A 121,896-nucleotide genomic window follows, 5' to 3' on the forward strand; every position below is an offset into this window, starting at 1 on the left:
AAACTCAAATTTTACTGAGAGTCCTGTATTTTCTCTAGAAACCCTACTCTAGGTCTACCTGTCCACCCACAGGAAATACATGCAATCAGCAAAATGTACAATATAGAAAGTTCTATAGGACAGATGTCCTTCAACAAATAAAATGTGAAGAAACAATAGGGTTTTGTTCTTGTTTTTGTTGGTTGGTTTTTTGCTAACTGGAAGAGAAAAATGATTTTTTCCTTGACAGGTAAATTGCAAGAATGGAAAAGAGTGGAAACCTATAGATCCTTCAGATTCAAAGAGATTAAAAAGCATAACAACTAATTTAATATATGGATTCTGGTCACTGGTTTGAAGAAACGTTTGTGGCACAATTTAGGAAACTTGAATGCTAACTAAATATTTAAGAATTATTGCTGGGGGCACGTGGGTGGCTCAGTGGGTTAAAGCCTCTGCCTTCAGCTCAGATCATGATCTTGGGGTCAAGAGCCTGCTTCCCTTCCTCTCTCTCTCTCTGCCTGCCTCTCTGCCTACTTGTGATCTGTCTGTCAAATGAATAAATAAAATCTTAAAAAAAAAAAAAAAAAAAAGAAGCTCTAAGTGTCATGGCTCTGTTTCACAGAATATTGGCCTCCTGATGATACATACTTAAGTGTTATGGATGAAATGATATGATGTCCCAGATTTGCTTCAAAACAATCCTAGGACAAAGATGGTATGGGAAAGGGGCCAGGCGAGACACGAAATGAGATGAGCAGGGCTGACAGGTGTTGAAGACGGGTGGGAAATGCTGCGGGTTCTTTATACCGTACACTCTTTGTGTATATTTGGAATTTTTTAATATATGTTTAGAATTTTTAAAAAAAGTTTTTTAAAAGGGGTATTTAAGGAAAACTAAAGCTTAAACGTACAACTTAAATGGAATGTTAAGGTGCGATCAAGTATAAATGTGCATGCCTTCGTAATAATTGAGAGGAATGACACATTTCAAGTATAGCTTAGTGAAAATAAATACGCTATTGTTTCCTCATGTGTTTACAGACTCCTTGAATCCACCCAGAGACTCCTCTGGAACCCCCGGGGTCTCTCTCCAGCCATCTCTGATTAAGAACTCTAAATTAGCATAACAAAAAAATGTTTTGGAGGTTCCCAGCAGCGGATTTGAAATGTAGATGGGGAGGGTCAGCCTAAAGGTGGAGGACAAAGTGGAAGAAACATTATGGAAACAGAAAAATTTATGCCTCACACTTTTAAAATTCCACAATGGTAGGCAATTAGTACTTAGAAAACTTGAAAATAGAGCACGGTTGCTGTACTATCACACCTGGTTAGAATGATTTAGCAAATATTTACCAACCATTTCCCACAGTACTAAAGTTATGATACCGTAACTTCTGTATGATTACCATTGTCCAAACCCCCAGAATGCAGGACGGAAGAGTGGCCCTGAGCACGGGCTTTGGGTGAGGACCGTGTCTCAGTGAAGTCCCTCAGTTGTAACAAACGAGCCACTATGGTAGGGGACGTTGGGAATGGGAAGGCTGTGCGTATGTAGGCACAGGGGGTATGTGGGAAACCTCAGTACTTTCCATTCAACTCTGCTATGAACCTAAAAACTAAAAATAAAGATTTTCTTTTTTTAAAGTGAGGTATTGGGGCACCTGGGTGGCTCAGTTGGTTGAGCATCCAACCCGTGGTTTTGGTTCAGGTCATGATGTCAGGGTCGTGAGATCAAGCCCTGCACTGGGCTCTGCACTCAGTGTGGAGGCTGCTTGGGAGTCTTCCTCTCCCTCTCTCCCTCCCTGCTCGTGCTCACACTCTCTCTCAAAAGGAAAAAAAAAAAAAAAAAAAGTGAGGCATCACTGCCTGTTTTGGTCTGTCTCTCACTCCCGATCTGTTTAACATGTGTATTTCCAGAATGTCGTTGTTGTTGTTGTTTTAGATTTTATGTATACATTTGAGACAGCTCAAGCAGGGGGAGAGGGAGAGAGAGAAGGAGAAGCAGACAACCCCCCCTCCCCCGCTGAGCAGAAAGCCCGATAGGCGACTCGATCCCAGGACCCCAGGATCATGACCTGAACCAAAGAATCGACTGAGCCTCCTAGGCACCCCCAGAAAGTTTTCAATATAGACACACACACGCCCCACAGAAAATGCACGGCATCATACCATGTGTTTTTGTTCACCTGAGGAACTTTCTTGCCGCATCTGACAGGTAAATGACCCTGAATTAAGGTGAGGAAATCAAGATTCTGACTGATAAACACCGTGATAACACTCTTGTATAATTTGTTTAAAACAAACATAAAACAACTCCTTGAGGCTCTCAAACTACCAAGAAGCTAAGGACTTGGTTAGTAGATAAGAACTTACTGTTACTCCAACAGTGGCTTCAGCCTGCGATTTGCTGTCATCCTGCCTGAGGCAGGAAAGCTCCATCCCCCACCCCACCCCACTGGCCCCCCTCTCATCTAGGTCCTGCTGTCCCCCTCCCCAGCATCCACAGCAGACAGGACCACGCTGAGACCAGGCCAGAGCCAGACCAAACCCGAACCCCGGGGGGCCTCATGCCCCATAACAGACAGAACCTGAACTCCATCAAGCCACAAAGTACCACCAAGGAACCACGCCCCCCAGCCAAGGGGGCACCCCCAGCTGCTGCTTTACCAGTACCAGCTGTAACCCCTCCCTGCTCCCCTTCCTATAACCTTCATTAACGTGTCCAGTCACAGAACAAGCCTTGCCTCTCACAGAAAGGTAACATCCAAGCCGGAGCCAACGCTTGCTTCCACGGCCCCACGTGAGATCAGCTCCCGCCCGTGCAGATCCTGCAGTCAGGTCCCTCCCACCACGGAGCGAGCAAGCCAGGGGCCCTGGGGGGTGCTCGGCCCCTCTCCAAGGAGGCAGCAAGCCCTCCTCTTTACGTACAGGGGTGCTCGTCGGGATCCTAGCCTACAAGCTTTTTTTCTTGAAATGGTTAAAAACAGCGGACCCTGCCCTCAAATGCTCTTAGATCAACCCTCAGTGAGGATCGCTTCCCACGGGGGTGGTAGTGATCACCTTCCCGTCGCCCAGCTTGCGTCTCTCTGGGTAACCACTCCCCGCCCAGCTTACCTGCTCCACTCCTGGACTTCCAGGGGCCCCAGAGACTTGCATCCTCGAGGAGGCCAGTGTAGACCTCCTCTCCCAGGGCCCAGGGAGCCACCGGGACCACCGTGCAGGACCCTTCCAGCTTAATGCCAAGCACCTTTCCCCGGGGCTGGGCGGGCCGGGGCCTCACTTGACCCAGCGGCCTCGGGGCCCCAGCTGCTCCTCCGGGGAGGAGGGGCCGTCAACTGGACTGGGAAACGATTCTTATCCCATGTTTTTTCCCCCTTATTCCATGTTTAAATATGTCCGTGTGCAGGTTGTTTGTTTGATAAAGTTGGAATTCTAACATAAATAAAAGTTCTTCACTGTATCTTTTTCCCTTAATATTATCATCCTTTGCTCCCAATTGCTCCCAATTTCTTGAATTCGAAGATCTTAGAACAGACCTTAGCTTATCCGTCTGAGGTAACATTCTGTCTTTTTTTTTAACTCCTTCTAGTCAACTTCCGAGACTCTTTTACAACAGTCACTGGAGCGCTTGGGTGGCTCAGGCGGTTAAACGCTGGGCTTGATCTTGGCTCAGGTCTTCATCTCAGGGTTGGGAGTTCAAGCCTTGCAATGGGCTCCATGCTGGGTGCGGGTCCTACTTCCAACTTTTTTTTTTAAGATTTTATTTATTTATTTGACAGACAGAGATCACAAGTAGGCAGAGAGGCAGGCAGAGAGAGAGGAAGGGAAGCAGGCTCCCCACTGAGCAGAGAGCCTGATGCGGGGCTTGATCCCAGGACCCTGAGATCATGACCTGAGCCGAAGGCAAAGGCTTTAACCCACTGAGCCACCCAGGCGCCCTCTATTTTTATTTTTTAAGATTTCTTTTATTTTTGCAAGAGAGAGAGAGCGCAAGCACAAGCTGGGGGAAGGTGCAGAGGGCGAAGCAGCTCCGCTCAGAGCAGAGAGCATGATGTGGGACTCAGTCTGAGGACCCTGGGATCATGACCTGCGTGGAAGGCAGATGCTTAACAGACTGAGCCAGCTGCCCCCCCCCCCCCGAGCCTACTTATAAATCAATAAGAAGGAGTTACATTTTCTTGGGCACCACTGTTATCCCAAGGACCTTGTAATATACAAAAATGCCAGCACTTTTCATAGGGAAGGACATTTAAAATATGGTTTGTCACCACCTATTAACTAAGCTATGAACCTTAAGGTGATGAGGACAGCCCGCTTACTTGAGAGCAAAGTGATGTTGCATCTAAAATGGAAAACACACCCGTGGAATTTATTTAGTGATAATCCTGTTCAATAGAGCCCTAAATCACGAACACATATTCTCCAGGTGTGGGCTTTTCCGGCCCATAGAAACATGTTGCCTCAGGTACAGCTGTCCCACTCAAAGCTATATTGAGGGGCTCACGTGCTTTAAGCCTAGCTGTCTCCAGCAACACAAAATTGTTCTTAGTCAGGCACTAAGCAGCCAGGAAAAACTTCTCTTTTTATATTTAAAGAAAGTTGCTTGTTTGCTTTTGGCAAGGAAGACTTATAATATTTAACTAGTTTTTTTCTTTTTTACACTAAAGAGTCCAAGCAACATAGCAAAAAAAAAAAAAAAAAAAAGCAGTTCAAAAAATTAAAAATAAAACGTAAAAATCTTTTTTCACCCCAAACCCTTCCAGGACAATTCTCAAGAAAACATTCCTATGACTGGTGTATGCTTGCATTTATAAATGTATCTGCATTTATTATTCTTTTAAAAAAGCAGGAATAGGGGGCTCTTGGATGGCTCAGTGGTTTAAGCCTCTGCCTTCGGCTCAAGTCATGATCTCAGGGTCCTGGAGTCGAGCCCCGCATTGGGCTCTCTGCTCAGCGGGGAGCCTGCTTCCCCATCTCTCTCTGCCTGCCTCTCTGCCTACTTGTGATCTCTCTCTCTCAAATTAAAAAAAAAACAAAAAAAAAAGCAGGAATAGGACCACAACTTACACACAGTTTGGGTGTCCTTTCAGTTAATATACATGGGAGCACGTAGAACCTGTGTCCCTGTTTTCCCAATGGTGCATATTATGCCATCCTCCGGACACACCACAGTTTATTTAGGTCCCTCTTTATAAACGTTTAAATTGTTTCGTTTTATTCTGCTAGAATAAACAATGTGAAGGTCAACATTTTCATACTAACATTTTTTTTTTAAAGATTTTATTTATTTATTTGTCAGAGAGAGGGAGAACGAGAGCGCGAGCACAGGCAGGCAGAGAGGCAGGCAGCAGAGGCAGAGGGAGAAGCAGGCTCCCTGCTGAGCAAGGAGCCCGATGCGGGACTCGATCCCAGGACACTGGGATCATGACCTGAGCCGAAGGCAGCTGCTTAACCAACTGAGCCACCCAGGCGTCCCTCATACCAACATTTTTTAAAAAGATTTTGTTTATTTGAGTGGGGGGCACAAGCAGGGAGAGCAGCAGCAGGAGAGGGAGAAGAAGACGCCCCCTCCCCCCTGAGCAGTGAGCCCAACAAGGGACTCGATCCCAGGACCCTGGAATCATGACCTGAGCCGAAGGCAGATGCTTAAGCAACTGAGCCACCCAGGCGTCCCCTAACCCTTTTTATTTTATTTTATTTTATTTTATTTTATTTTATTTAAGATTTTATTTATTTATTTATTTGACAGACAGAGATCACAAGTAGGCAGAGAGAGAGAGAGGAGGAAGCAGGCTCCCCACTGAGCAGAGAGCCCGATGGGGGCTCGATCCCAGGACCCTGAGATCACGACCTGAGCAGAAGGCAGAGGCTTTAACCCACTGAGCCACCCAGGCGCCCCACCCTTTTTATTTTAGAAGCATTTTAGATTTACCGGAAAATTGCAAAGACGTAAGAGACAGTCCCCACATGCCTCACACTCAGTCTCCCTCCTTAGTAACAGTTGACAATCGCCGCCTATCACTTTTCTGTTCCAGGATCCTATTCAGGATCCCACATTGCATTGTAGCTGTCATGCCTCCTGTGGTTCCGCTTGGCTGTGATAGTTCTTCAGACTTCTCTTGTTTTTTGATGACCTTGACACTTTTGCGTACTGCCCAGGTGTTTTGTAGAATGTCTGTCAGTTGGGATTTGTCTGATGTTTTTCTTGTGATTAGACTGGGCTTATGGATTAGAGGTGGGGGGGGAAGACCCCAGAGGTAGAGTGCCCTGTTGGTCACACCCTATCCACTATCAGATCACACTGTCAACATGACTAATCACTGTTGCTTTTGACCTTGATCACCTGGCTGAGTGAATACGTTTATAGGGGCACCTGAGTGGCTTAGTGGGTTGATACTCTGCCTTCAGCTCGGGTCATGGTCCCTGGGACTTGGGATCAAGCCCCGCATTGGGCTCTCTGCTCAGCGGGGAGCCTGCTTCCTCCTCTCTCTCCGCCTGCCTCCCTGCCTACTTGTGATTTCTGTCAAATAAGTAAATAAAATCTTTAAAAAAAAAAAAAAAAAGAAATACGTTTATAAACTTCCTGTGTTGACATAAAGAAAGGTTAAGGTGATGAATTGAGTCTTGAGGGTTTCCAAAGTAAATTGTGGTGGCAAGGCTGAGGATTAGGGGCAAGAGACCCCTAATTCTCTAAGAGACCCTGCCAGGGGACTGGAGAGAACTCTATGCTACACTACAATGAACTCTGAGGCAATATTGGAACTATAGAAATACATTGCTCAGAATAACCCCAGTGGGGTAAGTACAGTAGTCTTCCCTTATTGCCAGGGGTATGTTCCAAGACCCCCAGTGAATGCCTGAAACTGCAGATAGAAATAAACCTTATATTGTGTTTATCCCCATGCACACATAGCTATGATAATGTGGGATTTATAAATTATTAAATTATATATAAATTATAAATGTAGTCTCTTTCAAAATGACTTCTCTGTACTGAACTTGGCCCTCATGTAAGGGTGTGAGATGGTAAAGTGCCTACATGATGACCTGAAGTGAAGTGACTAGCATGGGTGTTGACCTTCAGGCTACTGTTGACCTGGCCACATGTCAGAAAGAGGATCACTGGCTTCCAGATCAGGGTTGACTGTGGGTAGTTCCACGGTAGTGAGCAGCAGGTAAGGGGAACTACTGTTGTGTTACTTAAACTTTGCAGAGGCGGAAACTGAGGCACCATGCCAAGGACACCAGTGAGCTGAGAGGCAGTCCATGCAGTCTGGACACCGGGTTCCAGGCTCCTACCCCTGTGAGCACCGTCTCACCAATGCTATCTCCTTAGTCTTAACTTCCATTTCCATAAGACCGGTTATCTGGCCTTTGGTTTGTTAGCTAATGGAAGTCTTTTCAAGACCTCAGGGTGGTACGCTGTTGGAGCCAGCAGCTGGGATCATCCCAAGGTATAATTTCGGCATGACCCTGGGCTAGGGTTGCCAATTTAGCAATTAAAAATACAAGATACCCACTTAAATTTGAACTTCAGATTAACCGCAAGCAAGCATGTTCCAGCTGAACTGCAAATTGCCTAGGCATCCTGTACCCGGCCTGGAACCCTTCTCTCAGGCTAAAGGGCCCCCAGGCCTGATTTCTGAGGCCACCTCAAGTTTCTGTGACTTACTTCTCTTTAATAAATCTCTTCCCTGCTTCAAAAAGCTGTGGTAAAGTCTGTTGTGTGCCCCTAAGATCTCTTACACCAGGACTCTATCAGTGTGGGAAGATAAGTGGAAAGACCTGGAAGACTGAGGGTGTCAAGAAAAGAATGTTATTGGTTTCCAAAAAGGAAAATGCATTTTGAATGTCTGTGTTCCCACAGTTAGGTGACAGCTCCTTGCTGATGCTGCTTTGCCTGATGTAAATCCAGTGAATCTCAATCTTTGAGATACGTTGAATCTCAAATCTTTGAGCACTAAGTCGGGATGTTGCTGTGTTTAACAAAGAGCTAGTCGAATTAACTAACTATGTGATGTTAACTATTAATACATTTTAACATTTTTCAAAATAAAAAAAAGAATGGGAGACAACACAATGACTCATGGAAGAGGAAAAGGCACAGTGTGCTTACTATGCAAAGAGCCTTTCCAGAGAATTCTACTATGGTATCATTATGAAACAAATCATAACATCTACTTGCCTCATGTTACTTATGTTACATGCAGGAACGCCACAGGCTTTGGAGTTGGTGACACCTGGAATAGTTTTGCACGTTTGCTTCATAGAGTGATGATTAGAGATTTACAGGAGTCCTGTCCTTGCTCTGCCCACACCCAGCAAAGCTGGGGTGAGAACAAAGGTCTCCGATTTGTCAGCGCCCTTCCCACCGCCCCAGATCGAGAACCCAGAAAGCCCTCCTTATAACCAGCGCTGTGCAAGTCAAAACGCAATATCATAGAAGAGCAGGGATGGTGTCCAAGTAACAAGTGTGCCTTACAAACGTTTCAGAGTGCCTGAAACCCAACAGATAACTTGTTAAGTGAAGGGATGGAAAAGTGGGATCAGAATGAGTGGAACATCCGTTAAGAAATAATCCCTTGAGAGCAAAGGAAACAAGATGGGATCGGGAGGGAGACAAACCATAAGAGACTCTTAATCTCACAAAACAAACTGAGGGTTGCTGGGGGAAGGGGGGTAGGGAGAGGGTGGTTGGGTTATGGACATTGGGGAGGGTATGTGCTATGGTGAGTGCTGTGAAGTGTGTAAACCTGGTGATTCACAGACCTGTACCCCTGGGGCTAATAATACATTATATGTTAATAAAATTTTTTTTAAAAATTAAAAAATAAAAAGAAATAATTCCTTGAGGAACGCTGGGTGGTTTAGTCGGTGGAACGGCTGCTTTTGGCTCAGGTCATGATCCCAGCATCCTGGGACTGAGTCCCACATCTGGCTCCTTGCTCGGTGGGGATCCTGCTTCTCCCTCTGCCTCTGCCTGCCACTCTGCCTGGCTGTGCTCTCTCTGTCTCTGATAAATAAATAAAATCTTAAAAAAGAAAGAAAGAGGGTGCCTGGGTGGCTCAGTGGGTTAAGCCTCTGCCTTCATCTCAGGTCATGATCTCAGGGTCCTGGCATCGAGCCCCGCATAAGGCTCTCTGCTCAGCGTGGAGCCTGCTTCCCTTCCTCTCTCTCTGCCTGCTTGTGATCTCTGTCAAATAAATAAATAAAATCTTGAAAGAAAGAAAGAAAGAAAGAAAGAAAGAATGAATCCCTCGAGCGTCAGTGCATTGAGGCACATTACATTTCTGTAAACCCGCAGGTTGATCTTTGCGTGAAACGGTATCAGGAAGTAGGTAGAGGGAAAGGCAGTGATTTTCTCTCATGGAGATACTTGCGGAGCCTCCTAATCAAAGCAAGAACGCCCCCTATGATCCTCTGGATAGATGCTACTAGGAGAACTCTTCAGTGACCAGGAGCTCACTGCCTTTTGCTAAACAATTCAAAGTTGAAGTCTCCTCTGATGTAATCAGATACACCACCCCTGCCCCCACTCCTCCATCTCACTGATGTCACTTTTCTCTTTAGCCCACTGAGCCACCCAAGCACCCCGACTTTTCTCCTTAATATCTTAGCAAGGCAGGCTATGGGCTGCCTTCCCTACAGCTCTCACTGATTCCCTGGAGCCCGATGTGAATCCAGACCGTCTGGGCTACAACCTATTTGCTTGCAACTTGGGGACGAGATTCAATGCCATGTTTAACCCATCACTCCATCCTGACCCTTACTCCTCTGCTTTCCTTTCCCCAAACCCAGCGACACAAAGATACTGAGTGTGGCCGACTTGGATGGAAGGATTGGTTGTAGTTGAGCACAGAACAGGGAATGATCCGAAAGGGAATGTTGAGTATCACTACTCTGAGAAACTTTTCAGCCATTTCCCCATGTCAGCAAATTTCTCAGCATGTCCCTCTGTGGGGCTAGACCTTCTGCCAGGTGTCTCTCTCCTCCCCATAGCTCCCCGAGAGTGTGAAATTCCTCTTGCCTTATTAGACAGGAAAACAAAGTTTTATTTTTTGGCATCTTTTTTTGATGGCGTCAGAGGCAGCCCACCTCTCATACCCAAAGGGGCTCATCAAGTTTATTTCTCTAAATGAGAGTACTGTGAGACTCTGAGAGTCACATTATACCCATAATAACGTGACACCTGACTTCAGCTTTACTTAACTATTTTACTTTCTCCATACTTCAGTTTCTGCCTTTCTCATTCACTTCCAGAATTGATACTGGTAGAATCTTCTGAACCACCTCGCCCACCACCTGTATTTTAAACTAGGTTTCTCATTTAAAAATACAATTTTTAAAATCAATGTTAATAGCTCAGATTTTAAGGGTACCTGGGTGACCCAGGTGGTACCTGGGTTAAGCGTCTATCTTCGGTTCAGGTCATGATCTCGGAGTCATAGGATCGAATCCCATGTCCGGCCCCCTTGCTCAGCAGGAAGCCTGCTTCCCCCTCTGCCTGCCGCTCCCCCTGCTTGTGATCTCTCTCCCTCTCTGACAAATAAATAAATAAAATAAAATAAAATTTTTAAAAAGATCAGGTTTTAGCAGTGCATGAGACACGTTCATACTCAAGAAGGTGCGGGACAGGATTTCAAACGGCTTTTCTTTTCAGGGGATACTGTTCAATCCCTGGATCAATGAAACTAGGGCACATTATAGATAAGGCAGATTTTCCATTTCACAAGTAGAGAAACAGGTACAGTCTAGTCTGGATTAACCTTTATCCTCAACCTCGGCTCAGACCTGGGAATTGATCCGATTCTCTGAACAAGGTCTCTGCTGCCACCTGGTGGTAATAATTTCTCAGCTTCAAAGATGTGAATGTTCTGGAAGTCCTGGGCTCTTAAAAATTACACCTTGAGCTCTTTCCACCCTCTCTACTTCAGATTTTCCAAATCTATCAGAGGCTTTTGTGGAGAAAACAAGAAACAGTATATCTTCTATTTGTACTGCACAAACTTTACACTCTGTTGTATCAAATGTGTCCAAAATATTCATAGAAGGAACAAAAAGTTTTGATTCCTCTAAAGTTACAGATTGACCCAAGTCTTTTAAAGCCAGCAAAAACATTAGTTAGTGGGATGCTTTCCAGATGGGAAAGAAAACTCACCTTTGTTGCATTTTCTTTCTTTCTTTCTTTCTTCCTTCCTCCTTCCTTCCTTTCTCTTTCTTTTTTCTTTTTTTATATCTTTTCTCCATTTCTGATTTCCATTATGAAAAGTAGAAAAAACACAATATTGCGGGGTACTCTAACTTAAGAAAGTAACAGAAGAGGGTAATGTCTGGCCTGGCCCTGGCCTTTAAGACAGAGTCCCTCCCAGTTTGGACCTGTGTGTGCTGGCAAACTTGCAACCTTCCAAAAGCCCCAGAGGGTGAGACAGAATGTCTTCCTGAATGGCAATGCAGAGAGCCTGACAGCCAAGAGCTGAGTTCAATGACAAAACAAAGGTCATTTTAACCTAATCATTTTCTCTTCCTTTATATTATATCTGGACTTAACGTAGCAAAATAAAGGTAGGAATGAAAGATTGTTTCCAGATTTATGCTACTGGAATAAGTATTTTTATGATACAAGAAATGTCCTTTTCTCACTGGTTTTCTATTAGTCCAGTCTCAAAGAGTTGATTGATGGGCCTTACCTATACATGGACAGTGTCCCTGGCGGCAGCGCTGGGGATTTCTGAAGTCTGGTCTGGGGGGTAATAACCAGTCTCCTAGGATGAGTCGTATATTTTTAAAACGGTGGCAGACGCCACATGTGTCATCGACTCCCGGGAGTTTTAACTGCTTTTCAGACCACAGGTGTGGCTTGAAAATAATTACAACCACCATAAGGGAACAGATGAGAACTAAAATCCAGATGAGACTCTAGACCCTAAGATGGGGGAAGGAATTAATTTTTCCTCTCCTCCGCTGGGCTGGACAGAGCAAGTCCACAAGACTCTGTGTGACTGGTTACAAGACCTGCTGATCGTTACTCAAGAAGGTCTTCAATTAGGTCCAGAGCTGGTCCAGCACATCCCAAGTGATGCCCAAAGTTCATACTTGTTTCTCAGAACCAATTGTGGTGCATCACAGGGTCTCACTTTTCTTTTTTCTTTTTCTTTTTTTTTTTTTTTAGCAATTAAACTTTGAGATAATTATAGATTCACATGCAGTTTTAAGAAATAATACAGGGGTGCCTGGGTGGCTCAGTGGGTTGGGCCACTGCCTTCGGCTCAGGTCACGGTCTCAAGGTCCTGGGATCAAGTCCCGCATCGGGCTCTCTGCCCGGCAGGGAGCCTGCTTCTCTCTCTCTCTCTCTCTCTCTCTCTGCCTGCCTCTCTGTCTACTTGTGATCTCTCTCTGTCAAATAAATAAATAAAATCTTTAAAAAAAAATAATACAGACACCATGTACCTTTTGTCTAATTTCCTCCAAAGGCAACATCCTGCAAGACTGCAGTACAATATCATACCCAAGATTTTTTTCTCCCCTTTTTATAGCTTTACTGAGTTGTAATTCGTATTTTAAAAATTGCACACATTTAATGTATACATTTTGATGGGTTTGGACATATGTATAAACTTGTGATACCATCACCACAATCAAGGTAATAAACACATCCACATCTCTGCAAGTCTGGTCTCACCCAGGATCTTGACATGGATGCAATTCACTGATTATTCACATTTCTGCAATTTTACCTGTACTTATTCGTGTGTAATTCTGTGCAACTTAACACCTGTGTAGGGATGTATTCACCACAATCAATATACACAACTGCTCCATTGTCACAAGGATCTCCTGTGCCCTTAGACAGCCTTATGCCCACCTGCCCCTCCTCTATCCCCTGACAACCAGTAATCTTTTCTCTAGGCTGATAATGTTGTCATTTCAAGAGTCTTATGTAATGAGAATCATACTAATGTGACCTTTTGGGATTGTCTTTTTCTACTCAGCATAATTCCTGTTAGACTCATCCAGGTAGTTACGGATATCACTGGCTCATTCCTCGTTATTGCTAAGTAGTGTTCCTGGTACAGATGTGCTCTCATTAACCAGTCACTTATTGTAGGACATTTAGGCTAACGCCATTTGGGGGCTATCACAAATCTTGGCCATTTTGGTATGATTTTATCTGTTTCCTTTTTTTTTTTTTTTTTAAAGATTTTATTTATTTATTTGACAGAGAGAAATCACAAGTAGATGGAGAGGCAGGCAGAGAGAGAGAGAGAGAGAGAGAGAGAGAGGGAAGCAGGCTCCCCGCTGAGCAGAGAGCCCGATGTGGGACTCGATCCCAGGACCCCGAGATCATGACCCGAGCCGAAGGCAGCGGCTTAACCCACTGAGCCACCCAGGCGCCCCTCCTTTTTTTTTTTTTTTAAGATTTTATTTTTAAGTAATCTCTATCACCCAAACAGGGCTTGAACTCACAACCCCGAGACCAAGAGTCACATACTCCACCGACTCAGCCAGCCAGGTGCCCCAGTTTCCTCTGTTTCTCATGTCATGCCTTCCTGTGGTTACTTGAACATTTTTGGAATCTCATCTTGATTTATGTACATATTATTTTCTCCTTTCAAATTTTTCCATTGGGACCAAACACACAAAATGTAAAATTTATTATTTTAACCATTTTTAGGTGTATATTTACATTGTTGCATAGGCATCACCCCATCCATCTCCATAAATCTGTTCATCTTGAAATTGAAAACTCTACATTCATTAAGTAACAACTCCTCATTCCCTCCTGCCCCTAGCCACCAGCAACCACCATTCCACTTTCTGTCTATGATTTTGATGACTCTGAAAACCTTATGTAAGTGGAACCATACGGTCTTATGACTGGCTGATTTCCCTTAGCATAACATCCTCCAGGTTCACCCATTTTGTAGCACATTGCGGAATTCCTTCTTTTATTAAGGCTGAATAATATTCCACTGCATAAATACACTGCATTCACTTACCCATTCAACTGACGATGAACTCTTGGGTTCTTGCTTCCATGTTTTAGCTGTTGTGACCAATGCTGCTATGAACATGGTTGTACAGATTACTCTTTGGGCCTTTGCTTTCTGTTCATTCGGGTACGTACCCAGAAGTGAAATTGCCATTAATTCCACATAGAACTGTGTGGTAATTCTGTTTTTAACTTTCTGAGGAACCGCCATACTGTTTTCCACGGCAACTATACCATTTTACATTCAGAGTGTTTTTGAGTGTAGTGTAGTTTGGTTAGTGGTGGTTCAATGGGTATTACAACATTTGGTGTGACATCACAGCCTACTGGTATCAACGTTTTACCTCTTTGGGTGAAGTGTGGAAACCTTCCTTCCATTTAAGTCCCTCTACTTCCCCACTTTTAAATATCATTTGGTACTCATTGTTTTGAGTACCAAATGATGTTATAATTTTTTTTATTGTTAAACATGATTTATAAAACTCATGAGGATAATTACTGCATGGACCCATATTTCTGGTATTGCCATGGTTCCTTCCTCCTTTCGGATGCTCCAACATCCCTTCTTCTAACATTTGTTTCGGGCTGAAAACTTCCTTTGGCTATCCTTTCAAGGTATGGCCACAAATCCAAATTCTTTTCATCTTCCTGCATTCCGCAGGATAGTTTTGCTGGACATGTAATTCTGGGTTGATAGCTCCTCTTTTTCGGCTCTTGAAAAATGTCCACTTCTTATTTTTTTAATTGTGTTAAGTTGGTCATCATACAATACATCATTAGTTTTTGATGTAGTGTTCCTTCTTTCAAGCCTCCAGAGAGAGTATCAGATGAGAACTTAGTTGTCATTTGAATTGGTGTTCTCTTGGAGATAACATGTGGTTTCTCTCTGGTGCTTTCAAGATTTTTTCTTTGTCCTTTGTTTTCAGAAGTTTAATTATGATGTGCTTTGACATGGATTTCTTTGGGTTTATCCTGTTTTTTTTTTTTTAAGATTTTATTTATTTATTTGACAGAGAGAGAGAGATCACAAGTAGTCAGAGAGGCAGGCAGAGAGAGGGTGGGAAGCAGGCTCCCTGCTGAGGAGAGAGCATGATGAGGGGCTTGATCCCAAGACCCTGAGATCATGACCTGAGCCAAAGGCAGAGGCTTTAACCCACTGAGCCACCCAGGTGCCCCGGGTTTATCCTGTTTTGATAAATTAGTAAATTAAAAATTTTTTAGACAAATAAATAAATCCCAAGTAGATGAACAGTAGTTCTATGTTTTTCACTAAATTTGGGAAGTTTCTGGCCATTATTTCTTTGAATGTTATTTAAAAAAAATTTTTTTTTAAGATTTTATTTATTTATTTGACAGATAGAGAGTACTAGTAGGCAGAGCAGCAGGCAGAGGGAGAGGGAGAAGCAGACTCCCCACTGAGCAGAGAGCCCAATGCGGGGCTCTATCCCAGGACCCCGGGATCACAACCCAAGCTGAAGGCAGCTGCTCAACCAACTGAGCCACCCAGGCGCCCCTGACTGCTATTTTTTTAAAGCTTTCAGTCCCTTCTGAGATTCTGATGGTCCAAATATACCTTTTGCTATTGTTCCTAAGATTCTGATCTCTCTCTCTTTTTTTTTTTTTTTCTCAGTCAACTGTTCTCTGTTCAGGTTGGGTAAATTCTAGCCTCAAATTCATTAATTCTGTTTTCTGCCATCTCCATTCTACTCTTGACTTCATCCAGCAAGTTTTAAAAATTTGCTATTGTATTTTCAGTTCCATAATTTCCATTTAGCTATTTTTTTATAACTTCTCTTTCTTTGATAAGACTTGTCTATATTTTTATTTTGAGAGAAATTGTAATTGGTTGTAGAAGCTTTTTTATGATGCCAGCTTTAAATCCTCATCAACAGGACACCTGGGTGGCTCAGTAGGTTAAGTGTCATGGTCCCAGGGTCCTGGGATCGAGTCCCACTTCGGGCTCCCTGCTCAGTGGGGAGCCCCCTTCTCCCTCTGCCTGCTGCAGAGAGCTTGTGCTCTCTGACAGATAAAAAAGTAAAATCTTAGAAAAAAAATCCTTGTCAAGAGATTCTAACATCTAACACTGAAGTGTTGCATCAGTCAATTATTTTTTCTATTCAAGTTGTGTCGGCCTGGTTCTTGGTGAGACAGGTGATTTTCTATTGTATCCTGAACATTTCGGCTATTATGTTAGGAGGCGCTGGATCCTATTTAAATCTTATATTTGAGCAAGCAGTCACCTTGTTCAGGTTTAATGTTTATAAGTGGGCCTGGCCTACTTTTCTGGGCTGCAGTTCCAATGACAATTTAATTTTCAGAGCTTTTGTGATGTTATTTTGGGATGCTTAATTTATCTGGAGCCACTGGGGCTCCTCTGGTTCCTGCTAATGCTGTCTGAGGGGGCTAAAGGAGTTTTCCAGGCCGGCTGCCTGGTCCCTCTGGGAAGGTAGGACTAAAGAGGCTTCCTGGGCAAGGTGCTGACTATGGTGAGATTCCTCTTGCCAGTGTCTCTGGCCACCTAGTGTCTTAGGGTGAGAGTGCTCACTGGTCACCATGTGTCTTTCAGTAGGGAAGAGGGTCTCAGACCCAGACAGGAGGGAGAGCATCTCCGTAGTTGCTAGGCATAAATGGGACTGCCCCCTTCTTGGTGTCAGCAGGTCCCCAATTAATCTTTTGCTGGGGCTGCCTGACTCAGCTGGCCTTGGTGGAGCTCCCTTCTACTGTCTTCTACTGCTGTCTTCTACTGCTAGGCTGGGGGTTGGAAAATGCTTGGAGCAGGTTACTTTCTTCAGCTGGTGGGGGAGGTGGTTGTAAAATGTCCTCCCTCTATGTTGTTCCTCCAGCCCTGGCATCCCAAGCAATTCACTTTTCTCTTTACACCTTGCAAAGTTCTCTGGTTGTCACCTGTACTGTTTCCAGAGTTAACAGCTGCACTTTGCAGGGAGGAGCAAGGAGAGGCAAGCCTACCCTGTCCTACCCAGACCAGAGGTCCTGGTCCACTACTGTACACATCTTGGTATTTTCTAGGTGTACTGCTGCAAAAGGAAAGTTCTTCTTTGACATCTATTACTGGAGGGATGTCATAAAGTATTACCAAGTAAGGCTAATTGTGGTGTAAAGCATATAATACAAACACATTATTCTACAAACAAAAAATACCTTCTAGTATTTGTTTGCACATTTGTATGTGAGAAAAGTGTGTAAGGATAAGCACAAGGCTGTTAACAGTGATTGCTGGGGAGGCAGGAGGAAGATTATTAATTTTGTTTCCTTGTATTCTTTCACCAATTGCAGTGAAAACTTTTTGTTTTTGAAGAACAAATTAAAATAATTTTTAAAAATCAATTCTGAAGACTGGAAACAACACAAATGTCCTTCAATAGGTGAACAGTTAAGCACACTGTGGTCCATCCAGACCATGGAATATACTCAGCAATAAAAAGGGACAAAGCTATTTGGCTGGATCTCAAGGGAATTACAATGACTGAAAAGAGCCAATCTCTAGAGATTATACACTGTATGATTCCATTTATAGAACGTTCTGGAAACTACACAATCTCAGATCTGGAAAACAAATTGGTGGCTGCCAGGAGCTTAGGAGGTGGTGTGTGTGTGAGTGTGAGTGTGTGTGTGTGTGTGTGTGTGTGTGTGTGTGTGTGTTGGGGGGACAGTGATAGTGGCTATCACAGGGCAGCATGAGGGACCACTACTCTATATGCTGACTGTGGTTGTGGCAGATACATTAATCTAGATGTGATAAAACTGCAGAAAGCTAAACACACACGCATACACAAGTGCATCTAAAATTGGTGGATAAGGTTGATGGATAGTACCAAAGTCAACTTCCTGGTTGTGATATTTATTACAATTACCAAAGATGTTCCCCTAGGGAGAAATTGAGTGAAGAAGACACCAGATTACTTTGTATTATTTCTTAGAACCATATGTGAATCTACAATGACCTAAAAATAAAAAGATTAAAAGAACAAATTCTACCAGAGGGGAGGTGGGTGGGGAGATGGGTGAAATAGAGGAAGGGGATTAAAGGCTACAAACTTTCAGTTATAAAATAAGTAAGTCACAAAGGTGAAAAGTATAGCAGAGGGAACTCAGTCAATAATACTGCAATAACACTGTGTGGTGACAGATGGTAACTACACTTACCAGGGCAAGCACTGAATAATGTACAGAATTGTCAGATCACTATGCTGTGCATGTGAAACTAATACAACATTGCATGCCAACTACACTTTAATAATAAATAACAAGAAATGAAATCTAAAAAAGAAAAATGAAAAACTAAAAAAAGTCATGAAATGCAATGATAATAATAATAATAATAATAATAATAATTCTGGCACCATAAAACAGCGGTTCAGGGAAGTATAAGCTCCCTGTGCTTGTTCTTAGCGACAGCTGCTCTCTCATCCTGGGAAGTAGTACCAAGGCTGACCATACATTTTTCCCAAAGAGATGGTTTTCATCTCCTTTTGCCTTAGAGTCTGTATTCCCACTGTTGCTGTCCTAATTAAGACACAGAAATAGACTTCTAACCAATGTCCCTTTCCACCATCTCTTCACCTCTTATTTGCACATGGTCAAACTAAGACCTGACCTGTCGGTCTCCCATTTAACCTCCCTCGAAGGCTCCCCATCATCTACAGCAGTTATTTCTCAAGTAAGATCCTCAAATCACGGGTGTTCCTAATTGGTCTGCAAGACAAGCCCTCCAGGGGAAAAAGATAATTTGGTATGTGTATATGTTTCCTCAAATTTGACACATAACATTAGCTACAATTTTAATAAACATCTCATTTTTTAATTAGCATGTTCTTAATGATATTCCCAAAGACTGCATATGTGCATATAAAATTGTGTTGGCCATTTCATTTTGTCTATCAAATGAGTGTGATGTCTATTAAATTTGCATTTTCACTATTTACTGGTATGTATAGCATATCTCTGTTTTTCAAAAATGGATCAACAGCTTAAAAAGATTAACTGAAAAATAAAAATAGTTATAAAAGTGGACTGATTAACTTTCTTACACACACACACACAAATAAACTCAAAATGGATTACAGACCTAAATGTAGGACATGAAACCATAAAACTCCTAGAAGAAAACATTGGAAATAATTTATTTGATATTGACTGTCACAACATTTTTCTAGATATGTCTCATAAGGCAAGGAAAACAAAAGCAAAAGTAAACTATTGGGACTACATCAAATAAAAAGCTTTTGTGCAGCAAGGAAATTATCAATAAAATGAAATGGCATATGGAATGGGAGAAAATATACGCAAATAGTATATCTGATCAGGGGTTCCTATCCAAAATATACAAAGACATATACAACTCAACATCAAAAATACAAATCATCCAAATAAAAAGGGGCAGAGTACCTGAATAGGCATCTTTCCAAAGACATACAGATAGCCAGCAGACACATCAAAAGATGTTCAACATCACTAATCATCAGAGAAATACAAATCAAAACTACAATGAGATATCCCCTTACACCTGTTAGAATGGCTAGAATAAAAAAGACAACAAATAACAAGTGTTGGCAAGGGTGTGGCAGAAAAGGAAGTCTCATGCACTGTTGGTGGGAATGTAAATTGGTACAGCCACTGTGGACAACAGTAGATTCCCCCCAAAAATTAAAAATAGAAATACCATATGAATACCATATGATCTGGTAATTCCACTACTCAGTATTTACCCAAAGAAAACAAAAATGCTAACCTGAAAAGATACATGTTTATGTAGCATTATTTACAATATCCAAGACATGGAAGATGTTATACACAAATCCAAGTGCCCATCCATAGATGAATGGATAAAGAAGATGTAATAAAACCACATGAGATGAGGAATTTAGAAAATCAAACATAAGACAACAACAAAAAAAAGCAGAAACAGACCCATAATTACAGAGAACATGTTGATTGTTACCAGAAGTGGAGGGGTGGAGACGGGCAACATGGGTGAAGGGGAGTGGGAGGTACAGGTTTTCAGTTATGCAATGAGTAAGTCATGGAGATAAAGGCACAGCCTTGGGAATATAGTCACTGGTATTGTAATAGCCTATAGGATGACAGATGGCAGCTATAATTGTGGGAAGGATCTGAGCATAGCATAACCTATCCAGTTGTTGAATCACTATGTTGTACAATTGAAACTAATGTAATACTGTGTGTCAACTCTACTTCAATTTTTATTTTTTTCTTAGAGTTCAAATCTACTTCATTTTTTTTTATTCAACACTTTCATATATCACCCAGTGCTCATCATGACAAGTGCACTCCTTAATCCCCACCACCTATTTAACTTATCCCCCAACCCACCTCCCTTCTGGTAACCATCAATTTGTTCTCTATAGTTAAGAGTCTGTTTCTTGATGTGCAGTCTATCTCCCTCTTTCTCTTCCTCTCTCATTTTTTTACCTTTGCTTTTTGGTTTTGTTTCTTAAATTCCACATATGAATGAGATCATATGGCATTTATTTTTCTCTCACTGACTTATTTTGCTCAGTGTAATACTCTCTAGCTCCATCCATGTCATTGCAAATGGCAAGATTTCATTCTTTTTTATGGCTGAGTAATAGTCCATTTATATACACACACACACGTATATATATCTCACATCATCTTTATCCATTCATCAATCAGTGGATACTTGGGTTGTTTCCATAATTTGGCTATTGTGGATAATGCTGCTATAAACACTGAGGTGCATGTATCCCTCTGAATAAATATTTTGTATTCTTTGGGTAAATACCTAGTAGTGAAATTGCTGCATTGTAGGGTAGTTCTATGTTTAGTGTACTGAGGAACCCCCATATTGTTTCCATGGTGGCTGTACCAGTTTGCATTCCCACCAACAGTGCAAGAGAGTTCCTCTTTCTCCACATCCTCCAACACCTGTTGATTCTTCTGTTGTGGATTTCAGCCATTCTGACAAATGTAAGGTGATATATCATTGCAGTTTTGATTTGCATTTCCCTGATAAGAGGTGTTGAGCATCTTTTCATGTGTCTTTTGACCAACTGTATGTCAAATGTCTGTTCATGTCTTCTGACCATTTTTAATTGAATTATTCATTTTGGGGGCGTTTTGTTTTCTTTTGGCTCTTTAGTAGACTCCATGCTGGGCATGGAGCCCAATGAGGGGCTTGGACTCACAACCCTGAAATTAAGATCTGAGCTAAGATCAAAATTTCGACACTTAACTGAGCTACCCAGAGGTCCCTGGGGAGTGAGTTTTATAAGCTCTTTATGTATTTTGGATACTAACCCTTTATCAGATATGTCATTTACAAATATCTTCTCCCATTCCATAGGTTGACTTCTAGTTTTGTTGATGGCTTCATTCACTGTACAGAAGCTTTTAATTTTGATGTAATCTTAACAGTTTATTTTTTTTTTAAGATTTTATTTATTTATTTGACATACAGAGATGACAAGTAGACAGAGAGGCAGGCAGAGAGAGAGGAGGAAGCAGGCTTCCTGCTGAACAGAGAGCTCAATTCGGGGCTTGATCCCAGGACCCTGGGATCATGACCTGAGCCAAAGACAGAGGCTTTAACCCACTGAGCCACCCAGGTGCCCCTCAATAGTTTATTATTGCTTTTGTTTCCCTTTCCTCAGGAGACATATTTGGAAAGAAGTTTTGATAGCCAATGTCACAGAGGTTACTCTGTTTCAGGTCTCATATTTAGGTCTTTAATCCATTTTGCATGGTGTTAGAAAGTGTCCCAGGTGAGCCTGGGTGGCTCAGTGTTGGAGGACACGTAGAGTAACAAGATGCTGAATCCTGAGCACTTTTGTTCAGGGGCTTCCTCAAAACATACTGGTGGTCATCATCTTCTTTAGAGAGACTGAAAAGTTTGAGGATTCTGCTAGCTCTTTTGGGTCCTTGGCAACGAGACACAGTAGTATCAGTGAGTCCAGGATTATCCTTCTTCCCTTTTTTTTTTTTCTTTTTTTTGAACAATGACCAAATTGAAAACACTGAGATTGGCACTTTCTTTCTCCAGTCCTCCTTGGCCTGTAGCAGGAATGCTCCTTACTCAGCAGCATGCAGACACAGCCTTGGGTCAAGACATACTGTTTCTTGGGGAAGTCTTGTTTGACATTGCCACCACTGATCTGGAACATATACCCTTCCATTCTTCACCCAGGACATCAGCAGCAACATCTTTGGCCACACGCTTCTCATAACACGTATGAAATTTCCATTCATCCCCTTCAATGAGTTCCTCACAGCCAGTAGCTGGGAAAGAGATGTTCAGCTTCACCTGACCACCTCTGAGGTGCCACGACAAACAGTGTCTTGAATCTCTTCATCAGTATTTTGTAGTCTTCAGAGTATAGATACTTCACCTCTTTTGTTAGGGATATTCCTAGGCATCTTTTTGTTTGGGGTGTAACTATAAACGGGACTGATTCCTTAATTTCTCTTTCTGCTACTTCACTGTTGGTGTATAGAAAAGCAACAGATTTCTATATGTTGATTTTTTATCCTGAGACTTTACTGAATTTGTTTATCGGTTCTAGCAGGTTTTTTGGTGGAGTCTTTAGGGTATCTATATAGAGCATCATGTCATCTGTGAACAGTGAAAATTTTACTTCTTTCTTATTGATTTGGTTGCCTTTTATTTCTTTTTGTTGTCTGATTGCTGTCACTAGGACTTCTAGTACTATGTTGAATAAAAGTGATGAGAGTGGACAATCCTGTCTTGTTTCTGACCATAAAGTTCTCGGTTCCCCCCTGCCATTTAGGATATTAGTTGTGGGTTTTTCATATGTGGCCTTTATATGTTGAGGTATGATCCCCCTAAATTTACTTTATTGAGGGTTTTTTTTATCATGAATGGATGTTGTACTTCGTCAAATTTTTTTCTGCATCTACTGAAGTGATCATCACATGGTTCTTACCCTTTCTTTTATTAGTGTGGTATATCACATTGATTTGCAAATACAACTACCTTTGCAAGCCACAAATAAATCCCACTTGATTGTGGTGGAAGATTTTTAAAAATGTATTCTTGGATTTGGTTTGCTAGTTTTTTATTGAGAATTTTTGCATCTATATTCATCAGGATGTAGTTCTCTTTTTTAGGGGCGTCTTTATCTAGTTCTGAGATCAGGATAATGCTGTCCTCATTGAATGAATTTGGAAGTTTTCTTTCCTTTTCTATTTTTTGGAATAGCTTGAGGAGTTGGTATTAACTCTTCTTTAAATGTTTGGTGGAATTTGCCTGTGAAGCCACTTGGTCCTGGACTTTTATTTGCTGGAGTTTCTTGATTATTGATTCATTTCCTTTGCTGGTAATCAGTCAGTTTCCTATTTCTTTCTGTTTCAGTTTTGGTAATTTATATGTCTCTAGGTATTTACCCATTTCTTCTTGGTTGTCCAATTTGTTGGCATATAGCTTTTCATAATATTATCTTGTAATTGTTTGTATTTCTGTTCTATTCGTTATTTCTCCTAATTTGTGATTTATTTGGGTACTTTTTGTTTCTTTTTGATAAATCTCACTAAAGGCCTATCAATTTTATTAATTTTTTCAAAGAACCAGCTTCTGGTTTCACTGATCTGTTCTATTTTTTTTTTCCTTTTCTTAGTTTCTGTATCATTTCTTTAAAGATTTTATTTGACAGAGAGAGACACAGTGAGAGAGGGAATACAAGCAGGAGGAATGGGAGAGGGAGAAGCAGGCTTCCCACCTAGCAGGGAGCCCAATCTGGGATCATGACCTGAACGGAAGGCAGATGCTTAACAACTGAGCCACCCAGGCGCCCCGGTATCATTTATTTCTGCTCTGATCTTTATTTCCTTCCTTCTGCTAGCTTTAGGCTTTGTTTTGTTGTTCTTTTCTAGCTCCTTTAGTTGAAGGTTGTGTGTTTATTTAAGATTTTTCTTGCTCGAGATAGGCCTGTATTACTATCTATTTCCTCTTAGGACCACTTTTGCGGCACCCCAAAGGTTTTGGACAAGTGTGTTTTCATTTTCATGTATTTTTAAAAATTTCTTCTTTTATTGCCAGGTGGACCCATCCATTGTTTAGTAGCATCTTATTTAACCTCCATGTATTTTTGGTATTTCCAGATATTTTCTTGTGGTTGACTTCTGGTTTCACAGCTCTGTGGCCAAAAAAGGTGCATGGGATGACTTCAATCTTCTTGTATTTGTTGAGACCTGTTTTGTGGCCTCATATGTGATCTATTCTGGATAATGTTCCATATGCACTTGAAAAGTATGTATATTCTGTTGTTTTAGGATGAAATGTTCTGAAAATATCTGCTAAGTCCATCTGGACCAGTGTGTTATTCAAAGCCAGTGTTTCCTTGTTGCTTTTCTGTTTAGGTGATCTGTCCCCATTGATATAATAGGGAGGTTAAAGTCCCCTACTATTAATGTATTATAATCATAGACTAGTTCCTTTATGTTTGTTAGTATTGTTTTATGTATCTGAGTACTCCCATGTTGGATGTACACATATTTACAATTGTTATACCTTCCTGTTGGATTATCCCCTTTATTATTATATAGTGCCCTTTTTTTTTTTTTAAAGATTTATTTATTTATTTGAGAGAAAGAGAGCACAGGGACGGGCAGAAGAAGATGGAGAGAGAATCTCAAGCAGACTCCATGCTCAGTGTGGAGCCCAATGCAGGGCTTGACCTTTAGGTCTAAAATGAGTCACTTGCAGGTAACATATGAATGGGTCTTCGCCTCAAAATTCTCAGTAAGAAATGAGTTTACACTGTAATCCATTATACATATATGCGAATGTGTACATATACACTCATAAACAGGTCACACAAAATGGTATTTATCCTTTTTATGGTACATGCTCATCATTTCTCCTCTGCTCTATTTCATTTTTTTAATGCTTTTTTTTTTTAAGATTTTATTTATGTATTTGACAGACAGAGACCACAAGCAGGTGGAGAGGCAGACAGAGAGAGAGGAGGAAGCAGGCTCCCTGCTGATCAGAGAGCCCAATGTGGGGCTCGATCCCAGGACCCTGGGATCATGTCCTGAGCGAAAGCAGAGGCTTTAACCCACTGAGCCACTGAGGCGCCCCTAGTGCTGGTTTTTATATACTAAATTGATTTCACAATCCATTACTGGGTCCTGACCTATAGTTTAAAACAGGGATGTACAACACATTTTGAGACACATACTTATATTTCTTAAGTTAATCCACTTGGAACTGTAAAATTCTAAGAAACAAATACATATTCCAGTCGAAATATGAAAAATATTTCTCTTTCCTGGCACATATAATATGTGAAGAGTTGGAAATCATTCTGAAGAATAAAACAGGTGGATATCTGAGTCACAGCCACTTGGAATGCAGATAAACAAAAAACAGAAAGTCTGTGAGGGAGCCCAAATGAAGAGTGGTAGGAACTTAGGAGAACTCAGCCAACCTGCCCAGTGGCAACAAGAGACTGGAGTATCAATGCCGTGAAGCCAGCTCATTTTCCTTTTGCTAAATGAAATGATTAAAAGACTTCCGGGATTGGGCTCCTGGTGGGGTGTAGCCATTTGAGCATCCAACTCTTTGTTTTGGCTCAGGTCATGACCTCAGGGTTATGGGATCAAGCCCCACATCAGGCTTTGTGCTCAATGCAGAGTCTGCTGAAGATTCTCTCTCCCTTTTCCTCCTCCTCATCCCTCCACACCAGCCCTGTGCTCTCTCTCTAAAATAAATGAATAAATTTTAAAAAACAAAAAACTCTTGGAATTGGAAAGAAACTTAAAATATCAAATTCTATTTTATCCCAACCGATGACAAGAGTAAATCAGCATTCCTTTGAAAATCTGAGCACTGACTTTGGTCCTATCCCAAGGAGTTAATTTCATTAGAAAAAAAATTAAAAACAATTTCATTAAAACACTGTTCAATCATCTCCTTTTTTTAATTCCCCAAACAATGACCTGACTTTTATTAGCCAAGGGAGTGCAGCTTGAAGAGAAATAACAAACATAAGATACATCTTTACGGTCCTTAAGTACATCATGTATTTATAATTTAAGTGTCACTTTTAAAAGGCTACTATCCATCAGTTCAATGAAACGTACCAACTTGTATCACAGACTCCCTTATCAACTGAGTTAATGTACACTGTCCTTTGGCTCAGGAGACCATTCTTTGTATCCAACCTTGGTCTGAAATGGCATCAGAAAGGATGCTGTTCAGTGGTTTAAGGTTCACACCTTGAAGGTAAACACGGCTCTGGAAGCAGGTGCTTTTCTTCAGGAAGATTTCCACCTGGCTCCATGGCTCTGCACATCTGTCCCCTCCTTCCCGGTGACCTCTATGCCACCAACAGCCAAACGGAAAAGAAGCAAAAGCTCGTGCACTTTTCTACTGCAGTGGTGGTGCGGTGGCAGTCTTTGAGGGGTACGTGCTCCAGTCTGGTCGGGAATGGCTTGCTGGAGCCTCCCTTCTGGTGAAGAGCTTGTCATCCAACATTCATGGAGTCCTCTGGGATTGGCGACAACTTCCCTGGTCCATAAATTCAGAATGTGCTTTCAAGCAGGCAGTGACATCCACACCCGGTGGGACACACCTCCTGGGTCCGAAACCACTCCATCATGTGGCTGGTGTGCCCACCATGCCCGCAGGTCAGGCAGAAATTGGATGATCCTCGTACCGCCACGTGGCAGATGGCACACTGGAATGTGAAGCCTTTGCAGATGGCACACTGTGTGCCGCGGACCTCGCTCCGGCAGTGGCTGCAGTACACACCGAACTCTGCAGATGGGTGGAGGTGGCCAAAACAAGACACACGGAAGGTTAGTGCTGCGAAACGCAACTGGGCACGGTCAGTAAGAATGTCTTCATGTGAGGAGTCTGCAAGGATTCTATTACAACAAAGATTCTTTTTTTTTTTTTAAACAGCAGATGCCCTTCTTCCACAATCTTGCTAAGTCTTACAAAGACACGCTGCTGTCACTGCAGGCTGGGTGCAGGTGGACAGTGCAGGAGATGCCTGGCTGCTGGGAGGCCCAGGGTGAAAAGCCCAGGTGATGGCTACCCTTCATCCTCTCCTGTGCTGATGACTGCATGGGCCTGGCTCATAGAGGCGGTCACCAACTGTTGGCTGACAGAACTGATGGACTCAGTGACACCCAGCAACACCTGATCACTGTCACTAGTCCTCCCTATTTGAACCAGACCAGGTGGCACAGATGCGCTGTGTCAGGATCCTGCAGTCAGGACCGCCGGGTCCCCAGCAACCTGGAAGAGACCCCAAGGGCTAAGTCCACCATCTGCATGTCCTAGTGCACCCTGGGCATGACCCTGAGCCCAGGTGGCCCATGCGGACCCCCGTCTCCCCTACCCAGCTTCCAGTGTGCTTCCCCAGGAACAGACCACGGCCACACACTCTCCTCCGACGGCGCCCTCTGTCTGGCCCTGCCTAGAGCCTGCTGCTTGCCGCCTCTGCGGGCCTCTGCAGGAAAGGCTGCTTCCGTCTGGGGTGGCGCAGCAGACCGCGCCCCATTACTGCCTCAAGACCATCGCCTCTCCCCTGGAGGAAATGCCACCTGGCTTCGCCACCCTTGCCTCTTCGCTGCCCTCACCTACGGCACTCTGGACACACATTCCCACACACCGTTCTCTCAGGACTTTGTTCTTGGTTTTCTTTCTTCTCTTGACCCCAGTTCTTGGCACCATCCCCGGTGCCTTCAAAACCCACCCCCTGAACCTCTGCACACCCGACCTCCCCATGCTGCCTTCACCCTTTCTGGCGACAGTTTCCCTTGAGGTCAGACCGAATGACATGGACCAACATTATCATCACATTTTTGCAAGTCTCCCCAACTCTCCCTCCACGGCCCGAACCAGAACCCCCACATCTTATCCCACATCTGCCCCCAGCATTCCTGAGGGAAGGTGCGCCGGCAAGATACGCTTCTCACTAAATATACAACACCCGACCAGCAGACTCCCAGGGCTGCACCGTGGCGGTGCTGCCATTTTCCCGGGGGTGCTTCTTGCCTCCACCACAGCCCGTGTGGCCCTGCACAAGCAGCGCTCCCCTCCCTCACCTGCCGGCCTCCCCTCTTCCCTAAGAGAAGCCTTCATCTCTAGCCACCAAACCTTCAAATTTTCCTACTTTCCTCTTCCCCTTCACCTCCTACAACAGAGGAAGGCTTGTTTCTTGAACCTGAGCCAATTTCTCTGACTCAGGACAAGTGGCAGTCATAAAAATGTACCAGTAGAGACTTTTAAAATACACGGTAACCAAGGAAAAATTTTATGATGGTCCCAGTTCAGGTAAATCCTGAGATTAATTAGGCTGGTTTGATAAGTTTGGTGAAAAATAGCCATGTCTTATCCCTCTATGCACAAGAGTTTGGTTTATGTTCCTGTGAAAAGCCTAATTAGTTTAAATCCTTGAATTTCCTTTACTAGTTTTATTGGTTGGACAAGATTCAACCTTTAAAATTATGAGAACGTGAAAGTTGTATATTCAATAAATTGAATTTTATCTTTAAAAGGGGGTTGTTATTTGACATTTGGGATAACTGTAAATGAAAACCCAATTATTCTCCAGATCTCTCTGGGTAAAATTATTAAAATGTCATCTCCCTGAAAAACTCAGTATGTCATTAGTAACTATGTTTCTCCATACTATGTCAGCTTAAATGTGATCTCTAAAATCATTATTAACTTTAAGACCTGAACTAATATTTCATTTAGTTAATTAATGAGTCATTTGGGGAGATGTAGCCAATTTCTAAGTGGATATAAATTCACAAAGATAGGGAATACAAAAACACTAAGTCACTACGTGTGATTTTAATATTTTTCTCTTGCCTCTTATTGTTCTACATAATGGAATGGCCATTAGTTGAGAAGGACTGGCACGCACCTGGGCCACGCTGGTGTACAGACTCACTTCCTGCCACAAGTGGAGATACAAAGGGATACAGGGTTTGTATGAAATCACAAGCTGTCAAGGTGTCTTTTCCAGAAACCCTGACAAACTTGGGGAATCTCAGGGAAGCAAGCATATGAGGTACAGGCTTTGCATGGGAAAGCTGGCAGAGGCAAAACAAAGCATTCCTGGTTCTCAATGGACAAACTAATAAGGACAATAAAAATACGTTTGGCACATAAATGATCAAATTATGACTCCTAAGGCTTTATGAAACCCGCAAGCAGAAGCCAGCTCCCAAGGCTTAACACCACATGACCCTACATACAGAAGAGCTATGTGTATTAATTACCAGCAATTACACAAATGTAAATAAAACCAGCAAGATGAATAAGATGTTAAATTAACAGACATAGACGCAGAAAGGGCTGAGAACAAAATTTAGGTGAGCAGACACACGCCTCTGGGGCAGGATTTGGGGCGCGTCCCAAACACCTCACCTGTGCCCCCATAATTACCAAGCACCACATACCACAAAGGGAAAAAAAAAACTAAAATCAAAACAAAACAAAACAAAAAACCCCCCCCACAAAATCAAAAATCATCTTGTAGAGGAGGAGCAAGATAGCAGAGGAGCAGAAGACCTGAATCAGGGCCTAGGAGTTCAGCCAGAAAGTTATGAAACCGTTCTGAACACCTACAAACTCAACAGGAGATTGAAGAGAAGAAAAGCAGCAATTCTAGGAACAGAAAATCGACCACTTTCTGGAATGTAGGACGTGCAGAGAAGTGAATCTGAAGCCACTGGAAGATAGACTGCGGGAGGAGGGGCCGGCTCCCAGCACGTGATAGAGCAGAGCACAAAATCAGAACTTTTAGAAGTCGGCTCCACTGAGGGATGTCGCTCCAGAGGCTAAGTGGGGGCGGAGCCCTTGCGGAGACACTGTGGTCTCAGGACCCTCGGGGTCACGGGAAGACGGGGATGTCTGAGTGTGGCAAAGCTGCCAGGTATCACACCGGGGAAGCCCACCTCAGAGCTGGAGCCAAGGTCAGGGTTCTCAGCTCAGGATTACCTTAAACCGGGATGAGCCGGCAGGGGACGCACAGATGGTGGATCCCTGGATCCAGGCAGATCCTTTCTCTTCCGGGAGAAGCGGCATGAGAGCACGCTGAGACTCCAGATGGGGCCAAGTGCCAGAGATAGAAACACTCGGTCACAGGCCAGGTGAGCATGGACCGCCGCCAGAGAACAGGGAGATGGGAGAGACTAATGGCTTTTCTCTGAGGGAGCACTGAGAAGTGGGGTCCCAGCTCTCCGCTCTTCTGGCCAGCGATTGGGGGGCCGCCATCTTCATTCCTGTTCTCCAGAGCTCTACGGAAAGCGTTCAGGGAACAAAAGCTTGCGAGAGCGAACCTGAGCAGATTACTTAGCCTGACCCCTGGCAAAGGCAGTGCAATTCGGCCTCAGGCGAAGACATTGAGAATCACGGAATAGACGGAAACAGACCCCACTCGGCAAGAACATCCAGCCAAGACCAAGTTCACTGATCACTGAGAACTGTGAAACTCCAGAGCTAGAGGAAAGACATACACAGAATTCATCGCTTATTTCCCATGATTCTTTAGTCATTCAAAGTTAAATTCTTTGAAGTTTACTTATTTTCTTATTCTATTTAATTTTTCCTCTTTCCTGTTTTAACATTTTAAACTGTTTTATTAAAAAATCTTTTAATTTTATCTGTTTAAAAATCTTTTTAAATTTTAAATTTACCCCTTCCTTATATTTAACCTTATTTTTTGTATACATATAGGTTTTTCTTTCTTTAAAATATTGGGATACAGTTTCTTCTAATAGATCAAAATATACTCTAAATCTAGTGCATGGCTTTGTTCTAGTCTCCAGCCTGGTCACATTCTTCCATCTTTTTTTTTTTCTTTTTATAGCCAACTTCTTATCTTATCAATTCCTTTTTTAGAATCTTTTAAAATTTTCATCTTTACAGTCATATTCCATCCCTTCATCATGTTTACCTATATATATATATATATATATATATATATATATATATATATATGAATTTTTCTTCCTTTAAAATTTTGGGAGGTAGTTTCTTCTAATAGACCAAAATACAGCCAAAATCACATGTGTAATTTAATGCAATCCCTATCAAAATACCATCTTTTTTTTTTTCAAAGAAATGGAACAAATAATCCTAAAATTTATATGGAACCAGGAAAGACCCCAAATAGCCAGAGGAGTGTTGAAAAAGAAAACCAAAGCTGGTGGCATCACAATTCCAGACTTCAATCTCTATTACAAAGCTGTGATCATCAAAACAGTATGGTACCAGCACAAAAACAGACACACAGATCAATGGAACAGAATAGAGAGCCCAGAAATGGACCCTCAACTCTATGGTCAACTCATCTTCAACAAAGCAAGAAAGAATGTCCAATGAAGGGGCGCCTGGGTGGCTCAGTGGGTTAAATCCTCTGCCTTCAGCTCGGGTCACGATCCCAAAGTCCTAGGATTGAGCCCCACATCAAGCCCCACATCGGGCTCTCTGCTCAGCGGGGACCCTGCTTCATCCTCTCTCTCTGCCTGCCTCTCTGCCTACTTGTGATCTCTGTCAAATAAATAAATAAAATATTTTTTTAAAAAGAAAAGAATGTCCAATGAAAAAAGTCTCTTCAACAAATGGTGTTGGGAAAATTGGAGAGCCTCATGCAGAAGAATGAAACTGGACCATTTCCTTATACCACACACAAAAAGATAGATTAAAAATGGATGAAACGGGGTGCCTGGGTGGCTCAGTGGGTTAAGATCAGGTCATGATCTCAGGGTCCTGGGATCGAGTCCCGCATTGGGCTCTCTGCTCAGCAGGGAGCCTGCTTCCTCCTCTCTCTCTCTGCCTGCCTCTCTGCCTACTTGTGATCTCTCTCTGTCAAATAAATAAATAAAATCTTTAAAAAAAAAAATGGATGAAAGGCCTCAATGTGAGACAAGAATCCATCAAAATCCTTGAGGAGAACACAGGCAGCAACCTCTTCGATCTCAGCTGCAGCAACTTCTTCCTAGACACACCACCAAAGGCAAGGGAAGCAAAAGCAAAAATGGACTATTGAGGCTTCATCAAGATAAAAAGCTTTTGCACAGGAAAGAAAACTGTCAACAAAACCAAAAGACAATGGACAGAATGGGAGAAGATACTTGCAAATGACATATCAGATAAAGAGCTAGTATCCAAAATCTATAAAGAATTTGTCAAACAACACCCAAAGAACAAATAATCCAGTAAAGAAATGGGCAGGAGACATGAACAGACATTTCTGCAAAGAAGACATACAAATGGCCAATAGACACATGAAAAAGGGCTCAACATCACTTAGCATCAGGGAAATACAAATTGAAACCACAATGAGATACCACCTCACACCAGTCAGAATGACTAAAATTAACAAGTTAGGAAATGACAGATGTTGGCAAGGATGCAGAGAAAGGGGAACCCTCCTAAACTGTTGGTGGGAATGCAAGCGGGTGTAGCCACTCTGGAAAACAGTATGGAGGTTCCTCAAAAAAGTTGAAAATAGAGCTACGCTATGACCCAGCAAACGCACTACTGGGTATTTACTCTAAAGATACAAATGTGGTGATCCAAATGGGCATCTGCACCCCAATGTTTATAGCAGCAATGTCCACAATAGCCAAAGTATGAAAAGAGCCCAGATGTCCATCAAAAGATGAATGGATAAAGAAGATGTGGTATATATGCAATGGAATACTATGCAGCCATAAAAAAATTGCAGTGACATGGATGAAACTAGAGGGTATTATGCTAAGCGAAGTCAATCAGAGAAAGACAATTATCTTATGATCTCTCTGACATAAAGAATTTGAGAGGCAGGGCAGGGGGTCATTGGGGCAGGGAAGGAAAAAATAAAACAAGATCAAAGCAGAGAGGGAGACAAACCATAAGAGACTCTTTTTTTTTTTTTTAATTTTAATTTTAATTTTAATTTTATTTTTTTTTTTAAAGATTTTATTTATTTATTTGACAGAGAGAAATCACAAGTAGATGGAGAGGCAGGCAGAGAGAGAGAGAGGGAAGCAGGCTCTCCGCTGAGCGGAGAGCCCGATGCGGGACTCGATCCCAGGACTCTGAGATCATGACCTGAGCCGAAGGCAGCGGCTTAACCCACTGAGCCACCCAGGCGCCCCCATAAGAGACTCTTAATCTAAGGGAACAAACTGAGGGTTGCTTGGGGGTGGGGAGGGCAGGAATAGAGTGGCTGGGTTATGGATACTGGGGAGGCTATGTGCTATGGGCAGTGCTGTGCATTGTATAAGACTGATGATTCATACACCTGTAATGCTGAAACAAATAATACATTATATGTTAATTTTTAAAAATGAAAAAAAAATCATCTCGTAATGGAGATGGTTTATTAAAAAAGTCTTCTGTCTAGGACTATCCCTTCAAGATAAATGAAGCCTCAAGCCCTTTCTATAAATATAACCCCTCACATGAAACCAATTTTATCCCTAAAATTTGCTGCTGATATGCGATGACCCTTGCAGATGTGATGAGCCCAAGAGGAAACTGCTGGTTTCCAGCAATTTTGAGACTAACTGCAGCCGTGGTAACCCTGGAGAATTTCTCTTTCAATATCTGCTGTTTGCTAGATTTGAGCAGTCCAATTCTTCCAAAGTAATAACTAATAAAGACAAAAATACGTAATGCTTTTGTCTGTGAGTCTCTCTACTAGAATCCCTCCCCTTTGAAATCTTGCAATACCATTTGCAATGGTATTAGGACTCACTATTCATGCTTCAGGATCACTGAAGTCTCCATGAGTTCCTGTTTTGCTTCACTGATTGGAGACTTTTTGACAGTAACCCCCAAACCATGCCCCATGTTCCCTTGTATGGCCAACAGAACTTGGCATGACACTAATAATAATAGATGTCATAAGGGTGCAATGTATCCATTACCTATCTCTGGGATTCATATATTTTCCTGAAAACTAATTCTTTTTTTTTTTTTAAGATTTTATTTATTTATTCAACAGAGAGAGATCACAAGTAGGCAGAGAAGCAGGCAAAGGGAGAGAGGAGGAAGCAGGCTTCCCACCAAGGAGAGAGCCCAATGTGGGGCTCGATCCCAGGACCCTGGGATCATGACCTGAGCCGAAGGCAGAGGCTTTAACCCTCTGAGCCACCCAGGCACCCCTGAAAACTAATTCTAAATGACAAATTGTTCCAGGCCTTCGTGACTCTCTCTGATAAACTTCCATGCACTTAGATTCTCTGAAAAATACAATGTCCAAATAGCATTTTGCATCTTTGCATTCCCTCAAGTACATACACCAAAATAATCCATATTAAAACAAAACTTGTTTTTCGATACCTAAATATCCATATTACTCTGGCTTGGTTTTGGGGTTTTTTTGTTTTTTTGTTTTTTAAAGATTTTAAGTCATCTCTACACCTAACATGGGGCTCGAACTCACAACCCCAAGATCCAGAGTCACACGCTCTATCGATGAGCCAGCCAGGCACCTTGTTTGGGTTGTTTTGTTTTGTTTTTTAGATTTTATTTATTTATTTGACACAGAGAGAGAGATCACAAGCAGGCTCAGAGGTAGGCAGGGAGAGAGGAGGAAGCAGACTTCCTGCTGAGCAGAGAGCCCGATACAGGGCTCAATCCCAGGATCCTGCAATCATGACCCAAACCGAAAGCAGAGGCTCCACCCAATGAGCCACCCAGGTGTCCCTTGTTTGGGTTTTTTAAATGAAGCCACATACATACAGCTTAAAGAGTCAAATAATACTATAAGTTTGATTAACAAAACCGGCATTCCCCTCCACCCCCTCGCCCATCACTCTCGGGAGGAAATCCTTCCAACTCATTTAACTTTTTATTTCTACCTTCTATCTCCAAACGCCCCTTTATGAAGCTAATTTTTAATTTCCACATTTAAGCATTCTCTACTTTCCCATGGAAGCTTCTTTCACTCCCCAAATGCCCTCTAACCACACACACACCCCATCCCTCATCTTCCCCACACAGTTTCATTATTACTTGGTTAGATCAGCCTTCTGTTTTCACATGATCTACCTAGGTGAGCGTTACTCAAGCCAAGCCATGCACCACGACCCCTTTTCCCTCCTTTTCCCTTCTTGCACGCTTGGCTTTTCTAACCGTCTTATTGTTGTTTGCTTAGTTTGCTTACCGTAATTCATTTGCAAACGCTCTCTCAAATGCATGAATCTCTAAAAACAGAGCAGACACTGAAATCCACTAGCTATTTTTCTAACTTTCTCTTCTTGGAGACGATGCTCCTCAGCACCAGCCTGGAGGGGGTCTGCCTCCAGGTCTGCTGGGTGGGTCTCCCTTCACCACCATCCTGACTCCCTGCCTTCCCGGATAGGCAGAAGGTTTACTTTCACACGGGTACTAATCATCTGGGGCAGGATTCTAGGGCAGAAATAATTTTCTGGAGAATTCTGAAGGCAATGCCACCTCATCCTCTCCTTCCCCGTGTCTGGTTCGCCGCTCCTGCGAGGTGCGGTGCTGCCCATATTCCTTATCCTCTGTGTGGGACCTGTGCTCGCTGGAAGCTCCTGGGTCTTTCTTTATCCCGGGTCTTTCTTCATTGACTATACTAGGTGCTTGGTGCGCCCTTTCAATCTGGAAAGCTGTCGGCCTTCTCTGGAGAACAAAAATTCCTGAGTTTCTTTTGTGACAGAGGAAGGCTCATAACCTGCTCTGCAAACTGGGAGCAGGGACCTGGGGACCCTAAAAAAAGCCACCCAACAATACTCCTGTGTTTAGTCTCACCTTCGTGCCACTTCCTGAGGTGCCAAGCATCACTAAATTCTGAGCCATCAAGGTGGGGGAGCGCGGAGAGGGATGGACGTTCTGTTGTGTGTCATACTGTTTTTCTGCCTGTCTGTTCAGGCCCCATAAAATCAGTAACCACTAAGCTGTCTCCCTGGTCCCAAATGCTATCAACAACATGATTCTCTTTGCATGGTGATATCTTTTCAGGAAAGCTCTGGATAGGTGCTTGTCAGGGTGGGGGGCCTCTTGGGGAGAGGACATCGATGTGTATTCAGACCACCCTCTCTGGTGATCTCCCACGTCACCCTTTAAAACTCATCTCTTGGGGCGCCTGGGTGGCTCAGTGGGTTAAAGCCTCTGCCTTCGGCTCAGGTCATGATCCCAGGGTCCATGGACTGAGCCCCGCATCAGGCTCTCTGCTCAGCGGGGAGCCTGCTTCCCTTCCTCTCTCTCCACCTGCCCCTTTGCCCGCTTGTGATCTCTGTCAAATAAAAAAATAAAATCTTAAAACAAAACAAAACAAAACAAAACAAAAAACTCATCTCTTAGCTCCTTTCAGATCACACTCTTGCTTTTCCTCAAAAACTGGTATCTCCTTCTGAGTCTGTCTCTGGCCGTTCCGCTAGACTTAAGTTGCAGGTACCGGCTTCTCTCAAGGCCCGGAGTGGGTGGGCTCTTCTCTCCCTGTACGCTTCCTCCCCGCCCCCCAGGTCCCAGGTCAATGTACCCATTCTCACAGCTCCAGGACCACCTACATGCTGAGAATGCCCCACACTGCTAGTTCTTGCCCCAGGCTCCCCTTTGAGCTCCAGACTCCCATCTGGCCACCAGGTGACATTCCAGTCTGACAGCTCGCACACATCTCCAGCTGTCCCAAACACACCTCTTAACTTTCTTCCAGCCTCTTCTATCTTAGACTGTGGCACCATGACCTACCCAGTTGCCCAAACTGGGAACCTAGGAATCATCTAAGTTTTGTCCCTTCCCCTCAATCCCACATCCAGTTTGTCGGCATATCATGCGGAGTCTACCTCTAGAAAGTATTTCTGATCTACCCCTCTCTCCACCTCCATTGACATCGCCCAAGACTAGGCCGTTGAGCTCCCTCTGACTACCCCAAAGGTCTTCCAACTTCTACCCCACCCTCTTCCAATCCTTTCTTCGTTTAACAGACAGTGATTCTCTCAAAATAGAAACCAAAGCATGTCACTTACTTCTTAATACCCTTTGAAGCCTACCATTGGACTCGAAATATAATCCCAATTCTGTACCATGACTTGCAAGTCCCTAATTATCCTACAATTTAATTTGGTACCCCTCTCGCTCACTGTGTTCTAGCCCTGGGCTTCCTCTCCTGATTCAATGTCTGCTGCTCTCCTCAGATGGCTTCTCATCCCTCTACCGCAGCCCCTCAGAAAGACCTTCCTCGCACACGGCCAGACATCACCTGAAATTCCCCCTCCCTGCTCTACCTGTGCCAACATCCTTTTTGTTTGCTTTGTGACCACAACCTATAGTTATTTCATTTTTCTCCCCCACTAGTCTGTGAGTTCCAGGAGGGGAAGGAATGTGCTAGCACTGTGCCTCACAGGAGCTCGGTATGTATTAGTTGAGTAGGTGAATGATTACCCCTCCTTCAAATCAGCATCTGAGTGCCGTATGTAAAATTACTCCCCCTTAGAAGAGGAACATACTCTTATCATGAAATGCAAGGGTTTTTGGAAGGTTAGAGCAGACTGAAAATCCCTTAGAAATTTGTTTCTAAGTGAGAAGCTAGAACACTTTTCACTCCAAGTCTTATGTTTAAGGACAAATTAAATTATAGGACCTTTCAGACAGTGACGGGAAAAGAAAGAAATTCATATTCACCAATCCCTTTGTGAGGATCAGGAGGACAAGAGACAAACTTCAGCACCTCAGCTCGTTTCTCTCTCAGACCCCAGCGATAGAGGATTTCTCCATAGCATTTCTTAAAGTCATCAAATTGCTGGGTATTGGCGGGGTCCAGAAGCCTGGATAAAACTCAAAAGATTTCCTGTCAGTTTCTTTAAGGAAAAACAAGCTCGATCCCTAATGATTTTAACATACCTTTCTTACAGCAAGAGTCTTGATTTTGGGGACTCTAAGCATTATGAAACTGCAGCTCTCGCCAGGGAAGGTTGTTACCTTTTATTTTTATCATGCTGATCACGTTCTCGTTCACGGGGGTCACTGTAGGTAAGACTCCCAAAGCGGATTTCTTCTGGAGAAGACTCTCCCCAAGGTGAGGAGACATGTTCTGCCTCTCTTCCCGCTGAAGCAAATCGAACAGGAAGGGAAGAGAGAAATCAGAGAAGGCGTAGAAATTGTCTGGAAACTCTCATAATGCAGAGTGTGCTCAAGTTAGCTGCCAGAAGAAAAATAAGCTACGTGGAAGATGCTGAGAAATGTACCTAAGGCTCTTCCATAGCCTTGCCTTTTTATTTACATATTTACTGTTAAGGTAACCTAAGAACGAAGTACACACAACAATTAAGCAGCAGGTTATGGTACAGTGATATAGGATATTAGATAAAGCAGTCATTATTGATAAAGACTTTTTAAATGATGTGAGAAAATTCTCATGATAAAATTAAAAACAGAACACAAAATCATATATATAGAGAATGACCCTTCACACACACACACACACACACACACACACACACACACACGCAAATTGGGAAAAGTGTTTTGGAATGTTAATAGACAATATTTCTAGGTGAAGGTTCAGTGATGATTATTTTCGTCTTTAATACTTCTTTAATAGTGGGCATGTATTATTTTTTTAAAAGATGTATTTACTTATTTGAGAGAGAGAGAGAGAAAACATGTGTGTCGATGTGCACATGCAGGGGAGAGGGGCAGACAGAGGGAGAGAATCTCTAGCAAACTCACATCCTTGATATCATGACCTGAGCTGAAACCAAGAGTTGGACACTTAGCCGACTGGGCCACGGAGGTGCCCCCATGTAATTACTTTTATCATCAAGAAAATCAAAGGAACAAGGTTTCTGTTTTCCCTGCCCCACCTCCCCGAATGGGTTTTCCAGGAAAGAGAAACTTCACTTTGTTGAAACATTTTAAAATTTCAAAACATTTTAAAGTTTCATAGCTTTTTTTTAAAGATTTTATTTATGTATTTGACAGAGAGAGATCACAAGTAGGCAGAGGGACAGGCAGAGAGAGAGGAGGAAGCAGGCTCCCTGCTGAGCAGAGAGCCCGATGCGGGGCTCGATCCCAGGACCCTGAGATCATGACCTGAGCCGAAGGCAGAGGCTTAACCCACTGAGCCACCTAGGCGTCCTAAGTTTCATAGTTTTAAAACTATTTTGAACATAATAAAATGAATTTTCCTGACTTCTTGTGCAAACAGTACTGGTAAAATGTTTTTCTGCATGGCCCAGAATCATGGTTGGCAAGACAGTGATATTCTCTCAGGAAATTATTTGACACTGTACTTACTGAGCACAAACTGCTGATTTATGTTTGGGTCTTTTTTTTTTCTTAATACTTTTTATCTTTTCCTATCAAATTACTGTAACTATGTCTTCTTCACCTGCCCTGCCTCTAACGGGCTCCACCTTTTATTTCCAAGTCTCTGTATCTGTGGCTTCTATTCTATAGACTAGGAAACTAAATCACTAAGCTCATTCAAGTTCTACATAAGAGAAGAATAAATTCTGAGTAAGAAAAAAAAAAAGGGAAGGAAGAAAAGAAAATTAAGATGATTTTTAAAAAGAAATTTCAAAAATCCAGAAGCCACAAATACACTTGTTAAATAGACCTTTATGGCCAGCTGGAATCAGGCTCATCTTTATTTCTCTACCTTGAAAGGTGGCACGTGGGAAGAGACAGCTAACAAATGGCCCTACCCCGTCTGGGTGGGGCGGGGGAGGGGTGCATATGAGGGAGAAAGGATGAGGGTCGGGTTTACCGGGTGAACACTGCAGTCCCACTGCCAGTCTTTCAAGGTTACAAGTTGAAAAGCCACCCGGACATACCAGAAACTGGCCTGTTCAAGTCCAGGCCTTGCTAACGTCAGCATCCCCATCACATTAAATTGGAAGAGAAATGAGGAACAAGGAAAACACAGAGTGCATCTACCAACCGAAGCTGACACAGTAACAATTCACACACAGTGTTCAGGGCGCCAGAAATCAGCGTGCCCAAGGCAGCGCTATACCAACCTATGTTCCAGCCACCGGTGTTGAGCCCTGGGTCTGACATGCTTGAGCAGGAGCCCGAGGACGTGAAGCTGGGCTGCAGGACAAACAGAAGCGGCGTCAGAACAGGCTTCCCTTTAGGAGCGGTCGGACACCACGCACGAGGCCGCAGGCTTACGTATCGGCTGTGGGACACCACAAGGTTAGACGACCGGCTGGGAAAGGGTCCGAAGGGGTTTGGTATTCCCTGAGGCCGAGACTGGGCTTCGAACACGCTGCAGAGCATGGCCAATGTCTGGACGTCCCGGAGTCGGCAGTAGTGAGCCAACCTGGCGGAAGAGATAAGAGGAGAAAAAGTCAAGAGAAGAGACAGAGGAAGGATAACCGTCACCGTTGTGGTGGGCTGTGGACCGAGGGTAGAAGGGAGGATTCTTAATTCTGCCTCACAAAATCGTCCGGATCCAGGGCTTTCTACAGATCCAGCAGCTTGTACTTTGAGTCTGGCTAAATTTGTTTTGGAAAAGAATGTATCCAAGTACTACAAATAAGCTGGATAACCCATGTGAAAGATTCTGGTTGGCGTCCAGGCACGGCTCAGACTCGAGTGTAGCCTCTCCAAGAACTAAGTGGACTAAACTAACATCTGAATGGGGCCATGCATGTGCTCGTCTCCCAGCTCCACGAAGACTCCCTCCTCACTCATAACCTAATGCTACATAAAGGTGCTCAGAACACTGTACCATCACCATGGTGTGGAGAGTTGACAAAAGACACGAAGGTGGAATTATGAATATGAGCTATTAAATATGAATAACAAGGGATATTTTTACCTTTTACCCACATCCTCGTTGCCCCCTTTAGGACCACTACAGGGATCAGAGCAACATGGCCTCTGTGACAGAATGATACTGATACTTTCCTGCCAAGCAATGTATGGTGGGTTTTTAAATTTTTAAAATTTTTTTTAAAGATTTCATTTATCTGACAGAGAGAAAGGGGAGCACAAGCAGGTAGAGCAGCAGGCAGAGGGAGAAGCAGGCTCCCCTCCAAACAGAGAGCCCAATGCGGAACTCGATCCCAGGACCCTGGGATCACGACCCAAGCCAAAGGCAGATGCCCAACCAACTAAGCCACTCAGGCACCCCAATGCATGGTGTTTCTCAAAAGTGTTTTCACACCATCATATTTGAGCCTTATGTGATGTGGCTAGAACAACCATTATCATCCCTGCATCACCCTGCATCCCTGAAGCTTCAGCACAGGGCCCAGGTCCAGCCTCAACAAGTAAGTCCAGCAATTCTCCACCTGAAGGCATCAGAGCTTCTCTGTCTCTCTGTCAGGCTCTGAGCCTCACAGTTATGAAGGTTCAAGTGGTTGGACCTGGTGGCAAACCATTTTCACATTGTATTTCCAGCCTGCCACATTTCAGAGCAATAAATCCAACCTTCATAAACTGCCAAGTAGAGTGAAAACATCATCGCCCTTAGGAAACATGTAAGTCAACATAGAGTTAGAGAATCTGCTCTTGGGGCCAAAACTCTATAGCACCCCAGAAATTTACCATTTCAAGAGTTCATTCTCCTGTGTTTCAGACTAGTGTGACTTATGGGCTAAGGCATAAATCTCTAAAGGACACATGAAACTCAAATCCTTATTGTAAATAAAAAATACTGTATACTTCCTTCTGCTATAAGAATTCAGTTCTGCACAGAAATTACTAAAGCACTAATGGGAAAGAGCTCATATTTTCCCATTTCTCAGACTTCCTCGATGAAAACACTGGAAAGGTTTATAGACCTAAAATTTACATCACTTGTTTTCCTCACTTTTAGCTCTCAAAACCTACAGAGACTCCAGTAGCTGTCGCCCAAATGGATGTCGAGCCCAGGGTGTTTCCAAATCTGGGTCAGACTTGGGACCAAGGCAAAGATCCGTAGCGACTGTAGCCAGCGACCAAACCTGGAACAGATTGAAGACAAACACTCGAAGTCAGACTGGTGAGGACAGGACCAGGAAGTATGAAAGAACCCTACCTCTCCTCCACACACAGCCTACAGCCTTGCTGCTCTGAGGGCAACAGAAACTGGGAACATCAGGGCCCCTTCCAGACACACTGAAGCAAAATATGCATTTTAACAAGATTCTCTGGGGACTGTAATGCTCGAGAAACTCTAGTCTTAAAAACTTTTATTAAGCAAACGTCAAAGAAATGACACCACATGTTAACCTCAATGGGTTGTCTCAAATGACTTCGTTTGCTGCTTCATTAGTGAACAGGCAGGGAAAGGGGGAGGGTAAAAGCATTCCTTATCACATTTCAGATCTGTCCTTTGCCCAAGTAATGGGAAACTGTTGCTTTCATCACAGAAGTTTCAGCATACTCTTAAAGCTAAAGAAAAATAGGCCAGGATAAAATAGACTTGACTTTCTTTTTGTTGACATCGAATCTGAGGAATATCTTCAAACCTGAACTCTCACAGGGCTTGGGGTCATCAAGTAGAAACTAATATCCATTAGGTATCTATTAAATCCAAGATTTAGCACACACTATATTAAATACATCACGCCGTCAACAGAGGCTCCTTCCCTCCACACTTTTAAAAATGGAGTACTACTGGGAAATCTTTCTTAGTGGCAATACATCATTGCATGCCCACTAACTGAAAAACACTAGACTAGACTCTGTGAGAAACTTGAAAGGAAGAAAATACAGAGTTTAATCAAGGAGTCAATAATCTAAGAAAAAAGAACAAACAAAAATACTGAAAAACGGGTAGAGAAACACCTCAAATATACAGTAAAAACCTATTAAATTAGGTGGCACTAATATACTCAAGCACGCAAGTATCGATTAAGACAAGAATCACAAGGTTTCTTTTCATCTCTCTAACCAGTGACCTGCCTGAATGGTTGCTGGGAGAAGTTAATGTCTCTCTGGGATGGGAGAGGATGTTTACTACCCTGACAATTTAGGGATGTTACTTCCTCGGATTAGAAAAAGAGAGAGAGGGGCACCTGGGTGGCTCAGTGGGTTAAAGCCTCTGCCTTTGGCTCAGGTCATGATCCCAGGGTCCTGGGATCGAGCCCTGCATTGGGCTCTCTGCTCAGCGGGGGAGCCTGCTTCCCCCTCTCTCTCTGCCTGACTCTCTGCCTACTTGTGAACTCTGTCAAATAAATAAAAATAAAATCTTAAAAAAAAAGAGAGAGAGAGAGAGATTTCTTTCGTTTGAGAGAGAGACAGAACACGGGAGGGGCAGAGGAGAAGGAGAGAGAATCTCAAGCAGACATCCCCGCCCAACACGCACCGCTGAGCGTGGAGCCTGGCACAGGGCTCGACCTCACAACCCTGAGATCATGACCTAAACCAGAACCAAGAGTCGGAAGCTTAACCCATCAAGCCACCAGGCGCCCCCTTAGGTCCTCACTTTTAATACACATTTTTTAAATGGCTCTAATAGGAATAGTGGATGCTTGGGTTTATTTCTACAACTTTTTGCATTAAAGTAGACACATCATCATCAACATATGCATAAAAAAGAACCAGAAAATATTCTTCAAGCATTTGCACCGATGCCACTTCTGTCCCTTTACAAGTACCATGCTTGATTATAGAAACAGAGTGGCGACTCTCCCATACGTTGGATATTTGCCATCTAGCAGATACAGATATGGGAGTTTCACATATATGACCTTATTTCTTCCTCACTGGTACTAGAATCAGGACTATTTCATATTCGAGGAAACTGAGGTTCAGAAAGATTAAGTGTTGCCCAGGATCACAAAACATTTTTTTTTTTTTTTTAAAGTAGGCTTCACACCCAGCATGGAGCCCAACGTGGGGCTTAAAATCATGACTCAGAGATTAAGACCTGAGCTGAGATCAAAAGTTGGATGCTTAACCGACTGAGCTGGCCAGGAGCCCCTTAAAGATTTTATTTTTAAATAATCTTTACACCCAACATGAGGACTGAACTTAACAACCCCACGATCAAGAGTCATATGCTCTACTGACTGAGCCAGCCAGGCCCCTCCTTGAAATAAAACATTTAAAAAAAAAAAATTGGTTGACTTGAGAAATAGAGAGAGAGAAAGCACCAGCAGGAGAGGCAGAGGAAGAGGAGGAAGAAAATCTGAAGCAGATTCCATGTTGAACTCAGAGCCCAAAAGGGGGCTTGATCTCATGACCCTGAGATCACAACCTGAGCCGAAACCAAAAGTTAGATGCCCAACTGACTGTACCACCCAGGCACCCCTGAAACAAAGCATCTTTAAAAGCATGAAATCCCCAGAAAAACAGAATTGACAGTGCAAATGGCAAAGGCACAGATACCCACACTTACGTGTATAATAATCACCATGGTACCAGAGTAAATGAGAAATGTAATAAAAAAATTATCAGTATGTGCTTTAAGATCTTCTCAACTAAGCTCTAATAAGAAAAAGACCCAGAGTGGGGTGCTTGGCTGGCTCAGTTGGAAGAGCATGCAACTCTTAATCTCGGGGTCATGAGTTCAAGCCCCATACTGGGGGTAAGATTACTTAAATAAAAATTTTTTTAAGAAAGAGAGAAAACCCAAAGGATTTAGATAGAAAGCTACTCCAGCCCTGTAGTTGGGCAAAGAATATGGTAGAGAAATTGCAAAATAGGAAGCACTCCTTGAAAGGTCACTAAACCAAAATTATGAAGTGAAAATGATCAGCTCAAAAAGAAAACTCCAGATGGGCATGAGAAGGGATGTGCAAACCTGGACAAGGTCCTTCCTTCCAACAAGCAAGGCAGAAGTGGCATTCTTCTGGCATGTTTCTTGAATATCATTCACATTTAATCTGAAATGTAAAAAGAATTTAAAAGTTTCTTTCTGGTCTCACCTCCTAAATCAGTGACCCCTGATTTAACAAACTAAAAGTTGTCCCTTTCATTGTCACCCAAAACGTTTTGTCTCCTTTAGCCTTAAGCTTCACCCTTCAAGTCACATAATGGAGAAAAAGCTTACCTACAGTTCAGGCTGCAGGTTCGCGCCTGGGGAAGATGAAATTGTTCACCTCTCTAAAGTCAGGACGGGAAGCCAGCCCCGAACGATAATTTAGCAACGAGCTTTTCTGTGGATTTCCCCACACTTAAGGGTTGAATAAAAAGGAATTTAAATATGTGCAACACTGTGGTTTCTAACACAAAGAGTGGTGTGCTGTGTACATATTACAAAATAAACACTTTCTGTTATGTGTTCAGTTCAAGAACAAGGGTGACCACGGGGCAGCCTCTATGCGCCTGGCACTGGCCTCCCAACTCCCTTCAACCAAAGTGGCTCTGCTTTTAACTGTTTTATGTATCGGTATGGAAAGCAGAATTCTGAGGCTGTTTGCAAGATTTCTGTGCCTCCCCCCACCACACATCTAATATAATCCCTTCCTTTAATTACGGGTGATACCAGTGAATATTGATGGGCTATCACACCCAAGATTAGATTATTAATCCGTCCACTCTGAATGTGTTGAGAGATTATTTTAGGTGGGCCGGACCTAATCAGATGAGACCTTAGAAAGAATGTGAAGCATCAGAGAGAAACTCCTACTGGTCTCGAAGACGAAAATCACCGAGTTCTAGGCCTTCAAGGAAGTAAATTCCAGTAACAACCTGAATGAGCTTGGAAGAGGACTGTAAGCTCTAGATAAGACCACTACATGGCCACCTCTACAGTTTCAGTCTGGTGAGACATAGGCAAGGACCCGGCTAAAGCCATGCCTGGACCCTGACCCACGGAAACCCGAGACAGCAAATATATGTTAACTTAAGTTGCTAAGTTTGTGGTACCTTGTTATGCAGCAATAGAAAGCTCATATACTGGTCTCCTCCTAAAACTTCTGAAGAAAAGGTTCCAACCCTTACCTTTTTTTTTTTTTTTTTTTTTTTTTTAATTTAAGAGAAAGAGAGAGACACAGAGAGTGTGCGTGGTGGGGTGCGGGAAGGCAGAGGGGCAGGGAGAGGGAGACAGAAAATCTCAGGGAGGCTCCATGTCCAGCACGGAGCCTGACACAAGGCTTGAACTCACAACCCTGAGATCACAACCTGAACAGAAATCAAGAGCCGATCGCCTAACTGACTGAGCCACCCAAGCGCCCCAAAAGGTTTCCAAAACTTCAAGAAAAATAGAAAGGAAGCCACGTGGATTATGATGTGCGATAAGCACGGCAGACTTACATGTACAGTTCCCCCAGTGATTTGTGAACAGGAAGAAGGCACGCAGTGTCCTGGATGATAACTTTCCCGGCAGCCTTGATCGGTCGATTGCCAGAGTCTGACCCCTCACGCTTGCTTTTCCACCTCCTGGATTTCTGGGGGAGATGACGAGATATAACTAATGGGGACTCTGATGAATGGAAATCTACAGTTGCAGAGCACATCAGAGTTGGGTCATTGGTTATTTGCAGAGACTTTGCATTACATCATGCCCACAATTACATGAATCAGCATCTGTAGGAAATAAAAGGATGGCAGAGGGCATTGAGTTGTTGGTTCCAAAATCCTAACAGGAAAATATGCACCTACTGCAGGGCTACATACATTGTGCAGGTGCCCAAAAATAGATACCTTGGATCTAGAATTTAAAAAAAGAAAAGAAAAGAAAAGAAAAAGAACGAACAGCAGGTAAATAAGTTAGTAAAGACCACAAAATTGTGGAAGAAGAGCAACTTTTAAGGTTGGGATTAGCCTTAGGGTCAAAGTTCTTGCTTGAAACTAATCAAAGTCTTTTTTTTCTTCTCAGACAGCTTTAATAGGGTTTGTGGAAAATTTAATTCAGACACAGCAGTGTGGGCTCTGCAAACCTTAATCTGTGGCAGGCAGACCGAGAAACGGAGCAGCTCAAGGAGAATTACCCGGTTTTTCCTGGCAGACTTGAATTACTTCTAAAAGGGATCGTTTTAGAATGTCAAAAATACTTGAGCGGAGGTACCTGGGTGATGGACATGGAAGACCACGAGCAACTGGCCTATTTCCCCAGGGCACCCCCTACAAAGGAGCCCTGTGTGTGGGAAATGAGAGATGTCCTGGAAAGGGGGCATTATCAGGATAGCCCCATCTGGTATCCTCAAAATGACAAGCAGCTGCGGAAACAATATTTTACTTTATTTTATTGCTGGAAATTAAAAGGGGGCCCACCAAAGTGACTCAACTCAGGGGGGAGGTGACATACTTATTAACAAAGTGGCTAGGGAAGGGGTCTGCAATCAGGAGTCAGAAAACCAAGGTGTGTAGGTCTTATTACCACCTGTGCTGGTTCAGTGTGACCCTGGGCGAGCTCCTTATTTGCTATGAACTTAGTCTCATGTCATCCTCTTTGCTCGCTGAGAACTATGCCTCACGATGAGCTCCATTCCGATCTTGCAAGTTTAATAAGGTCACAGTGGAAAGGTGAGAGTGCAGACCGAAAACATGCAATTAAAAATTCTGTAATGATTATAAATGTATTATAAGCCTTCAGGAATTTAGATTAGACCATTCTTAGGTTACTCACAAATAACTGATTTTTTGCAAGTGATTTTTATACAACTGCTCTTCCATTCATGAGTCATGGTCTGTATTTAGTCGTTTCTGACCAGCGATGTCCGGTCTAATCCCCAAAGATGCCCAATGTATTTAGCTTCCTATGGGCTCCGTAAGTGTTATGGAACCGACTAGATCCAGGACACCTGGACTTGGATTGTGGTGGGTAAAGGTTGGCTGAGGATATAAACTGTTTATCTTAATTTGTAAATACATGTGCTACATTATCCATTTGGGACTCTGACCCAGTTGATCTTTGGCAGCAACTGAGTTTCTCTGTGATCTTGATTCATACACATCATTACTATCAATCTAAGAGAAGCCTCAGCTACTACGTCGAGCAGCCCTTTGATTCTCGATTTGTGCGGGCTAGTTTCTAAAGAATTATGTACCCACTCACAAAAATACTAGCTTTGGAGCCACAGATATCCTGACAAGGACGCAATACAGGGAGAATGGGCTGAACCGCCTGTCAGAACGGGCTGGAGCCAGGCGGCGTTAACCGACCCAAGACAGATGTCGCCCATGTGCGTGAGATCATTTGACGTGACTGGCTGGAGGCAGGGTACTTTTGTGGGCATCTACTGGGCAGTGATAGGAACAGCACAGTGTGGTGAACTGAAACAGGGAGGGTGTTAGGTACACAAACTTTTTTTATCCAGGTTTCAGGAGTTTAAAAATTCCAGGAAACAACACCCATAGGTCCCACATAATTGAATACCTCAAATGAGATTTAGGGTACTGGATTAAAAAAGTAAGAAAGAAACAAGAGGAAAAGATGGACACTAAAAAGATTCCACCTGGAATGGAGTATGATCCATCTCGTTGGTTTTCTGTGCTGGGTGGAAGGCGTCTAAAACACTGTTCCAGGCAGACACTCTGGCTCGTTGTTTATAAGAGAAAATGAGCGGCGTCCGAAGAACCGGCCACTTCACCACAGCTCCACGTAACTCTCCGTGGAAATAAATGGAGGCCTCATGAGGGATGGGGTCTGCTACCTTTCAGGCCACACAGAAAACCACCACAATTTCCTGTCTTTTTAAGCAAACTTAATGAAAACAGAATATTAAGGCCCATGTGCCAAAAGTGGTCCCTTCGCCTATAGACTAGCTCATTTAAAAATGTTTTTCCTAGCAGACGTGTGTTATTTCTGAAAGTGATCACTTCAGAAGGCCAAATGGACTTGAGCAGAAGGACCTGGGTAACACAGACCATGGAAGATCGTGAGCAACTGTCCCATCTCCCCACAGCCTCACCTTCAAATGGCCACAGAGGGTCCTCTGTGCAGGAAATGAGGGATGTCCTGGACGCAAGTCCAAGAGCATATATGTTTGACTTAGGCTTTACAGATTTGTCTGTTATTATGAACAACATGAGCTCCCGCTCTGGGATGTTCCCTCACTGCGAGTGTGGCCATCACCACAGCTCCCTGAAAGAGGGGCTGCTGCTTCCATTTGACAAATGACAATGTGAGTCTTACTTGAGGCCACACTCCTAAGAGCTGAGATTTGAACACAGGCTGTCAGGCTGCTCAAAGCCCATCCTTATTAACCTGCTCTTGAGTGCATGATTTTGGATTATAAAGAAAAAAAAGAAGCCCTAAGACTAAGCTACTTGTTACTATGTGAACTGTTTGGCCACCTTTAAATGCATCCATCTCTGCAGAGGAGATGAACATCCGATGGGAGTGAGGCCTGTCCGACACCCCAGGCTCTCCAGTTACTGCTCATTTCACTTCTCTGCCAAGTACCCCGAGCACCCTGAGCCGAGCCAGAGCCGCAGGCTAAACACCAGCAGAGACAAGAGGCGGCCATGGCTACTGGCTTCACATGGGGGCTCCCCGGGCTCAGCCCCAGATGCTATATTGCAGGCCAGGCTCAGACCCTCACTCTGTTTCATCCCCTTTCTGGGAGTGGGAGGGGTAGGCACATTCAGAGGGAAAAGAACAGAGTCCAAAGAGATGCCTTAGGACTCTTCCCTCTGCCCATCTGGGGTCCTTGGTTACAGAGATGGGGAGGAAAAAAACCCGCGTGAGTCAACAGGTACTTGATGAAAACGTCGACAGTGGTCTTGGACAACCTTCTGTGATTGCCCTTCACTGAACTATAGAAATCGTAGTCCGGATTTCCTGGGACTTGCCTGGCAACTTCTTGAGATGGCAGGCTTCTAGCTGGTTCCCCTGATCCGTTCTGATGTGCAGGCGATGTGCGGTGGGAACTCACTCAGTTGCCTCTGAGCCTGTAACAGGACATCTGCTGGCACTGGGGGGGGTCTGAGTACAGCTGCCGCCAGGCCTCAAACTATAAGAGCAATTATGGGACCGCACTGCACATTCATCTAATCCAGCAAGGAGCGAGTGCAAAACGTTATCAAAAATCTGTAAGGGGGGCGCCTGGGTGGCTCAGTGGGTTAAGCCGCTGCCTTCGGCTCGGGTCATGATCTCAGGGTCCTGGGATCGAGTCCCGCATCGGGCTCTCTGCTCAGCAGGGAGCCTGCTTCCTCCTCTCTCTCTCTGCCTCTCTGCCTACTTGTAATCTCTCTCTGTCAAATAAATAAATAAAATCTTTAAAAAAAAAAAAAATCTGTAAGGGGCCATAAAAAAGAGTCTCATTTTTTCTACTTAGTGGTTGGTGGTTTTTAAATAGGAAGTGCCACCCCTGCAGACTAGGGGAGTCACCCAGTATGCCAGGCTAGTGACCGTGTATCCTGGGGACGCAGATACAGTCAGTCTGCCTACGTACGTAAAGACACGCTCAGTCTCCGAGCAGATGTCAGAACCTTAGGTCCTCGCTGCTCCCAAAGGAGCACAGGTAACTTCCTTGCAGCAAAAAGGGTTCATATTCCATCCACACTTCCCCAAGACTTCTTCTTCCCTTACATCTTGCTGGTGATTGGAGGAATCCCTCATCTGTGCCACTGTCACGTGACAACATGCAGAGAACAGCGACACACCAGGCTGAGGTGTGGCCGAGCGTTCCAGGTGAGGGGAGGGCACTCTGCCTGACAGCCCCCGAAACCTCCCGCATGGCTCTAGTCCCACTCTGACGGGCTTCGAGGGGGGCGCTTTTCTGTGCAGTAGGCTCAGTCCCTCTGGGAGGCAACGGGCCCGCGTTTCTCTTAGGTCTTCTCAATGCCCCCATCCCAGAAAACACCCCTGCCCCACAGATTTCATAAGCAGGGATTGAGGAAGAGAGACAAAACGAGACAGACAATTATCACATGATGAGCACCAGAATACTCCTCTGAACATACCAAGAAGGCGTTCATGGACTCACAGGAAGGAGGACAGGGAGGAAAGGACTGGGAGAGGTGGGGGCGGGGGGAGGCATTGGTGCGAATAGCACTGAATGACAACCAATATAGCCAGCTTGCGACTGTACCACCAGTGTTACTGCTACAATCGGAGGCAACATCAATGCCAATAAATGGGTTAAATGTAAAACAGCCCAAGAATAAGCCACCAACTGCTTCGCAGCAACCCCACCAACAATGCATAATCAGCAGAGTGGGCAGTGAGTCAACGTGAGCTCCTATTTCAATAGCAGCAGGAGGAGAGACTTCTGGAAATCACCGGAAATCCAGCAGTCAGGTTGGCTGGGACAGGCTTTTGGAGGGATGGCGGCCACGACGGCCGCTCCACCTGCAAGCTGTCAGCAGCAGTGGTACGTGCTAGTCAGGGCTCCTGATTTCAACTGGTTTCGATATGAAAAGGCTATAAGGACTCTTCCCCCACCAATTTTTTTACACCGAATGAAATTTACACAAAAGGCGCAAGGCTGCCTTTCACAGCCCGAGGCCACCTTGGCACTAGTGAAACATGAAGGGGGTAGGAGAGGAAGACAGAAGAGGGGGGACGGCCAACGGGAATGAGGAAGAGAGAAAGAAAAGGAAGCGAGGAAGTCCACAGCAGAGGTTTCATTGCAGTGCAAAATACTGTTGGTAAGGGAAAAAAAAAATTGTTCCAGAAAGTTCCCGAAGGATTAAAGACTAGCTTATGCATCATGCCAATGAAGCAGGTGAGCACTTCCCTCTTTAAACTAGACCAAGACGATAAAAACAGAGAGACAAAATGGTGGAAGCCTCTTCTATCTTCCTCTGCTTCACCCCATGCCCAAGGTAGGCTTTTGAAAGCTCCAGGAAATGATACAAATACTCCAAATGAAATCAGGTGAGCAAAAGGCTTACAGTTGGGGTTCTTTGCAAGAAACCCAGTGTCTGGCTTCGTTTTCAAAGAAGCCCGTTCAGGATCCTTAACGGTCTCAGTCTTCGCCCATTGGAAACTGGATAAAACGAGGAGGAAGTCCTTGGGGCCTGACTCCCAGGAACGAAAAATTTATTGTGCTGGTCCTGAAAACCAGCCAGCCTGTCCCTCAGGTTCCTCAAAGCCAGGCAGGTGGCATTTTATTCTTGGGCCTTTGGGCAGACAGGATTAGTCAAGGAGAGCATTTGCACAGCGCACAGTACCGGGAAGTCGTTAATTGCTTGTATGGACCAACGTCGCCGGGCAGAGCGAGGAGACATCTGTGCGTGAAAACGTTACACCCAGGAGGAGGGAAGAAAAACACCAAGAAAATTAAAAGGGAAAAATATAGAATAAAATGAAAGCTTCCCACACATCTGATGGATTAAAAGGTACCACAATACACTGCAAAACTGGGTTTGCATGACTACCCATCCGAACTTAAACACAGCAGTATCTGAACGCCCTCACCGCCCTCCCGACCCATCACACTCCGAACCCAGCTTCCGTGTCCTCGTTCTTCAGCTCAAAATGCATTTCAAGATATAAGGAGGCTGAGCTCAAGCTTGGGATTCTCTAGGGAGGATGCCAGGGCAAGTCGAGAGATGGGTGGAGGGTCTCCCCTTTCCGTCAAGAGCATACGTATGTGTGAGAAGATTCTCTGTTTCTGGTGTGTGGTTTGGGGGGCACAGGGGAAACTGGGAGCCTTGACCTCAAGGCCACAGGTCTATTTTCGGAGTGATGGGTGAGCAAGCACCCACGGGAAATGGAGAGAAAGAGGGAGCAAGGCTGAAGAGCCGCCCTCCCGAGGGCGCTCACTAATGGCATGAGTGCGAAACTGGGGCGGAAAAGCACTGTCGATGGAAATCAGAAATTATTCTATTAACTTCCAGACCGCCTCAGTTATTTACATTAGAGCTATTTTAGCGACATAAACTGAAGCATGGGTGGAGGTTGCAAAATTTTAGAAATGTTTATAGGCCAAGGCCTAAATGTTTATCACAAGTTCTGGGTCCTCTGATTTGCCCTAAGACTAAACAATATTTCATCAACTATTAATAGTTGGTCCAGTTACCAGATGAATGTTAGCATCTCTCTGGGCTTTCTAACTTCCTGTGAAATTTGATAGTTGGCTTTGGTTGTTGATTTTTTTTTTAGGTCTCTCACATTTTTTTAATATTTAGGAACGAACCTTGGAATTCCATCCAGAGAACATTTGGGTGAATATAATAATATGACCTAAGTAGGGCAGGTTAAAAACACATAAAAACAAGAGAAACAAACAGTAAAATCCCCAGTGGGTCCATAAAGCTTCTTATAATCTCCAAAACACTCTATAATTACTTCATGCTTTACTTTACATGCTATACTTTAATGCAGTTATATTCTTTTTCCTTTACTCTTACTCATTTAATGATCTCAAGGGTAGAGATCTGAAAGAGAATAAAAATATGTAGGGGGAAAACGGGGGCTGAAAATAAAGACTTAAGCACAAAGAAATGTAGTAATCTAGAATCATTTTGAGAACAAAAGTAATGAAAGTGGTATTATTTGACATGTCAAACTAGATACCTGAGGATAAAAAAATACTCCTCGAGGGATAAAACTCTATCGACCTCGAAAAGGAAGGAAGATCGTCTCTGTAAGATATCACGGCCATGCCTCATTTCCCTCCCCCAGGCCCCGCCTTCGGCCCCATGTAATGGGACGGACATGAACCAGGCTCAAGGAGAGATGAATTTCATTTCAGATTCATCACAAAATGACTCACTCGTTTAACTGCTTATGAGGTTGAACCACATGAAACTTTTTGAGGTTAAAACCAGTCAAGTATCAGTAATTTCATAGGATTTCACCGAATTACTGTATGTTACCCACTGAGATGTGCTTCCCTCCCCCAGAGCTTCTAGGGTTCTTACAATGTTCTATTTCTTGGCCTGTGTGACTGTTAATTCACTGAATTATATGCTTATGATCTGTGAACTTTTCTGTATGTATATCACACAGAAATGCAAACGTTTCATATAAAATTACCATTAGTGACTACCCGTATTTTATATGGTCAGTCTCTGAAATACAACGTCAAGATCACTTACTATACTAGGTCATCCTAAGGGACTATCATAGCCTGTGGAGAAGCTGTATACTGGGAGTCATCCCAAAGTGAAGTATCACAGTCTTTCCCCTCCTCCCCAGCAGATCCTGTCTGGTAAAAGGTAACTATCTATGTGCTTTTGGTCCCTCTTTATAATTATGGTGTTTATGGCAGACCATGAAAAACATGAATATAAGGCTGTACAAATGTTTTGGCATTAGGAGAGGTCCCACCATGGAACGGGAGTTATTTTGACTAAGGCGTGGCCTTTCTGCACTGTCAGAGTCAAAACGCTAGTCCACCTCTTTTCCCAATCCAAACCCAAGCACAAGTAACACATGACATGACTCAGAGGAGGATTCAGACCTAGCTCTTGGCTAAAAGATCTCCTCAGCCTGGCCCTGATGCTGAAGAAAATTCCCCATTTACCCAACCACGAGTTTGTTTGACTGTTATGTCAATAAAATGCCTGCTAGCTTGCTTAGAGGGAAGAAAACCTAAGAATTTTTAATGTAAAGGACTTGGGAAGATATAGGTGTTCCAGTAAGGTCAGGGACAGCCAGAGGGGCACAATTCCACCAGAGAGGTGAAGGGGCCTACAGAACGGCAATAATCACTGTCTCCATTCAACGGAGTGGTCTTGTCCAAGGTTGGTCCACCTCAATCAGCTCCGGCTGTCCATTTCAGTCGCATACAAACTCTAAGACTCGACAAGTCAGAGGTGGCCACCTACCAGTGTGGACCAAGGCCAGACAATACATTGCAATCAACGTGCAGGCACCTCTGACACTAGCTGGAAATTGGGTTTTTATTTAAAATAACTCAAATTTCTAAAAAACACATTCCATCTATAGTCAATCCATCATTTCCCAATTAGTTGGGGACAGAAACAAAGAATTCCTAAGGACTGAGCTGGTTAATAACTCAGTGGTAGCTCTGTTTAAAACATCATTGTCAGTTAAAAGCCAGTTTAAACCAGCCTCTCAGTCTGACAACACAGAGAGAGTTCTTAGCATTCCTACGCTCTGCCAACCTTCTCTACATTATCGTCACCAAAGGCTTCTGACAGCTAAATAGCTACATTAGGGATGACGAGTTCTTGAAGAACCCAGGAACACAAGGATGGGCTCAGGGGATTTTCATATAAACTTATCTGTTCAGATGGGCACTCTGGCGCAGACAGTAAAAGCATAAGACCCCTCACAGATCAACTTTAAAACTTCTCACCGCTGTGACGTTCTAAATATCTTGAGATCTCAAGCCTTCAGAAGCTTCCCTTAATTTGCGGACAAACAATAAGAACACTAAGGAAGATCTGCAGGTTAATAATTCTACCTGAAACAATGGGAATCACCTTAACAAATGGGGTAACGGGATAGGGTTAAATGGGGAGTGAAGAATATGGATTATAACAGAACCAACTCACCCCTCCACACACAATTCACAATAGTTAAAATCAACTGTAAGGAACAAAGCAAAGGTCCTTCTTGAACAAACCAATTTTGGAAGTTGAAGGCTAAGGTGGATTACTAACTTTGCTGTGCATAGCAGGCAGGGAGACAAAAAACAAGAATCCAGTCGGAATTAGAATCATAGACCACGGCCTGCTGCTTACCCGCTCCTTGTAGTAGAAGGAGCTGATGGAGACCTGCTCCTTCTCACTGCGAGTGGGGCTCCCACTGTATAAACGAAGGTTCCCAGGGGCTTCTGTGCGGATCTTCATGGGCGCAATCAAGCCAGTATGATAAGCAGACAAGGCTGACAGAGACCTGTGGTTGAAAATGCAGAATTATCCATACTGGCGACAGTCTTCCCATATTTCCAAGTAGTGTTACTCTTAAGCACATGATGAAACCAAGAGAAAATATGGGTAAAATGGGGAAAAAAAAAAAAAAAAGAAAAAGACCAAAATGAACTTACAAAACAAAACAAAACAAAAATGCTTTGTCTGCTAAAGCAGAGAATACTTCCAATTGTATACATAGACAATTCAAGAAAATCAGCAAATTAGTAGAGCAAATAAGTGAATTTAAATAGGAGGCCAATCTATAAAAATCTACTTATTTCTATACATTAGAAACAAACATTTGGAAATAAACATTAAAAATTTTTCATTTACAATAGCATCAAATACCTAGAAACAAATTTAATTTAAAAATGTGCATTGAAAATATAAAATATTGCTGAGAAATTAAAGAAAACCCAAACCAATAGAGACATATATGATGTTAGTGGATTGGAAGTTTCCATTATTATTGTAAAGGTGTCCATTTTCTCCAAATTGATCTACAGAGTCAACACATTTCCAATTAAAATATGAATAGGCTTTTTTCTGTAGAAACCAATAAGCCATTTCATATTTTTATAAGACTACAAAAGACTTGGAGTAAGCAAGCAATCCTGAAGAATAATAAAGTTGGAGGACACACCTTTGCAAACATGAAGACTTACTATATAAAAGCTACATTAAGAGTATAATGTTAGAGGCGCCTGGGTGGCTCAGTGGGTTAAGCCTCTGCCTTCGGCTCAGGTCATGATCCCGGGGTCCTGGGATCGAGCCCCGTATCGGGCTCTCTGCTCAGCAGGGAGCCTGCTTCCCTCTCTCTCTCTGCCTGACTCTCTGCCTACTGTGATCTCTGTCAAATAAATAAATAAAATCTTAAAAAAAAAAAAAAAGAAAAGAGAGAGTATAATGTTAGGGGCACCTGGGCGGCTCAGTCATTAAGCGACTGCCTTCAGCTCAGGTAATGATCCCAGGGTCCTGGGATCAAGCCCTTCATCAAGCTCCTTGCTGGGCGGGAAGCCTGCTTTCCCTCCCCCACTCCCCCTGCTTGTGTTCATGTTCTTGCTGTGTCTCTCTCTCTGTCAAAGAAATAAATTAAATCTTTTAAAAAAACGTTTTTTTAAAGTATAGTGTTAGATAGCATCCAACAGTACATTGAAAAGATTATTCACCACAACCAAGTGGAATTTATTCATGGGATGCAAGGTTGGTTCAACACTCCCAAGTCAACCAATGTTAATCAATGCATTAATAAAAGAAAGGACAAGAACCATATGATCCTCTCAGTAGATGCAGAAAAAGCATTTGACAAAGTACAGCATTCTTTCTTGATTAAAACCCTTCACAGAGTAGGGACAGAGGGTACATACCTCAGTATCATAAAAGCCATCTACGAAAAAACCACAGCAAGTATCATTCTCAATGGTAAAAAACTAAGAGCTTTCCCCTAAGGTCAGAACATGGCAGGGATGTCCACTCTCACCACTGCTATTCAACATAGTACTAGAAGTCCTAGCCTCAGCAATCAGACAACAAAAAGAAATAAAAGGCATCTGAATCAGCAAAGAAGTCAAACTCTTACTCTTTGCAGATGATATGATACTTCATGTGGAAAACCCAAGACTCCACCCCAAAACTGCTAGAACTCATACAGGTATTCAGCAAAGTGGCAGGATATGAAATTGATGCACAGATACCAGTTGCATTTCTATACACCAACAATGAGACAGAAGAAGGAAAAATTAAGGAGTCGATCCCATTTACAATTGCACCAAATATTTTAAGATACCTAGGAATAAACCTAACCGAAGGGGCAAAGGACCTGTACTCAGAAAACTATAAAGTACCTAGGAAAGAAATTGAGGAAGGTACAAAGAAATGGGAAAATGTTCCCATACTTGTGGATTAGAAGCATAAATATTGTTAAAATGTCCATCCTACCTAGAGCAATCTACACATTCAAAGCTATCCCTATCAAAATACTATCAACTTTTTTCACAGAGCAGGAACAAACCATCCTAAAATTTGTATGAAACCAGAAAGACCCCAAATAGCCAGAGCAATGTTGAAAAAAAAACCAAAACTGGTGGCATCACAATGCCAGACCCCAAGATCTATTTCAAAGCTGTAATCGAAAGAGTACTGTACTGGCACAAAAACAGACACATAGGTCAATGGAACAGAAGAGAGAGACCAGAAATGGACCCTCAACTCTATGGTCAACTCATCTTCAACAAAGCAGGAAAGAATGTCCAATGAAAAAAGCCTCTTCAACAAAAGGTGTTGGGAAAATTGGAGAGCCTCATACAGAAGAATGAAACTGGACCATTTCCTTATACCACACACACAATAGACTAAAAATGGATGAAAGGCCTCAATGTGAGACAGGAACCCTTCTCAAATCCTTGAGAAGAACACAGGCAGCAACCTCTTCGACCTCAGCTGCAGCAACTTCTTCCTAGACACACCGCCAAAGGCAAGGGAAGCAAAGGCAAAAATGGACTATTGAGGCTTCATCAAGATAAAAAGCTTTTGCACAGCAAAGAAAACTGTCAACAAAACCAAAAGACAAGGGACAGAATGGGAGAAGATACTTGCAAATGACATATCAGATAAAGGGCTAGTATCCAAAATCTATAAAGAATTTGTCAAACTCAACACCCAAAACACCTTGATTTAATCCAGTCAAGAAATAGGCAGGAGACATGAACAGAACTTTATGCAAAGAAGACATACAAATGGCCAACAGACACATGCAAAAGGGCTCAACGTCACTCAGCATCAGGGAAATACAAATCAAAACCACAATGAGATACTACCTCACACCAGTCAGAATGGCTAAAATTAACTGTTCAGGAAACAACAAATGTTGGCAAGGATGCAGAGAAAGGGGAACCCTCCTACACTGTTGGTGGGAATGCTAGCTGGTACAGCCACGCTGGAAAACAGTATGGAGGTTCCTTGAAAAGTTGAAAATAGAGCTGCCCTAGGACCCAGCAATTGCACTACTGGGAATTTACCTGAAAGATACAAATGTAGGGATATGAAAGGGGCACCTGCACCACAATGTTTACAGCAGCAATGTCCACAACAGTTAAACTATGGAAAGAGCCCAGATGTCCATCAACAGATGAATGGATAAAGAAGATTGTATATACACAATGGAATATTATGCAGCCATCACTAAATGAAATCTTGCCATTTGCAACAACGTGGATGGAACTAGAGAGTATTATGCTAAGCAAAGTAACTCAATCAGGGAAAGAAAATTATCATATGATTTCACTGATGGAATCTGAGAAACAAGGCAGAGGATCATAGGGGAAGAGAGGAAAAAATGAAACAAGAGGAAATGAGAGAGGGACACAAACTTATATTAAGAGACTCCTAAACTCAGGATGCCTGGGTGGCTTAGTTGGCTGGGCATCTGCTTTCAGCTCAGGTCACAATCCAGAGTCCTGGGATCAAGTCCTGCATCAGGCTCCCTGCTCGGTGGGAAGCCTGCTTCTCCCTCTGCCTGCTCTACCTGCCTTCCTCCTGCTTGTGCTCTCTCTCTCTCTGTGACAAATAAATAAAAATCTTTATGAAAAAAAGAAGAGAGAGAGAGAGACTCCTAATCTCAGGAAACAAACTGAGGGTTGCTGGAGTGGAGGGCGATGGGAGGGATCGGGTAGCCGGCAGATGGACACTGGGGAAGGGTATGTGCTATGGTGAGCGCTGTGAATTGTGTAAGACTGATGAATCACAGACCTGTACTCCTGAAACAAATAATACATTATATGTTAATTAAAAAAGGGGGGGGCAGTGTTGGCATACAGAAAAATATAGATCAAAGAGGAAAAATAACAGACTCCAGAAACAGACCCACAAACAGGGTCAACTGATTTTCAACAATGATATCAAATGCAATTTTATTTAAAAGATTTTATGTACTTATTTGAGAGAGAGAAAGTACAAGTGAGGGAAGGGGCAAAAGGGGAGGGAAAAGCAGATTCCCCACCAAGCAGGGAGCTCAACACAGGGCTTAATCCCGGGACCCCAGGATCGTAGCCTGAACAAAAGGCGGAGGCTTAACCAACTGAGCCACCAGGCATCCTAATGAAATTTATTTATTTATTTATTTGACAGAGAGAGAGATCACAAGTAGGCAGAGAGGCAGGCAGAGAGAGAGAGGGGGGAAAACAGGATGCCCTGCTGAGCAGAAAGCCTGATGTGGGGCTCGATCCCAGGACCCTGAGATCATGACCTGAGCTGAAGGCAGAGGCTTAACCAACTGAGCCACCCAGGCACCCCTAATGCAATTTTTTTTAATCAATGCAAATTCAATGAGAAAATTCCATTTTTTTCCTTAAATGGTGCTGGAATAATTATATATCTCAACTGAAAAAAGTGAACTTTGGCCCCTACTCACATAATAGACAAAAATTAATTTGAGATAGACTATAGGCTTTAAATAAGGGATCTAAAACTATAAATTTTTAAAAGAAATTGGAAGAATATTTTTGTGACCTTGGGTAGGCTAAGTTTTTTTTTCTAGAACACAAAAGCACTAATCATAGAATTTTTTAGGTGACAGACTAGACTTCATCAAAACTAAAAACTTCTTGGGGCACCTGGGTGGCTCAGTGGGTTAAAGCCTCTGCCTTCAGCTCAGGTCATGATCTCAGGGTCCTGGGATGGAGCCCCACATCGGTTCTCTGCTCAGCAGGGAGCCTGTTTCCTCCTCTCTCTGCCTGCCTCTCTGCCTGCTTGTGATCTCTGTCTGTCAAATAAATAAATAAAATCTTAAAAAAAAAAAAAACTAAAAACTTCTTGTTTACTAAAAATAATTAGGGAAGGAGAAAGATAAGCCACAGACTCAGGGAAAATTAACACATACTTCTAGTAAAGGATATACAACCAGAATAAAGTATTACCACAATAGGGCACCTGGGTGGCTCAGTGGGTTAAGCTTCTGCCTTCTGCTCAGGTCATGGTCTCAGGGTCCTGGGATCGAGCATTGAGCTCTCTGCTCAGCAGGTAGCCTGCTTCCCTGTCTCTCTCTGCCTGCCTCTCTGCCTACTTGAGAATTCTCTGTCAAATAAATAATTCTTTAAAAAAAATTAACACAAATAAGTAATAAGAAAAATAGTCCGAAAGAAATGGGCAAAATACTTGAACAGGCATATCACAAAAGAAACCCAAATGTTCAATGAGCACACAAAAGCTGCGCAACATCACTAGCCATCACCTTGATGAGATACTGCGCACCTACCACAATGGCTAAAGTTGAAAAGACTGAAAACACCAAATTTTTGAGAGAATGTAGAGCAACCATGTGGTAATTTTTATTTTATCAGGCCCCAAACTGGAAATAACCCAGATATCCCTCAAGAAGAGAATGATAAATAAAATGCATTATTTCATACAATGGAACCACTGACGTATATAGCTATATGGATCCATTTCAAAAACATTAAGTTGGGGGCGCCTGGGTGTCTCAGTTGGTTAAGCAGCTGCCTTCAGCTCAGTCATGATCTCAGAGTCCTAGGACTGAGTCCCACATCAGGGCTCCCTGCTCAGCGGGGAGTCTGCTCCTCCCTCTCCCATTGCCCCCGCCCCCCACTCATTCCCTCTCTCTCAAATAAATACATAAAATCTTTAAGAAATTTTTAAAAAACAGGGACGCCTGGGTGGCTCAGTTGGTTGGACGACTGCCTTCGGCTCAGGTCATGATCCCGGAGTCCCGGGATCGAGTCCCGCATCAGTCTCCCAGCTCCATGGGGAGTCTGCTTCTCTCTCTGACCTTCTCCTCGCTCATGTTCTCTCTCACTGTCTCTCTCTCAAATAAATAAATAAATAATCTTTAAAAAAAAAAAAAAAAATTTTTAAAAAACAGGGATGCCTGGGTGGCTCAGTCGGTTGGGTGGCTGCCCTCGGCTCGGGTCACGATCCTGGCATCCTGGGATCGAGTCCCGAATCGGGATCCTTGCTTCGCAGGGAATCTGCTTCTCCCTCTGCCTCTGCCTGCCACTCTGCCTGCCTGTGCTCGCTCTATCTCTCTGACAAATAATTACATTAAAAATCTTTTAAAAAAAATTTTTTTAAAAACAAAAACAGTAAGTTGAACAAAATAGGTGAGACACCAAATAGCACATGCTGCATGACGTTCTACTTAGATGAAGTTCAAGCACAGGCAAAACTAGAACTACAGTGATGGACGTCACAAGACAGGTTTCGTCTGCGTGGAAGGACAAGGGAAACTGGGCTCTGTATCCTGGTCTGGGTGCTGGTCATCAAGGCATGCAATTCACATTTGTGTACTGTAAACGAGACCTCAGTAAAATGCTGTTCCAAAGTCCAGATACTCATCTTCTGGTTTCCCTTTGAGAGTAGGTGGTTGATTTTTAGTACAATGTTTAAAATAAGAAACCCAAAGCAATGTACGGGGTCTCTGACATGTAACTCCCCAGTCCTGTCCACCAAGGTCTCGTCTGCCTGGGTTACTGCAGAGAATGGCAGACTCTCAGGAAAGCAGGAGGTGAATCTTCTCTCTTTCCTATAAATATGCTGATTCTATTCCAACCAGCACACCCAGGTGTTTGCACCGGGAGGGCTTCCGTGTTATCCTGGTTGCTACACTGCAGAACCAGAAGTCTACATATGCAACTGGTAATATTTAAGCTTAAAAAAACAGTGGTAGGGGCGCCTGGGTGGCTCAGTGGGTTAAAGCCTCTGCCTTCGGCTCGGGTCATAGTCCCAGGATCCTGGGATCCGGCCCCGTATCGGGCTCTCTGCTCAGCGGGGAGCCTGCTTCCTCCTCTCTCTCTGCCTGCCTCTCTGCCTACTTGTAATCTCTGTCAGATAGATAAATAAAATCTCTTAAAAAATAAAAAAAATAAAAAATAAAATAAAATAAGATAAAAAACTAGTGGTATGGGCAGGGGGGCTGCGTGTGTGTGGAGACAAGAGTATGTACCCAAACTTCCCACTCAATTTTGCTACACATTTAAAACTGTTCTAAAACATAAAGTTGATTAATGAAGAAAAAACACCCTTTACAATATGCCCCAGCAATTCCTCTCCTAGATATGTACCTGAGAAAAATGAAAATCTAGGCCCTCACAAAAATTTGCATACAAATGCTCCTAGCAGCATCATTCATAATCGCGAGGACGTGGAAATAACCCAAATGGCTATCGACTGATGAATAAAGAAAGAAAAGGTGGCATATATGTATGATAGAATATTATATGGCAATAAAAAGAAAGGAGGTTCTGATATGTGCTACATGTGTGAGCCCTGAAAACAAAACACCAAGTGAAAGAAGCCTGTCACAAAGGGCCACGTAACTATATGATTCTATTTATATAAAATGCCCAGAATAGGCAAATTTACGTGCAGCCATCACTACAGTCAATTCTACAACATTTTTAATGACCCCTAAAGGAAACTGTATCCCCCAACCTGGCAACACTCCCAGGTACCCCATTCCTCCAGGGTTGGGCAAACACTATCTACCTTCTGTCTCTGTCTGTGAATATACAACAATTATTTTAAATGGGTCAGCTATATCCTGTGTGAATTATATCTCAATAAAACAGTATAAACATAAACAAATACATGAACACACACACACACACACACACCCCAACAACCTAAGTAGTAATAATAGGAAACACAGAGCAACATGCCAGCCATTGTTCTAAATGCTTCTCAGGGATTTACACATTTAATCTTCCCAGCAACTGAAGGAGGCAGGTGCCAGGATCATCCCCAAGTTATTGTTGAGGAAACTCAAGCCCAGTTTAGTAATTTGCCTAAGGTCACAGAGCAGCAGGGCCAACATGAGGCCCCAGGGGCTTGGCCCACATTCCCATAGATTGCCTCTTAAAAAGAGACCAAAACAAATAAACCAAAAACCCCACACAGAAAAATAACGGAGACCAGACAGAAAGCATGTTGAAATGCTAACAGTGACTCGCCAAGGAAAAGGAGAGCTTTCAAATTTTAATTTAAAACTTCCATATTGTGAGTTTTTCCAACCACTTAATGTCATTTTTAAAATAATTTAACATGTTTCAGTAATGTTAGGAGTGCCATATTGGCGCCGTGGACCAGCAGATGATCTTTTTCATTACTTTTTTATTTTTATTCAATGTTCAAGTGATATTTTAGCAATAGGGGAAAAGCACATTAAAGAAGAATTTGCCTTGTGTTGACAACAGCTTTTTTTTTTTTTTTAAGATTTTATTTATTCATTTGACAGACAGAGATCACAAGTAGACAGAGAGGCAGGCCGAGAGAGAGGGGAAGGGAAGCAGGCTCCCTCCTCAGCAGAGAGCCTGATGCGGGACTCGATCCCAGCACCCTGGGACCATGACCTGAGCTGAAGGCATAGGCTTTAACCCACTGAGCCACCCAGGTGCCCTGACAACAGCTTTTATCAAACTACTTCTGATGGTTTGGTAGTAACTGGACCTCCCAAATCTTAGCTTAGTGGCAATTTCATGAACCTCATCTTTCTTGAATAAATCTTATAGTGGGTATTTACTGAAGAACTAAAAGCATCTGTCCAAAGACAAACTCAGTGCACATTCTCAGACGTCTGCCCACTTACGGCCCCGTGAACACAGTGGACATCTGCATCTCTCAGGCTCACCTAGGAGTAGGTTCTGTTGGAGACACTGCTCGATGCATCGTCATTGGCCTTGTGAAATACACCAGATACCCTGACAAAGGAGACACCACATGTGCACATCAAGGTCAATGAGCTGCACGTGGGAAATCCTAAGGCAGCCCTGGTCAGCCCTGACTGTAGCCATACATAACAAGGACGAGGGTCAGAATCGCTAGAATCCAGGAGGGATGGATTGTGTGTGGCATGGAAAAAATCTTCCCAGATACTTTATATCTGTATATAAACACAGGACAGGGTCCTGTCCTGTGTTGAGAATCAGGGATCTGAATAAGACTCAAGTTCATGCTCATGAGAATGCAAAAAATTAAAACGGTAATTCGGTTGAACACTCTTATGAGGTGTCTGCAGAAGTTAATTTGGCATCAGACCATTTAACACTACAGCAGAGTTCCCAGGAAACAAAACCAAATGACAATTTCCTGATTTTTCTGAGATTTCTTTATAGACTACAGGACACTCTGGGCTTCTTGCTCTCAAAATCTAGAATCAGAGAACCAAAAAAGAGACCCACCTGCTCCGCAGAACCTGGCCCCCGAGGTCCTAGGGAAGGGAATATTGGCATCCTGGTACGACCCGTAGGCAGTGGTCACCCGGGCAAACGTTGGTAAGGGTGGAGGGACGGAGTTTGGGAGTGCAAAGGGGTTGCTGGAAGTGCTGTCTTCTTGGTTCTGAAATTTAAAAATTAACAGACTAAAACCCCCAAGCTGTCTTAAAGCTGACTTACAAAATACGGATACATTAGTTTGGGAGGAAGAAACAAAACGGAACATCAAAGCAGAGGTTGGTAGGAGAATCCCACCACGAAAGACTCCAGGCAGGAGACGAGCTGGCGCAGGCAGGGCTCCAAACAACTCTGGTTTCGTTTCACTTTTTGCAGAGAAGTGTCTTTCAGGATCTAGAAAAGGCACGAAACACAGTCAAGAATAGCAACGTTCCTTCTCCTGATTCACTTTTATTCTTCAAAGCAGTGGGAAGTCGTGAAGATGCAGGGAGACGGGAGCGTGGCTGTGTCTGAGGCTTCCAATGAGGCATCCACCCTCCCACCTCCTCTAGAGGCTCACAGAGCAGATTCGAGAAGCTCTCTCCTTAGCCAGGGCAGGCATGGCTTGAGCGAACACATTCTTTTTTTTTTTTTTTTCTGAGAGAACACATTCTTTCCTGTGAATTCTACTCCTTTCCTCTCCTTCCAGCTGAACCCCCACCCCCTCATGAAAATCTCAGGATCCTAGACGTAATACCCAATACAAGCCAGGGTGAACAGATTTCACTTCAGTGGAAATCACAACGTATCTTTTTTTTTTTTTGCTTCTTTAAAAACACAAATCCTAACATTTTAAAGCACATGCTATAGACATAAACCAACATACATACTGAAGACAGGCGTGTTAACTGGGCTTGTGGGTTGCACTACAGAAGTCATTACCCACGGGGGCTACACAGCATGTGAAGAGAGGTTAAGTCTGAACTGAGATGTGCTGGGGGGTCTGGGTGGCTCAGTCAGTTAAGCATCTGGCATCAGCCCAAGTCATGATCTCGGGGTCCTGGAACTAAGCTCAGCTTCAGGCTCCCTCTGCTGCCCTCCTTGCTTGTTCTCTCTCTCTCAAATAAATAAAATCTTTAAAAAAAAAAAAAAAAAAAAAAGAAAGGCCCAATGTCAGCTGCTAGGCATGCTGAATTAAGATGTGCTGTAAGTGTAAAATTCATACCAAGTGTTGAAGATTTAGTACCAAAAAAAATGATGCAAACTCTTGCAATAATTTTTATATGGATTACATGTTGAGATGAGAATACTTAGCATATACTGGATTAACTAAAAATATTACTGAAATTAATTTACCTGCCTTCAATTTTTCTTTTTTTAGTGTGGATACTAGAAAATTTTAAATTATGTGTAGCCTGCATTCTATTTTTATTGGATGGCACTGAATTAGACCTTTAAAGATACCTCTTAATCCTATCATTTTTATAACAATAGCAACATCTATGTTTTTTGTATGTGCAAATAAGACAATGAAATATTCAAATTCCGAGTAGACAAACAAAAAAACAGACTCATAACTCTAGAGAACAAACAGATGATTACCAGAGGGGAGGAGGGTGGGGATAATAGGTGAAACAGGTACTGGGGATTAAGGGGTGCCCTTGTGATGAGCCCTGAGTAATGTACAGAATTGCTGAGTCACTATATTGTATACCTGACACTAATCTAACACTACATGTTAATTATACTTGGATAAAAAAAAAATTTCCAAGCACAAAATGTACCTATATAACAAAATCAAAGTAGCATTTGAGAGATCCTTACACCCCTCGAAAAATTTCTTGGTCACGTATCTCCCTCCAGGAAGATGGGTCAAGTGTCTATGATAGAAACGAGGCAAAGGCTGAATAGCGTTTGGGTCATCTTGGTTTGTCAGGACATTTCAGTTACTTCACTCATGATGCTGCTCAAACTGAAAAAGGTGTACCATGCCCAGCTCGTGGGGCATTTTTTTTTTTTTACGATTTTATTTATTTATTTGATAGACAGAGATCACAAGTAGGCAGAGGCAGGCAGAGAGAAGAGGGGGGAAGCAGGCTCCCTGCTGAGCAAGGAGTCTGATGTGGGGCTCGATCCCAGGACCCTGGGATCATGACCTGAGCCAAAGGCAAAGGCTATAATCCGCTGAGCCACCCAGGTGCCCCTTGTGGGGCATTTTTTTTTTTTAATCTATTTATTTGATAGAGAGAGATCACAAGTAGGCAGAGAGGCAGGCAGAGAGAGAGGGGGAAGCAGGCTCCCTGCTGAGCAGAGAGCCCGATGCGGGGCTCGATCCCAGGACCCTGAGATCATGACCTGAGCCGAAGGCAGAGGCTTAAACCACTGAGCCACCCAGGCACCCGCCTTGTGGGGCATTTTTAATAGATATTCTACCTTATCAGCTCTGCACAAAAAGCAACTTTCTGAGTCCACAGGAGCAAGGACCAGATGCCAGGCTATCCCACCACCATTCAGGCACTGCCATCCCTTTAGACACCTCACCTGGAGAGCTAGCCAGCCTCACCTGAGCAGGGCACCACCTTCTTCCGTGAAATGAATTTTTTTTAAAATTTTTATTATTTTTTAAATTTTAATGTTCTCAGAATTCTTTTTTTTAAGATTTATTTATTTGTCAGAGAGAGAGAGAGAGCACAAGCAGGGGGAGTGGTAGGCAGAAGGAGAAGTGGTAGGAGAAGCAGGCTCCCCGCTGAGCAAGGAGCCCAATTTGGGCCTCAATCCCAGTAACCCTGGGATTATGACCTAAACTGAAGGCAGACGCCTAACCGACTGAGCCACTCAGACATCCTGGAACGATTTAAAAGAAAAAACAAAAAAAAAAAAAACAGAGAAAAAAGACCTAAGCTGAGATCAAGAGTTGGACACTTAACTGACTGAGCCACTCAGGAATCCCTTGTTTTCCAATTATAAAATACCTTTTAGCTTCAGAATACACCTAGCCTACTGTTCCCAGATAAATGAAAATGTACAGCAGGGTTCTTAACCTGGGATTCATGCAGAGTTTTAATGAGATCTATGAGCAGATTATATACGACAGAACTACAACTATTTACACGCAATATTTCTAAGATTATATAAGGCATCTGTACAAATTTCTCTGGGGAAGGGTCCATTGTTTTCATTTAATGTTTGAAGGGGCTCCACGATCCAAAAAGGTTAAGAACCATGGCCCTGACGTTTTCTATAGACAATAAAGTTAACAGAGAAGCACATCCACACAGATGGACTTTCAAATCTCATCTACTGGAGCTTTCATTCAACTTGACCATGCAGCTTAAGACGCTGATGCCCATGAACAGACGTTTCCTCTTACGACACTACGGAGAACGTGTGAACAGAAAGCCCCACCTTTAGCAGCTTCGCTTTCATCGTGGATGTGATGGTTGTAGGGTTGATAAACTGGAAGGAAGGGGCAGCGTTGTTGGGGTACTGCGCGGGGAATTTCACCAGCATCTTGACGCGGTGGCTGCTGCAGTGCACGGACACCGTGCAGCTCCTGTCCGCCGCATCCATCTACAGGCAACAAAGGAGCAACAGCTTAGGAGAGGAACCATCGGGCATCTCCGGACACTAATACATTTAAACAAGCTGACTGCAAGCTCGAGGTTCCCGGGACCGGGGCAAAGGGAGACTTTCCAGAGACAAACCAATTTGGAAGACTGAGACAACTCGTATTGAAGACAGATTTTTAATTTTGGCACTGATTTAATAAGTTCAAAGTATTGTGACTTAAAAAAGCTTCAGCCTGAAGCTGTGAGGTAGACTGAAACTTGTTATATTTATTTTGAGATGAGAAAAGAGAGCAGGAAGAAGTGAAATACCGGTCTGAGTTAAAAAAGTACTCCTGGGAAAATCCATGGAGACAGCGGATTAGCGGTGCCCAGGTGTGGGTGGGGTGCCCCCCCCACAATGGGCCATGAATGGGTATAGGACTTTTTAGGGATGATGATGATGAAAATGCTGTGGAATTAGGGGTGATAATGGCAGAGCTCTGTGACTATTCTATGAACCACCAAATTATACACTTTAGAAGGGCAAACTTCATAGTTAGGTGAATTACATCTCAGTACTTTTTAAAAAAGCACTCCTGGAAAAGGAATCAAGACCTCCTTCTTAAACTAGAATCACTTGGCTATCCACACCATTCTTACCTGTTCTCAACAGAGGGGTATGATCTAAATTGATACAGATAATCAATTAATCAAAGAATCCTTTCTCTCTCTTGATTTCTCGCACTGCCAACTGCAGAAGGCAGCTGGAGTAGAGCAAAGAAAGGCGCACACACGGGAAATCTGGAGACAGATTCAAATAGCTGCTGACTTCCTACAAGTCATGACATCTCTTAGTGTCAACTTCTCCTCTGTGAAGTCGGGATAAAAGCATGTATTGCAGAGTTGTTTTAAAGGCCAAAAGAGGGGCCCCTGGGTGGTTCAACAGGTTAAGCATCCAATTCTTGACTGCAGCTCAGGTCATGAGCTCAGGGATGTGAGATGGAGCCCCGTCTTGGATTACATCCTGGGCATGGAGCCTGCTTGGGATTCTCTCTGTCCCTCTGCCGCACGCCCACCCCCAAAAAGGCCAAAGGAGATAATTATGCATACACACATATCCATACCTGTTAGTTGAATCTGGGCAAAAAAAGAACAAATCAAGCTTCAAAACTCAGACTCAGTTTTCTGAAGGAAAGCATTTCAGTATCTCCCCAAAAGGAAGAGAGTAAACGTTTTCATGTGTTAAATGAACAAAGAGGTTTGATGACCTTCTTACTATGAATCTAAGTCATTAAGGAAATGACCAGCTTTAAGGGAGGACAGTACAGCAGAGCACAAAGAACCTGGGGGCTGGGGGGTGGAGGGCTGGGTGTCAGGATATCTGGCTTTCAAACTCAGCTCTGCCACTAACTCTACCAGTAACCTTTGCCAAAGCACTAAGCCTTCCTGGCTCTAAGTAACTTCACACAAAGTGGTAAAACGAGGTGTTGGGAGCAGCTAGGAGGATTTCAACACACATGAGCATCAGCTTACTCCTCGGTTCATCTGACAAGAAAATACTACGGTGAGGCTATAATTTGCATTTGCAAAACATCTATTTCTCTAGAAAACCTAGGAAATAAAAAAGCCAGCAGAGAGGTTCACTTGTTGGAGCAGCAAAGCTCTCTGCTAGCCGAAATGAGAGCTGGAGGAGTCCCTTGGCCCACCGACGGCCACCCGCCAGCAGGGGAGCGAGGTGGTAAGCCAGTGAGCACCTCCACATTGACGTTCCGGATCTGCACGTTGATCAGGGAGAACTCCTGCTGCAGAGTCTGCGGGAGCCCCGGCTGCTCCGATTTCTTCTCTTCCAGGATACTGCTCGGGGGGTCTTCCTTTAAGACTGGCAGGGGAGAGAGGTTCTTCAGTTTTTGGCAAACACTTTTGAAAACAGGTCCGAGGGCCGTTCTAGGTATGTGCTGAAACTCTGAGATGCACAGGGGGTACGTCACCTGAAACACCCGTCTGGCCAATTACCTTCCTCCTCCCCGTGGCTCAGGTTGTGCTGGTGATCTGTATCTTGAACGTGCAGGGTCTTCTCTGGTTCCGGCAGAAGAGAAATGCTCTCAATGAACTCATCGACACCATCTAGTATGTCATTTGCACAAAGCTGCAACAAAGGGTAGAAGATCTAGGTCCACAGAAGTCAGTGGCAATGATCTCCATGTCTGGTTAGGGTTCTGACTTAAAAATGGGAAGCACAAAAGCTAAAGGTGTCAGCCAAAAACTGATCAAAATAGGCTTTACCCATTACCAAATCTCCCTGGCTAAATATACAGGAGATGAGAGTTTCAGCTACCCTGGAAATTTTTCATCCTGCTCCGAGTTTATGCAAGCCTCAGAAAACATTATTTTAAATTCCAAGCCTTTATTGAGTTGTTCAGCTAACCCAAGACCAAAAATGAACAAATGGTACTTTCTAGAAAAAATATATTTGAAAGGCAGTAAGGTGAGGATATTGGACCCAAACACTCAAGAGTGACTTTGTACTGAGCAGTGCTGCAGATTTTATTTTTAAGATTGAAGGACTGATGGATCGGCTGATTTTTAAGTAATTACTGTAGCCAACGTGAGGCTCGAACTCACAATCCTGAAATCAAGAGCTGTATGTGTTCTGGGGTGCCTGGGTGGCTCAGTCGGTTGGGTGTCTGATTCTTGGTTTTAGCTCAGGTCATGATCTCGGGATCATGGGATCGAGGCCCACATCAGGCTCCACACTCAGCCAGGAGTTGGCGTGTCCCTCTCCTTCCCCCTCTGCTCTTCCCCAGACAGGCGATCTCGCTAATTAATTAATTAATTAATTAATTAAAATCTTAAAAAAAAAACAAAAACAAAAACAAAGAGAGAGAGAGTTGCATGTTCTCGTTCCCAGGTTTTGGCACCAAAAAAAGGAGCTGCCTCTTCTACCAACTGAGCCAGCCAGGCACCCCCACTCGGGAGGCCACACGAGGACGCACAGTTCCTGCCTGTAAGGCACGTCGCCACGGAATGGAAAAATCGTGTTGAGGCACAGCACAGCCAGGGCCACGGCAGTTCACACCAGGTACCAACCACTGTGCTTCACGTAAGAAACAGGTATCATTTATGGGGCAAAAATTGAAAAGAGCTTCACAGGACAGGTGCCGCGGGTGGTCGTTAAGGGCTCTGAACACTGCAGGTAAGGTCAGACGTCCCAGTTCAGTTAGAAGAAGAGAAAGAAATGAAGCCCACAGGCCGTCTGCTCGGTAGGCTGCCCACACTCTCATGCCGGGACCAGAGAAAAGGCGGTCAGAGGCTCTTGACGCTTAAAAGTGCCCAACGCTAGAGTTGGCTCTTGAAGCCCTGAAAGCCTCAGTGTGGCCTCCACACGCCACTCGGCCAACAGCAAGTGTTAGTGAATGTCTCTCACGCGTCCTCTGACTCCAAGGACTCAGGCCTATACGTTCTGTAAGTTGCAAGCACACCCAGGCGCGCTCCTCCACAACAGCGCGGAGTACGTACCCTCTGCATCTGGGAATCCACCCGCCACATCCTCAAGGTCTGATCCCGTGACCATGTAACCAGCTGGTAGTCCTTGGACCCTAGAAATCACCAAATAAGAATCCTGCAATTTTTTTTTTTTTAATTCGAAATCACTTTTGCTACAGGTTCCAATGGGGTGAGACTCCTTCACCCACCCAGTCAACAAAGACTTGCTGACCCTCTTCTACATGCCGGGCACTACTCCAAGTGCTAGAACAAGCAGGACTGCTCCAGTATCTGTCTTTACAGATCTCACAATCCAGCGGTGGCAAGAGAAGAATGGATAAATACATAATAAAATGTGTGGTAGGGACAGTGTTATTTAAAAAAAAAAAAAAAGAAGAAGAAGAAGAAACAACAACCAGGATAAGAGAACTGATGGCGAAGCTATTTTTAGACAGGCCTCCCTGAGGAAGTCACATTTGAGCAGAAACTTAAATGAAGTGAAATGATATCTGGCAGCCCAGCAGGTGAAGAGGGACGCTGGGATTTAACGTCACATTGAACTTTCGCCTCCACAAATGTTCCTCCTTTTATACGCTCCAGAGGAGCTGAGCGTGAATATGATTTTTTGTGAAATGAATTGCTTTAAATGCATAATGGAACCTTACCACTGAAAAGAATTCTTTGGTAAAGAGAAGCACCTCTTTATGAAATGGATAATCGATCTTGAGTGTTCTTAACTGACTGAGTTATATTTTCACATGTCACATCTGGTCAGAGGGAAATTATTCCAAAATCGTTTAGGGAGCTTTATGAAAAGATCGGGGCACTTCGGAGTAATTAGGTCATATCTAGAATCTCCCTTATGGCCATCCTTAGAGAGCAAAGAATTTAGAAGAGTTTAGAATTGAATTTCATCCAATTCCTTCATTTTACAGGTGGGAAAATGGAGGTCACAGAGAACATGATGGGTCCGAGCTAAAAGGGGAGGTAAGCGACAGAAGTTCCTTCTCTGTGTCACTGCCCTCAATCGGGCTTCACTCCCTCAGCGTGTTACTGTATCCTTGTGTGTGCCTAACAGGACACAAGTCTTCTGAACAGCTGCCTGCCAGGAGTCCCCCGGCCGTGCAGACTCAGGTTTACATCAGCAATCGTCTGCCTCCACATCTGGCTCCTTTTCGTGTCCCTGACTGTGGAGAAAAGTTATCCCTAATTCCGCTCTAATCCCGACCCCTCTACCAGTGCCTCCACCCCCATTCCCTCTCACCCTCACAAGGCCCTAGCTTTCCCACATACCCACTCTCTTGCATCCTCTCCTCACGCTCAGAGGGAGAAGGCAGAGGCTCTAAGATCAATTCAGTCTGCTTCTTGCCTGTGAAGGGAACTTCAATCACAAAATCAGTTCCTGCTGCCTCTGTCCACGCTGCCTTACAATTTGGCCTCTATCTTCAGTCTGCTTCTGGAACTCGTCTCCTAATGATCGCATCGCTTCCTAGTTGTACAATTAAGGGCTTTTCTCTTATTCTACAAGGTGATCCTTCAGCAACATCTGAAATCAGTGACTGGCGCCTCCGTCGTGGAGCACCCTTGCCCCTTGGCCAGGACACCCCGCTTCTCCTGCTAGCTCTCTAGGAGCTCCTGCACCACAGTGAAAACCCAAGTCAAAGCTTGAGATAACCCAGTAAAAACTAAGAAGACATGGCAGTAAAATAAAACGAAGTGGCAACGGTTGAAAAAGAAGTAAAATACAAGAAACGTGTGGGGGGATTACATTTACGAAAGATCCAACAAGTGAGCTGAAGCCATCTCAGGGGCTGCGTAAATGGGAGGTAAACAATAAAAATAAGAACAGCAATCACTCTCATAAATAGAAGGATAGCGTTTCCTTCCCGGGAAGGGACAGGATTGTGGTCCGAGGCTTAAGCAATGTTCGCTTTCTAGACCATGGTGGTAGTTACACAGATTTTCTCTTCCAAATTTGTAAGACTGTACAGGTTTTATGCAACTTTCTAGACAGATGATATACTTTGCAAGAAAAAGGAGTTTGAAGAAATACCTGTAACTTGCACTCAGAATCTCACTACTGACTAGATAGTCTCAATTTACACAATTCACCTTGCGAGCTTACAGATGACAGATAACTGAAAGCGGGTTGCTACAAACTTTTCGTTTCAAGCCAAAACTACAGGCCAACCTCTCCCTGCCAGACCACAAGAAACGACATCATCTGTTTACTATGGCAAAAAGCAAGAGCCGAAGATGAAAGCCAAAGTCATGCATGCAAATTGATGGGATTAAGACCAAGCAGCCTCATGTTTCTAGAAGCAGGGATATTCGGGAAATAAAGATGAGAAAATTAAGAGGATGACCAAAAGAGTCTCTTCAAAAACTATCCTGGAAGAGAGGCTCATGAAGGTCACAAAGAAGCCGGGATAAGCTGAGCGCTCTAATCCCAGGTCTACCCAAGACCCTTCCTGGGACTCTGGAGAGGTCACATCACTCCACTGCCTGGTTTTCCTTCTTTAATACAGAAAGACCAAGAAATATGCTTCTGTTCCCTAAAACCTTTAGATATCGTGACAATAAGATCTCAGGAGAAGAGAAGCTGCTACTAAGTTTGCATGAGTTGGTGGAGAAGTGAAGGCCAAGGGCTTCTGACTCCATTACACTTGACCTTGCACTGGTCAGGGCTGGCTAGACGAAGCTACAATAACGAACAATGCCCAAATCTCAGGGGCTTAAAGCAAGGACACCTTGCTCACGGGTGCAGCTCCAGCTGGAGTTCTGCCAGCTGTGGTGGCCGCAGCAAAGACAGCGTGTAATTGTACAATGGCTGCTAATGCTTCAACCCAGAAGAGATCGCATCCCTCTGTTTATGTCTCATGATCAAAGCAAGCCATGTGGCCAAACCCATCTTCAAGGAGATGCAAGATAAAACAACACTATGTGTTGTGAAGGGAACTAGGAACACGTGGTAGGCGGGGTCCTGATGGCGACCTCAGGTCTCCTTCCTCCCCAGAGTGGCAAGGAGCGAACATCAGACTTCTGAGGACTGTGACCCCAGAGTTTTTCAGCCCTAGAGATGATCCAAAAGCAAGTCTATCCCTCTCTTACAGATCTCTTCCGTGCAGGTGAGAGACGGCACTGAACCTACAAGAAGGGGCACTAGCTTGGGACAGAAGCCATAGGCACACCCCTTTTCTCATCTACAGTGAATGGTGGCAGTCCCCCTGACTCTCCCATTCCTCAAGCCCAGTGCTGAGGGGTCTACGTCCTCCACACTGGCCCACACAGCCAATCCCACTGGAGCTGCTGTAGAACAGGGCTCAGAAGGAAATCAGGCCCCCACTCACCCTCCTTCTGCTTCCTCCACTGGAACTCCAGCACCACATCATCGTGCCCCACGAAGGTATGGACAGGGGTGTTCAAGTCAAAGACGTTCCACAAAAGAAGGCTGTTTTCCCTCCGAAGCTGGGGGACCATCACAGTCACCAATCCATTGCTGAAAGGCTATGGCAGGAAAGGGAAAAGCAGGGAATTATTCCAGGGAGAGTCAGCTGAATCTTGAATTACCAAGGCTGGAATGCTTTCCTAACTAACATAAATGAGATGACGGAGGGCCCCAACCCATCTGGGGAAACGTTTTCCAAATACCGTAAGTTAACCATCCTTCCACTTTTCTTTTGCATTTATTCTACTTTTTCCTGTGCATGGAAGGGACCATAGCGAGTAAAAAAATAAAGCTAAGCCAAATACTTGGAGAACTTGAAATTCTAAAATAAGCAAATGGCTCTGACTGCTGCACACCAGAACACACTGTTTCACATCCAGAGCGAGTATGCAAGACACGCTGGGGAAAACCCCAGAGCAGCGGGCGGGATTCTTGCCATGTGGAAATGCACCAGCAGCACGACAGCCACACGAAGCATCACCTTCCCACGCCCTGCCCCCCAAACCACAGCTATTCAGAGGGAAACACTCCAATCTCAGGACTGGCATGCTTTACCTATCGACACCTCATCAGCTAAGTAGCAAAGGGGCCCACTGGGTAAATAATCAGACTCTGTTCTTGGAGGAATAAACTACGGTCACCTAAAAGCACATTTATCTTCACTTTCCCTCCTGGCAGTACTCCTGGACTTCTCTGTTTATTTTTTAAAGTAAACATATTAATCCAGAGAACTATTTCAATTCATAAGAACAATGTCTGGTTTCTTGACAAGCACTCCCAGATGCAAAAGCCACTTAATACCTAAATTATCTTCTATGTTCCACAGCGCGTCAGAGTGACAGCCTAACACATAAAGGCAGCTTTATTCATCTCTGTGCGCTCCCTTTCAAGTTGACAATGAAGAAAATATATTATCTCTGATCAGAAGCTATCAATGTGGCAATGGAAAAACTGCTGAAAGACTAATAGCTTTATTCTGCAGCATTTTATGGTTTATAAAGCATTTTCACATACCATTTCTCAAAAGGAAAGGCATATTGTACATGTGCTAAATGCCACTGAATTGCATACTTTAAAATGGTAAATTTTATCACAATAATAAAAAGGAAGGCCTGGTAAAAATTATTATTCAGATGCTACAGAAAAGGAAACTATCGCTCAAAAGCATCCGGCAGCTTGCCCAAGGCCACACAAAGATTAAATGGCTCATTGCAAATACAGAAACAATCTAAGTGATCTAAGTGTCCATCAATGAATGAATAAAGGGGCGCCTGGGTGGCTCAGTCACTTCCAGTTCGAAGATGAGCAAGTTCAGGGGATCGAATGCACAGCCCGGGGATGACTGTTAATAACACTCTATTATATTCTTGGAAGTTGCTAAGAGAGTAGATGTTAAATGTTCTCAATACAAAAAAGAAATGGCAATTATGTGATGTGACAGAGGTATTAGCCAACCCTCGGGTACTAACAGTCTTGCAATATCAAATCCATGGGGGTATACCTTGAACTTACGCAATGCTACAGGTCAATTACATCTCAATAAATGTTGGGAAAAAATTAAAAGGCACCAATGGGCCCAAAACTCAGGTCTTCTGAATCTAAGCCAGATTTCTTTCTACCATGGTCCACTGACTGCAAGCCCCAAACCCTGTGGCCCCATCTCCCCCGCTTTCCCTGCCAGTAGTGACGACCTTCACGTGGCCTGAGCTCCCAGGCTATGGTCAGCAACTCTTGCACAGGTTCTTCCCCAACATTTCAAGGACAAGTTTTTAAATACATACCGGCTTTTATGCCATCATTACTGCCTTTGTCCCACCCCTCAGCCAAGACAGAAAGAGAAACTGCCTCACAAAGAAAATAAGAGAAAAGGGTCCTTGGCCCCCATGTCTGGACACTAAGGGGAAGCTCCCCAGCAGGATGTGGGGTGTCCCACTCACAGTGTATCTGGCCTTCCAGACAGGCACCTGGCAAGGGAGAATACTGAGGTATTTCCGAGGCTGGCGGTAATCCCAGAACTAGAAGAAAGAAAACAGGGTAATTTGTTAAACAAATGCCATTAAAAAACCCAACAACTGGGGTGCCTGGGTGGCTCAGTGGGTTAAGCCTCTGCCTTCGGCTCAGGTCGTGATCCCAGGGTCCTGGGATCGAGCCCCACATCAGGCTCTCTGCTCAGCAGAGAAGGCTCTCTCTCTGCCTGCTTCTCTGCCTATTTGTGACCTCTGTCTGTCAAATAAATAAATAAAAATCTTAAAAAAAAAAAACAACCAACAATTGAAATAAGCACAGCCTGCAGACGCTCCACTCTCTGTCCTCGGTGTGTTCCCAGCAGCACTGCCAGCCAAGAGAGCAGGGCAGACACACAAACCTTTCCCATATATCAACATTACAGGAGAATTTCCCAACATCACCAGGACCAGCCCTCGGGGCCGATCATCAGCTTCCGTCTGCCTATTAAACGGGCCTAGAGGTGAAAGGTCAGAGTGACAAGCTTTCCCCCATGTCACTTTTATACCATGCAGGGCAAAGTAAGAACTAATGACAGGCAATGTGCTAACTACTTACTGCATTCCAGACCAAGCTGAGAGCTTTAGGTTTTGTTATCCCATTTAATCTTTGCGACAACCAAATTAAGGGTGTCATTCAGTTCTTTCTCAAATGTAGAAGCTAAATGACGAAACAATCCAGCTTGCCCAAGGTCCCACAGGGAAGAGGTGGCTGTTTGGACACCAACGCACTCACATACACTATCACCCACTCCGCCACTGACCATGCAGAACTCGAGACTGCGAAATGCACAGAGGTGAGCCAGACACACTCCCCCTTAGGGATGCCTGCGCTTTCAATGAAGGGACACAACTATACTTGGAGCCTGAGCCTCGGTTGTGAAGCAGGAAACTGTAGAGACAGGAGAACCAAGACTGCAACTCTGCACTATTCCAGTATTAAGAAATTATTCTCAAAAATAGATGACAGTTGGGGCGCCTGGGTGGCTCAGTGGGTTAAAGCCTCTGCTTTCGGCTCAGGTCATGATCCTGGGGACCTGGGATCGAGCCCCACATCGGGCTCTCTGCTCGGCAGGGAGCCTGCTTCCTCCTCTCTCTCTGCCTGCCTCTCTGCCTACTTGTGATCTCTGTCTATCAAATAAATAAATAAAATCTTAAAAAAAAAAACAATAAAAAAAAATAGATGACAGTTTGGCAGCTTCTTAAAAAGTTAAACACGCATATGCCATTGACCAATTGACCCATAGGCCATTGATCCCAACTCCTAACTATTTGTCCTGGAAAAGTGAAAAGTTCCATTCGCAGGAAAATCTATCTGTGAATGTTTACAGCAGCTCTATTCACAATCATCAAAAACTGCTGACAGCCCAGTCAGTGTTCTTCAGTGGGGCAACAGATGATCAACGTAGTATGTCCATACAGTGGATTACCACTCGCCAACTAAAAGTATCTGATCTATCGATTCTTAAAGTACCTTGGATGAATCTTGAAGGTGATATCCTGAATGGAAGAAACCAACCCAAATAGTACATACTGAATCATTCCATTTAAATGACCTTCTCAAAACGACAAAACTACAGTGATGGGGTTGCCTGGGTGGCTCAGTGGGTTAAGCCTCTGCCTTCAGCTCAGGTCATGATCTCAGGGTCCTGGGATCGAGCCCCGCATTGGGCTCTCTGCTCAGTGGGGAGCCTGCTTCCCCCTCTCTCTCGGCCTGCTGCTCTGCCTACTTGTGATCTCTCTCTGTCAAATAAATAAATAAAATCTTCAAAAAAACCCCCCAAAAACCTACAATGATGGAGAACATTATCAGTGGCTGCTAGAAGTTGGGGTTTGGAGGGTGTGGCTATACAGGGATCGCATGAGGTAATTCTTGTTTCTTCTGACAACTCTCTTTTTGACAAATTTGGACTCCACATTCAAAATAATAAAATTGTTAAGACGTGTTTTCCACCTAAACTGTGGCTGGGTTTCCCCGATGGCTACAGAGAAAACTGTAACTTGCTCCCTCAACTTACAAAAGAAGGGAAACTAGAAATCATTAGGTCAGCGTGGCATTCTCCAGATTTTTAATTAGATCAACACTTCGTGAATGCCTTCCTATTATCAAGTCTACCAATGTGAAAAACTAGCAAAGGAAAAAGTTCAACCTCCCTAAGTTAATTACATACAGGTAAGATAATAGTACTATTGAGTATATTTCGGCAATTGGTTACTTTTCATGTTTATTTATAGACTATCACAAGAACTGTTAAAAAAATCAATCCTTTAAAAAAAAAAAGATTTGTGGGGTGCCTGGGTGGCTCAGTGGGGTAAGCCTCTGCCTTCAACTCAGGTCATGATCTCAGGGTCCTGGGATCGAGCCCCACATCAGGCTCTCTGTTCAGCAGGGAGCCTGCTTCCCTCTCTCTCTCTGCCTGCCTCTCTGCCTACTTGTGATCTCTCTCTCTGTCAAATAAATAAATAAAATCTTAAAAAAAAAAAAAAGGATGTTTCCAGATTTAAATATGCTCGACTAGTGAGCATTATAACATATAATAACAACATATAATGATGGACAAGTTAGAGGACCCTGGGGATTGAACCGAGTCCTCACTCATTTCATAACCTGATCTTACTCTCAAAGGAACCACTGTCAGTCTTATGAAATGATGATATGCTGCATGTGAATGGCTTCAGTCTATTTAATCTGACAGACTGGTTAGTAAAAGTACCAGAGCAGCCATGCCGTCCTCTCGCCCATAGGTGATTTCTGCTTTTTTCTTACTTGCCAGAAGGCCCTTGCTACAAGTTACAGATCAGAAAGGAAGGCTTCTGAAGAAATATCAGAAGAGCCTCAGGCAAGAAAGAACCAGGTTTCTGAACAGCCTTGTGGGTACAGGACTCTCAGTAAGGCTGACCTTGTTGACCCAGAGGCAGACACACATCTTTCAGGATGGACCAAGGATCTGTGTCTGGATTTCCAGGGCTGCTCCTCTAGAAGAAGGGAATATCGCAAATTTGACAGGATCGGGACAAAAACAATCATTAAACTGGTATGAAGTCATCTCATTGTGGTTAATGTTCTATTTTTAACAGCCAGATAAGAAAAATCCTTTTCTTTCTTCTCGATCTAGCTCTAACCCTCAATTCAACAGTTTCACAGTTTAACAATTTATAAACTCAGGTGAAACATTCAGTGGTATCTTGTTCTGGTGTACCCCTTCAATTCAGAAAACAAAAATATAATAAAAATGTGTTACTACAGGGGTGCTTGGGTGGCTCAGTGGGTTAAAGCTTCTGCCTTCGGCTCAGGTCATGATCCCAGGGTCCTGGGATCAAGCCCCACATCAGGCTTTCTGCTCAGCAGGGAGCCTGCTTCCTCCTCTCTCTCTCTGCCTGCCTCTCTGCCTACTTGTTTGACAGATAGAGATATCTGTCTTATATCTAGACTTATTTGACAGATAGAGATATCTGTCAAATAAATAAATAAAATCTAAAAAAAAAAGATTATGTAGGAAAAAATGACATATTGATACTAACATACAAATTACTAATAAATATGGTTGAATATTATGCAAGTAGCTCTGATACGGCTTCAATTACAATTATGCTATTTATATACATTCAACAGAAACGCCTCCCTTCCACCAGGATATAGTGAAATAAATTAAATATCATGTCAAAAGTCTCATTTAATTCCTAAGCTCTGCCTACAAGTAAGGAACAAGGACTGAGTCTCACATGTGGAAACTCACCTGTTGCCTGCTTCAATACCCACGGAATCCAGCCTACAGGTAGTAAAGATGTCGCTGAACAGGACAAACTTGAGGAAAGAGGAGGAGGGAAATTGTATGGTTTCTGGGTTCTGAACTTGGGTGACAAGGTGCCAAAAATCCAAGCCCCAAATAAACAAACAAAAAAACCCATTCCAGCACATAAAAGTAAATGACAACCCTAAGGGATTTACAAACCTCAAGACAGAAGTTAACTTTTCAGGCCTCGGTGTTATGGTTCTAGTTTTGCTCACCATACCATAAAATGACATTATCTGTGTGCCCATGTAAACAAATCATTATGTTAATGATGCTGAATCAGAAAATTGCTAAGCCAACTAGTGTGGTCAAATCTCTGTCCTTCCAGACAGAGACCTGACCACAAGGAGGGCCTGTGGAATGAGGCTGGCCCTGTGCCCTGCATCCTTCTAAACACATCAGTCGAGATAGGAAAAACAAACAAGAAATGCTGCACTCTGAGATAAACCAAAAATAATAGGGTTACAGAAACACATAAAAACCCTGGAGCATTTCCTGTAAGTGAGAGAGACTCTCTGTCAACTCTGTCCCTGACTTTTTTTTTAAGATTTTTATTTCTTTATTTGACAGAGAGAGATCACAAGTAGGCAGAGAGGCAGGCAGAGAGGGGGAAGCAGGCTCCCAGCTGAGTGGAGAGTCCAGAGGTGGGGCTCGATCCCAGGACCCTGACATCATGACCTGAGCCGAAGGCAGAGGCTTAACCCACTGAGCCAGGTGCTCCTGTCCCTGACTTTTGTAGTGCTGCTGGCTGAAGATGTCCTAACTTTTGTGGATGGGATAATCATATTCGAAGAGTGCTGGTTTTTCATCCCAGGGAGACTAGTCAGAAACTTGGTAACCTTAACAATTTTGTTAACCTTAACCTTAACAATATCAGCTTTTCTCCTTTATGATGTATCTGGTTTGGTTTGGTGTGGTGGTGGTGGGTTTTTTTTCCCCTGAAATCTGATTTCCTGGCAACTTCTTGGCAAATAAACTTCTCCTTTCTAAGTGGTTTAGTCTCCGACTTCGTTTCACAAAGGGAAAGAAGAAAACGCTCCAGGCAGATCCCAGGAACCCTATCAGAGATATGCTACTCTCCATTCCTACTGGCCCACAAGATCAGGCTTACCCGCCCAGAACCCCTACAGCACACACAGTGTGCTTGGCGTAGCTTTCCTTCCAAACCAGGTGCTGCTTCAAAATCTAATGCTTCCCAGACGCAGCGCCCCTAGCTGTCCCCAAGGGTCACCCACCTTGACAGAGTTGTCCTGACTGGAGGTAGCAAGAATGTGCTCAATGTCTGGGTGCCAGTCCAGGCCATGGATCTTGGAGAGGTGCGCTGCGAGATACTCCACCGCCGTGCTGGGTTTCTACGACAGGATCGGCACAGAGTGTTGTCAATTTATAAAGAGCTCCCTGAGTGTCCACCATAGAATGGTCTGCTGGGGGCTGGGTGGGGACACAGAAACACTACCCGATACTGTCTCTACCCTTAAGAAAATCCACTTTATTTTGTTTAAAACAAACAAAACAGAAAAAGACTTCTCCAACCCTCCTTCATACATGCTCTGTATTCGGGCCTGTGAACCTCATTTCTTTCCTCTCCAGTCCGAGTCACGGCTTTCATGAAGGATACCAGGTAGTGGGAGCTCTTTCGCTGACTGGTGGAGTCTGCAATCCCCGCTCCCTTCCTCGCTATCACCCAAGGAGAGGGGCTGCGCTGTCCTGACAGACTCGACCTCGAGACCGGAGGGAAAACCACCAATCTTAAAGTAATCGTGCACCAAGACCCCTCAAAGAGAATGAACACACATCACAGAAGATAACTCTTCATGATTAATAAGCTTATATAAAATAAGCAAACTCAGGAGGAAACCTCAGAAATACACGTTAAAGTCAGATTTTATTAAACTATCAAATTAGAAGATACTTGTAAATCATACTCGACGCTGGCAAGGCTCCCTTTGTCACTGCTGGTGTTTATACAAAATAGTACAACCTTTCGGCAAAAACCTTTGACAATTTTTACCAAGCAACTTAAGATTTTCCTTTCCTAGGAGAATATTCCAATTTCACAAAAAGCTTTAGATAACTAAAGATGTTCATCTTGGTGATACTGGGAATACCAGAAAGCTAGAAGCAACACAAACAGTACATGAGGAATAATTAAATTTTAGATCAACTACGGTACAGCTATCCAACATAGTATGGCAGAGAGACTAAATGTTAGACACAGGGATTATAGGACAGGGAAAATGCTATTAAATGGAAAAAGTAAGTATGACCATGTATGTAACAGGATAAACCATGTTTTTTAAAAAGCACAAAAAAACCCACCAAAATGCTAGCATTTGTTTTTGGGGAATGGGCCTATAAATGTTTTTTATTTTCTCTTCTACAGTTTCTACAAAGAGCATGTATTACTTCTATAATCAGTGCTGGTCTGTGAGGTTAAGAGCAGTCTTCAGAGCCAGCCTCCCTGAGTTCAAATCCCAACAACAGGCCTCAGTTTACTCATCTGTAGAATGGGGATAAAGACAGTACTTACTTTAAAGGCTAGTTATAAAGCAAGTTCTTAGGACAATGCCTGTGCATAAAAAACATGCAGTAAATGTTACGACTATTCGTCTTTGGGGTTTTTGAATGAAATCCAACATTGCCACCGATACTGCACTTTTTTAAGCCTCTGACGCCTGGTGCCAAGAGTGCTACTTCGATACTGGGAAGTGCCAGAGAAGTAAAAATATGACCTACGAGTTTTACAACCCATCTGAGCAAAAGTCCCAAGTATTAATTATGGGTGGCAGGGGGAGTTAAAATCCTTTAAACAAAACAGATAAAACTGCTGAGGGAAGTCAGGATTCTCAGTAGATCGACAGGAAGACTAGACAGGAACAGTCTGGCCGTCTCTTTCTGGAAGATAAGGAACACTACTAGTTTTTCAACACTAGTTCAGAAGACAAATACTGACAGGGATTAAGGGCAAACTACCAAATGGTTTATATTGCGGATGGCCTGAAAACAGTCTAAAGCAAGTCTGTATGCACTACAAACTAACCAAATGTTTTATTTAAACCATTTACATATTTAAACACTATACTAGTGATGAAAGGAACAAAACCAATCAACACTTTAGGGAATCAAGAGAGGGGAGAATGGCTAATAGGAGACCGCACTAAGGGACAGAGACAAAAACTAACACACAGAAGACGTACCCAACCAACCCTTATGTACAAAATCACCTTCTCACCCAGGAGCCATGGAAGGCAGAGGGCTTCGGCCAGCACAAGCTTCCCTACCAAGCTGTAGCACCCACTTCACCCGACCCCCCATCTGCTTCATTTCCTTCTCCTCTGCCCAACCGTCTGACCAACTCCCTGCCACAAGGGAAGGGACAGGGCTGCCAGAAGCCATGCTGGGATGAGACCACATCCCGGCTGACAGTTTCGGGAAACTACAAGTGGCTGCTTCCCACAGGAGCTGAGAAGCTCTAGCCCCCACTGTCGGAAAGCAGGAAGTGGCATGACACCCACGTCTTACAAAGTCAACTGCCCCGTGCATTATGACCCCATCATCTGGGAGTCGGACACGGGGGAGCATTTTCCCGCATCTCTGTCCTCACTGATGCCAAAAAACCAAACTCTCAATAGACTCTCCATGGCGGCAGCCACCCGGGAGCCTGTCCCTCTCCCGTGCCCATCAGTTACATGGGTTGTGCAGGGAGAATATATGCCCTGCGAGCTTCTGTGAGGCTAAGAGGACAGCTGGATGTCTAAGGAAGGATTTGAGCACCCTAAGTCCCTCGCCTTGGTGATTTCTATCAGAAACACCCAGGGTGGAATATGTCCTAGAACAACCAGTTTGCCCTCTGCAATATGGAGCAGGCTGACCTTCTAGAACAGTGTCTGGTCCCCGGGCTTGACCTCCTCAGTGACACACAATCAGTATCTTCATTTTGAAGATCAGGTAACCAAGGCTTGGAGAAGTGTAGTGGCTCAGCTGATAATGTAATTAGGAGGCAGCAAAATGGGGCTCTAACTTAGCAGGCCCAGTTCATTTTCTTAACCACTGATCCTAATACTCTCTATCTTCCTTCAACATGAGTTTTGATCAGGAAGCAAATGTCTTCCAGGACTATGATCTTAAAATGGCAATTTGCCACAGTCCACGGGGCACCCTGGCCTTTCTAGATGAGTCCCGCTACTCACAGCACCGTCCTCACACCCCCAGGGAGGGACTAAGGACCAACTGGGGTGGGCGACAAGAGATTACTCACCCGCTTGTCCCATATCCGCACATCCCCATCATGACTGGTGGCGAGGCAATTAGCATTTTTTTTATTCCATTTGACCTGTGAGGCACCGGCTGCAAAGGAAAATCAGGGGAAGAAAGCGGCTGCCCTCAACCCCCCTGGCACCAGAGTAGCGAGCGCTTCCAGGGCGGCTGGATAATGAGTTCCCGCTGAAGGAGAACAGAACCCGTCAAGTGTCTGTGACTGCACCAGCCCCACATTAAAGAGAAAATGAAGCCAAAAAATTAATGAATTAACTCGTCGGAACAGGATCAGAGTCACCTAATTGAGGAAATAATCGCACTCAGGAAAAAACCCTACTGGTGACCTCCGCGCAGAATCAGCAGGGAAGCACGTTTTCTAATGAGCAGCAGCCCAACATGGCGCCATGGCGGGTGGGGGTGGGGGTGGGGGCAAATGACTACTCCTCACACGGTCTATCTCTTCCTCATCCCCATAACAGGGGCCAGCCCAGCTCTCCCACTCAGAAGAGCCTCAGCTCAATGCTGGCTCCCACCTTCTCCCTCCCTCCCTCACTCCCCTATTTCGGAGGGCAACCTTGGAGAAACAAAGGTTCCCGAAGCTCAGCTGAAGAATAAGGCCCGGAGTTGCTCAATTCTGCCCTCAGAAGGGTGTGTGCACCTGCCCCCTCCTGCGCTTCCCTTTCCATCAGCAGCTGCACATGACCCCCGGCCCTGGATTCAGTCAGAGAACGGAATATCCCCCCACACTGTGAACTGAGTCCTTCCCCCACTCTACCAACACAAAGAGGTAACAACAGTAAGAAGGGAGCTATCTGAGAGGAGGCATTAGCATAAGATGTCAGACGGGCTGAGACCTGTGAAAATCTAGGACATATCAGCACTAGTAGTTGGCTCTGAAAAATAACCAAGTTCATTCAGTTACACCAGAACAACACAATGGCTCTCCTTCCCATCTCTTCTTGTCCTTGCTCAGGCCACAAGCATTTCCCCCTTTGGGTGGGGTGTTTATTACTGGGGACACTATGGTGCCCTGATCCAAGAAGAGTGGGAATGACACAACAAGGATTCAGAATCTAACAGGAAATGGAGTTAAGACCCAGAAGTTATCCTTGCTTGGCTTTGGCTTTTTGACACAACAAGGACTCAGAATCTAACAGGAAATGGAGTTAAGACCCAGAAGTTATCCTTGCTTGGCTTTGGTTTTTTGTGTTTTTTTGCTTGAGACACAAGACATCTTAAGTCACCTAGGAATGAACAGTGGAGACCCCTAAAGGAGGAAGCTAGCGTAGGAGACCCAGTTTCTTTGCAAGAAAGGGTATCAATTGTAGGAGAAAGTGAGTAGGAAGAGTCTGCCCCATTTCCTCAAGACAGATTACTCGAAGACTTCCAAAAGAAATATACTTTCCCCAGTGTGGAGGGCCATCAGACCATGAGGATTGCCAAAGGGTTCTGGGAACCCCCTGATTCAATCTGTTCTACTAGAGTTGCGACAACAGGGTCAAACAGTTCCCAGACCTTGGGTATTCTCGAACAGAGAACAGTCTGGAGTACACACGGGCTCTTACTTACTCCCTACCCCAAAGGCATAAGAAACGAGAGATAAAGGACCACGGACTCCAGGGAGCAAAACTGGCCAAGTTTCACCTTCAGGGAATGGTAGATCAAGCAGCTCACCAAACCCACAGCCTCTCATTTGCCTCTTTTCTCCCAAAGCAGCTTTGCTACCACTGAGAAATCTCACTGAGGGGCCCCTGGGTGGCTCAGTGGGTTAAGCCTCTGCCTCCAGCTCAGGTCATGATCCCGGGATCCCGGTATCGAGCCCTGCATCGGGCTCTCCGCTCAGTGGAGAGCCTGCTTCTCTCTCTCCCTCTACCATTCCCCCTGCTTGTGCTTTCTCACTCTTGCTCTCTGTGTTGCTTGCTCTTGCTCTATTGGAAATAAATAAATGAAATCTTTAAAAAAAAAAAAAAAAGTACCAAAAAAATACAAAGGAGCAGGATTTAAGAGACAGATAATGTATATTTTTAACAAAGATGTCAAAATACAATACTGATGGGACACCTGTGTGGTGCAGTCAATTAAGCCACCAACTCTTGGTTTCGGCTCAGGCCATGATCTTGGGGTTTTGAGATCAAGCCCTGCGTTGGGGTCTGGGCTCAGTGCAGATGTCTGCTTAGATTCTCTCCCTCTTCCCTGTCCCTGCCCCTGCCCCACTCTTTCTCTCTTTCCAAAAATAGATGAATAAATCTTCAAAACACAATGCTGATGACTGGGCTTCATCACTGTAAGACACACTTATTTCTGTGCCCAAATTCTACTCTCTGTAAATACCCCACAACAGCCCCAAAGCAGAATTCCAAAAACAATCAGTTCCAACTGAGAAAACAGGGGGACCAGGAAGTAATTTCAAAGTTTCAGTACATCCACATTAAATGACAACATGCAAGACACAATCAGCCTCATCTAGATTATGGGGAAACCATAAGACAAACAACCTGGTTTCCTCAATAAATAAACCTTAGGAAAAGAAAAATAAACCAAAAAAGGAGAGGGGGAAGAAACCTACCAATTGCAAAAGATGAGAAATAGATCAACCACTTATAAGTATGTTTTTTATTTGGATTCAGACTTAAATAATTTGTAAAATAACAACAACTGAGATTAGGGAAATCTGCATACTGCTTAAATATCTGATATTAAAGAGCCACTGTTAACCTTTTTAGGTCTGCTGTGATCATGTTTTCTTACAGGGTTCTTCTCTTGCATAAATATCACCTACTGAAATATTCATTGAGAAATAATATAACACCCAGGAAATGCTTCAAAAAATTCTTTTTTTTTTTTTTTAAAGCAGGCTTCATGCCCAACGTGAGGCTTAAGCTCACAACACTGAGATCAAGACTTGAGCTGAGATCAAGAGTCGGACCCTTAACCAAATGAGCCACCCCACCCAGGCACCCCTTCAAAATAACTCCAAAAGAGATGGGAGCTGGGGCTGGGACAGTGGGTAGAGGCAAAGATGAAATAAGTAAGACTGGCCCGCCAGTGACCGTTGTTGAAGCTGGATCATAAACATAAAGCAATTTCATCTTCTATTTTCATACGTGTTTGAAATTTTCCACAATAAAAAGTTTAAAAACAAACCATTTTGGCTCCTGTCCTTGAATCCTGAAATGAGGTCCTGACCATGCTTAGCACTCCTGACTCTAACTTCCGAAAGCAGCCTAAAACAAGCCCTTTGCCAGGAGGGACCTAAAATCCCACCCGTCTGAGCTGGAGACTGGGGCAGGGGCAGCCCCATGCGAGGAGGGACGGAAGGAATGACCTAAGCCGGGGGAGCATACACTCACCTACAGCAGACAGTGCAACCGTGGGCTTCCTTGTGTCTCTGGAATAGAAAAGTCAGGGATGAAATGCCCAATCCGTATGCTACCACCCTGGTACTTTCTGCCCTCTGCACACAGTTTGCCCTCCCCTTTCAGTGGGAGCTTAGAGTTCAGAGGGAACATGAGGGCCTTAAAAACAAAGGTAAAGGGGCGCCTGGGTGGCTCAGTGGGTTAAAGCCTCTGCCTTTGGTTCAGGTCATGATCCCAGGGTCCTGGGATCAAGCCCCACATCGGGCTCTCTACTCGGCAGGAAGCCTGCTTCCTCCTCTCTCTCTGCCTGCCTTTCTGCCTACTTGTTATCTCTGTCTGTCAAATAAATAAATAAAAATATTTAAAAAAATAACAAAAAACAAAAAACAAAGGTAAAGAGAGCCCTATCTCCCTTCAGGGACAAACTTTCTCAGCTCCTTCAAATGAGGCTGAAGGTGAATTTCAAATCACATAGTTGGAGCCATAGAAAGCGAACTACACGATTCAGCATGGCCTGCGTGACCCTGACGTAGGGATGGAAGAAGCTAAAAGAATCCCTTCCCGGGGCCATTTCTCCTAGTGGCAACCAAGTGACAGTCATGGAGGCTTAACTCTGCAAGGACCTTCCCGGCAGGACTTCAGAGCTGAAGTAAAAGGTGACTCTCAAATTCACAGTTGCTAAGAGGGGGAAGCAGCCCAAGGGTCCACCAACAGAGAAGTGGATAAACACAATGTGGTCTATACATATAATGGAATATTATTCAGCCTGAAGACGGAAGGAAGTCCTGTCACAAGCTACAATAGGGACAGCCCTTGAGGACATTAGGTTAAGTGAGATAAGTTGGTCACAAAAAGACAAACACCACATGATTTCATTTCCACATATATGAAGTATCTCAAGTAGTCAAAGCCACAGAAACAGAAAGTGGGAAGGTGTGGGATGAGTAGTTTTAGCTTTGTAAGATGAGAAGTTCTGGGGATGTGCTGGGCATATACTTTACTGAACTGCACACTTAAAAACGGCAAGGATCTGGGGCGCCTGGGTGGTCCAGTGGGTTAAGCCTCTGCCTTCAGCTCGGGTCATGATCCCAGGGTCCTGGAATCGAGCCCCACGTCGGGCTCTCTGCTCAGCGGGGAACCTGCTTCCTCCTCTCTCTCTCTCTGCCTGCCTCTCTGCCTACTTGTGATCTTTATCTGTCATATAAATAAATAAAATCTTAAAAAAAAAAATGGCGAGGATCGGGGCGCCTGGGTGGCTCCATTGGCTGAGCGACCGACCAACTGTTGATTTCAGCTCAGGTCATCTCAGGGTCCCAATACAGAGCCTTTCATCAGGCTCTCAGCTGGGTGTGGAGCCTGCTTGAGATTTTCTCTCTTCCTTTTCCCCTCCCCTTGATCTCTAAATAAATAAGTAAATAAATAAATAAAATCTTTCTTTTTTAAATAATGAAGATGGTAAATTTTATGTTTTGGGTTTTTTGACCACAATTAAAAACCAAACCAACCAAAACAAACAAAACAAAACAAAAACCTACTCCTGGATAGAACGGGAGACTCTCAGAGAGAGATTCCTGGGTTCACTGTAAAGCCAACCACCTCCAAATGGTAACGTGACAGAACTGGGCGTCAATCTAGACCTAGGGGATGGATCGCCAATCTGCAGCTCAGGCTTACAATCCAGAAAATCTGAGAAGGAATCATCTGTTCAGTGTCCCTTAATCTTTAAATTATGAAAACAAATTATTTCACATCAGTGAGGAATACACTAACCTTGCCCCGTAGTTCCTGGGGGTTTTGTTTTGGTGTTTGTTTGTTTGTTTGTTTATTTTAAAGATTTTATGTATTTATTCGTCAGAGAGAGAGAGAAAGAGCTAGCACAAGCAGGGGGGAGGCAGAGGGAAAGGAGACTTCCCGCTGAGCAGGGAGCCCGATGCAGGACTCGACTCCAGCCCCCTGGGACCATGACCTGAGCTGAAGGCAGAGGCTTAACCGACTGAGCCATCCAAGTGCCCCCTGGGGTTTTGTTTATTTAAGAGCAGCCTCCTTCCATCACCCCCGGATTTTGTGCCCTTCCCCACTCGGTGCTGCCATTAGATCAACTGCTGCTGAGGCACTAACGACAGAGGGTTGCGGGTGAAGTCCGCCACGCACATCCTGAGTCGTGGCTCCCTTTCCCTGGTCTGTCCACCTCTAAGAGTAAATCATCCCAGAGTCCCTGCCAATTGGGAGCAGAGCAGTCTGCCGGCGGGAGGGGGTCCCGTCCGGGGAACTCTACGGACTACACCCTCTGATTAGTCGCAGCTGCCATGGCAAAGGGAACTTTGTTCTACGAAGGGAGAAGAAAAGACGTTTACTAAGAACTTCCGACACGCCAAGCCCCGGGCCAGGTGCTCCTTCACTTGTCACCTCATGAAGAGTAACCCTGAGAGGTGGCTCTCAGTGGCACTTACAGGTGGGCGATGGAAGTTTCGCCAAGAGCAAAGCAGACGTGCCTTAGAGCACTGCCTGCCGTAGCACATGCGTGTCTGTACCCACCAAGCCCCCCCACCGTCACCTGTCACTTCAGTTAAACTCCCACTGGACTTCCAGACACCAGCACCTAATTCTCCGCCAGAGGGATTTCCCTGCTTGCTGAGGCCTGCTTTGCAAATCTCCGTGACGGGCCTGAAGTGCCAGGGAAGGGGGGCCCCAGAGCGCAGGCTTCAACCAATGACTGCCAATGGGTAGCACCCCCACTTCCTTAGCTCTTGAGGGTGGGACACCTCCAAGGACGGAGTTCTGTACTAGCACCTAGCATCCCCCAGTAGGAGTAAACGCCACCTGTTCACAGGGGTACCTGAAGGATAACGCGCCCCTGCCTGGAGCCTTCCTGGTCCTGTCTCTCTTCTCTATCCCCCACCGGCATTTCTGTCACCTCCTAAATAACGTGCCGGCCACGTGTCCTCATCTCAGGGTCCGCATCCCAGAGAAACCAAAGTAAGACCCCTGATCTCTAAAACAAAGGTCCCAGATCGTCCCAAAGCCTGGTAGTTTGGCATTTTAATTGTTCTTACTTGATATCCCAAATGTAGATGTAGGTGTCCACGGAGCTGGTAACCAGGAGATCCGGCTCAAACACGGCCCAATCCAAGTCACTGGGAATATGAGATATAAACAGAACAATTCAGAGTCCAGTTCCAAATAGTAGCTTCCGAGAGTCACCACTCATGGTCCTCCCTAACATGACTTAAGGCAGCAATCTCCAAACTTCTCCAAACAAGACTTAAGTGAGCTCCAGGGGAAACTTCCAGGCCCTCCCCCCTTGTCATCCCCAGCTATACTATCACCTGCTCCCAAAAAAGAAATGGAGGATTTCAATTTCAAGTGCATGTGCGCGTGCACACACAGCAAAAACACAAAGTAATTTTTGACTTATCATTCTCTAAATCAGGTTCAACCACAGGTACCTTGAGTAAAACCAACACCTCTTAGAGCAGTGGCAAACTGTCACGTTGCCACATAGCTTTCAAGAAGGGCAAGGCCACCCTACCCATGTCCTCCCTCCTAGAAAGGCGGTTCCTGTGCAATTAACACAGGCCAGGGATCCAGCCTTTCCCAGCATTTCCTGGGCCAGCTGCCCCACTCCTGCACTCTCTGCTTGCTACCTCCCAGAAGGAGTATTCCCCACCCAGAAATAGAAATACCCTAAGGATAGGATGGATCAAGGAACACTCCAGAGGCCAAGGCCACAGGTAGGAGGCGGCCATGCAGCTGGGTAATGAACTCTGCTGCAGGAGATCTGTGCCCCAAGCTGCTGAAGAAAGAGCAAAGGGCTGCATCCTGCTCTCTGTACTCCTGGGCACTGTTGGTTGTCAGCAGAGTAATTCTGCTAGCTCCCTCCCATGGCAAAAGATCAGCTCTAATCCTTCACTCCAGACTGGGCTGTATCTGTCTTGAGTGTCTCCTGGAATCGGGGTTAGCGGTTACACCAAAGCTGGTTGATCTTGGTTGGCTATGAGGGCCATCACTACCGTGAATGCTAAGGACCCAACAGCCACCCACCGCCAACGCAAAACAGAGGGTCAGGCCAAGCAAGGAGGACGGTGTCTTCATTATAGTTCCCACGAGACTACAACAAAGGGAGACAGGCCAGGAGCTGTGGAGGGCTGGTACCTACCTGATGACACGAGTGTGGCCTTGTAGGGTGGTGCCGACTTCCCCGCTGCCATCTTTCCACTTATAAAGGTCGACCCGCTGGTTACTCTGAAAAGAAACAAGGGAAAGAAGGCAGGCAGGAGCACATCAGAACATATGCTCTCGGGACGCCTGGGTGGCTCAGTTGGTTAAGCAGCTGCCTTCGGCTCAGGTCATGATCCCAGCGTCCTGGGATCGAGTCCCACATCGGGCTCCTTGCTCGGCAGGGAGCCTGCTTCTCCCTCTGCCTCTGCCTGCCGTTCTGTCTGTCTGTGCTCGCTCTCTCCCTCTCTCTCTCTCTGATAAATAAATAAAATATTAAAAAAAAAAAAAAAAAAAAAAAAAAAGAACATATGCTCTCACCGCAATCTGCCGAGGGCTGAGAAGGGGAAGCCATGCAGAAACCAACTCGCATGGCAGAGATTTACAGACTGACTTCCTTATGAAGCCAAGAGAAATGAATATACTTAACATCTGAGCCACCCTAAGCTCAGTCCACAGCACTAAAGGGCAGGGCTATCTTCAGAGTGAAAATACCCTGAACAGGTACAGCTGAACGGAAGCTACAGAAGCAGTGCTGAACGAACGAGCAATGGCTTATGGAGATGTTCCTGGCCGCTAGAGGGACCACCTCCCAACTTGAAAGGTCACACACCCATCTCTCCAGGTGCTGTCACACTAGATGTTTTTAGTTCGCCTTTCCCACATATCAAATGCCTGGAGTCCTTCCACCACGCTTTAAAAACACATATGCACGAGAAAGAAAACAGAACTAACACCAAAGGCATGTCCTAGGAGGCAAAATTATACAGATTCCTTGAAATATGCCTATACTTTCTTAAAAGATTAAGTAAAAAGATACCTGGAAAAAACTGGCCAGAAGAAACCACACTACAATAGGGAAAGGAGAAAAGAAAAAGCCATGTTTCAACCAGCCAGCAAAATACTTATCAAGAGCTTAAGAAACACACCAAAAGTGAACAAAGATTATAATAGTCTGATTACTAATAGGTATCTAATAATTTCTGAACAGATACAGAAGATGCAAGTACATTAATATCTATATATTACCAGACTGATTTTCATTTTAGGCTCAGAAATAGACAGATGTACAAAGTTCTAAGGTTTTAATCCAGAAATGCCAGTTTCCAATTCTAAAAAGATAAGGTTCCCGGTCTAACGGTTAGGATTCAAAACAGCTTCCAACGGGAACAGGAATGAGAAGTTAAGTTCCCCTCATCTTACAACACTATCCCATCTCCGCTGCGCGGCTCTGCGAGTCTACGTCCCAGGAATCTTAAGAGCCCTGCTTCCTGCTCTCCCGTGCCACGCTGCACACTGGCTGCCATCACCCACTTTACAAGGGAGGCAGCTGAGGCTCGGAGAGCTGGGAGAGCACTAGAGATAAAACAGTGTCAAAACTAGCCTTGACCTCAGATGCCCGTAACTCCAAAGCTCTTTCTTCTGAAAAACGCTGTCTTCCAACCAACAGCAATAAAACAAAGCAAAAAAAATCAATAAATTAAACTTCATCAAAATCAAAGGACATTATCAATAAAGTAAAAAGACAATCTACAGAATTAGAGACATATTTGAAAATCATATCTCTGGGGCCTGGATGGCGCACTCGTTAAGCGTCTGCCTTCGGGTCAAGTCGTGATCCCAGGGTCCTGGAATCGAGCCCCAAGTCGGGCTGTCTGCTGGGGGGGAAGCCTGCATTTCCCTCTTCCACTCCCCCTGCTTGTGCTCCCTCTCTTACTGTGTCTCTCTTGGTCAAATAAATAAATAAATAAATAAAATCTTAAAAAAAAAAAAAAGAAAATAAATGAAAAGAAAATTATATGTCTGAGGCATCTCAGTAGCTCAGTGGGATAAGTCGACTCCTGGTTTTGGCTCAGGTCATGAGCTCAGGGTCATGAGATTGAGCCCTGAGTTGGGCTCTGTGCTCAGCAGGGAATTTGCTTGTCCTTCTCCCTCTGTTCTTCTCCCTGCTCTCTGTCTAAAATAAATAAATAAAACCTTTTAAAAAAAATCTTATCTTGGGGAGCCTGGGTGGCTCAGATGGTTAAGGGTCTGCCTTTGGCTCAGGTTATGATCTCAGGGTCCTGGGACTGAGCCCCAAGTCAGACTCCCAGCTCAGCAGGGAGTCTGCTTCTGCCTCTCCCCCTGTTCATGCTCTCTCTCTCTGTATCTATCTCAAATGAATAAATAAACAATCTTTAAAAAAAAAAAACCTGTATCTCTGAGAAAGTCTAGTATCAAGAATATATAAATAACTTTGACAACTCGGCAGCAAAAAGACATACAGTCCAATTTCAAAATAAGCAAAGGACTTCAACAGACATTTCTCCAAAAAAGATGTACAAGCGGCCAACGGGCACACGAAAAGATGCTCAAAGCATTAGTCATTAAGGAAATGCAAATCAAAACCATAGTGAAATACTACTTTATACCCACTAGGATGGCTATAACTTAAAAATTAAAGAAAAAAGGGGTGCCTAGGTGGCTAAGTCAGTTGAGCATCTGCCTTCAGTTTGGATCATAATCCTCCAGTCCTAGGATCGGTCCCTGCGTCAGGCTCCCTACTCAGCAGGGAGTCTGTTTCTCCCTCTCCCTCAACTCCTCTCCCTTGCTTGTGCTCTCCTGCATGCCCTCTCTCTCAAATAAATAAGCAGAATATTTTAAAAATAAAAAAATTAAAATTAAAGAAGAAAAACAAAAGAAAACAACAATTTTGTTGAGGATATAGAGTAACCAGAACCTTCACCCATTGTTGGTAGGACTAAAAAATGATCAGAAAAAAGTCTGATGGTTCCTCAAAAAGTGAAACACAGACTTACCAAATGACCCTGCAATTCCACTCCTAAGTATATACCCAAAGGAACGGAAAACAAGTACTCAGAAGAAGCACATGTACACCCATGTTCATTTCTGCTTTATTCACAGGAGCCAGCCCAAATGTCCACTGGTAAAAGAACCATTAAACAAAATGCATTACAGCCGTACAATGGAAGAGTATTTGGCCATAAAAAGGAGGAAAGCACTGATTCATGCTACGACAGAGATAAAGAAGGTAGAGACAAAAGGCACATAGTGTGTGGTTTTGTTTATGTGGAATATCCAGAACAGATAAATCTACAGAGACAGAGCACAGGCTGGTGGTTGCCAGGGGGTGTGGGAAGGGGGAATTCAGAGAGATGGCTGAATGGTAAGGGGTTTTTCCTTCGGAGTGATGGAAATGTTTGGGAACTAGAGAAGAGTGTGGTTGTATATATCGTGAATGTCGTAACTGACATTAAACAGTCCACTTTAAAATGACTGTCAAAAGAAATTAAGAAGAAAAAAGAAAACAACTGTTTCCTCCCCCCCCCCCCCCCCAAAAAGGACTATCTCACCACTCGTAAACAAATGCAGGGCTAATCCACTCAGGCCAAGTACTGACTGGCTGGCCTCAATCAGTGGTTTCTCCTCACAGCAATTTTACTTGCCAGGGACATTTAACAATGTCTGGAAGCACCTTTGGTTGTCACGATGAGGGGGAAGACGAGGAGGCCACTGGGACTTCCGGATGGGAGCCAGGGATGCTGCTGGAGCTCTCACAATGCAGGGGACACCCCCCACCACAAAGAACTGTCTGGCCTGAGATGTCACTAGTATCCAGGTTGAAGACCCCTGGACCAAATGAACAGGGGCTGCGGGTGAGAGGGGACAGAAAGTCCTAAAGGTAGAAGCCAACAAAAAGAGCACTGTTCCTAACACACGGGAAAGGGGTCAGGAATGGAAAAGCAGGAGACCGGCCCCCGTTTCTCCTTCGGAACAGTCCCTAAACCAGCTCCACCTCAGATGTCTATGGTGAGAGTGAGACAGTCAGATTCTATTTTGGAAATGACGGGGAAGAGCAGCTTTTTGTTCCTCCTGAAGCTGACAACACTGCTCTTCTTTCTCTTTCCTCAGATGCTTTCCTCTCACAGACTGTCTTTTCTGATAAGAAAAGACCCAGACAGCCCCGTGAATGGCTGCATCTCCTGGATGACAGAAGGTTTCCTTTAAATACTGTCCTCCAGGTCCCATGCAAAAGAGGCAAAGGTTTAGATTTCAAATTGTTCTAGGAGAATAGAAATGCTAATAGAGAATCTGGCGAAAGATTCCAGAGATGGATCTAGCCCAGATCTTTTTTCAGCCATGAATCCCTTGAAAAACCTAGGAAAACGTGTGCACATTTTCCCTGGAAAAATTCACAGATAAAGAGGCACATAAAAATCTCAGGGGCTTAGCTGATCTAATAAAATCCCAATCGAGACTGAATCCCTCCCTTCGAGTGGAAGGGTGTGTGGAGTCTTCTGATCCTTCCGAAAAGCAAGCAATGAAGGTCAGAGTCACTAGCCAGTTACCTTCCTGCCAGTGAAAACAGGTTCCTATCACACAGAGGAACAGAGGCATCTACTCATTTCCCTTTCAAAATCTGGAGCCTCAGAAACACAAGATCCTGCACCACAGGTGCCAGCAGATCTGCTCCCATTTACAAACACACGCACGTGTACATATATGTCAGCAATTTGCCTCAATCTTCCTTTTAGAACCATCCATACTTCTTTTCCGCCTGACAAGTGAGGGTTACATTCTCTTCTCTACATAGAACACAGACCTACTGGCCCCAGCTCATACTTATAAAAAGCCTTTTCCTTGTACCCCTTAAATGACCTCACCGAGGCTGCAAAGTAGTGTGCGAAGCTGTCATGAGGGTTCCACTGCACGGCTCCAATGTCCCATTTGCTCTGGCGAGAGATCTTTCGGTGACCTTCGAAAGGGGCATCTAGATTAACGATGTATAAGAATCGGCGGCTAGGAAAACAACATCAACATTATAACGAGAGAACAGCATTAGCATTAAGAAAGAAAAGCACATTTGGAATTACATATGGTTTGCAAACAGAGTTCAAAAATATCCCTGGATGTGTACGACCTTTACCGCGTCTAAAAGGCATATGAGGGACAAGAGGACGTCAAGGTGACTATTCAGTGAGTGGGAGCCACATCCCTGGGAGAGTCTGTCTTTAGACATGGCCTTCCCCACCCCAGATCTTTGGGAGTCTGACATCTGCCCACCGGATTCAGGTCCAAGCCTCTGTGGTCTTTCCTAATCATCCTGCTAGGATAGGTCCCCTGCTTCTGCACTATGCCCACCGAGCAGTTTGCATTGTGATGGTAGTCATTCATCTGTGCAGGACAACTACTGATGGTAAGACTTCGTGAGGGGAGTAGGGACTGTGTCTTCCATCTCTGCAGGTCCCTCCTCACCAGGCACAGTGCTCTGCATTCAGTAAACAGGCACTACACACATCACTCATCCCTTAGACAACTACTCTGGAGAAAATCTCAAATTCCCTTGCAAGTCGGTAACCTGGTGAAAGCAACTTAATTAAGTCCACTGGGAAGGAAATAACCAATAAAGTTATAATGAAAATAACGTATTAAGCGCTGATACCGTTCAAGGTAAAATACAGAAACCCACAAAGACAAAGACAGAGAGAGGAAGTGGAGAGCGCAAGGACAAATGGTAACTGATGGAGAGAAAGCAAACCGCAGAGGGGCCGGGAACGACAGGCAAGCTGACTGACGCTGCAGAGCCCAGGCCGGCCGGGGAGCTGGAAGCTTCAGCCTCCGGGCAAGGGGAACACAGAGGGCTGGAGAACCAAACACTGAACAGAAGAAACAGAGTTCGAAAGAGCACTAAGGAGAGCAGTTTATGTGCACCCCAAGAGAGCCAGATGACCACCTCTCCTTCACCTGGCGGAACGGGGGCGATGTGCTTCGGAGAAACTACTTGAGGGGAGCCCCGGGCCTGGGACAACAGGCACGAGGCGGGTGAGGATGAAGAGCTGTGCTCAAAACAGGGCATGAGGTAGAGTATGAGGCCCCCCCCGGCTTCTTCCCTCCTCAACACTCACAACACTGAGCTTTTGTCTTCAGATAACATGTGACAAAAGGAATCTTCTCAGGGGAAAATGACCAGCCCAAGAAAGAAACAGAAGCAAACAAGTTAACAACACAGAACCCAAGAGATAACGACATCTGGGCACCCTCCGAGAAAAGAGGGTCTGGTTCCCCCCTGATCTCCCTCCAATGAACCCCACCATCACACATGTAAACTGATCACTCTTTGACAGCAACAGAGAGCCCGTGAGTATCAGTCCCCAGAGGAAACATGAAAGGCCGGCACCAACTCAGTCGAAAGAACTAGAAGGAAATAGCAAAGAGAAACAAAGAAACCTAGAATGAACACCTTCAGAGAGGTAAAAGAAGACAAGGTGAAGAACAGAGAACAAGAGAGAGCTCCTGGAAATGAAAAGCATAACTGAAATAAAGAAATCTGATCGAAAAGTGGGAAGTTAAAGCTGAAGGAAATGCCCAGAATGCAAAACAAAATGGACCAAAAGAGATTTCACATAGGATATCCAACATAGACTAAGAGCAGCTCCAGAAAGAATGAGAGCAGGAAGTTGCGGGGCGGGGGGTGTGGAATTGAGACTCAGTGCAGGAAAACTTCTCTGGATGACACAGACTTCCAGACTGAAAGAGCCTTCCAACACTGCTAAAAATTACTCTGGACCTCAATCTGACTAGGGATCACACGGGTGTATACATCTATAAATTTACTTGAGCTGTTCACTTAAATATATAAATATATAATATATATTTATATATTAAGTGTTATATATATTATATATGTATATATTTTCAAGTTTATATATTATATATAAACTTTATATAATAAAGTTATTATATTATCTATTGTATATATTTTTCATATATTTATATGAATATAAATATTCATTTATATATTTTCAAGTTCAATGTAAGAATATGAAATGGTGAACTTTCAAGATCTTGTTGAAAAATAAGATGAATATGGGGCGCCTGGGTGGCTCAGTGGGTTAAGCCGCTGCCTTCGGCTCAGGTCATGATCTCAGGGTCCTGGGATCAAGTGCCGCATCGGGCTCTCTGCTCAGCAGGGAGCCTGCTTCCTCCTCTCTCTCTCTCTGCCTCTCTGCCTACTTGTGATCTCTCTCTGTCAAATAAATAAATGAAATCTTTAAAAAAAAAAAAAAGAAAAAGAAAAAGAAGACGAATATATCTGTATGTTAGAGCACACCAAAGCAGGAATGCCGGCCTGCTCTCCAGTGACATGATCCTATCCCCTCCTACGATGCTACAAATGACAAGAGTCACATCAGTGAATGCAGAAAAGTCTAACATTTGACACACAGTTATTCCTGAGCACCTCAGTATTTTATGGGTTGTTAATGTAGCTACATGATGCCAGGTATATGCTATGTTTCATCTGTTTAGATAAAACAAGGCAAGATGGAAAAAAAAAGAGGGGCCCTCCAAGTGCCCAGCGCAAGAAATGAAAAAAAGACATACACCAAGGCAGTGGCGGTAACAATTTCACACATCTGGAGGTAAAGTAACACTAGAGACGAAGATAGCATTTTAAAGCTTCCAAAGACAAAAAAATAGGTCACTTACAAAGTCCAGAATCAGAATGGTATAGGACCTCTCACAATTACTCTGAGAAAAGAACCCCAAATACCAATTCAACCCAAAAATTGTTATATAACTATACTGGAAGGAGGGGAAGGTCCTGTAAGGGACTCACAGAGGAAAATAAAAGTTCTAACTCCTCACCTGTTTTTAGAAGTCAATTTGTTAGATCTTTGATGGATAAATCAAGATACCGAGTATAGGTATACTATTTGGAAAAATGGGAGGCAACCCCGAAGAAATAGCTAAAAGAGTCTCAATTAGTTGCTTCCAGTAAGTGGGATCGGGGTAGGGAAAACGTAGGATTCTGCTGTCTGACAATATAATCCTTGTAATGCTACACTGCCTTTTTCAACTATATATATGTATTTCCTTGATTTTCAAAAAACAAGGCTTAAAAACTGAGTAGTTAATGAATACTATATCCCAAAACCTCTGACTTGTATGCTTAAAATGGGTAAAATGCATGGTCTGTGAATTATATCTCAATAAAGCTGTTTTTTCTTTTTTTTCTGAGTGAGAAGGCGGCAGTGAAGAGACATACCAATCGTTCCTCATCTATGCATCCAGTATGACAGAAGAAAATGGTAATGGTAACTGTCCCTGGGGAAGGGGGCCAAAGGGAGGAGGAAATCTTGCTTTTCAACCTATAGCCTTTTTAATTATTTAAATGTTTGCTACATTTTTTAAAGTAAGTTAAAATATTATTTCAAAATAAAACAATGAAGTAGAAAATAATTCATTGGGTGCCTGGCTGGCTCAGTTCGTTGCGCAACTGCCTTTGGCTCAGGCCATGATCCTAGAGTCCCCGGATCAAGTCCTGCATCAGGCTCCCTGCACAGCAGGGGGTCTGCTTCTCCCTCTGCCCTTCCCCCTCTCCTGCTTGCTCTCTCTCATTCTCTCTCTCTCTCAAATAAATATTTTTTTTAAAAAAAGAAAGAAAATAATTCATTAATTTTAAGTGGGTTCAGGGACACCTGACTGGCCCAGTCAGTAAAGCATGTGACTCTTCATCTCCTGGTTGTGAGTTCAAGCCCCACACTGGGTGTAGAGATTACTTAAAAATCAAATCTTAAAAAAAAAAATTATAAATGGGTTCATAAACAACTAAGTTAATGAAAATACAGCAAACTTGGAGAGATAGTGATTATGAGAGGGGAGGTGAGATTCTGGCCATTAAGTGGGATCACTTTGGTACTGTGATAGAGTAACTAGCAATGCTGGGGTAGTGCTTACTTGCCAAAATCTTACATATGCTGGGGCCAGAAGACACCACAGAAGTTATGCTGATTTCTTCATAATGAAATCAAATTCCTTCACAGGAAAACTGAAGTCCAGGAAGGCCGACTGGATAAATGTCCCAGGCCTTGTCATTAATGGCAGTGCCAAACTAGGACCCAGATGCCCTCCATCCCGCTAACTACCTGTGAGACCACAACAGAGAGCATCCTTCTACAGAGTCCGTGCAAGGAATAGAAAACTGTAATTCCAAGACCAAAGTCCCAGTCACTAAAATTTCAAAGGAATTTTATTGCTTACACGTTAGGGCAGAGACAAAAATAAACTGCTAACAATCCCTCTAAGTGCCCCCGAGGTCACTAGGAGAGAACTAAGCCCTAGGGCCACAATCCTTAAAGAGAAGGAGTATTTTCCGACTTCCCAGAAACCTCCTTCCTGATCTGCCATTTGTTCCCAGAAATCGCAGCAGAGGAACACTGCACGCTCACTTACCCGGAAAGCACAGCATGCTGTCCCAGACAGTCCACAGACATCGCCGTTGCCTGCGAGAGAGAACATACATTCAGTTCTGCCAGCAAAGGGAGCTCAGGAGAGAGAAGACACGCTGGTTGTCACCTCGGCGTCTTCTCTTCCTCTGGCCCGGGGGAAGTCCCCAGCAGGCAGGAAGGATTCACTGTTTGCAGTGGACACTTTTACCCACTTCTAATCCTCATCCACATCTCATACTCACCTGCCACAAGAGGGTGATGCTATCTGTTCCCCAACACCAGGATTACCCACAAGCAAGCTGGCATATTCTAAATTGAGAAGACATCGTCCTAGGACCCTTAGAGGATCTAAGTACCTCAGAGCTAACAGAGCAACTAAGAGCCCCTCCCCTTCTGAGCAAAACCTAACCTGGGACATCACACATGCATACACACACACACACACACACACACACACACCCCTCATCCCAGACCACACCACCCCCATCCCTTTCCCAAAGGGCCTCGACTCCTCCTCCAAGCCAAATGGCAAGAAGTAATATTCAAACACCACCCATGCTGAATCCATGGCCACAGTCTTGTTATTGAGATGCTCAGCTCCCATTTAATCTGAGATTTCTAGCACATTCTAATGCTTTCCATTTCCCAAGTATCCCAGTTTCTAGGGAGCACCATCTTTTCAGGATCCAATGTCCAATTCCCAGAAGACCAGAACGAGTTAAATGAATTTGCATTCAGGCTGAAGCATGAGGCTAACTCTAATCATGACAATTATAGCCCTAAATTCTCTTAATTTGGACAAGTTCAAATCCTGCTACATTCTCAGGACATTACTGCACAATCTCATATATCCTCAAGAAGTATGTCACAGGTAATACCGGGGAAGAGAAGCCAGAGCACTCAGCGGAGGCTGAAAAGTCATTGTTATGCATTCTTCGTCCAACCAGAGTTGTGAGCAGAGAAAAGCCCAGCTGGAAAGGCAGGCAATGAAATGAGATGTGATTTCCACACTCTTCTGAACCATTCATAGACAAAGGTATGAAAGAAGGCAAGATGGTACCTCCAGTCTTTCTAGAAGGTGTGTGGTAGGCAGAATCCAAAGATGGGGGCGCCTGGGTGGCTCAGTGGGTTAATAAGCCTCTGCCTTTGGCTCAGGTCAAGATCTCAGGGTCCTGGGATAGAGCCCAGCATCGGGCTCTCTGCTCAGCAGGGAGCCTGCTTCTCCCTCTCTCTCTGCCTGCCTCTCTGTCTACTTGTGATCTCTCTCTCTGTCAAATAAATAAATAAAATCTTTAAAAGAAAAAGAAAAAGAATCCGAAAATGGCTCCAACATTCTGGGCCCTTGGTACATATCCACACTCTCCCCATTATTCAAACACTAATCTAAGGACTGCTGAGAAGGGATTTAGCAGACATGATTAAGTACCCAAATCGGCTGACCTTAAGATAAAGAGACCCGAAACAACCCAAATGGCTACCAGCAAAGGAATAGATAAGCGAAACGTGGTATACACATACAATGGCCCACATACCACGATAGGGATGAAACTTGAAAATACTACACTAAGTGAAACAAGCCAGGCACAAAAGAACAAATACTGCATGAGTCCACTTCCATGAGGTACCTAAGATAGGTCTATCCATTAAACCACAAAGTAGAATAGAGGTGGAGGGGGCAGGGAGTAGGGAATGAGGAGTTACTATTTAATGAATACAGTTTGTGTCTCAATTTTTTAAAGATGTTATTTATTTATTTAACAGAGAGAGAGCACAAGCAGGGGAGCGGCAGGGGGCGAGGGAGAGGGAGAAGCAGGCTCCCTGTTTGAGCTGGACCCAGGGCTCAATCCCAGGACCGAGCCAAAGGCAGACGCTTAGCCGAATGAGCCACCCAGGCGCCCTCAGAGTTTCTGTTGAGATGATGAGAAGTTCTTGAGGGTTGTGGGGAGACAGAGAAACCCCATCCCGTCAGCCCTTTAAATCTAGGGCCAGAGGTTAGAGACAGAGGCAGTCAGAGAGTCTAACGGTGAGGCATTTAATGGGAGGAAGATGGTTACCGGCTGTGAAAGGAAAGCCCTGAAAGTGGCCTCCAGAAGCTGACAGTGAACCCTATATAACCATCAGCAAGAAAACAGGGACCTCGGGACACCTGGGTGGCTCAGTCAGTTGGGTGCTGACTCTTGATTTCCGCTCGAGTCAAGATCTCCCAGTCGCGGGATCCATGCTGAGTGGATCCCTCCAGCCCCCTCGGTCCCGCTCTCCAGTGCTCTCCCTCCCTCCCTCTCTCTCTTTCTCTCAATTAAACAAATAAAGTAAATCTTAAAAAGGGCACCTGGGCCCCGCACTGGGCTCCCTGCTCGGCGAGGAGCCTGCTTCTCCCTCTCCCTCTGCCCGCTGCTCCCCCTGCTTGCTCTCTTTCTCTCTCTCTCTCTCTCTGTTAGATACATTTTTAAAAAATTTAAAAAGAAAAGAAAAAAAGAAAAGGGTTGGGGTGCTTGTCTGGCTCAGTGGAAAGAACACGCAGCTCTTGATCTTGGGGTCATGAGTTCGAGCCCTGCGCTGAGTGTAGAGATTACTGAAAAATAAATAAATAAATTTTTAAAAGTAATAAAATAAAAGACATCAAGCCTATTTTATTTTATTTTTTTTTAAAGATTTTATTTATTTATTTGACAGAGAGAGATCATAAGTAGGCAGAGAGGCAGGCAGAGAGAGAGAGGAGGAAGCTGGCTCCATGCTGAGCAGAGAGCCCGATGCGGGACTCGATCCCAGGACCCTGAGATCATGACCTGAGCCGAAGGCAGCGGCTTAACCCACTGAGCCACCCAGGCGCCCAAGCCTATTTTAAATAATTTTTTTTAAAAGGAGTGTCTGGCTCTGACTCGGCTGGTAGAGCCTGTGACTCTTGATCTCAGGCGTCATGAGTTCGAGCCCCATGTTGAGAGTACAGGTTAATTAAAAAAATTAAAGAAAGTAAGGAAGAAAGGAGGGGAGGGAGGGAAAGGAAGGAAAAAAGAGAAAGAAAACAGGGATGGACCGCAATCCTAAAACCCCCAGGAAGTGAATTCGGCCAAAACCCTGAATGAGCCCGTTCGATTCTTCCTTAGCCAACAGAGGCTCCAGAGGACAGCCCAGCAACTGATACCCGTACTTCAGCTTGGGAGACTCAGAACAGAAAACAAGCAACGCCTGGACTTCTGACCTACAGAACTGGGATCTAAAAAATGGGTATTGTTTCAAGCCACTAAGTTTGCGGTGATAACAGAGAGTGGCCCGGTAGTAATAATAATAATAATGATGATGATAAAAGTTATGCCTTTGACTCAAAAATTCCACCTCCAGAATCCACCCAAAACACAGAAAAACTTCTATACACAGAGCGGCTTATTTCATGTTATCTACCAGTAAATGATGCATATTTTTATACCAACATTCTCAAAGTATTTAAAAATGACACTGAAAAACACAGGATCCAAAACTGCAAAGAGAGCATATCACCTCATCAGAGGAAGCTATTTTTAAAAAGACAAAAAAGCACACCGAACTGATGTGTCCCTGCTCCTACCCCAGAAAAAAGGGGCCAACATCATGTTCGTAGCACACTGAGGAACGTCATGCCAGGCTGTCACAAAGAGAGAATGGAGAGGAAGAGAAAGGGACCTCATCAGAGTAAAGCTGGCGCTTCAGGGGGGGCGGGGATAGGAGTCCCCCTGGAGGCCTCCCCACCTCAGGGCACCGGGCAGGGAGCAGCTGAGAGATGCTAAGTCTGGGAGTCACGGAGTTAAGAATCCGGGGAACCACAAGATCCCACTGCAAGAGAGGGAGCGCAGCCCCAATGATGACTGACACACACACAGAGAGAGAGAGAGAGAGAGAGAACTTCCCAGTAGCCCGCAGGAAGGGGCTTGGGACAGATTACAGACAGCTTACAGGAGTGAAGGAAAGCGTAATTTTATACTGTGCTATGAACTGAAATTTCAAGCAGCTACTTATGCCTAAAAAACCCTGAAGAAAGCCCATCAGAATGCTCAGATGGTAGTTACTCCTGTAGGGTTTTTGTTTCATTCCTCCACATGAGCCTACGTTTTTGTATTACTTACAAATTCACATGATTTTATAATAAAAAATACTATTTTTCCAAGGCATCCCAAGCCTCTCCTGTTTCCATGCCTCTCATCCTGGCCTGGGCCCTCCAGGCCTGCCCCCCCACCCCCACAGCCTACAGCAACTCCCTCCCAACAGCGTACCTTCCCCTCTCCATTTTCCATTCCCGCCCCACACTGAAATTTCTGAAAGCAGACTTCTGATTACATCAATCCACTGCTCTAAAACCTTGCAGGTTTTCCACTGAAGATAATCAAGTGGCAACTCCTCAGCCTTCAGATCCTTCCAAATAAGATGCTTATAGAACCTTCCAGTCTAACCTTCCCTCTTCTACCTGCCCAGGCCACACCCATTCGAAGCATTCACCTTTCTGGAAGGTCAGCAAAGTTCCCAGTTCTTTTTTTTTTTTTTTTTAAAGATTTTATTTTTATTTATTTGACAGACAGAGATCACAAGGAGGCAGAGAGGCAGGCAGAGAGAGAGAGGGGGGAAGCAGGCTCCCTGCTGAGTAGAGAGCCCGATGCGGGGCTCGATCCCAGGACCCTGGGATCATGACCTGAGCCGAAGGCAGAGGCTTTAACCCACTGAGCCACCCAGGCGCCCCAAAAGTTCCCAGTTCTAAGATGCTTAAGCTCGTCTTTCCACCTGGAAAGTCCTTGTCTCCTACTCTGCTGTGGAAATTCTGCTCATGTTTTAGGTCCCAAGACACACCTCCTCTAAGAAACTCACCCAGAGTCCACGACGGGGATTCTACCTTCTCGCAAAGCACCTCCTAACCCCGACACAGAAATGGCTGTCACCTGCTATGTGGTAGTTGTTACTGAACACATTTATCTTCTCCCACTAGCTGGGGATCCCCTACAGGGCAGGATCTATCTTATTTCTCCCAGAGCACCCAAAGAGGGGCTCTGTGAACATGTGCTGTTTGGAAAGCAGATCAGAAGCAGGTCAAAATCTGGATTCCTCCAGCCCATAATGAGCCAAGGAGGTGTTCCTTGACATCTCAAAGAATTTTTTTCAGTAGTTTCCCTTGATAATTTACCATGCATGAATTTATCTTAGTTCCTTTTCTTCTGTAATACCTTCTAGAATAATAAACTTCAGTAACTCACTGCCTGCTGTGTGAAGCCTTCAACTAGAATAGAGAAACCCAAGGAACAAAATGTGTGCATCTTAGCCACGCTTTATAATGTAAAATTCCAATCATACCTTCTTTCAACCTTTGTTTTTAGATACTGAAAAGTCCTCTCCCGCCTGCAGGAAAATAGACTTACTGTTCAGAACTGTTTCCTGTCGAAAGCAGTATCTTTAAACCAAAGAGAATAAAGTTCTTCCTAGCCCTTGTTCCTCCAAATGCAGGATGGTGGCTTTGGTGACACACTTCAGGAGTCATACGACCTTTATGAAATAAGACTACCATAGCATTGGCAGTGGTGCTTGATTCTTGCTGGCCTGGAAAATATGTAACTAATAGATGTGGAAAGGCAGGCTGACAGCAAATAAAAAGGTATCAACTCCGTGAGACTGTGTAAGCCTCCACACAAAAAAGGCAGTATCAGAACTAATGAGGGGCGCCTGAGTGGCTCAGTCGGTTAAGCCTTTGCCTTCGGCTCAGGTCATGATCCCAAGGTCCTGGGATCGAGCCCCACATCAGGCCCCCTGCTCAGCCTCTCTCTCTGACAAATAAATAAATAAAATCATAAATGAATGAATGAATAAAATTTAAAAAACAAATGATCACTCCCTCCTGAAAACCTATGGCTACCATGACATGACTGACCTTCTTCTGAGCTCCCCCCTGACTCTGGATGTCCCTGTTCCTCATCAATCCATTTCTCCCAATCTCTGCCTCGGTCAGACCTGTGTCAGCCCTCATCGGGTCAGACACCTGTGCAGCAAGATACCTGCCTTGCTCCTCCCCGTTCAGGGCTACTGCTGGATCCAGGGTATGTCACGGGGCTTACTCCGCCACCTCTTTTAGTGGTTCCCACACCCCACACAATGAAGGACAGCACCGTTAGCATGATAGTAAAGATCACTTAAGGCCTCTCTTGGGCTCAATTCTACAGCCCAGCTCACATGCTCACCTTCCAACCCCATCCCAACACTCTGGCCATGATGAATTCTTTACTATGAATCCCCGCCAGCCCTCCAAACTCAAGCAAGCACCACCCTCCCCCTCACCTCTGGATCCCCACACCTGCTGCTTCCTATGCCTGGATGACACTTTTTTCCCTTCTTCACCTGGCCAATCCCTTCTTGTCCTTCACAGTTCAGGGCATATTTGTCCCAGAAAGTTCTGACCCACCCCCTCCTGCACACACCCAGTGGCTCACCAGTGCCTCCCTCGTGCTTCCGTAGTACGCCAGGGTTATCTGTACACACTACTTGTGATATTTTATAATAACCCTCTACTTACTGATACATCCCCTCCATTTGACTGCAATTGCTTAAGGGTAAAAACGGACTCACTAGTACAATGCCTGGCACAGCCCATGGTATGTACTGCATAAATGTGAGCTACCATGGACAACAGGGGTCTTAAAAGTTTATGCGGCATCAAAACTTCTACACAAACGCTCATGGCAGCATGGGTCCTAACAGCCAAGATACAGAAACCACCCAAATGTCCAACGGTTGATGAATGGATAAACAAAATGTGACATAGCCCTACAATGAAATATTACTTGACCATAACAAAGATGAACCTTAAAAAGAACTAAGTGAGGGCGCCTGGGTGGCTCAGTGGGTTAAGCCACTGCCTTCAGCTCGGGTCGTGATCTCAGGGTCCTGAGATCGAGTCCCGCATCGGGCTCTCTGCTCAGTGGGGAGCCTGCTTCCTCCTCTCTCTCTCTCTCTGCCTGCCTTTCTGCCTACTTGTGATCTCTGTCGAATAAATAATAAAATCTTATAAAAAAAAAAAAAAGAACTAAGTGAGGGGTGCCTGGGTGGCTTAGTTGGTTGCGTGCCAGGCTCTTGGTTTTGGCTCAGGTCCTGATCTCAGGGTCATGAGACGGAGCCCATCCTCGGGCTCCTCGCTCAGCGGGGAATCTGCTTGAGATTCTCTCTCCCTCTCCCTATGGCCCTCCCCCCACTCCCTGACGCACATGCTCTCTCTAAAAAAAAACAAAAAAACAAAAAAACACAAAAACTAAGCCAAACAAGTTAATCACAAAGACCACATACTATGTGATTCATTTTTTTCTTTTTATTTTTAGTTGTATTTATATGAGAATATATATTTTTTACATTTATTTTTTCCTCACCATAGCACATACCCTCCCCAATGCCCATCACACAGCTACCCCATCCCTCTCACCCCCCTACCCTCCAGCAACTCTCAGTTTGTTTCCTGATATTATGAGTCTCTCACGGTTTGTCTACCTCTCTGGTTTCATCTTGTTTCATTTTTCCCTCCCTTCCCCGTGATCGATCCTCTGTCTTCTTTCTCAAATTCCTCATATCAGTGAGATCATATGATAATTGTCTTTCTCTGATTGCCTTACTTGGCTTAACATAATACCCTCTAGTTTCAGCCACGTCGTCGCATATGTGATTCCATATCTATGAAACATCCATAAAGGCATATCTATAGAGAAGACACCAGATCAGTGATTGCTTAAGGCTGGGGGAGTTGGGAGGACTGAGGGGTGATGGCTAAAGGGTACAAGGTTTCTTCTGGGCGTGAGGAAAATGTTCTACAAATGATGGTGGCACTGGTCTCAGTTGGTGAATATAATGAAACCCACTAAATCGTGTACACTTCAAGGAAGTGAATTATATGATGCGTCAACGATATTTCAATAAAACTACCACTGAAAAAGGCTTACACTATAATATTCTCATCTTTTAGATAACAACAGGGATGATACTTCACAATAGTCAGGAGACAGTGAATTTGGAGATAGACTGCATTTCCAATCCATGTTGGATTTACTGTTAAATTTTGGTACAGGGGCACCTGGGTGGCTCAGTGGTTAAAGCCTCTGCCTTTGGCTCGGGTCATGATCCCAGGGTCCTGGGATCGAGCCTCACATCGGGCTCTCTGCTCAGCAGGGAGCCTGCCTCCTCCTCCTCTCTCTCTCTGCCTGCCTCTCTGCCTACTTGTGATCTGTCTGTCAAATAAATAAAAATCTTAAAAAAAAATAATTTTGGTACAAACACAATGCTTCTCTCAGAAAGTTTATCTCTCTAGGAAGAATCTGTAATATATAACTTCATAAGACTACCTTTCTACCCTGATTCAACACAGAAGAAAGCCCCTCTACAGAGACCACTGCCGTCTGCAGAACAAAATCTCGGTTTACTTGAAGGAACTAGGAAAGAAATCAACTCTTCCTCTCTCAACCTCTAATTCTTTCTTGAATTAGAAAGAGCTGTTCAAAAATACAAAAACACTTTGCCCGTTCATCCTTCGAAATGATGCAGAGTAGAAACATCCAATCAACACAAGTCAGAGCTAGGTCAGGTCCCCGAAACTCAGTCTGTTACGTGCCCGAGTAACGACTGTAATGTACATACTCTTGCATTTCACAGAATAAAACCACAAACTAAAACCGATGGACATAAAAAGGATCAGAACGTTTCAAATGACGAGATCCAGTCTCTAAATCAGAGACACTGCTGCTAGGGCTGCTTTTGAACCATCCTCATATAATACCTTCTAGATGTTTCTATCTGAGTGTTCACACACTCAGCACAGTGGGTGTTTTCTGGGAAGTGTTACTCTTTATTTTTTTTTAAGATGTTATTTATTTATTTGACAGAGTGAGAGAGAGCACAAGCAGGCGGAGTGGCAGAGGGAGAGGGAGAAGCAGGCTCCCTGCTGAGGACCCTGGGATCATGGCCTGAGCTGAAGGCAGATGCTTAACTGACTGAGCCACCCAGGCACTTCCGGGAAGTCTCCCTCTTTAAAATGAGAACATCCTTGCGTTCTCACAAGCTGAATGGCTCACACTGGGTATGACTAGGAAAATCACCTGTCCTTCCTAAGTCCCCGGTTCCCCGTCTATAAAATAAGAAAGTGGATGAGCTCTCTTCCAAAGGTTCCCTCAGCTCCATAGGGCTCTTTTGTCAGGCTATTTGTTGCTTCCTTACCAAGTTTTCTGATATAACCATAATAATTAACATGTATCAGGTACTTAAAATAAGCTGGTCACTGTGCCAAGTGCTAGGTGGGAACTATCTCATCTAATCCTCGCAGTCACTGTCACGTAGTGTTGCAGAAAAGAGCGTAGCAGGCACAAGACTGCTCACCTCAGAAAGGCCTGCTTGCAAGGCTGGCTCTTGGCTGGCGCCCGGGAACTTGGGATCTGGAATGTTCCCACCATTCCCCAACTGATAAGAGTGGCTCACTCTACCCACACCTCGAGTACAATGTGGTTTATGCTGAGCACCTGCTGCCCTTCTGGGGTGTGGTTCACCTAGCTGGACGATGCTTCCGTGACCAGCCCCAAATAAAAACTCGGCCACTGAGACTCTGATGGGCTTCCCTGGTCACATTTCCTAGGTATCGCTAGAATTTGATGCTGGAGGAATTAAGCATGTCCTGAGGGACTCCACTGTGAAAGCTCCCTCGCACCTAGCTTCCTCCAGACTTCACACCATGTGCTTTCTTGCTCTGATTTTGCTTTGTGTCCTTTCCCTGCAATAAATCCTAACTGCAAATACGAATGTGAATCCTCCTAGTGAAACTAGGCAAGGTACAGGGACTCCTGGACACAGGCAGATACTATTCTTCTTGTTTTATAGATAAAGGAACTGAGGCTAAAAAGGAACTAACTTGTTCAAGATCACATGGCAGTGAGATGATAGAACCTGGGTCCTAACACTGGCACTCCCTGGCGGTACCCTACTCCTCCCCCATTCTTCACTGCATTTTGCTATCAAATTTTCTAGAAAACAAATAATTTGCAGCTTTTACAACCTAATAGTCACTTCCACCCAAAACAGCCCTCTGTGCCCTTCCATCCCCATAGTTTCCAAAATGAACTTGAAGAGAAACTAGAAAAGCAGGGACCAAAGCTGGATGGCCCCAGGAAACGTCTGGACTATCAACTATTCACAACATTCCTCTTAGCTAAAAAATTTGCCAAGTTGTGTTTTGTTTTTTATTTTATTTAGAGCAGAAAACAAAGCAAGGCCTCAATTTTTATCTGTCTGAAAAAGTAGCAGTAATGTTGAGACTAGTAAGTCACCCAATATTAGGGTACCTAAGTAGGGTAGCTCTCTAAAATAAATAAATATATCTTTAAAAAAAAAAAAAAGAAAGAAAGAAAAGAAAAGGTAATGCTTCATAAAGATTATACGACAGGGGCACCTGACTGGCTCAGTCGGTGAAGCATGGGACAGCTGACCTTGGGGTTGTGAGTTCAAGCTCCAAGTTTGGTGTAGAGACTTCTTGGAAATAAAATCTTAAGGGGCATCTGGGTGGCTCAGTCAGTTGAGCTCCCGACTCTTGGTTTCAGCTAGGTCACGATCTTGGGGTCATGGGATCAAAACCAGTGTCTGGCTCCGTGCTTAGTGCAGTCTGCTTAAGATTCTCTCTCTCTCTGCCTTCCCCTCGCCACCCTGCTTGAGCACACACAAGTGCACTCTCTCTAAATAAATAAAATCTTTAAAAACTAAATAAAGTAAAATTTTAGGGAGGGGAAAAAAAACAGGGAGTGCCTGGATGGCTCAGCTAGTTGAGCATCTGCCTTTGGCTGGGGTCACGATCCCAGGAGCCTGGACTCAAGCCCCAAGACAGGCTCCCAATTCAGCAGGGAACCTGCTTCTCCCTCTCCCTCTGCCCCTTCACACTGTTTGTGCTCTCTATCTCAAAAAAATAAATTAAATTAAATTTAAGAAAGAAAAGACTGGACCACAGTGTGGAGAAGTGAAAAGGGCTGCTTAAAAATGATGAAAACCGGGCACCTGGGTGGCTCAGTGGGTTAAGCCACTGCCTTCGGCTCAGGTCATGATCTCAGGGTCCTGGGATCGAGTCCCGCATCGGGCTCTCTGCTCAGTGGGGAGCCTGCTTCCCTCTCTCACTCTCTGCCTGCCTCTCTGCCTACTTGTGATCTCTCTCTGTCAAATAAATAAATAAAATCTTTAAAAAAAAAAAAAAGATGAAAACCTTAGTGAAATCTGTAAGACTAACAGGGAAAAGAACTGTACATAAGCACTGTGCTCGAGTATATAAAGTCCCTGCTATACAGGTGAACAATTCTGAAGCCACTGTACAAGGCTTTTGGAATGAACAAGTACGTAAATGCATGGAGGATGGCAGGGGAGGCCCTGCTTCTCACAGTAAGAGTGGGAGGTTACTAGTAGGCAAAGGGTGCCACAATGACATTTGTGATAATGGATTAGAGTAGAAGATGCTAAGTATGAACTCATGTTCAGCTTAATATACAGATGATTACATATGGGGATATATATATATATATATATATATATATACACACACACACACACACACACACACACACACACTCGAATTAGTATGCACATACATTTCCTGTTTTGTCAGATGAGAGTTCCTACAGGCAATAACACCCCAAGAGCAGTGAGCACATCTAGCACCAGATCTTGGTTTCTGATGTCATTCTCCAATAAAAGAAACCAGGGATCCTTAGAGAAATGGCTAGTTTGGGGACTACGGCAGGAAATATACATGATAAGAGTTAAGCATCTTGAGGGCACCTGGGTGGCTCAGTTGGTTAAACAACTGTCTTCGGCTCAGGTCTTGATTCTGGAATCCCAGGATGGAGGCCCACATGGGGCTCCCTGCTCAGCAGGGAGTCTGCTTCTCCCTCTCACCCTCCCTCCCATGCTCTCTCTCTCATTCTCTTTCCCTCAAATAAATAAAATAAAATAAAATAAAATAAAATAAAAAGAGTTTAGCAACTTGCAGTGCCAAAAAATAAGGAAGTACTGTATATTTAAAAGACACACAGGGGCACCTGGGTGGCTCAGTGACTTAAGTGTCTGCCTTGGGCTCAGGTCATGATCCAAGGGTCCTGGGATCGAGCCCCACATGGGACTACCTGCTCAACAGGGAACCTGCTCCTCTCTCTCCTCCCTGCTTGTGGTCTTTCTCGCTCTCACTCTCAAATAAATGTTTTTAAAAATAATAACAAATAATAAATAATAAAAAAGTAAAAGACATATGAACAAATGAAAACAACGATGGGGGTATGTCACAAGAACACATGAACCACCTGAAGAGCTCCCAAAGGTGAAGGCTGGGACAATCTGAGAAACAAAGTAAAAATAATAAAAATAAAGTAGTACTGGATTATAATCCAAAGTATAAGATAAGTATCTAAGAATTCACACTGATATAAGCAACTAATTGGAGAGAAAGAAAGATAGGAAGGAAGGAAGAAATGAAGGAAGGAGGGGGTAAGGAAGGAAGAAAGAAGTCCCCACTCTTTACTTTGGGCTGCATATACTGACTCTTTTCCAAAGAGTACAGAACAGACAGAAAGCAAAAAGAGTCAAGTTTACAGTAGGGAAACCTGACAAGCACTACCTCAGCCAGGTCAACATCAACAGTGATCTGTCATGTTCACAGCAAGTAGCCTTGATATGATGGGATGAGAATGACACCTTATCTCTGAGGTCTTCCTCCCCAAAACCCATAATCCCAGGCTAATCACGAGAAAGACATCAGACAAATCCCAACCGAGGGACATTCTATAAAATACCTGACTGGTACTCCTCAAGGTTGTCAAAGTCATCAAAGACAGTCTGAGAAACTGTCATAGCCAAGGAGTCTGAAGAGACATGATGACCACACAGGATGTGGTAGTTTGAATGGAATCCCAGAACAGAACAAGAACATTAGGTAAAAACAAAGGAAATATGAGGAAAGTACGGATTTGCATTAATAATATCAATACTGATTTGTTAATCGTGGAAAATGTACCATACTAGTACAAGATGTTTTTAGTAGGGACAACCCGGTGCGGGGTATATGGGAACCCTCTGTACTATCTTCCCATTGTTTCTGTAGGTCTAAAATTATTCTAAAATCTATTTTAAAAAACCATGATAACCTAAACACTTTTTCCTAATTCCTGTTAATACTACTAATCAACATAATTGATTTTTTAAAATTTATTCATTCAACAAATACTTGCTGGGTGCTACTGTGTACCAACCACTATTCAAGGCACCAGGGAGACAGCAGGAGTCAACAAGACAAAATCTCTACGTTCAGGGAGCTCACACTGGAGCAGATGAAGAAAGATGAAAATAAACAGGGACAGAGGGGGAAAGTAGGTGTAAGATGTGATCTGAGAAGTAGGCTGAGACCAGCCCATGAAACAGTCCAAAATAAGGAATTTATATTCTACACTCAGTCCAACAGGAAGTCACTGAAGCATTTCCATTGAAGGAGGGATAAGTTAGGAGTTTTTTGTTGTTGTTGTTTGTTTGTTTTAAAGATTTTATTTATTTATTTGACAGAGAGAGATCACAAGGAGGCAGAGAAGCAGGAAGAGAGGGAGAGGGGAGGCTCCCTGCTGAGCAGAGAGCCCAATGCGGGACTGGATCCCATGATCCCAGGACCCTGAGACCATGACCTGAGCCAAAGGCAGAGGCTTAAGCCACTGAGCCACCCAGGCATCCCAAGTTAAGGGTTTTTTTAAAAAGATATTTATTTATTTGAGAGAGAGAGCACAAGTAGGGGGAGTGGCAAAGAGAGAGGGAGAAGCTTATTCCCCACTGAGCAGGGAGCCGGATGTGGGGCTTGATCCCAGAACCCTGGGATCATGACCTGAGCTGAAGTCAGATACGTAACTGACTGAGCCACCCAGGTTCTCCTAAGGTTTTAAAGTTAGGTTTTAAAAAATCACCGTGATATTTTATCACAGCTTTATATTTTTTAAGATTTTATATTATTTATTTGTGAGAAAGAGCAAACTCCCCACGAAGCAGGGAGCCCCACATGGGACTTGATCCCGGGACCCCAGGATCATGACCTAAGCCAAAGGCAGCCGCTTAACTGACTGAGCCACCCAGGCACCCCTTATCACAGCTTTAATCATAAGCGCCAGAAAGTGCTAACAACCTGTATATCCACAAACAGGTGAATGGATACAGACTGTGGTCTCTCCATATACTGGAGTACTACCTGTGGGCAATAAAAAAGAACAGACTAGGGGCACCTGGGTGGCTCAGTGGGTTAAGCCTCTGCCTTCGGCTCAGGTAACAGTCTCAGGGTCCTGGGATCGAGTCCCGCATCGGGCTCTTTGCTCAGCGGGGAGCCTGCTTCCCTCTCGCTCTCTGCCTGCCTCTCTGCCTACTTGTGACCTCTCTCTCTCTGTCAAATAAATAAATAAAATCTTAAAAAAAAAAAAAGAACAGACTAACTGATGCTCAACAACATGGATCAATCTCAAAGGCACTCAGTTAAGGGTGAGAGGCCAAGTTCAGAGATTTCCACACTGTCCATTCCTTTTCTTACAGCAATCACCTCAGCAGCTGCCAGAGGGAGGCACTACAACTGGCTACACAGAGACACCAAGGAATTCTGGAGTGTTACTCTTGAATGTAACGCTGGTTACAGGACTACATACACGGGCAAAACTCAACAAACTGTCCACATAAAAAGGGGAATTTTACTGTACATTAATTATACTTCAATAAACCTGGTTGGTTTTTTTTAAAGATTTTATTTACTCGACAGGGAGAGAGCGAGAGAGGGAATACAAGCAGGGGGAGTGGGAGAGGGAGAAGCAGGCTCCCTGCTAAGCAGGGAGCCCAATGTGGGGCTCGATCCCAGGATCCTGGGATCATGTGAGCTGAAGGCTGACGCCCAACGACTGAGCCACCTAGGCGCCCCAGTAAACCTGGTTTTAAAGGAAAAACAAAACAAAAAACCCGCTCTGACTCTGTGGAGGATGAACTGGAAAGCAGCGAAAAGCCAGGGTGCAGGGAGAGTGGCCCCCGAGTATGGCCGGCTACTTTGGAAAACTGAGTTTAAAACATCTCACGATGCCAAAGCAGAGACATTAAGCAAACTGTTGCTATGAGCCATGAGTTCAAATTCCTGTCTTCTTCCCATCATTTTCTGAACTGTTTCCGCTCTTTCCGTTGTTTTAGAGGCTTGTGAACTACGCGTTCTGCCATCCGACCACTTTGCCAGGGGTAATGATCTCATCTCCCATGCACTTTGGAAAAGCACAGCCACTCAATACAAGTGGCTATTTACATGGCAATTAATTCAATTTTAATTAAATTAAAAATGCAATTTTTCGGTTGCACTAACCCCATTTCAACTGTTCAATGCCACATTTCCATCATCGCAGAAAATTCTACTGAATTTTCTAGAAAGTTACCTCTACGTTTTCTTAACACTCATCCATTCCAGGGATCACTTCAGAGTAGTTGTTAAGTACCACAATTTCTTCGCTGTTAATCGGGGATGGTAACATCTGAAGGCATGGTTTCATAAAGTGAATGGCACTTGTAGAAACTGAAGAAAAAGGGACACCTGGGTGGCTCAGTCGGTTAGGCCGCTGCCTTCGGCTCAGGTCATGATCCTGGGGTCCTGGAATCGAGTCCTGCATCAGGCTCCTTGCTCAGCAGGGAGCCTGCTTCTTTCTCTCTGTCTCTGCCTACCACTCTGCCTGCTTGTCCGCTCGCGTTCTCGCTCTCTCTCTCTCTCTGACAAATAAATAAACTCTTAAAAAAAAAAAGAAAGAAACTGAAGAAAAAGAATTTCACCTTTCAGGCTGGGCTTTTTTTCCGAAAAACCAAAATATTTTAATTAGAGGCAAGGGGTTTTGACAAGTTTATCGGTCTGTCCTCCCTTGTGAGAAAAACAGTATGAAGAGCTTTGATTTTTTTTCTTTCCACATGAATAAATACAAGTTAATAAAGTGGGTCTAGATCCCTTCCAGTTGCCACCAGAAACAACCACAAAACCATGCTAATTCAAACTAAGTCGTACCCTTCCAACTGAATAGAAAAATCAAAAAGAAAAATAGAAACCCCCGCAAGGCAGTGAAATTACCCAGTTTACTTTGTTCTCTTACTATGACCACTGCTGTTCAGGTTTAATTACTTGATATTACATACATCCTAATATATGTGTCAGCACCCTCTCTGCAGGTCTCTCCAATTACAGCTCTATATAGAAGGGGTGAGACTACCTGAGCTTCCCTGAGAATTAAAGCATTTGCAGATTAGTAGCTTCCAAATTAATAGGCTCAGAGGTAACTATACATGACTGTTCCCAGTCTCCAGGGAAAGCAATTAACAAGAAGGGTAACAAGAATACAGTTCTTTTTCCCTAGGGGTCTGGCGCCTCCCATGGGACAGCAGGCCTCCCAGAGACACCGTGCTGACAGTGCAAAGTGCCTTAGAATGCTTTAATCTGTATGTTGCTGCTCACATTCTCCATGGGGGCTATGTGTCAGAGGGAACCACAGAGCAAATCAGTGGGGGGCTCCTCCACTTGTAAATCTTTATGGCAAAAAAAGGGATGGAGTTTTAGAAATAAGAAACCACATCACCCCTTGTTGTAATCCAGATTTGCCTTCAGTGTAAATCATCTGAGTCCTGATACACGGTGCAGTGTTCACCTAGCAAGGGCTCAGTAAATTCTTGTTGAATGAATCTGTGGATGAAAGCCTGGCACACAGAAGGTAGTCAATAAATATTTCTTGAGTCAATGGAGAGAATCACCAAGACACTGTCCTAGGTGATGGGGAAGAGGAAATGGGTTAGGTGTTGTGAAAGGACTGGACCCAGATTGCTAAAACATGAAGCAAAGTAACAAGAGCCCTGAGGTCAGATACCTGCCTTCAAAGCCCAAATGCGCCACATAATGGGAGACCTTGGCCAAGTCACCTGAGATCAGCTATACACGGATCAATCCCAGCCCCAATTTGGATAAAAGGGCTAATAACTTTATCTTGGTTCTCTCATGAATTAGAGAAAGTAAATGCAGATAAATCCCTTAGCACAAGGGCTAGCATTAGGAAGGCATGAGATTAAAAAATGGTAAAAAAAAAAAAAAAAACCTAGTAAATGCTAAAGTTCCTTGAGGCTAACACGTGCCTGTCACTGTGCCACATATCCTAAATATAATAATACATCATACAATTCTCACGCCAGCCCTGTGAAGCAGGCACGACTCTCACCTTCACACAGGTGAGAAAGGTGCCGAGCTGAGAGGGGATGACAGGCTAGGACTCAGCTGGGATTTCCAACCAGGTATTTGAACCTGGGCAATACGTACATCGCACACTCCTATTCCCTATAAGGTATTTTCCACTATTCTAGCATCAGCAGCCACTTCAAAGCTTAGCTGCCGAAACAGGCACTTTATAGTTTTGTGTTTCTTTTAATCGAATCCATTCCAAAGTCCTGTGAGGCAAGGATACCTCCACGCAGCTGAAGCTCAGAGAAGTTCTGCGACTTATCCAAAGTCACTAAGCCTCGAGTCCCCCAGCCTTGCAGAGCAGACCCACTCGCTCACCACCCCGGTGTTGGGAAGCCTCCCCTCAACACTCACTCTCGCGCAGTCTCTGCACTTCGGTGTCCCAAGGCAGACCCTATTCCCCGGACCCCCGCGGGGAACCCATACCCCGTCCGCGCCCGCCCCAACCGCCCCCAACGGTCATCAAGGCTCCCCTCGCTCGCTCGGGTCTGACAGCTCCGGGTCACCCCCTTAACCATCTCCCCAGCCCAGGATGGAGGGTTGCTCCGCCACCCGGGAGACGGACCCGACAGCGTGGGGGAGGGGAACCAGAGAGGGCGCATGCCCAGAAGGCTCCATTTGGCCCCCGACTCACCTGGGAGTCACGGAACTCCACCACCACGTTCTCGCTGCTCCATCGCGCCGCCATCTCTTGCACCCGACCGCCCCCACCCCAGGATTTCGCGTTCCACACCCCGCAAACTCGCGTTCCTGGGCTCGGTGAGCCCCAGGCAGCCCGCGAGTAAGCCTTGCCACGCCCCGTCCCCCTCTTCCTCCAGACCTCAAACCATTGGCTGACCCAAATACAGGCTCCGCCCCTCCTCCCGGATCCTCCAATTGCGACACAGAACCGACCCAAAACAGGCACGCCCCCTCCACTTCCGTCACTCGGCCTGAGTGACCCGTGCTCCCTGCCGCTGTGGTACACGCCCCCTTGCCGCAAGCTCTACCGGGAGTCGTAGTCCAAGGGTGAGCAGCGCGTGGGTAACTCGCCGAGAGCCCGCGAGTGCGGGTTTGGCGAGGGGAGGTGCATGCTGTCCTCCCTATCTCGTCGCTCGCGTCCCCCGCGAGGCCCAGATGGCCTACAAACCAAAGCCCAGCATTCGCGCAAACCAAAGGTTTACTCCATCCCCGGAGGCCTGCCGTAAAGGCATTGATAAGTCTGAAGGCACGATTTATTCTTACAGTACAGCAGCGCCTACCAAAGTGACCAGGGACCCCAGAGGGTCTCCAAAGGCGAAACTTCCCATAATTCTACTAAGGCCATTATTTACCTTCTACAGTTTCTTTTTTTCACCAGTGTAAAATACAGTGGTTTTCCAGAGGCTATGTAGTATATAGTGACAAGCTGAACGTCAGAAGCTGATAGGAGAATCCAGCGGTTTTCTATTAAGCCAGACATTGAAAAGATTTGCCACTCTTCCCACTAAATTTTTTTCATTTTATGAAACACAGATATTTTTACTTACAAAATGTATTATTAATATTAATGTGCATTAATATTAAAGTGAAATCATGAAAAAATATTTTTTAAATTCTCAGTTTTAATTCCTTTTTTAAAAGATTTTATTTATTTATTTGACAGACAGAGATCACAAGCAGGTGGAGAGAGAGGAGAAAGCAGGCTCCCCGCTGAGCAGAGAGCCCGACGTGGGGCTCGATCCCAGGACCCCAGGATCATAACTCCAGCCGAAGGCAGAGGCTTTAACCCACTGAGCCACCCAGCCACCCCTGAATTGGGCTTTATAAAAGACTGGCAAGCAATGTACTAGGAAAGGACACCCTAAATATGAAACCCGACATGGCATCCCATGCAAGGTGACATTTAAGGTTCTCAGTATAATATCAGCATTTTCATAGAAGATACTATAAAAAAAAAAAGCACTTCAGCATTGAAAGTGAACAAAGACCCTTAAGTGTGAAGACAGGGGATGCGTTCCAAAGATAAAGCAGTTCCCCCCAAAACAGTCACAGAGCCGTGCTGCTTTCTTTTCCTTTGGAATACACATCAATCACAATTTGTAATTCAATATTTGTTTGTTTATTTAATATTTTCAAGCTTCGGGACGCTAGGGACCAGATCTGTTTTGTTCAGCCTTGCTTTGTAACTATGCATCAAGGCCTTCCATATTGGTCCAATTAATGAATGGGAAAAGCATATAGAGTCAGGCCCCCAGAGTACTGTCTAGGCCAAAAGGATGTCTTCTGTGAAACCGAAAGTAATTTCTAAAACCATTCAAGGTCTTCACTTGTAACTCTTTTTTTTTTTTTAAGATTTTATTTATTTATTTGACAGAGACCACAAGTAGGCAGAGAGGCAGAGAGAGAGGAGGAAGCAGGCTCCCCACTGAGCAGAGAGCCCGATGTGGGGCTTGATCCCAGAACCCCGAGATCATGACCTGAGCTAAAGGCAGAGGCTTAACCCACTGAGCCACCCAGGCACCCCTTTACTTGTATCTCTTTACACCCACAAGGCCATACAGAACCACACCACCTTCTCCTCAAAACACTTCACTTCTTAGTTATTCTCA

The 121,896-nt window shown here is 44.2% G+C and overlaps 1 protein-coding gene across 5 annotated transcripts; it reads right to left on the reverse strand.

The window, feature by feature from the left end:
- Positions 1–25,881: 25,881 nt before the first annotated feature.
- On the reverse strand, positions 25,882–120,151 carry WDR59 (WD repeat domain 59). Of its 5 annotated transcripts, none has more exons than XM_032324171.1 (27): positions 119,961–120,151; positions 102,071–102,120; positions 97,501–97,636; positions 92,778–92,863; positions 91,675–91,755; positions 88,616–88,653; positions 85,267–85,355; positions 82,244–82,360; positions 77,149–77,226; positions 75,114–75,270; positions 71,797–71,876; positions 70,294–70,426; positions 70,035–70,159; positions 68,138–68,302; positions 65,051–65,146; positions 64,763–64,919; positions 64,213–64,282; positions 55,404–55,557; positions 51,918–51,974; positions 46,110–46,243; positions 44,656–44,737; positions 41,757–41,869; positions 40,089–40,239; positions 39,935–40,007; positions 37,893–38,019; positions 37,596–37,738; positions 25,882–26,750 (listed from the first exon to the last, which is right to left on the reverse strand). In XM_032324171.1, exons 1-27 carry the CDS (start codon positions 120,012–120,014, stop codon positions 26,515–26,517), a joined length of 2,982 nt encoding a protein of 993 aa, XP_032180062.1. In that variant the 5' UTR covers positions 120,015–120,151; the 3' UTR covers positions 25,882–26,514. The 5 variants fall into 5 exon arrangements, with proteins under 5 accessions (XP_032180062.1, XP_032180067.1, XP_032180064.1 ...); XM_032324176.1 differs by lacking the exon at positions 119,961–120,151 and adding an exon at positions 117,498–117,683 and having other exon boundaries at positions 97,501–97,592; XM_032324173.1 differs by lacking the exon at positions 119,961–120,151 and adding an exon at positions 117,498–117,683.
- Between the last annotated feature and the right edge of the window lie 1,745 nt (positions 120,152–121,896).

Source organism: Mustela erminea, chromosome 19 (genome assembly GCF_009829155.1).
Source record: "Mustela erminea isolate mMusErm1 chromosome 19, mMusErm1.Pri, whole genome shotgun sequence".
In the NCBI taxonomy this organism is placed as follows: domain Eukaryota; kingdom Metazoa; phylum Chordata; class Mammalia; order Carnivora; family Mustelidae; genus Mustela; species Mustela erminea.

Excerpts from the sequence above, each read along its gene's own strand:
- WDR59 (XM_032324171.1), bottom strand. The coding sequence starts at position 120,014 with ATGGCGGCGCGATGGAGCAGCGAGAACGTGGTGGTGGAGTTCCGTGAC. Across the intron at positions 92,864-97,500 it reads CACACTACTTTGCAGCCTCG|AGTAACCAGCGGGTCGACCT; the intron begins GTGAGGTCATTT and ends GTTTCTTTTCAG. Across the intron at positions 65,147-68,137 it reads TGAAAGCGAAGCTGCTAAAG|ATCCTGAAAGACACTTCTCT; the intron begins GTGGGGCTTTCT and ends TGCCTTTTCTAG.